Below are 144179 nucleotides of genomic sequence, written 5' to 3'. Positions count from 1 at the left end.
AACCTGATGGATTGAGTACAGGCAGGTCTAGTCCCCTCCTTCCAGGCTGAGCAAAGTGTCCCTGTGTAAGCCCAAGGTTCCAAATGGCCAGCTCATGCACTAAGGACAGGTCCCGGTCCCACAGCCTGGATACCTCCCAAACAGTTCAAGCTATTCAGTTGTCTCACTTATCCAGAGAGCCTGATCCAGCTGGGGGCTCCACAGCCTTTGGTTCAAAATTCATATGCTTCCATTCGTTTGGATATTTGTTCCTGTGCTTTAATGAAGGACAAGATTTGAGGGAAAGAAAGCTTAGGGGAGCAGGAGATCCCAGCTGGATCAAGAACAGAAAGGGAGAACAAAGAATAACAGACCATGATAAATGAAGATCACATGAGAACAGAATAGGCAGAGTGATGGAGAGGTCCCCTGAAATCCACAATGATACATCCTCTGTAGACTGCTAGCAATGGTCAAGAGAAAGCCTGATCTGACCTAGTCTGGTGATCAGATGGCCAAACACCCTAACAGTTGAGCTGGAATTCTCATAATAACTGATGGAAGTGGATGCAGAGATCCTCAGCCAGGCCCCAGGTGGAGGTCCAGGTGTCCAATAGCTGAGAAAGAGAAGGGACTGTAAGAGTGTAAATTGTTGAGCCCAAGATTGAATCTCTAATTCTTAATACTAATCAACTCCTGTTTATAATTTGAAATAAAGAAAATTAAGTTTAAAAAAATTAAGGTAGGTTCTATTCTTTTAAGAGGAGGATTTTAGCCAGGCAGAATCATGTGAAAGTTCAAAGAGAAAGGAGCTTCATAGAAGCAAAAGAGCCAGAGTTAGAAAAACATAGCTCCTGACACCTTGACTCCGGATCAATAAGAACTATGAGGAAATAAATATCTATTGTCCACTCTGTCTTCTTTTTCTATAGCCAACCTCTTAGCTTAAGATGATGGCTTATGCAAAGAAATTCAGCTTTGAAACAGACTATGGCAAATATAATTAGCATCAGGATCACGAGAGCAATGTGTTTACTAATTTCATAATCAGCTTGACAGGGTCAAAGAGTGAATGTGTTGAACACTTTCTGTTTGTCTTCTGAGTAATGTATACTGAGTAAAATAAAAGACAATCTGAAGGACAAAAAAAGTCATGAGCTACAGAGAAGATAAAGATAAAATGGCAAATATAATTCAAACTATAATTATATATTTGTAGCATTAAATGTGAAAAAAAATCAAACAACCCTGTAGCAAGTTTTCTTTTGAGGTGCCAGCTCAAAAATAATGGCACACAAACTTATTATTAGAAAAGTTAGGCCTTAGCTTAGGCTTGTCCCACTAGCTCTTATAACAGTGATTCACAAGAATGAAATTCAAAATCAAGAGCAGGTAAACAATGGAGAGTCTCAACTATGGGTAAATTAAAAAAAATCCTCTTCTAAATGACAAATAAAAGAAAAAAGAAAAACCAAAAAATATTTCAGGACATTTAATTGAAAATATAACATGTGAGTGAGAGCCAAGAAAATCTTTAATGAGAAATTTAAAGTTGTTAATGATACTTGTTAAGAGAAGATGTGTGTATGTAATTATAATCAAAGATCGAAAGGCTATCAACTTGAGGTTGGAGAACAGGGAGTGTTTCGAGGGATGATAGCTGAGAGGGCCAGTATAGAGGAAAGAGAGGGGAAAATGATGTCACTATTTCAATTATAAACACTAAACAATTAAAATCTGAAATCAATAATTCAACCTAACACGTTAAATTTTTAGAGAAAGAAAAAGTTAAACCTAAATCATGGAGATAGAAGGAATATCCAAAGATTATAGTAGAAAATAATGAAATAAGAATGGACAAACAAGTAAAATGAGCAAAAATAGAAGCTAATTGTTTCAAAAAGGTCCCCCCAAGAGGGAAAATTTTCATCCCGACTCACAAAGTAGAAAGGAGACAGTGTTTAGAAAGCAATCTCTCTGATCCTCCAGTGAGTTCAGTTACCAAATGACTCAGCAATTAACTCTGGAGTTTATCCAATGAAAGTTAAAACTTATTTCTACACAAAAATTGTTCTTGGATATTTACATCACTAATATTCATAATACCCAGAAATTGGCAACAACCTGTCTATCCTCAAGGGGTACATCCTCAAGTTTACATCCATGCTGTAGAATATTCTAAAACCACATGATAAACTGAAGTATTGATGTATACTACATGAATGGATCTTGAAAATTTTCCATGCTGACTACTATAATTTCATGCATGTAAAATTCCAGAGCAGGGTAAAGTATTCACAGAAAGTCAGTGAGTTCTTGCTATAGCTAGGGGTGAGAATTATAAGTAGGATGTAAGGGTAAGAGCTAAAGGATGCAATATTTCTTTCTGAGGTGATGGGTTGTTTCACAGTTGACTGACTGCTATGACGATTACACACATTTAGGTACTTACTAAAAACCAGCAAAATTATTTTAAAGAATGAATTCAGTAGTATGTTAACTGCATCTCAACAAAGCTGTTTTTAATACAAATGTAAGAAGTGCTTAGAGCTACCCATCACAAAGTAAAGACTATAGTGTTTCTATTTCATCCTGTGGCTTTACTTCAGAACCATTCTTTACCACCATGCTGGTAGAAAGCACTCTTTTTTGTCCTGAGAAGTGTGAGATTGGTAAAGAGTTCAATATTTATTCCATTATAGTAGGTAACAGTTGGCATCTTAGGACCCAGCCAAAAACACAAATATCAGTGAATGCACAGGAAGTCACTAGGCCCCTTTACCCTTCCTTAGATTCTATTAGGAAAATTAAGACAAAAACAAGAATGAAACAAAATGGATCATAGGTAGTGAATGTGTTAACAAGGTTACTTCCCATTGTTATGACTACTATGAAAGAAGGAAATAAGACACCATGATAGAGAGGCTAAGGAGGCAAAGATTTCTTTAAAGGGTGATTAGAAAAGAGCTATCCAAAAAGATGGGTTTTGAGATATTGGCCATATGAAGAACTTGGGAATGCCTGCCTTATAGTCAAGTGCAGCAGACTAAAGGAAAACATAGGTCCAGTTGTTCTGAGCCTGTTGTTCACTTTGTTTCTTCTGCCCACAATTTGCTACTTGGGTCACTGAGCTATTCAATTCCATTTTCATTTCAACTTGGGTTCCCATCAATATTTCCATCTCTTTACTGAATTCAGTTTCCATATCCTGAATCGTCTTCATCAAATCAGCTAGCCATACATTTGTTCATTCTTTTACATCACTCCAACATTTACTGCCATCCTCTTTATATTTAGTCATTCATGCCTTCTTTAATTTCTTGGATTCTTTGAGGAGCTGTAAGTTGAACTGCCCCTGGAAAACCTACTATGGAGACACATGGTGTATAAAATTACAATCTTAAAAGCTCTGTCACTTGCAAGATGTCATTCTGTGTGTGTGTGTGTATTCATGTGTTCTCATTTATATCTTGAGAAGATCCATAATTTGCTAAATTTCCTCATCTCACAGGTTAGATAACTAACAGTAACCCAGATCACCCAAGGAGTTAGCAGCAGTCTGTTTGTAAGAGCCAACTGCACTATTTCAGTTGCAAAGATGTTGATTTCTTGTATATCTGTTCAAATCAATACATATTTAAGGATTCAAATTCCCAGTGTCACTTTAATAATTACATATGCATCAAATTTCCCCTAGACTTCTAGTCAAATAAAAGTTTTTCTTCAGTTATTGAATTCTGTCAAACTAACTTGCTTTCACAGGTGCAACATTCCTCCTGTGTGGTGCAACTGTATGTTAACATGACAAGGAAATGCACTATGTGGCCACAGCAGTTCTCCTGTCTGGCTCAGACATGTCATAAACAGGTTCAAAAAGCTTCTAGCCAAGTTATCCATGCCAATAACTTCGGCTCACATCTCCCTCTCTTCCTACTTCCTTCCCTTTCTCCTCAATTCCATGCAATATAACTTGAAAAATGCATTCATTTCCAACGTTTCCTTCATGTTCAGCTGAAAAAAAGCCACCAGTAAGTAAGTCCTTTGTTCTAGTCGCTTTCTGTTGTAAGAAATGGTACGAGCAAGAGCAACTTGTCAGAGGGGTTTATTTGAGTTTACAGGTTACAGGCCATCACTGAAGGAAGTCAGGGCAGGAGCTTGAGGCAGGAAACTAGAGAAAGGAACTGAAACACAAATGTTGGGAGAACACTGCTCACTGGCCTGTTCCAGGTTCATGTTCAGTTAATTGTCTCATCCTACCCATGATTGGCTGCCCAGGTGTGGCACTGCCCCATGGCCTGGACCCTCCCACATCAATTAATAATTAAGAAAATGACACAAATACATGTCCACAGGCCGATCTGATGGAGGCAATCCTTCACATAACATTCTTCCTCTCAGGTGTGTCAAATTGCAATGAAAAGATGCAATTAGAGCCTCAAATCTTCACTTTCTCCTCTATGTTGTTTGCAAATGCAGATTTGCTATAGTAGCAATCCTTCAGAGCCTCACTTTCTACCCCACAAGTCACAAAGTTCAACCTTGTAAATACTACACTTATATGAAAATACCTTGGACATACTGTCTTTCTCTAAGATTATACTAAACTGGGGATAATGGAAGGCTTCTTGATTCCCCTAAAACATAATGATACGGTGTAGTTGGAGAGCTTCTCTTCTGGTTCCACCAAGCCCCTGTGGTCCCACAACCCACGTATAAAATAATCATACAGACACTTATATTATTTAAACTGCTTGGCCATTAGCTCAGGCCTACCATTGTCTAGCTCTTACTCTTATATTAGCCCATTTCTGTTAGTCTATACTTTGCAACATGGCTTGTGGCTTACTGGTGTCTTTACATGTTGCTTCTTGTGGCAGTGGCTAGTAGTGTCCCCTCCCAGCCTTCCTTTTCCCAGCCTTCTCCTCTTCCTTGTCCTGCCTACCCTATCCTTCCTGCCTGGCTACTAGCCAATCAGCACTTTATTTATACAGAGTGATATCCACAGCACTTCCCCTTTTCTTTTTTGTTAAAAAAGGAGGGTTAACTTTTACATAGTAAAATTACAGATAACAAAACAATTATCAAGCAAGAATTACAGTTACAATATTAAAGAAGATATCCTATCTATCTTATATTTGTGATCTAAGGTTTTATATCTAACTTATCTTGTATTATAACTGAGGAAATTACAACTATCTAGTCTTCAACCACATCAAAGACCTCAGAAGGATATAATATTATCTGAAAACCAGGAGAAGGATGCAAGTAACTTTCGGGAGTCTTGCAAGAGTAGACAGAGACAGCTGGCAGCCTGGACAGTCACCTAATGTTCCTTTGTAAAGTTGGGGCATTTGTCTTCAGCCCACAGGGCTAGAGTCTCTCGGTCACTTCTCTCAGTGTCCTGTAGAATGCCTGGCAGTTTCCTCTGCGAAGCAGGAACCTGAAGGACCATTTTGTCAAGCAAAGTTTAGTGGTTACCCTTTTATGGGTCCTGTACGTCCAGTCGATCAAGCAGTCCAAGCAAGAACAGTTTCTTGCCCAAATGGCTATATTTGCCAAGGAGAAGATAAACTCCATATGAAGTGTCTTTAATTCCCATCCTCCTCTCTGTAGTAAATTGGTGCTGCCAGGAGCAGACCTGTCTCAGTGTCCAGAAAGACTAAATTTTAAAAATATTTTAAATGCCATATTCTGTAGACATTTGAAGTGTTTGAAGATTACCTGTCTATCTGAAATATCTCTGTGTATACCTATAAGACTTAACTAACATGGCTATAAGTATGATTATCATAGATGACCAGTTATTAATCTATTTTTATTTATCCATTACAATTTTAAATGAGATGTACAAACATAATACCTTAAACAAGAGTAGAAATATACACACAGTATAACAAAATTAACTTTAAGCTTGTATCAATAGACTAAAATCTATATCAATGTAAAACATTTTAAATGAGTTGTTGCTCTTTAGAAGTAAGTTCATTAATCTACCCTTTCATCCTATCATATCTATATCATATCCCCTTTTTATCTTTAGAAAGAGATTGCATTTATAATCAACCTGTTTTAAATAAAATATTGGTTTTTCTCTGTCCCACACCAGAGGGCTCTTCTGATTTGGGACACAAGAATCTCTTAACCTTTTTTTTTTTTTTTTTTTTTTTTTTTTAACAATATGCCTGGGTTTAGAGAAGGAGTGAGCCAATTCCATCTCCAAAGCCAGGTTGATAATTTTGGGAAATTGGGTGTAGTTTTTTTTTACTACTTCCTGCTGGAGGGGGTCACTGTATCTTATGAGGACACAAAGAAAATTTTAGGATTATGGAGTAGTCCATGAGGGTGAACCTCTGAGCCAGTTGCCTTGAAAACATTCTGGATGTTGGATCATCTGGGCCATGGTGTCATTGGAGACCTTTCAGGTGGTCTTGGCTGATCAAACCTGATGTATCTTAATCTGGAACATATCCATAGCCTCTGGCTTTCTGTGGAAACAAAAGCAGAGACTCTTTTCCAAAGCAACATATCCTTATATTTAAATTTTGAAGTCAAGGTACCTTTAAAATTTACATATTTGTTTAACTCAACAGCTTTTATGATCAAATCTTTTTTTGCAGTTAAAAATCCCAAAGACAACACAAACCAGATTCTCTGTGTAATATGCATCTTTGTAAGATTGAAACACCTCTGTGGCTGCTGGCTCTGCCCACCTCAACTTTCCAACATGGCAGTGGTACAGTTTACCACCAGCTCTGGGTCTGGAGCCATGTGTACCATCAACTATCAGAAGCACTTCTATCAAAGCAGCGCATAGCCCAGAAACTTTTTTTTTTTTTTTAAACTAGCAAAGGCTAAATTCGCCATACAGCAGAGTAAAGTGCTGCTTGTAGATTCCTCATCCCCACCACACTGCAGGTCAGACACACATGCCAGGAACCCACCATAGTAGTTCAAACCGGCAGGCTGCTGCTAACTTGAGACAGACAATTAGGAAGCTATTTTTAGCTCCGTTTTAGAATCTTTTTTCTCAGGTTTTAGGTGGAAACTCTTGCAAACACATTGGGCACCATTTGTAGTTGGAGAGCTTCTCTCCTTGTTCCACCAAGCCCCTTCGGTCCTACAACCCACGTATAAAATAATCATACAGACACTTATATTATTTAAACTGCTTGGCCATTAGCTCAGGCCTACCATTGTCTAGCTCTTACTCTTATATTAGCCCATTTCTGTTAGTCTATACTTTGCAACATGGCTTGTGGCTTACTGGTGCCTTTACATGTTGCTTCTTGTGGCAGTGGCTGGTAGTGTCCCCTCCCAGCCTTCCTGTTCCCAGCCTTCTCCTCTTCCTTGTCCTGCCTACCCTATCCTTCCTGCCTGGCTACTAGCCAGTCAGCACTTTATTTATACAGAGTAATATCCACAGCAATACAGCTATTAAGTAAATGTAAGGTCATTTTAAATAAATTTTGTCTTTGTTATTCTATAATACTATTTACTTTCCCATGATATAAATTTAAAAGAAAAAAATATTTTATAAGGAGCTGCCTTTTAATACACATTCAGACAGGCTACCATCACCCTATAGAAAAACTATGTTACCAAGGGGAAATTTTGCTATACTGGTGACTACATTTTGCTCATAATTTTAAATGTTAGTGAACTCTCATTTTGATATAGGCTTTTATAGTATAGAATAGAGTATGGAAGGAAATTCTAAGTATAATGAATAGAAAGCAGGCAGAGAATATAAGTGGAATGCCACTTGCCAACAAGGGCATTATTTTCTCAAAAATGTACTGGATTTTCATATTTTTTGTTGTTGCTGTTCAAAATGTTTTACATGTGAAATTTTATTTTATATTCAGAATGTGAACTAAACTCAACTATAAAGCAAAAGAAAGAATCCCTTTACCAATAATATTTTCATTTTTATGGTGAAACACAGCTAAGAGTCATTCTCTGTCACACGTTTTATGAAGAAAAATAATGATTTTTCTTCCGATATTCAAGAGGGTCATAGAGATCACATGCTTAACATTTAGTTACTATAGATTTATGCCTGACCTAGGCTATTATAAATGTATGAACTGCTCCTAAGAAGCAATTTCTATTTGCAGTTAATCAAATGAGTTATTTCTTTAAGATAGTATCCTAGCAACTTCAAACAGAAGAAGTTCCTGCTGATATTAGAACGAGACTTGTTTATCATATTCCAAGATCCAACTTCTAAGTGTGCTTCAAAGTGTCACTTTATTCAAACAATGATCACATTTTTTTGTTATGAGGTTGTAGAATCATCATTCCACAGTTTCTAAGTTCAATTTTTTCACTGAAACAGCACAGGACTGAGACAACCTTTTAAATAAATCAGCTTCTTTGAGGATAATTTTAATAAAATGTTTTCTCTAACATCCAAATGGCTTGCCAATAACAAATATTTAGCTAGAGCTTTTCCATACTTATTGGGTTGACAATAGAAGAATTAGAACTTTTCTAACCAATCTTGAAGCACAAACTAGCCTATAGCCCAAATGCAATATATTCAGTGATAGGAAAGAGCAGTTTGAACCAATGCTGTTACCTCCAGTGCTACTGGAGTCCAGTTAACTCCAGATATATATCTTAGTGTCCATTAATTATTTTAGACAGTGTCCAAGACAAACTATGAGCTAGAGAGGAGGCCTTGATTCTACTACCTCTAATGAAGGAATGAAAGAGTCATATACATAGATAAGGGTAGACCAGAAGATAAAACAGGAAGCCCTGTAATCAAACACAAATTGGAGTTTTGAACTCTCAGGAAATTATTCAACACACAACATAAAATAAACAACTGAATGAGAATACTTTTAATACAGCATTAAGGAGACCCCATCAACAGATGTGCAAAGTAAACATCTCATTTTCTAATGTTTTGCAATTTGCAATAACACAGAATTTTTACTTCTGCAATAAATCTTATAGTTCATAATTAAAACCTTACAACCATGCATGCCTGGGATGTTTTTTAATGACTTATACCTGAAAATTTTCACTGTCAAAAATTGATAGAAAATTACTACCCTAAAGCTTTTTCTTAAAACAGGGTATCACTCAGAAGCTAAAGTTACCCTGAAAATTACCCAGTTGTTCTTGAATTCAGGATCCTCCTGCCTCACCCTCTCAAATGCAGGAATTACAAGTATGACCCACCATGCCCAGCTTTTTATGACTAGTGGATATAACTTGATGGTTTTCTGCCATATTCCTTATCACTTCACCTGAATTAGTCACTATTGAAAGAAACAGGTTGGGACGAGAACAACACTGAACCTCACAGATACTAGGAACAAGAAGGAACAAGCCGTGAGAGAAATCAATTCATTTTGAGAGGAAAAAAAGGAATCACCTACCTGTAACTACCAAAAGCAATGGCAGAAATAACATGTAACCCAAAAATCCAGTTCACAATAAGGACCGGTTATTTTGTTAAATTCCTTACACATATTTGCTCATAGAAGTTTCGCCCAGTAGTCTTGCAAGGTAACATTATTCCCAGTTTACACATGAATAAGATGAAGTTTATGTAGGCTATGCAACTTCTCCAGAGTTTTTCAAAAGCAACAGAGATTGAGGCCATGCCATGCCTTCAGCCTTACAAGTCTGTGGGCTTCTGACTGATGTGTCTTTCCTCAAACCACTTCCTTCAGCAATGGTGGTTCTAGAAGCCAGAAATTCTTGGAAGATTCTACTTTTACAAACAGAGGTAAAGTACTTTTGTAACATAATTTTAAAGTTTCTCTTTCTGCTGTCACACAATGCTTGTATAGATTTATGAGTTATAATATGCTTGGTCACATGTATACATAGGCTAACGATTTCATCACATTTTATTTTGCAGTTTCATCACTTAAAAACAGAAGCAAAACCTGAATGCTCATACTTCAATCATATATAAATTTCAGGATACATCAGGTGGGGTTAGCTTTCTCTGTCTCTAGTAGAACTCTACCAGCACAAACAGCCAAACCTTCAAGTAAGGTGGGTGCTGACTTTAGTTATTTGTATAGAGTTCAGAGTTATGCAGGAGTTATGCAGGCCAAGGCATCTTATTCTAACTTTGTTTCCTTGTATCTGTAGTTCCAGGCTATCTGACAGACTCTTCTGAGTCTACATACACATGAGAATCTGCACATATAAGGCACAGACTCACATAGACTCACATACATATACATAAATATATATTGTAGAAGCTTCCTAATATCTATCCATACACATATATAAAAAGAGTTAAAATGAAATTATCCCATAACAGTGTCACAATGACCATGCTAGATATCAGAAGATAACAAGTAAAAAGCTCCCTTCCAGGAATGCATTGCATCTTTTGGAACTGTTGTCCAGTGAGGTTGCAAAGATACCCAAATATTGCAGGATGGTATCAATGTTCCTAGTTACTCTTTAGAACTTATACATATGGCCCTATTGCTGAAGATACCACATAGATTAGTCATAGTGCATGCAGAAATCAAGGTGGTCCTAAGATGGAAAGTTCATTCCAACTACCTCATTTTGCTGAAAAGTGAATATATGTTACTAGAGGAGAAAGAAAACATTAATGATACATAGTTATAAACCGCATGAGCTATGATAATGATTGACTTTGCAAGACATGCCCATTGGTGATAGTGGCATAGACATCATAGGAGCAACCAACCACATTGTGATTGGACTTAATGCCTGCTCCACAATATGAAATCTGTATCATTACAAGACTGAAAACTATGGCTTAAAGGTCATGCTCCTATACATAACACCTCACTCATACTCCTGTAAGTAATTCCAATAAAACCCAATAGTTCACCACGTTGGACTTAAATGGTATCTGAACTTTGGTCTGTTGTGGGTTCCCAATCCAGAGTGAGTAGCTGTGTGCATTTCTCCTCAAGAAAGTTTTGTTACACAAGAATAGGGGGTGTAGATGCATGCCAATCTTGCATATGGAGTCATGGAACAACTTACAGAAGTTGAGTCTCACAATACAGCTTGTTTGAAGCAGTTTTTTTCTTCCATGCTGCATATTTCAGGCCAGCTGGTCCCTTGTGTTTCCAGGTAATTCTACTATCTCTGACACCCATCTCACTTTGAGAATTCTAAAATTATAGATATGGAGATCTGAGCTACCTCAAACTTTTTTCTATGTCGTTTCTGAGTACCGAACTCTTTTCCCATTGACCCATTACCCTGCTACTTCATCTATATTTCAGTTTATTATTTTATTATAAAATATAAATATGATGCAAATAACAAAACCCTAATACAAAAGATCTTAAGCTATTAGTTATCACATCTACCAAACTCATTGCATTTGTATGCCTTTGTTCCCTAGTTATCATAAATTTGTGGAACTTTAGTCCAACAGCAATAGTCATAATTAGTGTTCCCATCTCACACTTCACATCTTCTTTGTTTTCTTCATTAACATGTTGTCAATGATATTACACCCTTTCTTCTACCTCTATTAGCTAAAACATGTCAGAAATACATCCTTGTGAGCTATTTTTAATCTAGCTATCATAAAATGTTGTCTCTTTCCACCTCTCTCTCTCCTTCTCCCTCGCCGCCCCTTCCCCCCACACTCCTTTGAAAGGAAACCCAGCGTTCACTATGGACACTTTGACTTTCACAAGAGCCGTCTTCACTTTTGCTCAATACTCACCTGTGTTTTTTGTTTCATCCTCCTTATTATCTTGTTACTAAAGTGTGCTTCACCAAACATTTAATAAGACTTTATAGTATATGAAAGTATTTAGTTGTTGTAAGTAATAGAAAGTAGATTCAGTCTATGTTTTTTTGTTTTTTTGAACAGTTAGTTATTCCATGATGGAAAGGGCCAGCTCAAAAGAGAGGCCTAAAGATCACTGTCAGGCAAAGGCTGGTGTCACCTAGCAAGGATCTAACAAATGATTGAGTATAAGGTAAATTGATGCCCTAACATCCTTTCTCACTAAAATATTTGTAAAAGTACAAAGAAAATTGACACAGACAACAACCCACCCACTATAAAGTTAATGAAAAACTCACATTTTTTTTTATTAGATACTGAGCTATCTGGTGAAATTACACTTGGCTCTCTTGGTAGAGTCCCTCTGTAAAATATTAAATACTCATTAGACATTAAATTTCAGAGCTATCATTGACATAGACATAGAGAAGAGAAACACAGTGTGTTAATTAAACAAAGGTGATAATCACACTCATTTTTATTGCTTGTAAGAGAATCTAAAACTTAGAGTTTCACATGTCTCACCACACACATTGATGATAAAAGATTAAAAACTAAGAAAAAAGCCAAGAACTCTGAGGAAAGCCAAGTAAAAACCTGTCTATTATTATGAACTTGTTAAATCTAGTTAAGTAGTATGAGAAAACAATGTAAAGGCATATGAAATACTTTGAATGACCTCATTGTTCATAACATTTGAGAAAATTAGTGTAATACAATTTTAAACAGTCTCAGGCTTTCCAAATCTATCTTTGCTTAAATTAATTTTTCTATATAATATTAAAGAGGTTTTAAATAACAACATGGCAGGCTGAGACTGGGGGCTCAATTTTTTTCTTTTTTTTTAATTAAGAATTTTTCTATTCATTTTACATATCAACCACAGATTCCCCTGACCTCCCTCCTCCCACTCCCCATATCCCCCCCAACCCACGCCACCCCCCCCCCCCACCGCCACCCCCCACCCCCACCCTCACCCCCCTTTCCCACCTCCTCCAAGGCAAGGTCTCCCACAGAGAGTCAGCAGAGCCTGGTAAATTCAGTTGAGGCAGGTCCAAGCCCCTCCTCCCTGCACCAAGCCTGAGCAAAGTGCTCACCATAGGCACTAGGTTCCAAAAAAAGCCAACTCATGCACTAGGGACAGGCCTGGGGCCCCCCTAAACAGTTCAAGCTAAACAACTGCCTCACTTATCCAGAGGGCCTAGTCCGGTACCATGGGGGCTCCTCAGCTATTGTTTCACAGTTCATGTGTTTCCACTAGTTTAACTAGTTGTCTCTGTACTTTTTCCAGTCATGTTCTTGATATCCCTTACTCATAGAATCCCTCCTCTCTCTCATCAATTGGAGTCCTGGAGTCTGGGACCTGGCCGTGAATCTCTGTATCTGTTCCCGTCAGTCACTGGATGAGGGTTTGCTCAATCATACCACAAGGACACATGATCAACTATGCTCATAGCAGCATTATTTGTAATAGCTAGAACCTAGAAACAACCTAGATGCCCTTCAACTGAAGAGTGGATAAAGAAAATGTGGTACACATACACAATGGAGTACTACTCAGCAGAGAAAAACAATGACATCATGAGATTTTGAAGGAAATGGATGGATCTAGAAAATATCGTCCTGAGTGAGGCAACCCAAACCCAGAAGGACAAACATGGTGTGTACCTCTTTTTCTTTTTTAATTAATTTTTTTCATTTATTTTACATATCAACCATAGTTTCTCCTCCCTCCTTTCTTCATGTTCCCTCCCCCAACCTCCAGTCTACCCCTCCCCTCATAACCTCCTCCATTCAGAATGGGGCAGGTCACTTTGAGAGTAAACAAAACATGGCACATTAAGTTGAGGCAGGCCCAAGCTCCTCCCCCTATATCAAAGCTGGGTAAGGCATCCCAGCATGGGGAATGGGTTGCAAAAAACTAGCTCATGCACTAGGGACAGGTCTTGATCCTGTTGCTAGAGGCTCCACAAACAGATCAAGCTACACAACTGTCATTCACATGCAGAGGACCTAGGTTGACCCTGGGCAGAACTCCAAGAGTCCAGTTGAAGAGAGAGAGGAGGGATTATGCAAGCAAGGCGGGCAGGGGGTGGGGGTGGTCAAGATCAAGAAAGGGAACATACAGAGACAACTGACCTGAGCTAGTGGGAGCTCATGGACTACATTTTTTTTTATATATCATTGTTTTAGAACGATGGGTACAATTAAAGAATATTTGAGGCAATTTAAAATTTAAAACTAAATTTTTACAAAATACACCATAGAATGTGATTGGGGGGAAGAGACTCACACAGGGGTGTATGTTGTATGCTACATTTCTCTTTTGATTTCCCTGACAGTAGCATGTCACTTTAATAAGAATGGAGACATTTCTGATATAATTGGTGACATTTTCATGAAGCAAAATAGAGGAGTTAAGGATAAGGAAAGTGTAGTTATGGCACTGAATGTCTGAAAACACCATCGAGAAAGAGAGAATCTAGTAATGAAATTAGCTAAATTCAATGTATAATGAGACTTCAGAGAGCATGCTGGACAGGCTGCTGTCTCAATTTCATCTTCAAACTGGAAAACAGCAGTATTAACATGGTTATTAAGAGAAAAATAGCTTGCTTATAACTGCAAAACTCTCTAACAAACTGGTATTTTTAATATTAAAATAATCGCTTTGGCTGGAATCATATATTAATTGATCTCTAAAATTCTTTTATCTTTACTGCATCAATTTTTATAGAAATATCTAATGTCTTGAGATATTGTGTAATTGTGTTGCAATTACATGCACAATAAACCAAAACAGTAAAGATGTAGTCTAGACTTTTAACATTGTTGGATGTGAGAACAACATCAAATAGCAGGAAACAGTGAATTCAGCAGTTAGGACAGAAATCTTGGTGTAGACTGTGAATATATACACTTAACAGGATAATTGGTCTCTTAAAATTGCACAAAACTGATAAAGAAAATTAAGATAGTAACATTTAGCCTGGCCAACTATTACCTGCCTCTTGGATATAACAAAACCCATACAATACAGTGGTTAGTATTCCAAAGTCATGTGCCCTTCTTCCCTCCCATTGCTATCCCACAGGTATAGTTTAAGTCCTTAGATGCTTCAGACAACTTTGACTATTTATTCCCCAGGAAAATAATGCACTAAGAATAATCCAATCAAGATGATGATGATGATGATGATGATGATAATGACGACAAAAAGGAAGCAGAGGAGAAGGACTATGCAATGTAACAGTTGCTCAAGATGCCATTAAATTTTAGTGAGGTTTTTAGATCTTTTCAATGAATGTCATGTCTCTGATGGTGGAAAAAAATCATACACTAGGACTTGTGGGAAAGAAAACAGCTGCCCTGCTAAGCAGAAAGAGAGATGTTCTCTAAGAAAGGCAATAATGTGTCAGAAGTTCAACTAAAGAAGGAGGTATAATTTAAATTTTGTATACTAAATAATTTATAACCTACAAGCTATTCTTTTAATCAGAGATTAAAAGACAGTAAGATTTTAAGGCAGGATGAAAAATTTACTCTTTGAAGACATTTAGCCAATGAAGGGGAATAAAGACAAGTTGATGAATATCATTTAAGCCAGTCCCAGGAAAACAACAAGGTTGTTCTTCTCATCTCAAAGCTAACCTGACAGTTAACAAAGTTACATGGAATTTCTAGCCAGATCTTTTACAGGCTCATTTTAAAACACAAACAGCAAATTGTCATATTTATAGATAAAAAATAATTCAAAATGAAAGTAACAATATAAAAGAACAGAGTATGGATTTATTTACTCAGAAATATGTACATAGTGATAGCATTCATAAACTGTGAATCAGTAGATTTTATGAAGGAACAAGCAGATCATAAGAACTCATGGATAGGCCAGACACTGGTGGTGCATGCCTTTAATCCCAGCACTCAGGAAGCAGAGGCAGACAGATCTCTGTGAGTTCGAGACCAGCCTGGTCTACAGGTCTACAGAGCTAGTTCCAGGAAAGGCACAAAGCTACACAGAGAAACCTTGTCTCGAAAAACCAAAAAAAAAAAAGAATTCATGGATAAAAAGATTACAAATGTTATTACTGGGATATCATCACTGGAAGAACTTGAGGAAGGGCAAACAATGATCCCTGCTTCTCTGGCACTACATTCCCATAGTCCATCCTGTCTCTAATTGTCATAAGTCCTCACACCTTCATGAATTCACCCTAAATCAGATAGCTTAGATCCCAAACTAGAGCTTGTGAACTGTTTATTTTTGACCCTCCTGTCCAACTTGCCATCAAGAACACTGAAGTCAACCCGCACAACTCCCCAAGGACTATAGGTATTAACAACTTCAAGATACTGATAAAGGTCAGAAGTTCACTAAGAGAGTGTGACCTAGAAGCAACATACACTGTAGTAGGAAAATATAATAAGTTCTAATGTGCACCGGTTGGTCTTGCAGAGTAAAAGTGACTACAGTTCATACATCCTTCCTAGATGTGTAACGGCAGCAGTGTCTGCTAGTTTGCCCGGTATCACTAACTTTATATGCTAGATGTGAAGTTGTCCATTGTCAACATAACATTAATGAGACAGGACAGGGCTAAATTTGCCTATAAAGGAATTCAATAATACACCAATTAAGCAACAGAAGCTCACAAACAGAAGAGAACTTGTCATGAGAACAAGTAAAAATAATAGAAGCTGGGCGGTGGTGGTGCATGCCTTTAATCCTAGCACTGGGGGGGGGGGGCAGAGCCAGGAGGATCTCTGTGAGTTTGAGGCCAGCCTGGGCTACCAAGTGAGTTGCAGGAAAGGCGCAAAGCTGCATAGAGAAACCCTGTCTCAAAAAATAATAATAATAATAATAGAAGAAGCACTGAAAATGGGAGGTGCTGCCATTGGATACATATGTGCAAGACAACTCATCTATGGAAAATAGTTTAATGTTTTATAATTTCATTTTTTACCTCTGAAGAATATTGTGTTATATATACATATCGTATATTGATGGGTAGAGCTGAAAATAATTATTCTGAATGAGATAATCCAGACCCAGTAGAATAAATGCTGCATGTTCTCTCTCATATGTGGATGCTAGTTTTGAGCCATTAGATGTGTGGTTAAATTGGAACACTCATAGACATCAGAAAACCATTAAGGAGTTCTGGGCAGAGTGAATTTCAAGGGAAGCAATTAGAATTCAAGTGATCTGAAGTGCAAAAGGGACAATGGAACATGAAAGGCTAAATAGGTAATGTATTGAAGAGAAAAAAATAGAAGGAGTGTGAGAAAAGATAACCAATAGCAAAGACCTTCAAAAATGTCACATGTAAACCAAATACTGTAAAAGCTTCTTTTAAAAAATATATATGAAATTACTCTATAACAAAGGCACAATGCCTCTGCTCAATATCACAACCTGTCAAAATATGCAGTGCAAGGCCTGGGTTATCTCTTCGAGTTGTTAATAAGTGGAGTATAATAGATAATCAAAACACTACAAATCATAGTGATTGGTCTCGGTTACTCACCAGAACTTGAAGGTAGGACCCTATTGCTGAAGACACCACCTACTTAAGTCATAGGTGAAATTTCTATGGAGAAATCAAAATTGATCAAGCTTCATCCTTACTGGCTTGGATTCATAGTACTGAAAAGTTATATTCACACTAGTGAGACAAAATAATCCACAGTTGTGTAGTTAGAGTTTTTCTGCCTGGCCCAGTCAGGACAAATCTCTCTCACCCGCCAGGCCCATAGATGGTCAGAACCAACCAAGTAAACACACAGAAACTTACATTGTTTAGAAACTGTATGGCCGTGGCAGGCTTCTTGTTATCTACTTTTTCTATCTTAAATTAACCCATTTCTATTAATCTATACTTTGCCACATGGCTTGTGGCTTACCAGTGTCTTTACATGTTGCTTTTCATGGTGGCAGCTGGCGGTGTCTCTCCCCAGCCTTCTACTTCCCAGAATTCTCTTCTCTCTTGTCCCGCCTATACTCCCTGCCTGGCCACTGGCCAATCAGAACTTTATTTATACAGAGCGATATCCACAGAACTTCCCCTTTTCTTTTTTTTTTAAGGAAGGTTTTAACTTTTACATAGTACAATTACATATAACAAAACAATTATCAAGCAAGAATTACAGTTACAATATGAAAGAAGATATCCTATCTATCTTATATTTGTGAGTCTAAGGTTTTATATCTAACTTATCTTTTATCATAACTGAGGAAATTATAACTATCTAGTCTTCAACCACATCAAAGACCTCAGAAGGATATAATATTATCTGAGAACTGGGAGAAGGATGTAAGCATTTTTCAGGAGTCTTGAAAGAGTAGACAGAGACAGCTGGCAGCCTGGACAGTCACTTAATGTTCCTTTGTAAAGTTGGGGCATTTGTCTTCAGCCCACAGGGCTAGAGTCTCTCGGTCACTTCTCTTAGTGTCCTGTAGAATGTCTGTCAGTTTCCTCTGTGAAGCAGGAGCCTGAGGACCATTTTGTCAAGCAAAGTTCAGTGGTCACCTTTCTATGGATCCTGCATGTCCAGTTGATAGAGCAGTCCAGGCAAGAACAGTTTCTTGCCCAAATGGCTATTTTTGCCAAGGTGAAGATAAACTCCATATGAAGTGTCTTCAATGCCCATCCTCCTCTCTGAAGTAAATTGGTGCTGCCAGGAGCAGACATGTCTCACTGTCCAGAAAGTCTAAATTTTAAAAATATTTTAAATGCCATATTCTGTAGCTGGAGTTTTTCTCTCCAGGTCCTGCCAAGCCCCAGCAGACCCGTAGCCCATTTATAAAATAAACACCAATATTAAATTGCTTGGACATTAGCTCAGGCCTACCATCATCTAGCTCTTACACTTATACTCACCCCATTTCTGTTAATCTATATGTCGACACGTGTTCCATGGCTTTACCTGTTGCCTTTACTTGTTGTTCCCTGGAGAGCAGGCCAGCGTCTCTTCTCACAGCCTCTGTCCTCTGTTTGTCCCACCCAGCCTAGACTTCCTACCTGGCTATTGGCCAATCAGTGTTTTATTTATCAATCAATCATAGTAACATATATTCAGAACATACAGGACATCCCACAGCACACAACCTCACTTAGCTATGAACTTTGTGAGCTTCTAAATGAGTGGCTTAGCAAGAGATATGACAAGAAATTTATGGAAGTAACCAAGCATACTTTGATTGGATTTCAAATCCTCTTCCTAGTACACAACTCAGGCCTGATACCTTCAACTGGGCTAAAACTCCTGTCTGTATAGATAGTAGAATAAGGGAGAATATAATGATATTATTATGCTAAACAGACTTATTACTAAACTGCTCCCTAAATTCTTATCATTATATCTATTGATTAACACATCTCTCAACCCTTATCAGAGAAGCTTCCTTTTATAGTAGAAAACAGTTAATTCAGAGACCCACACTTGGTCAACATGTAGAAAACCAAAGATTATGAAAGGCTCAGCCCTACATGGAACATGTATATCACACTTCCTCACCCCAAAGCTAAGGGATCACGGGATAGGGAGAGCAGATAGACTATAAGGGCCAGAGGGAGTGGGTATCTATGGCCAAACAGCATCTGCTATAGTTGCTGGTCATGAATGGTGTTGCCATTGTATGTGTGAACTCACATGCTATGACTGCATTCATAAATCCTGTACAAAACCAAGACCTGGATAGGACAATAGACTCATCAAGCCCTGAATCTAGCTAAATTGTATAGGCAATTGATGACTCCTGAGGGGAGTAGAGTCAGATTGCTTCAGGCATATGGCTCCCAAGAGGCTACACATGCTCCAATGGGTGGCCCTACACCCGTGCATGTACAGGCAGCACTCAGTGAGTATAAACAACAAAAGGAACACATGATGTTAGGAGGGGAAAGTGTCGAGGGAAGAACTGAACAGATAGATTTAGTGAAAACATATTATAGGATTATATAAAATTCTCAATCAATACAATTTTAAGTTTAATGTTTTACATAACTATTGTGTTATTAAGTGACTAACAATATTTAATAGTGTTTGACAAGATCTGTTCTATTTCTAAAGTAAGTCTCCTTCCCTAAATTTGGCCTTGTTTTTCTATATCAGAACAAAATGACAGATCATGCATTAACTTTATCACATATTAGAGGTTGTTTGTGGAATAAAAAGAGCTGGTCTGGTTTGCTGAGCGTGATATCAAGATGAATAGAGATTTCTAATTCCTTCCCTTGCTCCATAGACCTTACATACTTTACTGTCAGGGGTTTCACAAATCATTCTCATTTGTTTTGCTGGCTTAAAGAAGATATTCTGATAAATGTGAAAATGTGAAGGGCATGCCCTAAAACATAAATCCAAGCATTATGCCGTATTTATTTCAATCGGTGGAAATTTCAGAATGAGAAAATGTAGTAGAAAAATATATTAAAGAAAAAAGAAGTTGCAAGGAAATTTCCATAGGTGAAGGGACATTTCCACTATGACACTGAAGGGCCATGAAGGGTGAAGATGAATCTAACCACTCTCTTCCAGCACGGTGAGAAATTTTAAAGTAACAATGGATTGAAAATTCTGAAGAAGACTGGAAGAAGGGAAAGGCAATATAGGTTATGCTCTAATTGATAAAAACAATTTAACAGAGTCTTACAATTAGGAGAAAATCATGGGTAACATAGTGGTAAAGCCTGCCTCCACCATGTCTCAATAGTCTTCAAAGCAGTGTGTGAAGAAGAGGAAATCCTCTGTAAAAGGAGGTCAGTGTGCTCCCTCAGTCAAAACTCTGAGCCGACATTAAAAGAAGAAAGTACTTTTATCATGGAAAAAGTAGAGGGGAAGAAAGTGGCTTATTTGTGCCTTAACATAGCACTCTTTGATTATTCAGCCAGGAATGTAGACACCAGGACCTCTGGCCTTGAGGTACCTGTTAGATCATTGTGGTACAAATCACAGAAGAAGTTTTGATTGATTACCAATCGATTTCCAAAGAAGAGAGAGAAATATAAAGGAGACTCAGACTCTACCCAGATCGTCAATGAACTCATTCTATTTCTATTAGGAGAAATAAAGGGTAGGTAGGAGGGTTGAAATACTCAGGAAAAAAATTTACCTTTGTAAAACCTTCAGCAAAGGTTTAACTAATGTGTAGTGTTAGCTATTGTATGTTTCTAGTTTTTTAGACAATTACTGGGTTTCAAGCCATATCATAATCTCTGAGACCTGAGCATTTGTCTATGGAAACAAATGATGCTAGTTCATTCAGACATGTATCTTTGCCCTTGAAAGAAGTAAAAATGGTTATAAATCCCACCAAGCCAATTTCATACCAACCACCTAACTCAGTGCCTGTATTTAGTTTCAGAAAGGAGTTCAGATAATTAGGATGAATTTACTGAGTTAATAAAATCCAGCTTCACAATACATGCCTCATTCTGTTCTAGGTCTTACTGTATTTGATTTTCTTTCAGAAAGAAACTAGAGAACCCTGGCATCTGTAAGCCAGTGCATCCCAACATAGGAAATATAAACAACCAATATGACATGATTTTTTTTAGTGGATTAAAAGGAAGGAACTGTGGACAAGATGATTTTTAGCAGGATCTGATCATGTAAGGCCTTGTATTGTAGAACTTAGCATTTTCTGAGTTGAAAGCAGTTTATGATGATTTAACTTAATTTTAAAAGACATGCTGTGGTGATATTGTGTTCCCCAAAATATTGTGTACCCTAATAAACTTATCTGGTGTCAGAGAACAGAACAGCCACTACATATAGAGGCCAGAAAATGGTGGCACACATGCCTTTAATCCTATCACTTGGAAGGCAGAGATCCATCCGGATCTCTGTGAGTTTAAAGCCACATTGGAAACAGCCAGGCATAGCAACTCATGCCTTTAATCACAGGAAGTAATGGCAGAAAGCAGAAAGGTATAAAAGGTGTGAGGACCAGGAACTAAAGCTGGTTAAGCTTTTAGGCTTTTGAGAAGCAGTTCAGCTGAGATCTATTTGGATAAGGACACAGAAGCATCCTGTCTGAGGAAACAGGATCACCTGAGGAACTGCAGAGGTGAGGTGGCTGTGACTTGCTCTGCTTCTCTGATCTTCCAGTGTTCACCCAATACCTGGCTCCAGGTTTGTTTTTATTAAGAACTTTTAAGATTCATGTTACAACATGCTGAACTTTTTTTGGTTTCAGCATGCTGAACTTTTTTTGGTTTCAGCAATAATGTGCAAAGATCTAAGAAATCCTCCTGCCTACAATGAGAAAAATAATGAACAAAAATGAAAATCTACAACTTTTCTTGGAATCAACAGGGAACAATACTGCTGTTCTGAATCTGAGGAAAAAGGTAAATTCTGAGCAACAATTAAGCAAGGCTTTCCCCTAGTAGAAGCCTCTGGAACCATAAACTAAAATGAAAAATGCCTTAAATGGGCTCATCTTCAGACTAAATAAACCTGAAAAGAGAATCAATTAACTTAAAGATATTGCCAACAGAAATTTCCCAAAGTGAAATGCAAATAATAAGAAGTAAGAAGAAGAAAAACTTCCACAACTTTGATATCATTTTAAAGGGTGTAACATGCTTACTTTTAGAAACTCACCTTACCTGACATGCAAGAAATATTGAGTATAAATAGATGAAGAATAATCAGGAAGCCATTTAGGAGACAGTTACAATGGAGCACAAGGCAATATGGTCATCCTCATCAGGATGGTAACAGGACTGGTAAGTACTGGCCTGGAGATGTTTTGAAGTTGTTATACCTTCCACGTAACTTCAGGAATAGTTTGATTCCATTTTATGAGGTTATGAGCTAAAATTCACATTCATTGTTGTGCTTTAAACTTCTAACAATATCAAAAATTCTTTGCAGTTATCAAAACTATACTGATATGCCAAGTCAAATTTGTCAATGATGTTGCATGTTGACTTTAACTACATTCATTTTAATGTTAAGTTTCATCCTGTCTTTGGCTACCATAGAAGATATTAGCATTTGAAACATTGTCTGTGTGTGTGTGTGTGTGTGTGTGTGTGTGTGTGTGTGTGTGTGTGTGTGTGTTATTTCTACATGCAAATAGTTACATTGATTTGGTACATTAGGGATTATACAACATTCATTAAGAAAAAAAGTTTCTGTAGTTAAACCATCAATGTGATAGTCTGATTATTTTGCATGCAGAAAAAACCAGTGAAAGAAGTTGCTTTCTGCAAATTCACTAAGATTAATAATGTTAAATATGCTAATCACATTAGATAATAGTTCTGTCATGTGCACTCTTTATAATGTAATAACACATATCATTGTCACATTAGAAGAACACAAAGCAATACTCAATCACCTATTATAATAACAACATTGCCTCTCCTTTCTATAACTTCTTGTTCATATCTCCTACATAGTTTTATGAGCATTAATTAGGGCTGGTGCTGCCTGTGTGGGCCTGGAAACTGTCACTGTCATCATTTTTGTATGAGGCTGGAGACTAAATCACTTTATATAGAAAAGAAAATCCATGCTGGTGTCAAATCTTATGGCAACCTCACTTCAGGCACTTGAAACCAACTTAAGAACACCGGCTCTGCTATCCTATATTCCACACTGCTCCCACACTTTTATATATATATATATATATATTGATATCCAGGGTTTTATATTCACACACTGCAAAAGTTTTAAAATTAAAGTGCACATATTTTGCATACCTCCATCTTAACATTTTCAAAACTTAGAAATGCAGCAGACTCTCTTCATTAGGATTGATTTGTAGAGTCAAGACCATTTTGAGAAGACAGTCAGACTTCCAGAATGTTGTTCCCAACCCTTAGGATTATATAGCACTTTAGTAATAGAGTCTGGAATCAAACATCCAATCTTCCCACTTCATGTGACTTGCTCTACTGAGCCATGCCGCATAGCACTAAAGAGAATTTGTGGAAAATTCGAATTCACTTTAGAAGGCCAGCTGTGCTGGGAGACAGCTTCTCTTTCCTCTACCACTGGGGATAAAAAGCAAAAAGAAAATTTAAATAGGTTCAGAAAAGTCATGTTATCCTCTAATCTCCACACTCAAAACAAAAACCAAGAAGTTTCTTTTAGGAAGCCTCTACTCTATTAGGTTACAACCTTCAAATGATGCTTAATTTTAGCTTTCCTTCCCTATTACCTTCCTCAGCCCCTCCTTGTTTGATCCAGTGCTCACCATCCATCCAGAATTATCTCTATTTGCTTTCCCTAGGGATAACTGTCCCTTCCCCCCAAGTCCCTTCCTCTATACTTAACCTCTGTGAGTCTATGGATTGTAGCTTGCTTATCTTTGACTTAATATATTCATATAAGCAAATATATATCATATTTGTCTTTCTGGGCTTGGGTAAACTCCCTCAGGATGTCTTTTTCTATTTCCATCACTTTACCTGTGAATTGAATGATTTCATTTTTGTTAATGGTTGGGTAATATACCATATTTTCCTTATCCATTCATCCGTTGACTGACATCTAGGTTGTTCCACTTTCTGGCTATGAATAGAGCAGCAATGACCATGGCTTCCTAAAAGATATACACTTATGAAGGTGATCTAAATGAAATTACCAAGTAACAGGGGAGACAGAGCCTTAACTGGACATCTCTCATCACCAAATGAAGCTTCAGTACCAGGAATGGATTACATCCAATCAAGTTGTTTGACAAAGGGGTCCCCTGGGACACAAAAAAAGGAAAGATGTAATGGCATTTGCTCTGCCCATGATCTTGGGCTATAAGGCCTGAAGAAGGCTGTGCTTCGGGCCCCTGCTCCCTGCTGCCTGCTTCCTGGTCTGATCAGACTGCCATGTGGATTCGCTTCAGGTCAGAACAAGACAACTTCAGCTGGTCACTCGGTTCTGTATTTGTGAGTGTATTTCCTCAATTTATATTTTAATAAATCTCTATTACTCATAAAAAAAGAAGTTTCTGTGCTGTTATCTGATCACACTAAAGAAGATCTCCATTTTCTCATAAGAGATTTATTTATCTTTCATTAAGCAAAAAAAAAAAAATCCTCTGATTTGTACTCTCATGTCTTTTCTTAATATTTTTAGTTTTTCCAAAGTTTCAGCATTTGATCTAAAATTATTTTGATTGTCATGAACATTAGATGATTATCCATCTCTACTGAGTACATTTCTGTTCTTGTAAAGGGGATTTATATATAAATAAATAAATACACTTGACCTCAGGAGTTTTTGTCATCTAGCCTAAACCCTCAAGAAGTTCTGAATAGGTAGAATGAAATAGCAGTGCAGCAGCAGAGGCACCTGAATTGTTTCCTAAGAGTACCTTCTCCACATGGAAAAGAGTTAAATGGACTAAGCCATTCAAGAATTAAAATCAGCAGAGCCTGGTTCAAGGGGATGTGAAGGAAATGCCAATCTATACAAGAAAATTAATACTATGTTACCAGAAACAATTATGAGCTATTCCATTGAATATAGGATGCTCTTTAAATTTTAATAATGTGTTTTAGCACATAACATTTATATAAAAATTTTCCTTTTTTATTTTATAATTAATTTAATTTTACATATCAGCCACAGATTCTCCTGTCCTCCCTCTTCCTACCCTCCCTGCCCTCCCCCCAAATCCATCCCTCATTCTCATCTCCTCCAAGGCAAGGACTCCCCTGGGGATTCAGTTCAGCCTGGTTGATTCAGTTGAGGCAGGTCCAGTCCCCTCCTCCCTTCACCTAGGCTGAGCAAAGTGTCCCAGCATAGGCCCTAGGTTCCAAAAAGCCAACTCATGCAATAAGGACAGGTCCCAGTCCTACTACCTGGGGGCCTCCCAAACAGTTCAAGCTAATCAACTGTCTCACTTATCCAGAGGGCCTGATCCAGTTGGGGGCTCCTCAGCTATTGGTCCATAGTTCATGTGTTTCCACTAGTTTGACTATTTGTTCCTGTGCTTTTTCTGATCACGGTCTCAATATCTCTAGTCAAAAATCATATGTTCATAGGTGTGTGGATTAATGTCATGGTCTTTAATTCGATTCCATTGGTCCACATGTTCGTTTTTATGCCAGTACCAAGCTGTTTTTTATTACTGTAGCTCTATAGTAGAGCTTGAATTCAGGGATCGTGACACCTCCAGAGGTTGTTTTATTGTACAGGATTCTTTTGGCTATCCTAGGTTTTTTGTTTTTCCATATGAAGTTGAGTATTATTCTTTCCAGGTCTGTGAAGAATTGTTGGTATTTTGATGGGGATTGCATTGAATCTGTAGATTTCTTTTGGTAAGATTGCCATTATTACTTTGTTAATCCTTCCTATCCATGAGCATGGGAGATCTTTCCATTTTCTGACATCTTCAATTTCTTTTCTCTGGGACTTGAAGTTCTTGTCATACAGGTCCTTCACTTGCTTAGTTACAGTTACTCCAAGGTATTTTATATCATTTGTAGCTATTGTAAAGGGTGATATTTCTCTGATTTCTTTCTCAGCCTGTTTATCAATTGTATATAGGAGGGCTACTGGTTTTTTTGAGTTAATATTGTATCCTGGTACATTGCTGAAGGTGTTTATAAGCTGTATGAGTTCCTTGTTCAAATTTTTGGGGACACTTGTGTATACTATCATGTCATCTGCAAATAGTGAAAACTTGACTTCTTCTTTTCCAATTTGTATCCCCTTGAGCTCCTTATGTTGTCTTATTGCTCTGGCTAGAACTTCAAGTACTATACTGAATAAGTATAGGGAGAGTAGAAAGCCTTGCCTTGTTCCTGATTTTAGTGGAATCACTTTGAGTTTCTCTCCATTTACTTTGATGTTGGCTGTTGGCTTGCTGTATATAGCCTTTATTATGTTTAGGTATGTTCCCTGTATTCCTGATCTCTCCAAGACCTTTATCATAAAGGGGTGTTGGAATTTGTCAAACACTTTTTCAGCATCTAGTGAGATGATCATGTGATTTTTTTCTTTCAGTTTGATTATATGGTGTATTACATTGACAGACTTTCATATGTTGAACCACCCTTGCCTACCTGGAATGAGGCCTACTTGATCATGGTAGATAATTGTTTTGATGTGTTCTTGGAGTCTGTTTGCCAGTATTTTATTGAGTATTTTTGCATCAATGTTCATGAGGGAGATTGGTTTGTAGTTCTCTTTCTTTGTTGCATCTTTGTTTGGCTTGGAAATCAGGGTAATTGTAGCCTCATAGAAGGAGTTTGGTATTCCTTCTGCTTCTATTGTGTGGAACAATTTAAAGAGTATCGGGTTTTTTTTTTTGTTTTTTTTTTTTTTGGTTGTGAGACTTTTAATGAGTGATTCTATTTCCTTAAAAGTTTTTGCACTATTTAAATAGTTTATCTGGTCTTGATTGAACTTAGGTATGTGGTACCTATCCAGAAAATTATCCATTTATTTCAGATTTTCCAGTTTTGTGGAGTAGAGGTTTTTGAAGTGTGACCTGATGATTCTTTGGATTTCCTCAGTGTTAGTTGTTATGTCTCCATTTTCATTTCTGATTTCCTAATTTGGATGTTCTCTCTCTGTGTTTTGGTTAGTTTGGATAAGGGCTTGTCTATCTTGTTGATTTTGTCAAAGAACCAACTCTTTATTTCATTGATTCTTTGTATTGTTCTCTTTGTTTCTATTTTATTGATTTCAGTTCTCAATTTGATTATTTCCTCACATCTATTCCTCCTGGGTCACTTTGCTTCTTCTTGTTCTAGAGCTTTCAGGTATGCTGTAAAGTCCCTAGTGTAAGATTTCGCCAATTTCTTTATGTGGGAATTTAGTGCTACGAATTTCCCTCTTAGCGCTGCTTTCCATAAGTTTGGGTATGTGGTGTATTCATTTTCATTGATCTCTAGGAAGTCTTTAATTTCTTTATTTCTTCCTTAACCCATTGGTGATTCAGTTGAGCATTATTCAGTTTCCATGAGATTGTAGGTTTTCTGTAGTTTTGGTTGTTGAAATCTAACTTTAAACCATGGTGGTCTGATAGAACACAGGAGGTTATTCCAATTGTTTCGTATCTCTTGAGATTTTCTTTGTGGCCAAGTATGTGGTCGATTTTAGAGAAGGTTCTATAGGGTGCTGAGAAGAAGGTATATTCTTTTTTTTGGGGATGGAATGTTCTGTAGATATTGATTAAGTCCATCTGAATCATAACGTCAGTTAAGTCCTTTATTTCTCTGTTAAGTTTCGATTTGGGAGATCTGTCCAGTGGTAAAACTGGGGTGTTGAAGTCTCCCACTATTAATGTGTGGGGTTTTATATGCAATTTAAGCTTTATTCTTTCACATATGTGGGTGCCCTTGTGTTTGGGGCATAAATGTTCAGAACTGAAACTGCATCTTGGTGGATCTTTCCTGTGATTAGTATGTAATGTCCTTCTTGATCTCTTTTGATTAATTTTAGTTTGAAGTCTATTTTGCTGGATATTAGGATGGCTACACCAGCTTACTTCTTAAGACCATTTGATTAGAAAGTCTTTTCCCAGTCTTTAATTCTTAGGTAATGTCTATCTTTGAAATTGAAGTGTGTTTCTTGTATGCAGCAGAAACATGGGTCCTGCTTTCATATCCATTCTGTTAGCCTGTGTCTTTTTATAGGTGAATTAAGTCCATTGATATTAAGGGATATTAATGACCAGTGATTGTTCATTCTTGTTATCTTTTGGTGGTAGTGTGTGTGTACTTCTCTTCTTTGGCGTTTACTGATGTGGTGTTATCTATTGCCTGTGTTTTTGTGGGTGTATCTGACTTCCTTAGGTTGGAATTTGCCTTCTCGTGCTTTCTTTAGGGCTGGGTTTTAAAAGTATTGTTTAAATCTTGTTTTCTCTTGTTCACTCTGTCTATGATGATTGTAAGTTTTGCTGAGTATATTAGTCTAGGCTGGTATCCATGGTCTCTTAGCTTCTGTATTACATCTGAACAGGTCCTTCTGTCTTTCAAAGTCTCCATTGAGAAATTGGGTGTTATTCTGATGGGTTTGCCTTCATAAGTCACTTGGCTTTTTTTCCTTTGCTGCTCTTAATATTCTTTCTTTATGCTGTATGTTTAGTTGTTTAATTATTATGTGTTGAAGGGACATTTGGGGGGGATCTAGTCTGTTTGGTGTTCTATAGGCTTCTTGTATATTCATAGGCATTTCCTTCTTTAAGTTGTGAAAGTTTTTTTTCTATGATCTTGCTGAATATATTTTCTGTGCCTTTTAGTTGGTATTCTTCTCCTTCCTCTATCCATATTATTCTTAAATTTGTTTTTTTTTCATGGTGTCCCAGATTTCTTGGATATTTTGTGTCCTGACTTTTTTGACATTGGTATTTTCTTTGACTGACGAATCCTTTTCCTCTATTATATCCTCTACACCAGAGATCATCTCTTCCGTCTCTTGTATTCTGTTGGTTATGCTTGCATCTGTGTTTCCTGTTCATTTACTCAGATTTTCTATTTCCAGCATTCCCTCTGTTTGTGTCTTCTTCATTGTTTCTATTTCCCTTTTCATATCTTGAACTATTTCCCTCACCTGGTTCATTGCTTTTTCATGGTTAAGGGATTTACTGTTTTCTTCTACTTTTTTATTTGTCTTTTCTTCTATTTCTTTATAGATTTCTTCCCATTTTTGTTTGACTTATTCTCATTTTCTTTATTGATTTCCTCCACTTTTTTGTTAATCTTTTCCTCAATTTCATTTTTCATTTTTTCTTGAAAGGCCTCTAGCATCTTCATGATGCTATTCTTAAGCTTGCTTTCTTCTGCTTCTTCCACCTTGTGATGTTCAGATCTTGCTGTTGGAGGAATGCTAGGTTCTAGTGATGCTGTATTGCTCTTCATGTTGTTGTATGTACTTCTGCCTTGATGTCTGCCCATCTCCTCATGGATTTGTTCTTGGTCTTATCATGGCTCTTGGTCCAGTCAGAGCTGACAGATTCTGCATTTCAGGAAGCCTCTCTTGGTCCAATGAGTGGTGGCAAATTCTACTTCTCAGTAAGCCACTCTTGGTCTCATCAGGGCTAGCAGATCCCCTGTCTCCTGAGTTTACTCTTGCACCAATGATGGCTCTTTGTGCAATGAGAGCTCTCTCTTTTTCTGGGCCAGATGGGAGCACTCTGGATTGGACGGGAGCTCTATGTGCCAAGTAGGAGCTCTCTGGGCTGGATGGGAGCTCTCTGGGCCTGATGGGAGCTGGGGGTTGGTTTCCAAGTCTCAAGAAGTGGCAGGTGTCTCAGGCGAAGGGGTGTGGGGGCAGGCTATGTGGATTGCAGGGTCCGCAGGGGGGTCTTGGAGAAGGGGAACCCAGTTGGCTGAGAACAGCTGGGGCCCAGGGATGGGACGTAGGGGTAGGCCTCCCTGGGTATGAATATTAATATTTTTAATAAAAGCTTCTTATTAGGAATAATAAATAATGTAGGTTATGTGTTTCTATATCATACTGTCATATGTACTAGTTTTTCAAAAATATGTAAGGCAAAAGAGAGAAACTTTTATTATTCTAAAGTAATTTGAAACATATAGACATATCTTTCACTAAACTTTTACGAACTATTGAGTAGCCCCTGAAAAGTTGTATAAGAAATAAAGGTCATCCATCTTCCAATATGAGTCGATCTTAATATAATCCTTATCATTGTATTTATGAGTATGCCCTTTTAGAAACAGATTAAATTGTTTACTGGAGGGTCATTGTTGGGTTGGCTACATTCATATTGCTGTAATCAAAAATAATTTTCCTTAATAGAAGAAGGATTTATTTAGGCTCCTGGCTTTAGAAATTCCAGCCCATAGTTGCTTGGCCCCAGGAGCATAGGCAGGCATTACAGCAATGAGACCACAGACAGAGCAGTTTCTTAATCTTGTTGATGGAAAGAGAGCACAGAAATGGTATAGAGGAAGAGATCACAATGTCAGAGACAACATGCTGTACTCTTGTTTCCTCCAACAAAGTCTCACCTTCTGTCATCTACTACCCCCCAATAATGTTGTCATTTTATAAATCTATCAAGGGATTACTCCATTCATTATGTCTGAGTCCTCACAGGCACCTCCTGAGGTATGTGTGCTTCATTCTTCTCCTAGGCATTTCTTAATCCAACCATGTTCACAAGCAAGATCAACCATCACATCGTCTATATCATTTAATATTCTGTGTCATGTTTGGACTTCAAATTTTTGAAAACAAACAAAAATATTGCAAAACATGATAGAAAAGATATGTAATGTGTTGGTTTGAAAATAATGGCCCCCAAAGGGTGTGGCACTATTAAGAAGTATGGCCTTGTTGGAACAGGTGTGGTCTTGCTGAACAGAGTATGTCACTCTGGAGGTGGGCTTTGAGGTCTCATATATTCTCAAGCCGTACCCAGGAAGACAGTCCACTTCCTGTTGCCTTCAAGTCCAAATGCAGCCAGCACCATGCCTACCTGCATACTGCCATGTCCTGCCATAATGGACTAAACCTCTGAATATGAAGCCACCCCAATTAAATGCTGCAGTGGTCATGGTGTCTCTTCATAGCAATAGAAACCCTAAGTAAGACATGTACCATTTTTTATAATGAATTTGTTTCATTACTTTCCAATTACATTATTGAAATGTTTTGAAAGTCACAAAAACTAAGATCTTAATGTATTTAAATGTTTATTGATTTTGTTCATATAAAAGGAGACTCTTACTTCACGTGAAAAATTAATATATTACACAATATCAATGTCTAGTTATCTACTTGGGCACAAATAAAAACAGAATTACAACTCATCAATAAACCTAAGAAGAGAGAGAGAAAACACTGTCAGAGTAGATGTCTCTGAAGCAGATACTGACTGTGGTTCATGTTTAAGACAGCAGCTCATGGCAGAGATATTTTACCATTAACTGAATTTTCAAAACATTTTGATTTCATTGGTAGAATAAGGAAATAAAGAACTCTATCAGAATTGACTCTGAAAGCATCCAAGGATACAGAGATTAATTGACACCTTTTGACCACATCTAAGGTTAAAAGTCTGTACTTTGGTTTTAGATGTACATAAGAAAACTTGGATTAGTAAAAAAGCAAGTCTAATTCAGAAAGGCGCACCCAGAACATACAGTGGACATGCAAAAACGGTGATGTGTAACTACCGCTACTGCCACGATATCCTCAGTTTGCTACAAAAAAGAAAGAAAGGAAGGAAGGAAGGAAGGAAGGAAGGAAGGAAGGAAGGAAGGAAGAAAGAAAGAAAGAAAGAAAGAAAGAAAGAAAGAAAGAAAGAAAGAAAAGAAAAGAAAATGCTAACCTTGAGGAAGATTTGGATGCTTTGAGCATCTAAATATTCTGTCACATTACTATTACTGCAGTACCAGGTGGTGAATCTACAAACTACACAACCAATATTAATAGAAACTAAAGATGTATTCTTAAATCCATACTTTATTTGTAAAGTCATTGTTTCAAAAGTCATGAATACTATTGCCGGGCAGTGGTGGCGCATGCCTTTAATCCCAGCACTTGGGAGGCAGAGCCAGGCAGATCTCTATGAGTTCGAAGCCAGCCTGGTCTACAAAGCGAGTTCCAGAAAAGGCACAAAGCTACACAGAGAAACCCTGTCTTGAAAAACAAAACAAAACAAAACAAAAAGTCATGAGTACTTTCTGGAAAACGTAAAGTACATTACAGAACAATGAAATAAATGCATTTAGATTCACATCTTAGGACATGATCAAATTATCTCTGTGATGGCATCAGCAGAATCAGGGTCAGGATCAAATGAATGAGGCCTACTCTCAGCATGGAGTTCAGCAGGAAACCTAAAATGGCAGTTGATAATAATAGCAATAAATAACATTTAAATCCAGTGTCTTCTAATAATCAAAATTATTGCAAAAATTCATGATGAACAATGAACAGAATTTAAAAGAAAGACAACTTAGTGTTTTTCTTAAGCCCTTTTAGCATCATTCAAAGAAAACAGTTGTTTCCAGGCCTCACCTGATTCTCTGTCTCCTTCTTGTGGACATAGAAAGCCTTGGTGGGTGAGTTAACAAGGGCTGGAAGAGGCCAGCAAAGTAACTGAGCAACAACGGGCTTTGAAGTTAGTCTTTATTGGAAAAAATTACAGTGCTTATTCTTATGTTGTAGGCAAAAATAACACATCTTCATGGCATGGTTCCTAGGGAATGTAAAAAAGAACAATTATAGATGTTGAAATTGTTCCATTTAGTATTAAAATGAAGTGCTATTTCAGTGAACATTTCTTATAGTAAAATTATATTTGTGAAGCAGGGCCCTCAAAACTGCCATTTAATTATACTGAAATCTAATCAGGTCACTTATTTAAGGAAAAAGACTATAGATTCCATTAAATATGAAGCCAAGAAACAATTGGATTTTGCAGTTTATTTATTCTCCTATCCGTGGAGATATTACCTAGAAATATTACTTCAATTAGAGTTCTTTGTATTAGCTTCCCCCATCCTTTCAGTGTTAAAATAATATTTTGATATCTGAATAACTTTAAGAATGCTTTTCTAAGGCTGGATAACTGGCATTTTTATGTGGTTTATTTTTCTTTCTTGGGTGAAAAATTTTGTTGGTGCCTTTGTGAGTAAAATACCAGTAAGCAGATAAGGTTAGCAGAAAGCTGCCATGTTCTACACATTTAAATTCTAGATACACATTAACTCAGGGAAGGGGCAGCAGGTATTCCAGTCTTCTCAAATTGCCTCTCTACCTCCAACCCCAAAATGGACCCTTCCAAATAACCTTAAGTAAGTAATATGTCTGGATTTAATAGGCAAGAGTTTCCTTTAAGGAAGCCAGTGAAGCCTCTTCTTAATTGTGATTTCTCCTCCTGGCACGATTAGATCATGTAGAAAGAAAATGCCAAGTCTTTAAAATAGTACCCTTCAAATCTTGTCCCATCAGTTCTGTGCAGCCTGATCGATATTTGATAGCATCAAAAATCTATTTCCTGTCTCCGACAAGAGAAGGAGGCCTTTAAGATTATCTGGACTGAATGGCAAAAGTAAACCATGCTATCTCAAATGGCCAACTATACTTTTTTTTTTTAACTGTCAATATATAATGGACCTATGGTCAAAGCCAGGAAGTTTTAATTAAATAAACCTTAAATTTTAATTATGATTGAAAGATAGTGAGAAAGTAAGCCATCATGTCATGTCAAAGTCACTGAAATGGTAAGATTGTTTTCTGCCAAATATTTCATTTGCATTAACTATTCACAGCCATAGCCTTTAAGATTTCTTTCATTTGAATGACCATTGATTGTGAAACAGAGAGTGCAGTGAGATTCCCAGAATGACAGTGGTGTAGGTGAAACATTGCCACACATACTTATTGAAAATAGAATTAGAATTTCTATGCCTTTTTAATCTCCTTTCCAGGAAAACAATAAAATATAAAATCTGTCATTTTCTTTTACTGAACTAGCAGGCACAAATACTGAAAAGACATGATAAATCAAGATTATTGCCTATTGGTACCCACATATAATTTTCATGGGATTTATTTTTCTGAAAATGAAAATTATGATAGGAAGTCTGAAAGGGAAATTGAGAAATGCAGGGGCCACGCCTGGCATTCACCTTTGTCTTGGGTAATACCTTAAGTCTTCAAACTTCGTTTAATAATTACACCAGCACTTCATGGGTATGACTGCTGTTGTCATCATCATTAAACTGCAGAAACTGAAAAGGGAAACACAACAGCCTTTGAGAGATCCAAACCCACAGTCTCCCTCCAGGGTCCAAGCAGAAGGAAACGCATTCTCAGCCTGCTCCTCAGGACTTATTTTATGCTGTCTCATCCATTCTTTGGTGAATGAATTGAAGTCAGATAATGATGGGCAAATGAAGATAGAAGACATGGGTTGTACTGATATAATTAGAGAAAAAAAAATAACAAGCTCCTTTTGTTCACTTCATGAGCTGATACATAGAATAGCATTCTTTCTGTTGTGTAAAAGTACTAGGGTTGAAATTTGCACTCTAAAACTACATAAAAATAATGGTAGCTTTCTTTATTGTCTTAGACTCCCCAAATTCTACTAAAAGTGAGGGAAAGCATGAACAAAAAGTAACTGCATGTTACCTTTTTAAAAAAAAACAATCTCGTTTTTGTAACTAGCCACTCTGTGAATGTGTTTCTGTGTTCTCCTCTCAGCTCATTTCCTCCTGAGTTGCTGATGCCACAGGTGTTTCTGTATTCCCAACCGTAAGGAACCAGAGGAGCAGCCCAAGGAGAAACACTGTCTTCCTGAGCTCTTCCCACAGGGGTGGCTCCCTCTTCAGTGTCTGGGATAACTGTTCTTGTCTTTGATGAATTATGGTGGTTCCTGAAGAGCTCGGCCAGCACAAATGATCCCACACTTATCTCAGCATCAACAGTACCTACTGAGACAGTTCCTACCATTACGGGTCTTTGACAGTTGGGTGGGCTAGTATTCTACAGAGATTATCCCCTCTGAAGGAATTTTTCCAGTTCTCACACTGAGCTCCCTTGTCTCCCACCATGAAACTCATGGTAGAGGTGGATAAGTTTGATGTACTCTGAGACTCACTGAGAAACTAAGATGCATTAGGCCATTCTCAACAATCCGAACACCTCAGTTGACTTATACTGTGTTGGATTTCTGTGAAGAGGCTTGTAAATTCTCTAGAAAGCAAAGAGAAATAAAGTCTCTATCCTACCCATTTGGTATTCAATTCCATAAAATCCTTACTACCCACATCCTCATATACAGAAGCAACAATCCAAAATATTACACATACATAAACACATATATATATGCACAGACACAAGCATACATACGTACTTATATATGCATATATTCAAACATGCACATTCTCACACACTCATACACTCACATACACACACTCTAACATACATACACACTCACAGACACACTTGCATCAGTACATATTTTCACATACTCACACACTCTTACACAAATACAAACATTTATTATCATGCTTATTCCATATCTCTATATTTCATACCCACTCAAGGGCATTCATATATAAACACATGCATATGGACTCACACTCATTTAGTCTGATGCACACATGCCACCAGCTGGTGACCACAGGTGCAAGCAACTGAGCTTATGAGCAATACATTGCACATTCAAACAACAATAGAACACTATCCTGAATCATCTGTGCAGACCATACGTATATCACAAGCGCCAGAGAAAGGAAGGGAGAAATTGGAAATAGGGAGCAGCAATATGAAGATGCAAGGGACCAGAAAATTCAAACACAGATAAGGGATATATGCATTCATGAGAAATGAGAAGTGGAAAGAAGCCTCCTTGAGATTCCAGAGGAAGTGGGCACTGATGACACTTGCTTTCCAGGTTCATAGTTCTAGAACTACAAAAAAAAATTGCTTTTACTTGCTACAACCTAGTCTGTATATCATTGATAAAGCAGACGCAGGAATGTGTCTCTCTTTCTCCCTTGGCAATTCACATGAGATAAATTAAGAATTTGCAGTGTTTTTTTTTAATTTATTATATTTGTGTTTTAATTTTACACATCAGCCATAGGTTCCCCTGTCCTCCTCCTCCCTACCTCACCCCCACCTTCCCCCCAAATCCTCCCCTCCATTCCCATCTCCTCCAGGGCCAAGACTCCCCTGGGGATTCATTTAAACCTGGTGGATTCAGTACAGGATTTGCAGTGTTTTTAACTGTAACATCCAACCCCAAAGACCATGTGTTGAAGGGAAATGGTGGGACCTTTGAGAAATGAGGCCTAGTGAATTGACTTTAGACAATATGTGAATATGTCTTTGGAAATGGTATTCAGACCTGGTCCTACCTCTCTCTCTCCTTGTTTCCCAGACTTCATGAGGTCCAAAGTTGGCCCCCCAAAAGACAATGTCACTGAATTACAATGTCCTAAATTACAGTCTGGACTCAAATCAAGCTGGATTCTGACTGGATAAACAAAAGCCTAAATTTAGCCTCCCTAGGAAATCTCATGAAAGAGGTTTCCATTTGTCAGGAGAAGCCTGTTTATTTTCCTTTATCCACACCTACCAGTTAACTAACTACCTCTGGCAATGGGCATCTAGTTCCTGATTAACCCAAATAGTCCACCCAGTTCAAACTTCCCGCACTAGCTCACCGGCTGCTCTGGCCTGTGCTCTACCCCCTTTAATTCCTAGATTGCTCTGTCTCACATATTCCCCTCCCACACTGCCACCCGTCCTTATAAACTGACAAGGCTTTTCCCAACACCACTGTTCTCTGCCCCTAAGAAGCAGCCTGGCAATTTGATCCCTAATAAAGCTTTCTTCCTACCCACAGAGTGGTTGAGTTCTGTTGCTGTAGCGTTCTTTCACTTACAGTAAACTTCCTGGGCCATGTGCTGCCTCCAGTGTATGTGAACTGCTTTCCCTAAAACACTAAAGTAGCCAACCATGGTCTGATACATCCACAGATGTGAGCCAAAATAAATATTTCCTCTTTTTAAGTTGACTATTTTTGGAATGTTTCTAGAGTAACTGAAAATTAATTATACTTTAGTTATCAAACCTGAAACAGGAAAAGCTTTACTCATGTAGACATGTTCTAGATACCTTGTATGTGTCTCAGTTAGGGTTTCTATTGTTGTGAAGAGCCATCATGACCATGACAGCTCTTAAAAAACATTTATTTGGAGTGGCCAGTGTACAGTTCAGATGTTCAGTCCATTGTCATCATGACAGGGAGCATGACAGCATTCAGCAGATGTGGTGCTGGCTACATCTTCATCTGAAGGCAACAGGAAGTGGACTATCTGTCACACAGAGTGAACCTGAAGCATAATAGACTCAAAGCCCATACCTGCAGAGACATACTTCCTCCAACAAGGCCACACCTACTCAAACAAAGCCATACCTTCTAATAATGTCATTCCCTATGAGCTTATGGGGGCCAAATACAAAATATCTCGGTCTACTCCCTGGCTCCCATAGGTTTGTAGCCCTATCATAATGCAAAATGCACTTAGTCCAACTTCAAAAGTCCCCATAGTCTATCACAGTTGCAACAACATTTAAAAGTTCAAAGTCTTCTGAGAGTAATGCAATCTCTTAACTGTAATCCCCAATAAAATCAAAATAAAAAACAGATCACATACTTCCAACATATAATGGCATATTACCGTTCCAAAATGTAGGGAAGGCAGCATAATGAGGAAATAATGGACCAAAGCAAGATCAAAAACCAGCTGGGCAAACTCTAAACTCTGCATCCATGTCTGATGTCCAAACACTCTTAAGATCTCCAGCTCCTTTCAGCTTTGTTGAGTGCAACACACTTCTTTCTCTTAGGCTGATTCCACTGCCTATGAGGAGGTTTTCTTAGCACGTATCCCACAGCTGTAACATCTCCAACATCTTGGGGTCTCTAAGCCAGTCCAGGCTTCAACTTCACAGCTTCATGCAATGGCCTCTCTAGGCCTTCATTCAGGGATAACCCTGACACATGCCTGGCCTCAGCACTGTCCTTAAGCAGGGAGGCAAATTCCATAACCCTTTTCTTCCATCCTTTACTCTAAAGCCAGAACCATGTGACCAAAGCTGCCAGGTTCTGCTGCTTACTGGGGCTGGATCATGGCCCCTTCACTCAATTACAACTTCACCAGCTTTCTGTCCTTCACTGCTTTAGGCTTGGCTGAAACTGGATCTATAGACCAGGCTGGCCTCAAACTCTGAGCTCTGCCAGCCTTTGCTTTCCCAGTGCTGGTATTAAAGGTGTGCATCCCCATAACTGGCTCTAAGATCTTCTTTTGTTCCTTTTCACAAGTTGGAAATTTAGCTGGGTAGGATCTTGCCCTGGGGTCACCACTTCCTTTATTCTGTTTCTTAATTTGTTTATTTCCTTGAACACAGGACTGAAAATTTTACATTTCGTAATTTGCCCTGCTCAGCTTGTTCCTTTTCATTATAAATTTTCATTAGAGTTCCCACTAATAACCACACAACAGAGTCTGTGCTAGGATGTTTTGATGTTTCTTCTGTCAACAGAACTAATCCAAAACTCTTCACTTTAGCCTCAGGCAGACTTTTCAGACTAGGGCAAAAAGCACCAACTTTCCTCACCCAAATATCACAAGAATGATCTCTCAGCAACATACTAAAATTCTTCTCCTCTGAAACCTCTTGAGTGAGTCCCCAACAGTATAAATAACTCTCAGCACCTCTGTCTTCCATGCTCCTGTTAGTATGGCCCATTCAGCAGCTCTTAAAGCAGTCAAGTGCTTTTCTAATCCACAGTCCCAAAATAGAGCTATATAATCTGAACAGTGTACCCCAAATCAGAAGCAAATAGGCAATGATAGAGCTGAGATTGATAACAAGGTTACCTTTTATTGCTGTTGTCTTTTATTTTTGAAATAATAGTATAATTACATAATTTCTCCCTCCTCTTTCTTCCCTCAAAATCCTCCCTTATAACCTTTGTTGCTATCTTTCAAATTCAAAGCCTATTTTTCATTACTATTGCATGTTTATACAATACATATACTTATATGTACATACATATTCAGGGCTGAAATTTTGATCTTGAATAACCAATTGGTATGCTTTTTCCTGGGGAAAACTATTTCTCCCACTCTCTCAGCATCCCATAGTTGCCTACAGCTCTTTCCATTGGGTTGAGGCCCCATGGGCTTTCCACCCTGTACTTTGAAATGTCTATTGTTTTTTCCCTGGTTCAGCTCATGTTTGGATATTCATGCCGGTGAAACTGTATCAATGTAGCTTCTGACATTACTAGGAGACAGGGTGTCATATCAGACTCCCTAATTGTCTGGATCTTAAAATCTTTCTGACCCCTCTTCTACAATGTTCCTTGAGCTTTAGATGAGGTAGTAGTTTTGTATTCATTGGGACTGGGCTTCACAATTCTGCATTTTGATTGGTTATGGTTTCCTGTAATGGTCCCAATGCATTGCAAAGAGAAGTTTCCTTGATGAGACATGAGCACTAAACTTAACTGTGGGTATAAAGACAAATATTTAGAGTGTACTTAGGTACTATTAGGGTTCAGTAAAGCAGTGGTTTTTGGTTATCCTCCAAGATCTATGACTTCATTAGGCATGGGTAGTAGGTTAGCTTTCCAGTAAACAGGAATGATTTCTGTCGTATTAAGTAGGTCTTAAGTCCACTCAGAGAGCTCTTGGTTACAGCCAAATGTGTCACTACTGCACTCTTAGGGTTAGGATGCCATGCTAGTTGTTGCTGAGGTTTATAGGTGTCATAACTGAGTAGGTCTATTGGTTGCTTCCTCCCTTTGAAAATTTGCTTGATGCCTTCTGGAATGAAATACAGTCTTCAAGGAGGAGGCATTCAGGTCAGTTCCAGCTCGGGAACATCTGAGTCTAGTATCTGAAGTGCATGGTGTCTTTAGCAATATGGAGTTACTTTCCACCCCTGGGGTCAACAAAGGGCAATAGAAACTGTCTTTATATTTTGGGGGTCTCTAGGATAGCCCTGATAAACAACTGAAAAAAGCACTTTTCACTTTTATGGTTTCTGCAGATTTGCATCTAAGAACTTCCAGTAAGAGTGACCATGCACTATTTGTCTTCCTAGGTCCAGGTTACATACCATCCATTATGATCTTTTCTAGTTCCACCCATTTCTCTGCAAAGTTCATGGTTTCATTTTTTCTTTAACATTCAAGAGTATCCCATTCTGTAAATAGTATTTACATAATCTATTCTTCAGGTGAAGTACATTTAGATTGTTTCTGTTTCCTAGCCATTATGAATAGATCAGCAGTGAACATGGCTAGGAAATATCTGTGGAGTCCTTTGGTAATATGTCAAGGAATGGTATTTGAAACCAAAGCTCTTAATACCTAAAAGGCATCACACTGTTTCTCACTTCAGTTTTTGACAAGAGAGTATTTAGATGAGTGTATGCATATCATTTTCTTATCTCGATGTTACTTTACCTGAATAACAATCTAAAAAAAAAAATCTTTTAATTTGTTTAAAAATCATCTAAAGATACACACTGAAAGTGTATAAGTAAAAGATTTGGAAAACATGAATATCTTTGCCACTTGGGATATTCATTGTTGATATTGGATGCACTCAGTTACAGCCTGAGCTTTGCAATCCTATTTAGGCCCCCAGGTCTGATAACTTTTCCCCTCTACTCTTTATTATTATTATTATTATTATTATTATTATTATTATTATTTGTGTTTTAATTTTACATATCAGCCATGGGTTCCCCTGTCCTCCCCCCTCCCACCCCCACCGCCACCTTCTCCCCAGCCCCTCCCCTCCATTCCCATCTCCTCCAGGACCAAGACTCCCCTGGGGATTCAATTCAACATGGTGGATTCAGTACAGGCAGGTCCAGTACCCTCCTTCCAGGCTGAGCCAAGTGTCCCTGTGTAAGATCAAGGTTCCAAACAGCCAGCTCATGCACTAAGGACAGGTCCAGGTCCCACTGCCTGGGTGCCTCCCAAACAGTTCAAGCTATTCAATTGTATCACTTATCCAGAGGGCCTGATCCAGCTGGGGGCTCCTCAGCTTTGGGTTCACAATTCATGTGCTTCCATTTGTTTGGCTGTTTGTCCCTGTGCTTTTCCAATCTTGGTCTCAACAATTCACACTCTTACAGTCCCTCCTCTTCCTTGACAATTGGACACCTGGAGCTCCACCTGGGGCCTGGCTGAGGATCTCTGAATCCACTTCCATCAGTTATTGGATGAGAGTTCCAGCTTGACTGTTAGGGTGTTTGGACATCTGATCACCAGACTAGGTCAGATCAGGCTTTCTCTCAACCACTGCCAGCAGTCTACAGAGGATGTATCATTGTGGATTTCTGGGGACCTCTTGAGCACTCTGCCTATTCCTGTTCTCATGTGGTCTTCATTTATCATGGTCTGTTATTCCTTGTTCTCCCTTTCTGTTCTTGATCCAGCTGGGATCTCCTGCTCCCCTAAGCTCTCTTTCCCTCCAACCTTGCTCTTCATTTCTCCCACATTTTTTTTAAAGATTTATTTATTTATTATGTACACAGTATTCTGCCTGCATGTGTCCCTGCAGGCCAGAAGAGGGCACCAGATCCCATTACAAGTGGTTGTGAGCCACCATGTGGTTGCTGGGAATTGAACTCAGGACCTCTGGAAGAGCGATCGGTGCTCTTAACCACTGAGCCATCTCTCCAGCCTCTCCCCTCTACTCTTGACCAGGTAATTCTTAAGTAAAGGCACCATAGGCTCGTCAGATTATCTCTGATTAACATTTTTTTTCTTCCTCCATAACACTCATGTATCATTTCTTAGGATGAATATCATTATCTAATAGATAATAAAAGGAGTTGTTCTATTGATTATTAATAATAATATAAATGCTTTAGTCATGTAGTCCTGGGTAAATGGCTTGCACTGTCTCTATACTCACTTATTTAGTGGGGTGAACATTTTTACCTCTGTGTTCCCCTGCAGACTCCTTACCCCATGTAAATGCAGAGCTATTTCTGCCTGGTGAGACAGGTATTTCTTTTCTCAGTAAACAAATACTTTCTGTGGAAAGTAAGGCCTCCCTCTCATCCAAATTGATTTTGCTCCTACAGCCAAAGGCTGAGTCACCTCTAATGAATAATCCAATTTATTATCACAGTAAACATGGGGATTCTCTAGATTCAAATTCTATAAAACATGAAAACACACTTTTTTACTTTGAGAAAAAAAATAAAATGCTTAGAAGGCAATTGAAATGAACTTTAACCTATGATCTTGCTGAAAGAGCTAAACTATTCATACTAGATTGGAAAATAATTTTGAGATCCTTGTTTGTAAATAACAGTGTTTCCATGGAATACCTCCTGTGATGTTTGTCACTTTTAACAGAGACTTATTTCATTGCTTCTTACTATGAGAAAATTATATTAAAGTGTTATGTTGAGAAAAAAATAAGCCCCATACAACTTCCAAACCATTACTCAGAAATCAAAATAGATTGGATCTGTGTCCTACTAACTTGCAAATTTTACCCTGCTTGATTTGTCTGGGTGGTTGGAAAGCCAATGGACGTTGCATAAACAGATGTAAAGATTGTCTTCACTCTGGACTTATAATTGGTTCATTAATAATAACTGAGTGCTAGCCTGCAGTTTTCCTGAGAACATACGATAAGGGTCATACAGAAAAGTTGGCATCTTCACAGCTCCATTATCAGCTCCAGAAAAATCTTCTCTGAATTGAAGCAGAAAAGCAATTTACCAGATCACCAGTTGAACCAGGATGTTCCAGCTCATCCAAAGTCTACTTACTATATTTTTGACTCTCTCCTCTGAGAGGCTTAGAAATCACTCACAGTCAGATACCTCATTATCCAAAGGTAGACCAACAGGCACAATGCAGGCAAGGTAGATGCTTGTACTGATTTTGCTCCAGCCTATCATGGTTGAGCTCTTCAACATCTGAGAGAGTAAAAGATAAGAGACAAGATATATAGACCAGAAACTTAGTTTATATTTGAAGGGAGATCATCTACCGGATGAAAAGTCCTCATTTCAGTCCCCACTCTCTCAAGCTCTCTTTTTCCCTAAGCATAAATAAATATCTTTCTCCTAAAATCTGTCATGCGCAGGTATCTATGGCATACACTCCTGAATATTGTTCTTTGTAATCATCTTTTCAGGATTTGATGAGTTTCTAATCATAACACATCTCTGCTACACAACATGCTTTATCCCAGTACAACCAAATATTAGAGGTTAAGTGCTGAAACAAAGGAGTAGAATTGAAATACTCGGTCTTTACTTGAAATGCTCTCTGAAGAAGTTGATCCATGGAAAGATATTCAAGTATGGAAATCAATCCAGCTGTCAGGAGAACCTCACCCTTGTCCTTTAGAAAAGGTTAATAAGAATTTATTATTAATGGGCCTGAACTTACGGTTTCAATGAAATGTGAGTAATAGTCGTGAGCCACGTACATCATCCGGGGAGGAAAGGAACAGCATGAGGCTATTTCTGGGGCAGAATGTGACTACTGTAGCATCATAAGGCAACACAGAAGTGGAGAGCAGTTTCTGTGCCAGATGCAAGATGTCAAGCCAGAGTTTCCCAGAGACTGCCTGGAAGCACGCAGCTTTTCCATTTTGTTAGTAAGCACTTACACACCTGGAGACAAAGCAACATTTAAGACCCTTTAAGATGTGGCTCTTTGATGTGCTGTGACCAGCTGCTGGGTCCCATTTTACAATCTGGTCTTATCCCCAATAACTCACTATGTTTTCCTGAATGCTCTTCATTAATATTAATAGGGATTTACAGAATAAAAGGAATCTGTTGGACTCTAACTTTTCTCTTCCTCATTCCTGTCCAAAGCATACACGTTTGAAGCCACCTCACCTTGTTCTCCTTCATAAGATTCCATACTATGTCAATTGTGTTACTGTTTTATCTGCCGTCTTAATCATCATCGTCTTTTGGGGAAAGCAATACATGGTGATTGGAAACAAAAGATTTGCTGATGAATATGAATTCTCTCTTCTTTCCTTCATGACTACAGCTTTGTGAAGTTATTCATCACCTTTGAAAGAGGGTCTGTGATACGGTGGACAGGAACAAATCCAGCAGTGAATGCTTACAAACTATTAAGTAGTCTGCTTGGAAAGGTAATATCCAGTAATATTAAGTCATACCCTCCCTGACTAGGTTTCCTCTTCTAAGTGAAAAGTCACCTTAGGACACAGCTTTTCTTAACTTAAAATTAAACATTTTTCTTAGGACTGCAAGTATGAGCAATTAATCTATTTTAATGCTATTACAAAACCCAGTGAAGGGTAACAGGACTGATGTGAAGAAACTCATTCTCAGAAGTATAAGTTTTTTCCATCTAAAAAACAGCAATGTCTGAAAATTAAATTTAAATGTTTTATCATATACTGAATTACAAGGTAACATTTTTTGGCCAGTTAATAACTCACAGTAGTGTAAATAAGTCTAATTCCTCATGCCTCTGTCAGGTGTGTGGTGTTTCTTTCTTTGAGACAAGGGACTCACAATGTACCCTCGGCTGTCCTGGAACTCACCATACAGACCAGGCTGGCCTTCACCATACAGACCAAGCTGGCCTTGACCTCACAGAGATCCTGCTACTTCTGCCTCCTGAGTGTTGGTTTTAAAGGGATGCATCGCCACACTTGGCTTAGTGGTATTTCTGAAATGTTTATGTCCCAGAACCCTAAAAGAATATAAATAATTTCCTATTATCTCCATGCAGAGGAACACATGACCATAAACAGCCTCCACAGGCCCTCTGATGCCCTGTTCAACACTATATTGCCTAAGGGAAGGAATCCTTTTTGGCCAACTCACCTTGACAAGTAAAGCAAATGTATTTTATGATGTTAACAGTATTTCTTGTGTGTGTGTATGGGGTGGGGGATTAGTAAATAGAGTGTTCACTAAACTCTCCAACCCTTCACAAATGTATCATTTTAGGGTAAGAACATTAACTAATGTCAAGTAATTTATTATGAACTATAGCCAGGCATTTCCCCATCTCAGAGTTTATTCATCCAAACTGAAATGTGTACACTTTGCCCAACACTTCCCCTTCCTACCCCTGTAGCCACCATCAATTTCTGCTTCTGTGATTCTGACATTTTAATTCCACATAGGAGATCTCACACTATCTCTCTGTGCCAGACTTGCTTAACTTATTATATCACCTTGGTTTATCCATATTGCCACAGATGGCAAATTTTTCTTGTTTTTAAAAGTTTAATAACACCAAATTTGTATATATTCATACTCATGTAAAATGTTGCCTGGTTATTTTAAGTGCTATGTATATATGTACATATATTGTACAAACATATGTTCATACACAATTCATCAGTTTCTACACTGATAGACTGTTATGTTGATTTGGTATCTTGGCTATTACAAAAAATGCTACAATGAAGACAGGGGATCAAAGGAATATTCAACATACTGATGTATATATCCCAAACTGGTATTGCTGGACCACATGATAATGCTTCTGTTGTATCACTTATTTGTCTTGTTTTTCTGACCTGGCACAGGCAGCTTAAGGAAGGAAGAGCTGTTTTTTTGTTTTTTCAGAGATTAAGGGCACAGTCCATCATGTCGGGGGAAATTGTAAATGGTGGGCATGTGAGACAGCTGGTCTCTTGTGTCTGTAGTCAAGAGGCTGAGGGAGCTGAATGCTGCTGACCAAGCTCCCTTTCTCCCTTTTATTAACTCTCGGACCAGAGTCCATGGACTGGTCTGCACACATTCAAGGTTGCTCTTCTTACCTCAGTTAAACATCTCTGTAAGCCTCCTCACAGATAAACCTGGAGGCTGTTGCTAAATCCAGTCCAGCTCACAATGAAGAGCAAATACGGCACTCACCAGCAGTGTACAAGACTTCATACCAAAAAGACAAAGTCTAAGTAAAAGAGTGAAATAGGACTGACTACGCACCCTTTTCAAGACTGTCAAAGCTTGTCTCTCATCAGGGTATGTTCTTGTTTCAGCCAAAAGTCCTCGTAGATACAGATCTGTACACTCTCTAAATCAACCCATTTTCAGTCCTGCCTTATCTTTCAAATTCTCCACCTGGGTAACATTATAGTTTTATACTCTTGTCTAAACTTTCCTTGACCTTTATAACTGAAACCTGGTCAGCCCTGAAAATGTATTTGCACTCTAGATTCAAACTGAAGACAATTTTTCTGTTCAGCCCTCCATGCTACAGCTCCTAAAAACATCTTCCTGCATGGTCTTCCTTGTTCTCATTTTATCTAATAATTGGCCTTTCACTTTTTAAAAAGCTCCAGCTCTCTTAAAAAGCATTGCAGCAGCTCCATGCTCACACACACACACACACACACACACACACACATGCTTCATGAACTAAGACTAGGTTTATTACATAAATATAGTAAACATGTAGCATCTGGAAAGGGTTAATACAACTTCCAAAGTCATCAGCATGGAGAAGGGGCATGATTCTGTCTGTCAATTCATTTTTAGGTGACAGCTTGTACCTTATCACACAAAAAAAGATTCTAGTTTCAAAAATGTTCCCTTTGCTTAAAATTTAATTAATTATGCATTGTCATTCTTTTATGTTGAACTCTGTCATTTAAATATACTGAAAGGTGTCTGGCTAACTGTCCCATGATGGCCTAGATCTGCTGTCTGAAATAGGCACTTCATGAACCAATCACTTCTAGACTTTCCAGGCCATCAATAGTCATTTTCTCATATAGAAAAGCAAACAAGCCTTACCAAAGCCTTTCATAAGTAAAGGTTGAAATTATTCTGAGCAGATGAGGTTCAGCTGGAACAAGACCAGCATAAACAGAGAATCCAGGAAAGGGGCTGTGAAAGATGGGATGGGAGGATATGCAATGACACCACCCTATTATTTACTAGAAATATTGTAATTATTGAAAATAAAGTATGTAATGGACATTAACATCCTGTTTTCCACACATGATGAATGACAAAGGAGAGTGAACATTTTGAATCTTCAAAGATGATTTCCTAAACATTATTTGATTGAAATTAACATGGACAAAAGAAAGAACCCAAAGCTAATGTAATTAAAGAGAAAAAATAGAACACTCAACCATCATTCTTTTCCTTCCATCTTTATTTTACTAATAATTTTCATGCATTCAAACCATCTATTAGTATTTTTACACACTTTAGATACTAGACAATCAAGGATGGCATCTACATTCTGTGTACCTGAAGTCAACTGAAGTCAACTTCATTCATTATGGTAATTGTCTTACAGACTTTACATATAACACAGGGAAGCTCAAAATTCACTAAGTGGAAAATAATATAACTATTCAATGAAAGTACAGCTTTAGGTACATCATTTATTCCAGGAGAGATTTGATCTCTAATTTTAAAGTTTTGAGTCAGTGACTTAAAAAGATCAACTTTAGCTAGGCAGTGGTGGTGCACGCCTTTAATCCCAGCACTCGGGAGGCAGAGCCAGGTAGATCTCCGTCAGTTCGAGGCCAGCCTGGTCTCCAAAGCAAGTTCTAGGAAAGGCGCAAAGCTACACAGAGAAACCGTGCCTAAAAAAAAAAAAAAAGAAAAAGAAAAAAAAAAGGATCAACTTTAGGTAGAATTTCTCTCTGTCACAAAAATTTGGAGCATGAGGTGCTTTTATGCCATGTCAACCTTGCTAAACTAAGTTAAATATTTCCTGTGAACTTTGGCCAAAGAGACTTACAGAAAATGTGAATGGTTCAAGAGAAGCGTAACCATTTCCTAACTTATGTTATTGTTTTTTGACCGGGTCATCTTGCTGGTAGAAGAAAGCATGTTTGTAGTTTTTAGCTTTCTCTTGATCCTACCTACCTTGTATCCATTATCCCTCTACTACCTAATGTGTGAATTTTAGGCATCATGTTTAGACAGGAAGAAAAAGAACTTACAAGAAATCATTCAACAAACTCTAACAGTTGGATAGGGTATGATCTCTGCGACCCATGGAGGGTACTGCTTACTGGCTTGCTCAACCTGCTTTCTTATGGAAACCAGGACCACCAGCCCAGGAATAGCACCACTTACAATGGACTGGGCCCTCCCCCATCAATCACTAATTAAGAAACTGGGCCCCCGGAACTCACATCTGAACCAGAGGTGAGTGCCTGGGTTATAGCCAGAGAGGCAAATGCCCCTGCGTCCCACCGCTGGACATAGGCCACTCCGGGAGGACCTGACCAACTTGACCCCAGTTTCCTGCCAATCTGCTGGCACTGTGGGAAGGCTCCCCTTTTCCAAGACAGCAGGCAGACACTACAGTCTCCACACCCTGCCCCCACACCCATCTGCTGGAGACCCCAGCCACTTCCTGAGAATCACAGACCAGCCCCAAGCTTCCGTCCTGCCCTGGAACTCCCATCTGGACCAGAGACCAGAGGAACTCCCATCTGGACAAGAGGAGCTCCGATCTGGACAAAATAAGGAGACCCCAGGGATTTCCCGAGACTCAGAGTCCAGCCCCCCAGCCCCTATCCAGCCAGCACTCTCATCTGGACCAGCGCTCCCATCTGGCACAGAGCTTCCATCTGAACCAGAGAGAGGCACCCTGAATCTGTCAACTCTTTCTGGACCAAGTACACTGATAAGACCAAGAGGGAACACAAGAGGAAATGGGCAGACATTAAGGCAGAAGTACATATAACAAAATAAAGAGCAATACAGCATCACCAGAACCTAGCCCTTCTCCAACAGCTAGACCTAAACATCACGGAATGGAAGAAGAAGAAGAAAACAACCGTATAAGTAACATCATGAAGAGGCTAGACCCTTATATAGAAGAAATAAAAAATACAGTAGAGGAACAGACAAACAAAAAATGGGAAGAAAGCTATAAAAAAAACTAGAGGAAAGGACAATTAAAGCAGAAGAAAACAATAAATCCTTGAATGAAAATCATGAAAAAGCAAGGGAGACAGTCCAAGACCTGAGAAGGGAAATAGAAAAAATGAAGAAGACACTAGCAGAAGGAATGTTGGAAATAGAAAATCTGAGTAAACAAACAAGAACTTCAAAGGCAAGTATAACCAACAGAATGCAAGAGATGGAAGACAGGATCTCCAGTGTCGAAGATACAGTAGAAGAAATAGATTCATCAGTCAAAGAAAACACTAAAACCAACAAAGTCAAGATCCAAAATGTCCAAGAAATTTGGGACATCATGAAAAGACCAAATCTACAAATAATAGGGATAGAGGAAGGAGAAGAATACCAACTCAAAGGCACAGAAAATATATTTAACAAGATCAGAGAAGAAAACTTTCCCAACTTAAAGAAGGAAATGGCTATGAAGATACAAGAAGCCTATAGAACACCAAACAGACTAGACACCCCCCCAAAAAAGTCCCCTTGCCACATAATAATTAAACAACTAAATGTACAGAATAAAATAAGAATATTAAGGTCAGCAAAGGAAAAACGCCAAGTGACTTTTAAAGGCAAACCCATCAGAATAAAACCCGATTTCTCAATGGAGACTTTGAAAGCCAGAAGGACCTGGACAGATATAATGCAGACACTAAGAGACCATGGATGCCAGCCTACACTAATATACCCAGCAAAACTTTCAATCATCATATATGGAGTGAACAAGACCTTCCAAGACAAAACCAGATTTAAACAATACTTATCCACAAACCCAGCCCTACAGAAAGCACTAGAAGGAAAATTCCAACCTATGGAAGATAGATACACCCATGAAAACACAGGCAATAGATAACACCACAACAGTAAACCTCAAAGAAGAGAAGTATACACACACTACCACCAAAAAATAAAGATAAAAACAGGAACGAACAATCACTAGGCATTAATATCCCTTAATATCAATGGACTTAATTCACCTATAAAAAGACACAGACTAACAGAATAGATACGAAAACAGGACCCATCTTTCTGCTGCATACAAGAAACACACCTCAAATTCAAAGACAGACACCTCCTATAGCCATCCTAATATCCAGCAAAATAGATTTCAAACTAAAATCAATCAAAACAGATGATGAAGGACATTACATACTCATCGCAGGAAAGATCCACCAAGATGAAGTCTCAATTCTGAACATTTATGCCCCAAACACAAGGACACCCACATATGTAAAAAAAAAAAAAAAAAAAAAACATTACTAAAGCTTAAATCGCATATAAAACCCCACACATTAATAGTAGGAGACTTCAACACCCCACTTTCACCTCTGGACAGATCAGCCAAATTGAAACTTAACAGAGACACAATGGACTTAACTGATGTTATGGCTCAAATGGACTTAATCGATATCTACAGAACATTCCACCCAAACAAAAAAGAATATACCTTCTTCTCAGCACCCCATGGAACCTTCTCTAAAATCAACCACATACTTGGCCACAAAGAAAATCTCAACAGATACAAAAAAATTGGAATAACCTCCTGTGTTCTATCAGACCACCATGGTTTAAAGTTAGATTTCAACAATAGAAAACCTACAATCTCATGAAAACTGAACAATGCTCAGCTGAATCACCAATGGGTTAAGGAAGAAATAAAGAAAGAAATTAAAGACTTCCTAGAGATCAATGAAAATGAATACACCACATACCCAAACTTATGGGGTACTATGAGAGCAGTGCTAAGAGGGAAATTCATAGCACTGAATGCCCACATAAAGAAGCTGGAGAAATCTCAAGCTAGTGACTTGACAGCACACCTGAAAGCCCTTGAACAGGAAGAAGCAAAGTCTCCCAGGAGGAACAGATGCCAGGAAATTATCAAATTGAGAGCTTAAATCAATAAAATAGAAATAAAGAGAACAATACAAAGGATTAATGAAACAAAGAGTTGGTTCTTTGAGAAGATCAACAAGATAGACAAGCCCTTATCCAAACCAAAAGCCAGAGAGAGAGCATCCAAATTAACAAAATCAGAAATGAAAAGGGGGACATAACAAAAGACAATGAGGAAATCCAGAGAATCATCAGGTCATACTTCAAAAACCTCTACTCCACAAAACTGGAAAATCTAAAAGAAATGGATAATTTTCTGGATAGGTACCACATACCTAAGTTAAATCAAGACCAGATAAACCATTTAAATAGTCCAATAACCCCTAAGGAAAGAGAATCAGTCATTAAAAATCTCCCAACCAAAAAAAGCCCTGGACCTGATGGTTTCTACCAGATCTTCAAAGAAGATTTAATACCAATACTCTTTAAATTGTTCCACATGATAGAAGCAGAAGGTATATTACCCAACTCCTTCTATGAGGCTACAATTCCCCTGATTCCTAAACCAAACAAAGATGCAACAAAGAAAGAGAACTACAGACCAATCTCCCTCATGAACATTGATGCAAAAATACTCAATAAAATTCTGGCAAACAGACTCCAAGAACACATCAAAACAATTATCCACTGTAGTGGATAGCCATCCCAGCATTGGCCTGGAAGTTCCAACCCCCACTGAGGCTTCGGTAATGGTCATGCCCACAAGGCAGGGCGGAGAAGGAAACGGAAGACAGAGGATCAAGAGGAAGCCGCGCACTTGGTTCCAGGACGCTGGACACTGGCTGCCGGACTGCACTATACCTTTGCCAGACCCTGCAACCTACCCCTTCATTGTAAGTTACCCCACAAAATAAACCTCCCTTTTAACTACGTGGAGTGGCCTAAATAGTTTCACCAATAATCCACCATGATCAAATAAGCTTCATCCCAGAGATGCAAGGGTGTTTCAACAAACTCAAAGAAAAAAACCACATGATCATCTCACTAGATGCAGAAAAGGCATTTGACAAAATCCAACACCCCTTCATGATAAAGGTCTTGGAGCGATCAGGAATACAGGGAACATACCTAAACATAATAAAGGCAATCTACAGCAAGCCAACAGCCAACATCAAATTAAATGGAGAGAAACTCAAAGCAATACCACTAAAATCAGGAACAAGGCAAGGCTGTCCCCTCTCCCCATTCTTATTCAATATAGTACTTGAAGTTCTAGCCAGAGCTATCAGACAATATAAAGAGATTAAGGGGATACAAATTGGAAAGGAAGAAGTCAAGCTCTCCCTATTTGCAGATGACATGTTAGTATACATGAGTGACCCCAAAAATTCAACCAAGGAACTGATACAGCTAATAAAAATCTTCAGCAACATTGCAGGATACAAGATCAACAAAAAAATCAGTAGCCCTCGAATATACAGTAGACAAACAGGCTGAGAAGGAAATCAGAGGTACATTACCCTTCACAATAGCCACAAATGAAATAAAATACCTTGGGGTTACTCTAACTAAGCATGTGAAGGACCTATATGGCAAGAACTTTAAGTCCTTGAAAAAAGAAATTGAAGAAGATGTCAGATAATGGAAAGATCTCCCATGCTCCTGGATAGGCAGGATTAACATAGTAAAAATGGCGATTTTACCAAAAGCCATCTACAGATTCAATGCAATTCCCATCAAATTACCAACACAAATCTTCAAAGATCTGGAAAGAATAATACTCAACTTCATATGGAAAAACAAAAAACCCAGGATAGCCAAAAGAATCCTCTACAATAAAACAACCTCTGGAGACGTCACAATTCCCGACCTCAAGCTCTACTATATAGCTACTGTAATAAAAACAGCTTGGTACTGGCATAAAAACCGACATGTGGACCAATGGAATCAAATTGAAGACCCTGACATTAACCTGCACACCTATGAACATATAATTTTTGACAAAGAAGCCAAAAATGTACAATGGAAAAAAGAAAGCATCTTCAACAAATGGTGCTGGCATAACTGGATGTCAATGTGTAGAAGGCTTCAAATAGATCCATATCTGTCACCATGCACAAAACTTAAGTCCAAGTGGATCAAAGACCTCAACATAAATCCAGTTACTCTGAACCTGATAGAAGAGAAAGTAGGAGGTACTCTTGAATGCATTGGCACCAGAGATCACTTTCTAAATATAACACCAGTAGCAGAGACACTGAGAGAAACAATCAACCAATGGGACCTGCTGAAACTGAGAAGCTTTTGTAGAGCAAAGGACATGGTCAACAAGACAAAGCGACAGCCTACAGAATGGGAAAAGGTCTTCACCAACCCCACATCTGACAGAGGGCTGATATCCAGAATATATAAAGAACTCAAGAAATTAGTCATCAAAATGCCCCACAGTCCAATTAAGAAATGGGCTTTAGAATTAAACAGAGAATTCTCCACAAAGGAAGTTCAAATGGCTGAAAGACATTTAAGGAATTGCTCAACATCCCTAATTGTCCAGGAAATGAAAATCAAAATGACTCTGAGATACCACCTTACACCTGTCAGAATGGCTAAGTTCAAAAGCACAGAAGACAGCTTATGCAGGAGAGGATGTGGAGCAAGGGGAACTCTCCTCCACAAGCTTGTACAGCCACTTTGGAAATCAATATGGTGCTTCCTTAGAAAATTGGGAATCCATCCCCCCAAGATGCAGCTGTAGCACTCTTGGGCATATACCCAAGGTATGCTCAATCATACCACAAGGTCATTTGCTCAGCTATGTTTGTATCAGCTTTGTTTGTAATAGCCAGAACCTGGAAACAACCTAGATGCCCTTCAACTGAAGAATGGATAAAGAAAATATGGTACATACACACAATGGAGTACTACTCAGCAGAGAAAAACAATGATATCATGATGTTTGCAGGCAAATGGATGGATCTAGAAAAAATCATCCTGAGTGAGGTAACCCAGACTCAGAAGGACAAACATGGTATGTACTCACTCATAGGAGGATACTAGATGTAAAACAAAGATGACTAGACTGCCACACAACTCCAGGGAGGCTACCTAGAAAATGGGACCCTAAGAAAGCCCCAAGGATCACCCAATGACAGAGAAATGGATGAGATCTACATGAACAACCTGGACAACAGTGGGAGTAATGAAGGGCAAGATTTGAGGGAAAGAAAGCTTAGGGGAGCAGGAGATCCCAGCTAGATCAAGAACAGAAAGGGAGAATGAGGAATAACAGACCATGATAAATGAAGACCACATGAGAACAGGAATAGGCAGAGTGCTGGAGATGTCCCCCAAAATCCACAATGATACATCCTCTGTAGATTGCTGGCAATGGTCAAGAGAAAGCCTGATCTGACCTAGTCTGGTGATCAGATGACTAAACACCCTAACTGTCGTGCTGGAACTCTTGTCCAATAACTGATGGAAAGTGGATGCAGAGATCCTCAGCCAGGCCCCAGGTGGAGCTCCAGGTATCCAACTGTCGAGAAAGAGGAGGGTCTGCAAGATCATGAATTGTTGAATCCAAGATTGCAAAAAGCACAGGGACAAATAGCCAAATGAATGGAAGCACATGAATTATGAACCAAAGGCTGTGGAGCCCCCAGCTGGATCAGGTCCTCTGGATAAGTGAGACAATTGAATACCTTGATCTGCTTGGGAGGCATCCAGGCTGTGGGACCAGGATCTGTCCTTAGTGCATGAGCTGGCTGTTTAAAACCTTGGGCTTACACAGGGACACTTTGCTCAGTCTGGAAGGAGGTGACAGGACCTGCCTGGATTGAATCCACCAGGTTTAAATGAATCCCCAGGGGTGCCTTGATCCTGGAGGAGATGGCAATGGAGGGGAGGGGCTGGAGTAAGGTGGGGGTGGGATCTGGAGGGGGGAGGACAGGGGAACCCATGGCTGATGTATAAAATTTAAAACACATAATAATAAATAAATAAATAAATAAATAAATACATACATACATACATACATACATACATACATACATAAATAAATAAATAAAAGAAAATGGCCTCTATAATATAATATAATACTAAATAATATAATACTAAATACAGGATATTACCTATATCCTGATCTTATGAAGTCAATTGAGGTTCCCTCCTCTCCAATGACTATAGTTTGTGTCAAGTTGACATAACACTGTACAGCATAAAACATTATTATGCATTATATAATACAGTTTAATACATTATACACACACACACACACACACACACACACACACACACACACACACGGCTTTGCTTCCCTAATTAAACTAAATTGTTAAATTGAAATCTCTGCTTTTTGTCACCTATGCATGTGTCAGTAAACATAGCAGTGTCTCTGTTCTCATAGTCCTTAGCTATGAGTCAGGTAAGAATGAAGGGGAATAATTTCTTTTTTTTTTTTCAGACCAAAACATCAAGACAACTGCTTTGTTGGTACTGAAGAAACATAATTGCTTTATTTCCTCCTTTAAATTGTATATAATACTCCTGTCTAAATGATGATGACCATTAAGCTCCTATTGGGTCCTTGTTTGACTTTTGATTTTAAACACTTTCTCAATTCAGGTTTTTTGGGGTTTTTTTTGTTTTTGTATATTTTAGCTCCATGGAGATTTCATTGATAGTTCATTCTTCTTTTAGATTATGAAGGGAACCTTGTTCAGATTACCCACACAGAAATATATATATATTGTGTGATGAAAAACTTTGTAAATATTTATTTTAGTTTAAGATTTATTATATAAATTATATCTATGAGGATCTCAATTTTAAAAAATGAAACAAATGATTCTATACCAGTAACTGTGGTAGCAAATACTTTTAAGCAGAATGTGCAAGAACCCAGATCAAAAAATAAAAAGCTCTAAGGTACAAGTTTACAGCACGTTTACTCAGTTTATATGATATGAAGAAAATAATTGAATCATTATTTTTCAGAATTTCTCATGAAGTATTAATTTTTTTTAGAAAATCAACACACAATTATTATAAAACTAATAAATTCAAATAATTTATGAAACTGTCTAAAAGGGGAAATGCCACTAACCAGTAATAATGCAAAACTTGGAATTTCACTTAGTGTGTGTATGTGTGTGTGTGTGTGTGTGTGTGTGTGTACAGAAATTTGTAGCTAGTTTAGGATCTCGATAGTGAAATGAAACAGTACCTACTACAGTACTCTTCCCATGGCTGTATAAAGAGTTACAATAAAGAGCTTTACTTGTCTTCACACCCTATATTCTCAAGTAAATTGAGCAAGTTAGATAAACTACTTCTCAGTTTTTTCATATGTAAAACTGACATTAAGATAGAACTTTTCTCATAGAATTAGTATTAGTCATTAAAGAAAGCACACACATTCAATAAATATTACTTATTTTGTATGTGATGGTTTAAGTGAAAAGGACCCCATAGACTCGTGTGCTTGAATACTTGGTCCCCAGTTGGTTGAACTATTTGGGAAGGATTAAGAGGTGTGGCCTTACTGGGGGAGGTGTATCACTAGAGTTTGGATTTGAGGCTTCATAAACCTACCCATTCCCAGTTATCTCTCTCTGCCTTGTGCTTATGAATCAAGATGTAAGCTCTTAGCTACTACTCCAAAAGCACATATGCCTGCTTGCTGCCATGTTCCTCCAGTGATGGTCATGGATTCTAATCCTCTGAAACTATAAACCCTTTCTTCTGTAAGTTGACTTGATCCTGGCACTGCATCACAGCATCACAAAATTAACTAGGACATAAGTAGGTACAGTTTATTGCACAATGCCTTGTTGTTATTTGTTTTGTAGCACAAATCATACAGAGTCTTATTAATAAAAACAAACCTAAGGCCACTTATTGGGGTGAATGCTGGAAAATCAGAGAAGCAGAACAAACCACAGCTACCTCACATCGCCAGTTCCTTGAGCTAATGCTGTTTCCTCAAACTGAATGCCTCTCAGCTGAACTGTGCTGCTCAAAAGCCTAAAAGCTTAACCAACCCTCCTAAACAATGAAAATTATCCCAGGCCCAAAACCCATTAAAAGACAAAAAACCCACCCGTCCCACACCACCTCTTTGGGAATGTGGGCATCATATTATTAAAATTGCTTCCTGCTGTGTATGGGTGAAGGTATCTATTCTGAAAAGAAAAATTTTGGGTTAATTGTCAAATTCTAGGAAAGGTAGCTATATCCTTTGTTATCCAGTCTGTGCATAATGCCAAAGTTCAGGGTTTATCTCAAGTCCTTGTTCAAGTAGTCTTTAAAACTGGATCATCTCAGCTAGCCCTCTTAAAATTGCTCTAAGCACTTTGTAGTCCAAAGCTGATCTGTAGATGATGTTTGTTAGCTTAGTGATATTATTATTGTCCACATTGAATTGTTGTTGTTGTGGGCCCCCATCTTTTTCTGTTCAGTTGATGTTAGGCCTGGCCGTGATTTCCTGCAGAAAACTGCTAAGAGACTCGAACACAAACACATGTATAGGCAGCTAATTGAAGCCTTTTTTCTAGACTTAGTTAGTACTCTATATGACCATTAATATCTTAACAAAGTTTAAAATGTGTGTGGGTGTATCTTGTAAATTTTGATATAAAATTCATACTTTAAGAAGAGTTTAAAGAATCAGAATAGAATCAAAGAATTGAGATTAGTAGTAATATAACATTCCCTTAATTAATTTGGTTTTTCTCCTGTCCCATGTCAGAAGACGGCTTTCTTTTGGCATGATACAGTTTGCATTTTCCTTTTAACAACATGCTTGAGTTTAAAGAAGGAGAGAGCCATTTGATTTTGAGGCAGTATCTCTCTACATAGCACTTACTATCTTGCAACTCACTATTTAGATCACAGAAATCCATCTGCCTCCTAAGTACTATGATTAAAGGCATACAACAATCACCAAGAGAGGCCTTCATAATGTTTTTTATAGAGGTCAAAATATATTCCCAAAAGATCTCTAAAAACAAAAGGAAAAGATAAAAGTAATTAATATTTGGAAGTAATTTTCAGTTTATTTCTTTCAGGGCTGTGTAGACTGCTAAGAAGTAAAAAGGATGAACAAATGAAGGCTGATGGTCAGGTTTATTATTTCCTTTAATGTCATGAAATTATTCTTTTTCTTCCCATATTGACAACTGAGTTATAAGTGCTCAGTAAATAAGTGAAATCAGTAGCAATGACTGGTCTTCCCATGTCAGCATCGGCACTTTTAAAGATCATTGTTTAAGGAGTAGAATTTCCACTAGTCCATTTAGTCTACAATGCTTAGATTCTGCATTCCCTGAGTCCTTCATGCTCAAAACACCTTTTTGTCATCCTAATTCCAAAATACATGCTTAGCAAAGTAAAATAGCATTTTTGTGACAGTTCCTTCTTTAGAAATCTTTAGATGTTCTTCAATTTAGTTTACATGGACCAATCAGAAAGCTAAAAGTAGATAAAGGGAAATTTTTCTTTATACTGTATCGAATTTTTTCTGGTTCATTTGTTGACCTGTCTACTTCTGAACAAACAATTATCCTTGGACTTTATCTTCTTGCTTCTTTACTAGTCTGTCTACTGTTTTGAAGTGTTTACTTTTCCTCCATTTTTATGGCTGTCTTTTCTTTGTACCAATAATCCATTTAGTTTATTTATTTTTATATCATAATTCATTTATCAGATACATGATGGAATTTTCAATTGTTGTATCATTTTATTTCTCTTGCTTTTCAGTACCACTTTGGTCCTCATTCTACTGTTATTACTTGGTTCTTATTTTTCAGTGTTTATACTTGTACCTTGGGAAATTTCATTTTGTTTTTAAAGTTTTCATATAATCTAGAATTGTTTTTCCCTTTTATGATGATGTCATTTTTTACAATTTAGGTGGTTTAAAACTGGCCAGGATCAGTGTTTAAATAAATGTAACTTTTCAGCTCTTCCCAAGAAGAGGTGGATTTCTTTTCCTATCACTTAACTTGGATCAAGCCTTCATATGATTTTAGCCATAGGAAAGTAGACATTTAAAGGACAGTTCTCAAGAAAACTTGGGCAGGTATGTCAAATGTAAATAAAATAATGAATCCTATAATGGCGTTATGGCATAGTTATGGCTTCTGCTCTGTTACAATCCAGTCAGTTCTGCTTTCACATAGACTTAGGAAATTCATTCTTAGGTAACTCTGGAAAGATCTTTCTACCTATGTCCTAATTGTGGATTTTTAAATAGTAAAGTAACCCAGTGTATCCTGCTCTTAGGAACCCAGCAATGACCATCTATGTCCTTTGTCACAAATCCATCCACAATGCCCTTTATCCATCAAGAATGATATGACCTTAGTATATGAGCTATCCATGTGCTATGCAGTATTCCAGAGATTCTGTTCTACTTTCAGTCTGAATGTCTGGAGTAGTTAAAAGGCAAAACAGTGATACCAGGGAATTGGCATGGAGAATGCCTGCCTGGTGTCATGCTACTATAGTTTGATTTCTTACCTGAATCAGAACTGAGGCCTGGTTCCAACTACAGTTTATTGTCCATATGGAACCCTATTAAGAACTATCCCCAGCCAACCAGGGAGCCAACTGTCATCTGAGCCACCACCACCACATAATCTAGATCTAAATCCAACCAAATGTTATGAAAAAGGCAAACTCAGAAGACCAGAAAACCCAGTATTTGTTTCTTTAAATGCATAGAAACAAACAGACCCATAACTGTCCATTAATCTCTGGCAAAGACATGCATATGCAAAAAATGTCCAATGAGGACAGAATTGTGTCTTCAGTATATGTAGCTGGCAAAATTATATATCCACATCAAAAAGGATAGTATTGGACCATTATCTTATATCATTGACAATATAAAATCAAAATAGATTAAAACTTAAATGTAGTACCAGAAACCACGAAGCACCTCAAGGAAAAGTCCATGACATTAGTTTGCCAAAAGACTTGAGATATAGAACCAAAAGCAAAGAAAGAAAATCTAAGCAAGTTAAACTGTATAAAACTAAGGAATTCTTCCACACAACAAAGGGACAGTCAACAAAGTGAAAATGCAATCAGTGGAATATGAGAACTATTTCACTAACATATCTGGTAAGGGATTAACATCAAACCATATAAAGAACTCATAGGAATATGAATATAGCAAAGAATAAATAACATTAAAATGGGCCAGGGATCTGAATGAATTACTTTAAAGAAGACATATAAAATGACAGACAGGCATATAAAAACGATATCAGGACAATAAAGTAAAAACACTTGTATTGCCAATCTGATGACCCGGGTTTGATACTCAGATCCCACCGTGGAAAAAGAGAACAAGTTCCCAAATATTGTTCTCTGACCTCCACATGCACTTCATGGAATACACATACTCACACTCATACAACACACACACACACACACACACACACACACACACACACACACACACACACAAACACACACAAACACAGACAGATAGACAGATAGAGAGACAGAGAGATAATATAAATAAAATAAACTTTAAGAAAATTCAATATCAAATCCCCAGGGGAATGCTTGCCCTTGAGGAGATGGGAATGGGGGTTGGATTGGGGGTAGGGTGGGGGGTGGGAGGAGGGAGGACAGGGGAATCAGTGGCTGATATGTAAAATTAAATTAAATTATAAAATTAAAAAATAATAATAATAAATAAAAAACTTAAATTAAAAAATTCAGTGTCATTGATAATCAATGTAAAGTAAATCGAAACTACAAAAACACCTACTTTCAATTCTGTTAAGATAAATATTATTCTAAAAAGTCTAGAAGGAGCAAATATTGTCAAGATGCAGAAAAGACAGAAACCTAAAACAATTGATAGGAATGACAGTTATGAGAGCTGTTATGAAAAACAGGGTGGCAGATTCTAAGAAATAAAAAAGGAAGTGTCACATGACCCAGCAAAGTTGCTTCTGGGTACCTATCTATAGAAAATGAAATCAAATGCTGAAAAGATGCTTTCACTTTCATGCTAATTGCATCTTTAGCATAATTGACAAGATAAATAACATGCATCTGTTGTTGAGTGAATGTGTGAAAAATGGGAGGAGGGTGAATACATGAACACACACATACACAGTGTGCATACATACACACACAGACAGGCAGACAGACAGACAGAGAGAATGTGTGAAAGAAACATCAAAGTGCCATTTTTTGTGAAGTTAATCCTCTTCAGAAGTGGTGATTAGCAAAACATTTCAGAGTTTTGTTAAAGCACATTTGCCGTGCAAATGCAGGTAATAGATTCTAGAGACTATATTATTTATTCCTCAACAAAATTTTCTTTCTATCCCCTTAGGATGTACTTTTTATAAGTAATGAAAGATATCTTGTACAGCCTTCCTTTAATTTTCAGCCACTTTCAATGCCAAGTTTATAACTTAGGTGAGAGACTGAGAAGTTTCCTTTCACTTCCGCCATTCCTGGTCACATTGTAATGTGTGTACATGGGATGAAACACAATGACACACATTTCTCTGTAAAAGCCCAGAGATGTAAAAGCTGAAAGTATCAAATATCCAATAATCTGAGATGGAAAGTGTATCCCTTCAATGGCATAGTCATCCTTCATTTAAAGACAATGTTCAACCTTGTTCATTGCTGCTATATTCATAATATCCAAGAGCTGAAAACAACCTATATCTCTGTCAATAGAATGGGTAAAGAAAATGTGGTACCTTTACACATGGATTATTACTCAGCTGTTAGGAAAAAAAAATGACATGCTGGCCAGTGCTGGCACAAACCATTAATTCTAGCATTTGGGAAGGCAGAGGCAAGTAGCTCTCTGCGAGTTTGAGGCCAGCCTGATCTTCAAAGCAAGTTCCAGGACAACTAAGACTGTTCCACAGAGGAAACCCTATCTTGAAACTTCATGAAATTTGCAGATAAATAGATGGAACTAGAAAAAAAAATCATCCTGAATGAGATAACTCAGACCCAGAAAGATAACTATGGTATTCATTTATATGTGGATATTATCCATTACATAAATGATAACCAACCCAGAGAAGTAGGGTATAGAGGAAGAGGCTGTGGGGAAATATGAATCTCTCAGGGAGGGAGAAATAAAATAGATTGTATCAATGGACTATGTCAGGGGGATGGAAGGATGAAGTGGAAAAGGAGAGGGGAGATAGGGTTGAGGGAGCAAGTGAAGGGAGAGACAGCTGGAATTGAGGGGCATTAGAGGGATGGTATAGAAACCTAGTGCAATGGAAACTTCCAAAAATATGTGAGGGTAGCCCTAGTGAGGTCTCCTAATAATGGGGAAGACAGAATCCTAACTGGTAATCTCTTGTCAAGCAAGGCTTCCAGTACTGGGACTTGGTTGCATTCAGTTGAGTTATTGACCAAAGTGGTCCCATGGAAATCTCCAAACAACCCAAGCCACTGACAAGACAATGGGTTACTCTCTAAAAACTAATTTTTGGGCCCCATTGCTGAGAACAACAATTACACAATTCATTGAATATAGAGAAGTTGAGCCTAGAACCTTAACTCCTACATTCTAGGGTCTTTGTTGTGGGAGGTACTCTGCGGGCTACCAAAGGAGAAACATAATCATCAACCCAGCAACAAAACCTTTGATCTATAACCCACTGCCTGCAACATGTGTTAGGGCAATGGTAGCACAGAACTTGTGGGAGTAGCCAATAAAAAAAAGGTTTGACTTAAGGCAAACTCCATGAGATGGAACCCATACCCAACACTACTTGGGTGACCAAGAACCAAAGACTAGGTAGCCCAGAGTTCTATGGCAAAACCAAACACAGCTGTTACAAAAAAAAAAAGTGTCATAGATCAGTGCCTTATTCAGTCATGATCAGAGAAGCTTCTTTCTTCAGGAGATGGGAACAGATGCAGAGACCCACAAACACATGTTACACCAAGACGTTACACCAAGAACATGTTCTTGAAACACTTAGCTCTAAATGGGATGTCTCTGTCAAATTCCTCCTTTTAGAGTGCAGGGATCCTAACAGGAGGCAGAAAGAGTATAAGAGCCAGAGGAACTAGAGGACCCCAGGGGAACAATGCCCTCTGAATCAACTAAGTAAGGTTCACATAAATTCACAGAGACTGAAGCAGCAAGCACAGGTCCTAAACAGGCCCGTATCAGGTCCTCTGTGTATATATTATAGCTTTCAGCTTAGTATTTTTATGTAATTCCTGAGTGTGAGAGTGAGTGAGTCTTTGATTCTTGTGCCTGCTCTTGGGGTTCTTTTCTTTGTTGGGTTGACTGACCCAGCCTTGACGTGATGGCTTTTTTAATGTTATGATATTATATAATATGTTATATTATATTAAAAAAAGAGGAAGTAGGTATGTGTATCCACTCGTGTTTTGAGTGAGAATGTTCCTTTCCACCTCCAGTTTTACTCTCTCTGCTTTCTGCTTCTGGAGAGAAATGTGATCTCTCAGCTCCTGCTCAACCCACCTGCTGCCATGCCTCCTTCATGGTTATGGATTCTCCCTTTGGAACCATAGCCAAAATGAAATCTTTCTGGTAATAAAAAAAGAAAAAGATTTTTACCATATACAGATTTTCAAAAAAGCTGTGATTCCTAGCATGGTGACTTAAAACACTTTAAACGAGCTGGCTGGCAGAAACTACTAAGTCCACCCAGGAGGTGGGCAGGCTGTTCTAGGAGACCAGTTCAAGGGATAGGGAATGCCTCAATCTGCCCTGGTCCTTTTCTCTGTTCTCTGTGCCAGAGCCCTGCATTAAGAAAACTCTTCACTTGGCGGTGGTGGCACAGGCCTTTAATCCCAGCACTCGGGAAGCAGAGCCAGGCAGATCTCTGTGAGTTTGAGGCCAGCCTGGGCTACCAAGTGAGCTCCAGGAAAGGCGCAAAGCTACACAGAGAAACCCTGTCTTGGAAAAAAAAAAAAAAGAAAAGAAAAGAAAAGAAAACTTCTCTCTGAGACCTCATGCTTTTTGCCCTCCTTTTTTCCACCTGGTTCAAAGGCCACCCGCTAGAGAAGAAGGCTCATGTTCTGAGTTCCTGTTTGCTTTCTGAAAGCGTAGCTTCTAGCTGCACTGACTTTAAGCTGGAGGGGTTTGGGGTTTGCAGCTAATTTTGTGATTAAAGATTTTACTACTGATCTTCTTCCTCCTATCTTATGTAGAATTTATTTAATCTGGACTTTTGATGTCAAACAGGTATGAACTAGGAGATTAAAAGGACAATGGAGGAATACTGCTGGGCATCCAAAAGTTAGAATCCCAAATTGCTATGAAACTTTGTAAACTATCATGAGAAATACTTTGCAATGGAACCATAAAGAGATATCAAAAGCACATTTTAAACATCTCCTTCAATTATTTTTTTAAACTATGACATTTTATAAAATTCTGCAATGAAGGAATAAATTGGAAAGGATTTACAGGGAAATGACAAAATAAGGACATGAAATAATATTTAAATTAGCGATGAAGTTTTTGTTTTAGGTCTGCCTAGTTGTGGCCTGAGTGGCAAACAAGAGTGTAACCCCTGACATTGTACAGACCTCCCACAGGAAAGATGGTAGGATCAAAGAGTGGTGTGTAAAAATGATGTGCTTATGTCCCAGTCCATGCGTTATATCTGAAATTAACATTGATTTTTACCATGGCAATAGAAATAATCCTGTATTTCCACTATAGTCATTAGAAAAATATGAAAGTTCCATGAATGAATTATATTTCATTTTCAATATACTACTTAACTGCAAATGTGGTTATAGGAAACAAAGTTTCCCACACTCAGGCTCCATAGCCTTCCAATCTCACAGTTTGGACATACTTTAGACATCACTTGGCAGATCATTACTTAGGACTTCTTCCTGTTTGGGTTTAGGAGTAGTGAATACAAAGCTTAATCTGAACCATACATTTCCATACTCAGAGTCTAAAATTCTTTTATTAATATTTAAATATTTTCATACAACATATTTTTGTCATATTCTTTCCCTTTTCCTAACTCCTCCAAGACCCTCCCCTATTCACTGAACTTCATGTTCTTTCTCAAAAAAATCAACAAAAACAAAAATTACCAAACCAGATCAAAGCAAAAATCACACACACACACACACACACACACACACACACACACAAAATGAAGTCTGTCTTATGTTAGCCAGCCACTCCTGGGCATGAAGTCTACCTGGAGTGCAGTTGATAAACCCAGTGTCACTCCATTGTAGAAAACCAATTTTCCCTTTTCCACCAAGTATCAAGTGGGGGTGGCATGCTTTTTGTCTTTGTCCCCTTCCTACTGTTGGGATTTTTGTCTAGTTTGAACTTTTGCCTGTCTTGTGCATGCTGTTATAATTATTGACGGTTCTTAGATGTATCAATCCTATTGTTTCTGAAAGACCCTTTCCTTAGAGTCATCTACCACTTGTGGCTGTTACAATTCTTCCACCTCCTTCCAACATGGACCTATGAGCACAGACAAGGTGGAGGTTGATAAACATACCCCCTTCAAGGTTAAGTGCTACCAAAGTCTCTCACTGTACATTTTTCAATTGTAGGTCTCTGTGCTAATTACTGTCTATTGCCTTCTACTGAAAGAAATTTCTCTGATAAAGGACTACACATACTCTGATCTAAGGGTATAGCAATATGTCATTAGGAATCATTTTATTACTGTGTTCATCCAGCAGAGTAATAGTAGGTTTTCCTATAGGGCCCATGACCCGTCTAGTCCCAGGTTCTTGGACACTTTACCTGTATCATGTATGGGTTCCATTTCATGTTGTGGGTCATAAACCTAATCAAAAGGAATTGGTTACTCCTGAGATACTTTTGTCACTATTACACTAGTATGTTTTGCAAGAAAGTCATGGCTGTATATACAGTTTGTAGTTGTGTGATACTGATGGCACAATCTACACCTTAAGAATAATGATATAAAGATTGAATTTCACTAGCTTTTATCACCTCAATGTCAAATGTAAAGAATGTTTCACTTGGGGATATTTAAAAATTACAATTCTTGTGTGTACCTAAGACATCTTACTCTGTAACATGGCAACTAAGAATCAAGATTTTGAAAGTTGTGCAAGCGATTTGTGAAGTTCCATTAAAAGAGAGTTGCTGTTCTACGTTAAAAATACCTGCATGTACATCCTACTGCTTCACCTGTGAACAAAACCTAGCAATGTTATGCCTTTTTCTTCAGGTTTTTCTTTAATATTGTGATATTTTGTATTATTCCAAGAAATACTACTTATGTTAACCAAAGCCAGTTTGTATTTCTGGCAGCCAATGAGCCTTGTTACGGTAGTGAAGATTGGACACAAATGTTAAGCTTCAGAAAGAAAGATATCTTATCAATAACACTTCCATTTTTCTAAACCAACTCTCTTTAACCCTTTCATGACTGTCATTAATGGATAAGCAGACTACTGCCTGTGCAGGGCCCTTACCGAAGAGGAAACAAGAACTATAAATCAATCTATACTCTTCTTGCCAAGCCATGTTCTCTGGCACAGAACTGATCTGGCTAGAGGAAAAGATGCTTTTTGTAAAATATTCATACAAAAGCACCATCTGCTTTGAAAGCCATAAACTCACGGAATAATCAGCCATGAGGGGTGCCTTTTCTAATCGACACAAAGAAGACATATGGGTAGTGGCCGACACTCTCCACTAGCTTTCCAAAATGATCATTTTTTTATCCTTCAAACTTCAAAATTCAGAACTCTTAGACCTAATATTCTTATTTTTTCAGTGTCCAAGATCTACCTCTGAATCACTTGTCTTTACGTGACTCTGAATAACTTTCATGTTGTTCACATATTTATTTCAAAAATGCCATTATGAAATATTTCTATATATGTTGCCAATGTCTACAAAGGATCTGGAATCACACAAGGATGGTAAATGTCTCTCCTGATCACAGTGCCAACAGCTATCAAATTAGAAAGCCGACAGATTAAGAATCATAGTATTTATTTTCAGACGAAGGTGGTTTGGGGATGCTGGGTGTCACATTTCTTTTAATATTAAGTAAGAAATTAGATGAAAAATGAGGTATTAATTTATTTGTCTAAATTTTAAATTTTTTATCTGAACTGATATTCTTAAAAGACTTATAGTAAAAATTCTACTTTCAAAAAGATTTGGCAAGCAAAAATATGAACCACAACATGAATTTCCAAAAGAGCTTGGGATTACTGGGTAGTTCCAGCATATTTACCAACTGGCAACTCTAAGCTTGAATAAAATTTCCTGCTGACATGTTTCTTCATTGCAAATTCTCAAGTATCCTCAAAATGAAAAGTGACAGATTCCCAGCCTTAATACCTACTGCCACCCAGCCAAGATATAACAGGACCAGCTAGAGGATCTGAGTCTAATGAGTATCAATGTCAGCTTGCATTAGATTTGTGCCATTGGTACCCAGGATTCTATGCATCATTTCTATGGTGTTATGTGTCACTTTTACATGGGGACAGTTTTTGTCTGTAGCATGGCAGGCCTAGTAAGGTAGTTTTCCTTTAGCTCAATTTACTTAATTTGAATTTCTTAGTACAAAATGTTAACAGATTATACTGGTTTTAAAAGATGATTGTAGATTACTAAACAATGTCCTCTACACAAAACCACCCAAAGGTGGCTGTTATTTGAGCACATCATCATGAAATGAAAAGTGCAATCTGTTCAGTTTAACTGCAAGTCTCCTACAGAGTTCCTAGCTATCTGAGAGGATAGGGACTTCAAAGATGGGGAGGTAGAGAGGTTGGTTTTTTTAAAAAAAAAATCATTGAATTCATGAGTCTAAATCTATCACTAGTCCTTCAGTTTTATGTAACCCCATGGAATCATTATTAAAATATTATGTTGAATCAGAAAAAAATTGATATTATTAATAAACTGGCCTTCAATAGACATTGTTAAAATTTCTACAATAGAGACATTGTCTCCACAGCTATCAGACACATGGCCCTGATTCAAATTCACAATTTTCGATGGAGTGTTTAAATACTGCAGTTCGATTCCTATCAGAGAAAAATTGTGGAAACTTTTAGATTTATGGTCAGTGAGAAAAAAATAGAAAGTATCTCACAGAATAAGTAATCCCTCTCTCACGTTCTAAAATTATCTGATTTTATACACATTAGATGGATTACCTGTTATAAAACTGGATGAATAGTAAATCTATAATGCTTATAGTTTCTTCTGGTTTCTTAAAACTAATAAAGTTTAATTGAAGAAGCTTAATTAATTGAACTATGTTAGTTTATACAGCTAATAAAAACCTTCACCAACATAGCAGGATACAAGATCAACTCAAAAAAATCAGTAGCCCTCCTATATACAATAGACAAACATGCTGAGAAGGAAATCAGAGATACATCACCCTTTACAATAGTCACAAATGATATAAAATACCTTGAGGTTACTCTAACTAAGCATTTGAAGGACCTATATGACCAGAACCTTAAGTCCCTGAAAAAAGAAAGTGAATATGTCAGAAAATGGAAAGACCTCCCATGCTCATGGATAGACAGGATTAACATAGTAAAAATGGTGATCTTTCCCAAAGAAATCTACAGATTCAACACAATCCTCATGAAATTACCAACACAATTCTTCACAGATCTGGAAAGAATAATACTCAACTTCATATGGAAAAACAAAAGACCAAGGATAGCCAAAAGAATCCTCTACAATAAAACAACCTCTGGAGCCATCACAATCCCCGACCTCAAGCTCTACTATAGAGCTACCATAATAAAAACATCTTGGGCCTGGCATAAAAACTGACATGTGGACCAATGGAATCAAATTGAAGACCCTGACATTAACCTGCACACCTATGAACATATAATTTTTGACAAAGAAGCCAAAAATGTACAATGGAAAAAAGAAAGCATCTTCAACAAATGGTGCTGGCATAACTGGATGTCAATGTGTAGAAGGCTTCAAATAGATCCATATCTGTCACCATGCACAAAACTTAAGTCCAAGTGGATCAAAGACCTCAACATAAATCCAGTTACTCTGAACCTGATAGAAGAGAAAGTAGGAAGTACTCTTGAACGCATTGGCACCGGAGATCACTTACTAAATATAACACCAGCAGCACAGACACTGAGAGAAACAATCAACCAATGGGACCTGCTGAAACTGAGAAGCTTTTGTAGAGTAAAGGACATGGTCAGCAAGACAAAGCGACAGCCTACAGAATGGGAAAAGGTCTTCACCAACCCCACATCTGACAGAGGGCTGATATCCAGAATATATAAAGAACTCAAGAAAGTATACAACAAAATGCCCCACAGTCCAATTAAGAAATGGGCTGTAGAACTAAACAGAGAATTCTCAACAGAAGAAGTTCAAATGGCTGAAAGACATTTAAGGAATTGCTCAACATCCCTAATTATCCAGGAAATGAAAATCAAAATGACTCTGAGATACCACCTTACACCTGTCAGAATGGTTAAGATCAAAAACACAGAAGACAGCTTATGCTGGAGAGGATGTGGAGCAAGGGGAACTCTCCTCCACTGCTGGTCGGAATATAAGCTTGTACAGCCACTTTGGAAATCAATATGGTGCTTCCTTAGAAAATTGGGAATCCATCTCCCCCAAAACCCAGCTGTAGCACTCTTGGGTATATACCCAAGGAATGCTCAATCATACCACAAGGACATTTGTTCAACTATGTTCATATCAGCATTGTTTGTAATAGCCAGAACCTGGAAACAACCTAGATGCCCTTAAACTGAAGAATGGATAAACAAAATATGGTACATATACACAATGGAGTACTACTCAGCAGAGAAAAACAATGACATCATGAGGTTTGCAGGCAAATGGATGGATCTAGAAAAAATCATCCTGAGTGAGGTAACCCAGACTCAGAAGGACAAACACGGTATGTACTCACTCATAGGAGGACACTAGATGTAAAACAAAGATGACTACACTGCTACACAACTCCAGGGAGGCTACCTAGAAAACGGGACCCTAGGAAAGGCACAGCGATCACCCAATGACAGAGAAATGGATGAGATCTACATGAACAACTTGGACGACAGGGGGAGTAATGAAGGGCAAGGTTTCAGGGAAAGAAAGCTTAAGGGAGCAGGAGATCCCAGCTGGATCAAGAACAGAAAGGGAGAACAAGGAATAACAGACCATGATAAATGAAGACTACATGAGTACAGGAATAGGCAGAGTGCTGGAGAGGTCCCCAGAAATCCACAATGATATATCCTCTGTAGATTGCTGGCAATGGTCAAGAAAAAGCCTGATCTGACCTAATCTGGTGATCAGATGGCCAAACACCCTAACAGTCGTGCTGGAACTCTCATCCAATAACTGATGGAGGTGGATGCAGAGATCCTCAGCCAGGCTCCAGGTGGAGCTCCAGGCGTCTAATTGTTGAGAAAGAGGAGGGACTGTAAGAGTGTGAATTGTTGAGACCAAGATTGGAAAAAGCACAGGGACAAATAGCCAAATGAATGGAAGCACATGAATTATGAACCAAAGGCTGTGGAGCCCCCAGCTGGAGCAGGCCCTCTGGGTAAGTGAGACAATTGAATAGCTTGAACTGCTTGGGAGGCATGCAGGCTGTGGGACCAGGACCTGCCCTTAGTGCATGAGCTAGCTGTTTGGAACCTTGGGCTTACACAGGGACACTTTGCTCAGCCTGGAAGGAGGGGACTGGACCTGCCTGTACTGAATCCACCAGGTTTAAATGAATCCCCAGGGGAATCTTGGCCCTGGAGGAGATGGGAATGGAGGGGAGGGGATGGGGGGAGGTGGGGGAGGGGACAGGTGGGGAGAGGACAGGGGAACCCATGGCTGATGTGTAAAATTAAAACACAAATATAATAATAATAATAATAATAATAATAAAGACTTTTACCATTTATATGAAACACATTTAAGAAATGTGGAGGAAAAGAGTTCAGCAGACATGGACTGTGAACCCCACACCTGAGTTTCTTAAGCCAGCACAACTGTAGTCTTCTTTAAGATCAGTGCATTGCTAAAGCCAGTTTCGTGATATCCTCTATCACAGGGAAAAGGGTCCTCCTGGAACTCATGTAGGAAAGATACAGTCCCAGCAAGGGAAGAAGATTTAAAGGTTAAAAAAACTTTAAAGACCAGTGATTATCAATTCCTGTTACTGTTTTTGTTTTGGTGGTGGTGGTAGTGTTTGTGTGTTTTTCTTCTTTGAGGTTTGTTGGAGTGAGGTTATCTATTGTCTGTGTTTTTGTGGGTGCAGCTAACTTCCTTGGGTTGGAGTTTTCCTTCTAGTGCTTTGTATAGGGCTGGATTTGTGGATAGGTTTCATTAAAACTGGATTTGTCATAGGATATCTTGTTTTCTCCATCTATGATGGTTGAAAGCGTTGATGGTTATAGTAGTCTGGGCTGGCATCTGTGGTCTTGGTGTCTGCAGTCCATCTCCATGGATTTTTTATCAAGATTACAACACTTGGCTTGAAATTCCCTCCTGTGGATCATGCCTCAAATCCAATATCCATGCAGCTAGATATCCCATAATAGTTATTCTGTTTCTGCACTGGTAGTCACAGGATGGCTGGCAGGTCAGTATTGTAGCATGCAAAGCCCAGGACTGGGTAAGACAATTGATAACACACACACACACACACACACACACACACACACACACACGCACACGCACACGCACACGCACACGCACACACAGGCACGCACGCACACACACACACACCTCGGCAGCCCATATAGCATTTTGTAACCCTATGATAGCTAGACAGCAGAAATGAAATGTCTTGGTTCTTTGGGGAGGGATTTCTCTAAGTCCTCTAGCCAAAATGTGCCTTTGCCCAGCAGTGTCAACATGTAGCTTTGATTTGAAGCAATGTAGTGGCCATGGCTTGGACTGTGTTATTTTGGAAACCTCTGATGCTTCCCTGACCACTAACTCCTAGGGAGGTATATTATGCCTTTTCTGTGGTTTTAATTTAATAATCTGTCGCGCCCGCCTCAACCAGCAAGAAAGACGCGACACCGGGATCCTTCTCATTACAGTTTATTCAGACCTTTGATTAGTTGCATTGTGTCTCTCTCCCCGGGGCAAGCCTCTCCCAGCACCTAAGTAGGGCTGGGCTGCCAACCCCAAGCAGCCACGTGGGCACTGTCCACAGGTTCACGCATATGCCAGCAACACACGAATCCAGCCATAGCCAAATAAGGAGCTGTTTACCATAAAGAGTGTTTGCCATCGGGAAGGCAGAGGGTAGAAGCCAGAGCCATCTTTAGGGTGTGGCTACACGCGGCTCTCTACAGTTTCCCCCTTTTTGTTTTACAAAGCAACAGGCAAGAGTAGAGGTCTGATCTCTGCTAAAATGGAACATGTACTAATGTTTGTCCAGGCGTCGTCCACCCAGAGAACACTAGACCCGTCTGATACCCTTTTCACAGAGGTGGGAGTTAGGGTACCAACCCACATGCAATCAGACTTGCTCTTCTTGAGGTCAGCATATCATAACCTCAAGTGCAGTGCGCAGGTCGCATCCTGTGCCTAAATATCTTTTAAAGTAGCCAACCAGGCTTGGGGAGACTGTCCTGCATCAATGGCCATAAAGGCTTGGACAATCATGGCTGCATGGCGACGCTGTGAGATCCTAATGCAACAAATGCACCACAAGCATACTAGGGAGGTGAGCACCAGTAAACCTACTAGGGCTCCTATTCCCGCCCACTCCTTCATGTGATCCATGGCTGTAGCAATCCAGGAAGACAATCCCTCCACCAGTCCGGTATCCACTCGAGTCGAATTCACCGTGACAATAGCCACTCTCAGCTGGTCCATCAGGTTATCGAACTCTCCAGTCCAATTGCCTAAAAGATAACTAGACAACTTTTTAGATAAATTTGCAGCATAACAATTGGAAGCATCCAAATTCAAAAAATTCAGAGTAAATAATGCAAGAGAGAGTCTGTCCTTAGGGGTACGGCCATAGCCTATTCCCCCTTTTTGTTTTTGAAGCAACTCCTTCAAGGAGCGATGAGCACGCTCCACAATGCCTTGACCTTGTGGATTATATGGTAGGCCATGTACAAGTTGCACATTCATCTGTTGACAGAAGGAAGTGAACTTCTGTCCGGTATATGCAGGACCATTGTCTGTCTTTAACTGTTGAGGCTTACCCCATGCTGCCCAAGCTTCTAAGCAATGAGCAATGACATGAGAGGCTTTTTCTCCTGCCATTGGGGTGGCATGAATGATTTCAGAACAGGTATCAACAGATACATGTACATATTTGACACGTCCAAATTCAGAGATGTGTGTAACATCCATTTGCCATATTTTTAGGGGGAGCAAACCACAAGGGTTAACTCCTAAGCTAGAAGGATGATGAAAAATGACACATTGGGAACAGTCTAGTACCACCTTTCGTGCATCCGCACGTGAGATAGAAAACTTTTGTTGTAATGTCCTTGCATTAACATGAAATTCTTTGTGGAAAGCATGTGCTCGTTGTATGGCAGAAGCCACAAACATCCATTCCTGTCTAGTACACTGATCCACTATATCATTGCCTTTAGCCAATGGACCTGGCAGACTAGTATGTGCACGGATGTGTTGCACAAAAAAGGGATTTTTACGTTGCCAGATCAGTTTCTGTAATTGGCCAAACAATGAGCTAACCAGGCTAGAAGATTTGATGGGACCTGCACATTCAAGGCTTTTTAAAGCATTAACAACATAACTAGAATCTGACACTAAATTAAAAGCAAATGGACAAGCCTTGAAAACTTCAAGAACTATTGAAAGCTCCACCTGTTGAGGTGCACCTGGCAAGAATTGATGCTTTACAGGTTCATTAGAATCCACCATATAAGCACCACAGCCTGTCTTAGACCCATCTGTAAATATAACACTTGCTCCTGGAATGGGCTTTGAAGCAGTTACTTTAGGGAAAACTACAGGATGTTCTTTAAAGAAAGTTAATAGTGGATGTTTAGGATAATGGCAATCTATGTGTCCTGGATAGGTACAATGCAGTATTGCCCAATCATCTATGGCAGCACATAATACCTTGACTTGAGTAGAATCATAAGGAACAACTAGCGTTTGTGGTGATGTCCCAAAATATTGTAAACATTGTTGAATACCCTGTTGCGCAAGTAATGCTACAGCAATAGGATAATACTCAATTGATTTTGCAGGTGAGATTTTAGTATAAATCCATAACAAGGGTCCTTTTTGCCATAAAATTCCCGTAGGTTGTAACTGGGTAGGCAGAATGCACAGGGTAATATCATCATTATTTTGTACTCTTTGAAGAAAAGCTCTTTGTAGTTTATCTTCTAAATTTGTTAAGGCTTGTCGGGCTGCATTGGTTAATTGCCTCGGTGAATCCAAGGCTGCATCTCCAATTAAAATATCATATAATGGTTTTAACTCATAATTTGCCATTCCTAAACTTCCTCTTATCTAATTTATATCTCCTAATAATTTTTGAAAATCATTCAATGTGCAAAGATGATCCTTCCTTAACTCCACCTTTTGTGGCATGATATGATGATTAGTTATTTTAGAGCCAAGATAATTGACAACTTTGCTCTGTTGCACCTTCTCAGGGGCAATACAGAGTCCCTTTTGCTTTAGCAGTTCTACAAGTGAGTTATATGCTTCTTGAAGAATGCTCTCTTCCTTAGCTGCTAACAATATATCATCCATATAATGGAGGCATTTTAAGCCTGGAAAATGTACTCTCAAAGGTTCTAAAGCAGTTGCTACAAATAATTGACACATTGTAGGACTGTTGGCCATGCCTTGTGGCAATACAACCCACTAATATCTTTTATCAGGTTCCTCATGATTAGTGGACGGTAAAGTGAAAGCGAATCTCTCACTGTCTTTGCTATTCAGTGGAATGGAAAAGAAGCAGTCTTTAATATCTACCATAATAATAGGCCAATTTTCAGGCAAGGCTGACAGCAATGGAAGACCACACTGTACAGGTCCCATAATTCTCATTTGTTCATTTATAGCTCTAAGATCATGTAACAATCTCCATTTTCCTGATTTCTTCTTGATGACAAATATGGGTGTATTCCAGGGAGAAAGAGAGGGTTTAATATGCCCTTTCTCTAATTGCTCTTTCACTAATTGATATGCAGCATGTAATTTCTCAGAGGAGAGTGGCCACTGAGGAACCCAAACTGGCTCCTCTGTTACCCAGGTTATGGGAATGCCCTCCTCAGCGGCCCCTAGGAAAAACCCAACCCTTGTTTGGGTTTCCTAGGTACTGTTTGTATTGGCTCCTTTTTGCCTTGTAAAAATTTTCCCAGGCCAAAATCAGGATGACACCCCATGTTTTTCATAATATTTTTAGATTCTTTGGAGTATTCATTACTTAACTGAAAGCCCATGGATTTCATAAGATCCCTCCCCCAGAGGGACACTGGAAGCTCAAGGACATAGGGTTGCATAACGCCAGAGTGACCTTCGGAATCTTGCCAATTTAACAAATTTGCACTAACATTTGGAACACTGGCATAACCCAGTCCCTGCAATGTTTGTGAGGAAGCCTGTATAGGCCAACTTCGAGGCCAATCTTTGCTAGCTATGATACTGCGATCTGCACCTGCAATCTGCTCCAGTATCCAAATCTAGGTCTCTTCCCAATTTCTCCCAGGAAGGCACTGTGAGGCTTCCAGAAATTGCAAACCAAGGAGCAATTACATCACACTGTTGCAAAAATCACTCTAAGGTGTTTCCTTTTATTTTCAATTTCTTAGAGAGAAGCAGCTCGTTAAGAGCCAAAAAAATTGGGTGCGAGGAGGAGGCGCCCATGTTAGTATACTTTTTTTTTCTTTTCTCAATTTGAGAAGTTTCTTGGAGGTTTCTCAGAGCCTCTGCAGAATTGCTCCAGCCCTCCGGTTTCCCTGTTTATTTTGTCTAATTACCGCTTTTATCACGGCTCTAGAATTACCCGCCTGCTTTTATCGCAGCTCTGCTATCCCGCTCTCCCTTCTACAGGTGAGCGTTACCCGCTTTTGTCGCGGATCCCCAGTTTTTTCTGAGGACTTACCGGTATACCGCCTGACTGTAAATGAGTTCTGAATCCGGAGAGAGCCGTGGTAATTATCCCCGTACGTTCGTTTCTCCGTTTTCCCCGTACAAGGCCACCACTTGTCGCGCCGGCCTCGACCAGCAAGGAAGACGCGACACCGGGATCCTTCTCATTACAGTTTATTCAGACCTTTGATTAGTTGCATTGTGTCTCTCTCCCCGGGGCAAGCCTTTCCCAGCACCTAAGTAGGGCTGGGCTGCCAACCCCAAGCAGCCACATGGGCACTGTCCACAGGTTCACGCATATGCCAGCAACACACGAATCCAGCCATAGCCAAATAAGGAGCTGTTTACCATAAAGAGTGTTTGCCATCGGGAAGGCAGAGGGTAGAAGCCAGAGCCATCTTTAGGGTGCGGCTACACGCAGCTCTCTACAATAATCCATGCCCTCTTGGAGTGATGGACCATTATAAAACTAGTTAGTAAGCTAATTTCAAGATACAACTTTAAAAATTAAATGGAATTACTTAGCATTGATTAAAAATGTAGCTCTCAATTTCTTGAAAGATTTTTTAAACCATCTTTTTAAGAACTAGATGAAACTAAGTTGTCACAGAATTATTTTTAAGGTAATATAATTTTAATATATGTAATTCCTTAGCATATAGTTTATAATCTGACAGGAAGAAATAACTATTGTCCTTAGCAGTTCTCAGTAGCTTACTCTCATAATTTCTAAATGTCCAAATACAATCTTTGCCCTCCTTATCTACATGTGCTAAATAATTGAAAGGGAAAACCTAGATATCTTCAACTCTCAAAACATTCCTAAGGCTTACATGAAACTAAACTATGGAACAAATGTTGGTGGATTCTAATACAAAGTGAAACTCAGCCATAATATTCTGACTTTGAACTAAACCCATGCTTCCTTCTGCCAGAGCCTCTGTCTGCTGTCCTCAGCACTCCATTATAGTCTGCATGCTACCCAGAACACTGCTTTCAAATGATAGCATGAACCCATAACCAAACAAAACTAGTATTCATAGGACTTTTACAATTTACAAAGTGTGTATTTTCTCATAATATCTTCTGACATAAATAATATAATTATGAATCCCATTTAATAAAACAGGAAAAGTGAAAAATAAGTAAAATATGCAAGTTTCCAAAAGTTATAGAGATGGTGAATAAGATTTAATTTAATATTTAAAAGTCAAACCTTTAACTTGTATTTAGAAATCCACACACCAAGAATTATTGGTAAAGTTTACATATTCTCATAACTCTTCTAGCATATCACCTTCTGTCCTGCATTTGTTCTTTGTCTAACCTTCTAAAAGATGTCAAACCAGCATCCACGGTATTATTTCCCCACTTTCTTGATGATTAATATGTCTTCAAATTTCTATTTCTTAGCTGTTCATCTTCCATGTTCTTTGTTTGCTAATATTTCTGATATACCCCAGTGGAAATATTCAACAGTACTGGCATCCTGTTAACAAAGCTCCTTTCCAACCAAATGCACTTACAGTGATCAGATTATCAGTGTTAACATTGGTCATGGGGGGGAAGTTGTAAAAGAAAGGGTCAATGACATGATCCCATGTTAACACAGCAATGATAAATATTTAATATATGGAAATAGCTAATAATGGGAACCAATACTGTTACAAGGAAGGGCATATTCATATGTAATGCATAACCATAATTAGGGTACATTTGCATATGTACCTTGGGGAACTTTTCTCAAGGAATTAAATTTGCATTCTGACCTAGAATATACAAGCAGAAAAATACAGAAAGGAGAAAATGAAGAGATCTTTTAAGATTCACTTATATCAGCATTTGGAAATGCTCTAGCAATCAGTTTTCCTTTGCATTAAGGGACTTGAAAGTCTTGCCAGGAAATGATGTTCTCATTCTTATCATTCTGTGAAGTAAGAAACTACCCTAGACTCAAAACTCAGAAGAAGGTACCTTGATGCTGCCATTTCAGAGATAAAATCTGACTTGGCTCAAATAAAGCTTCCAGCTTCTGAACATCTTCTACTTGCGACGTTATTTTTGGGCTAACAATCTGTTTCTGGGAACTGCCGACAAAATTATAAAGCAAGCCGCATAGGCGGTAAGGAAATGAAGGCATCCAAACACAATGGCTGAAGCACCACTCAGGAGTGCTGGCAAGATTCTCGATTTCAAGAATCATTATTGAAAATCAGGATTCAGGACCTAGATGGAAGGCCTCAATCTCAGCACTGGATTGACTTCTCCCAGGGTGTGAGGATTAGGACAGTGCAACAAAGTTAAGGATAATTCCATGGTGCACCAACAGAGAATATTTTAATGAAACCATGGGAAAATGGCTGAGGCAGTAAAAGGTTTGCCACACAACCATGGGGGCCTGAGTTTGATCCCTAGGACCGATGTTGAACAACATCAACCAACAACAACAAAACAGAGACAAGCGGTTCACACCTATAACGCCAGTTTATTGAAGAGATGGAGACAGGGGACCCCTGGAGTTCACTGTTCAGGAGTTCTGTCTGGATCTGTGAACTCCTGAATCGGAGAAAGACTATCGCAACAAATAAGATGGAGAGATGCATAATGTATACTTCTACCCTCCTCATGTACCTGCACCCATGTACATATAAACCTTCCTCCACATAAATACACATACATAAACATGCATACATATAAAACACACAGCGAGAGAGAAACAGAGAGAGAGAGAGAAGAGAAGAGAAGAGAAGAGAAGAGAAGAGAAGAGAAGAGAAGAGAAGAGATGAAGAGAAGAGAAGAGAAGAGAAGAGAAGAGAAGAGAAGAGAAGAGAAGAGAAGAGAAGAGAAGAGAAGAGAAGAGAAGAGATGAAGAGGAGAGGAGAGGAGAGGAGAGGAGAGGAGAGGAGAGGAGAGGAGAGGAGAGGAGAGGAGAGGAGAGGAGAAGAAAGAGATCTAAGAATTAGAAACAGATAAGCAAGCCACAGAACCAGAAACTAGAATAAGATATCTGTCTGCAAGGACAGGAAAGGGCAATAAGCAAAAAACTCAGAGAGCATGACCTCAGGTACTCATAATTGACCCAAACACAATTTTAAATAATTTTGAGCATTCTTTCACTGTCCTTCCACTGACCCACATTGTTTCAAAATGAGTGAAGCAGCAAGCAGCCTGTGGTGACAGAGGAGTCCATGGCTATGTCCTTCCACCAAATGGTCACCATAAGGATTGTGGGGATCATACAGGACAAACCACCCTCACTACCCAAAATACCTGTCACCGAGGAAGGCCCTGTCAAAGTTGTTGCTTATTGCACTCTTCCCTGCTGAAACCAATCCCTGGAAGCTACACTCCAGCTTTGAGAACTGCTTCTGGCAAGAGTGGTATCCAAGGTAGCTACTGGAGGAAGAGCTGCTGCAAGCTTGGTACTGAGAACACTGCAAGAACCCTTGTCACCAGGCACTGCTCAAAGAAGTGGGCAGTTTCTACTCCGGACACTTCTAGCTCACTTTGCTTTTCCTTGTGTTACCTTTAGAGAAAGGAGAGTTTTTCCATATCCAAGAAGAGGCTGAACATTACTGTTACCACTTTGTTTTTTAAAACACAGCAAGAATAAGTGCTTGTATCAAAGACAGTACCAAATAGCCCAGTACAAAGGAAGAGAAAGTACCTAACCTAATAGCCCAGTACAAAGGAAGAGAAAGAAAGAATGATGTATGCATGACCATGTGTGAGCAGCAAGGGCGGAATGAGCAAGCTTTCACATATTTTTTTGGTTGTTTGTTAAACACTTCTCCTTCTCTAAGCTGCAAGATTGTGGCTGGTTGTATCTAACTCTGGACAGCACAACACGAAATCTGAACCTTTTATAAAAGTAGCTGATCCTGTGGCATTGTTATTACTGCTGTTCCCAAAGGTCAATTATTAAGGATAAAGGGATGGATCAGAAGTAGAATAGGAGTCTTTTTTTACATCCCCTGGATTAGTTCTAGAAATTATTACCCTTTTTCTTTATTCAGATGTTTATAAGTTTTTGCTTCCTGGTTTCTGCCAGCCTTGATCTTCTTGATGTACCTTAAATAGACTGCCTAAAACTTTTATGTCTGTACTCTTGTTTTTCAAAGCCTGAAGTCATTCCCAAAAGAGTAAGGGAATCTGAAGCTAGCACTGAAATCAGTCATAAATGCCCAATTGTGTGTATGTATGTATGTATGTATGCTTGTTTGTTTGTTTGTTTTGTGGTGCTAAAAATGGAGGCCAGGGAGTCACACATGCTATGTGGGAACTTGCCCTCTGAATAGCTACATCAGGCCAGTAACAAACATTTTATAAAGCAAGAAGTATGAATAAACAGCTTCCTTAAAAATGTATTTTACGTGTAAGATTGAGAGTCAGGATTTACTCCACATGAAAGCTATTAGCATAATGCTAAGAAATTATTTTAATATGATTTTCAAATGTGAAAATCAGTGACACTTCTTTGAAGAAAACATTATGGAGAGACTTTTAAAGTAAGATGAGGGCTATTTGATTAAAACATATTCTTCCTCAGCTCAGCACGGTGACTGCTTCAAGTCAGAGTCATATGGTATTCTGGATACATCCCTGGATTTTCTTTTGAAAGAAAGTTATTCCTCCCCTCATTCCTCCCCATAGGAGTTAATAAAACTTTAGAAAAAGGCAATCGAGATCAGCCTCTCCTTGCATGGGCAGGGAAATCATGCATTCCTTGACATTTCTTAGTGATCACTGATTAGAGGTTTCATGCATAAACCCTGCTATAGATCACTCTGGGTAGTCATTCTACTATGCTAATGCACTCAATAAAAATGAGACTGTCTATGCACCGTTGTTGTATTTAAAAGCCCCCTTTCATATCTTGAGATATTTGAGATAAAAATATATGAAGTGAGATGTGGTGTGTGCTCTCAATGCAACAGTTAGTTATACATGAATTATAAAGTAGCTACAATAGACCCAAACAGTAATGTTATACATAAGATAACTAACATAGTCAATCACATGATGCATATTTAAGTTGCTAAATGGACAGCAAAGAACATCAAACATATATTTACAATGCAAAATTACTGATTTTTTAAACTTGTGCATTATTCAAATTTAAGGCTATGAATATGCAGCATTGTATAATAAAAACATATTTATTTTAACATATATAAATGTAAATTGTAGTATCATGGAACAAGTTAAATAACTATGAAAAGTATAATTTTAATTAAAATATTACATCATTTCCCCCCTCACTTCCCTCCAACCCATGTTCTCTGATCCTGTTTCATTACTCTTTTATCTTTAAAATATAATTTGTAATATATACTATGAATTAAGACATAACTACAACCTGATGAGTACACTTAGTGCTACTTGCATATATATATATATATTTAAAGCTGACCACTGGTATTGGGTTACCAATTAGGGGACTTCTTTGTAATTCTCCCTCTCAGGTGTTGATTGCTTGTGACTCTTCATTTATAGATAAGGCCCCATGAAATCTTCCTTCTCCATGTTGGCAAGTTTTATTGAGTTATTCAAGTATTATCAAGACAGCCACATTGTTGAAATTTTATGAGTGTAGCTTCTATGCTCTATCTAGAAGATACAGTCTTGCAGCAGACTTCTTAGTCATCTGGCTCCCTCTTCTGTAATGTCCCTGAGCCTTGTGTGTAGGGGTGTATTGTAAATTTGTCAGCTTAAACTGAGCACCCCAATGTCAGTTTAGTTCTTTGTATTTTGACCAGTTATGGCTTTCTATAATGGCCTTCATATGCTACAAAAAGACACTTCTTTGATGAAGAGTGAGAGCTACATTTAATCTGTGGGTATGAAGATTAATATTTAGAGTGCAATTAAGAATTAGTCTAGGTTAGTAAACTAGCAGTACTAAATTCTCCTCTAAGAATCATGACCATACTAGCCACAAATTGTTGGCTACAATTCCAATACCAGCCATGATTTCTCTCCTGTTGAGTGAACCTTAGATACAATTAGCCAGCTGTTGGTTGTCACCAAGACATGAGTGTCACTACTGAACCCTTAGAGGTATCGTGCCACACTGGTCATTATTGTGGTTCATAGTTGGCAGAGTTGGGTAGGGCTATTGATTCCTTTGCTCCCTTACAAGATGACTTATTACCATCTGCTACTATGAAAGCTGGTCCTCAGGGAGGAGGCTTTCAGGTTAGATCCAGCTCAAATCTCCTGAGTTCTATATCTGAAGTTCAAGATGGCTTCACAAATAAGAAATACCTATGGTGGGATAGCTTACACAGCCTTGATGCAGGGAGAGGGTCTTGGACCTGCCTCTACTGAATGTACCAGGCTCTGCTGACTCACCATGGGAGACCATACCTTGTTGGAGGAGGAAATGGGGGATGGGTTGGGGGTTTAAGACAGGAATGGTAGGAGGAGGGAAGAGAGGGGGATCTGTAGTTGGTATGTAAAATGAAATTAAAATTCCTTAATTTAAAAAAAAGAAATTGAGCTTCCGTTCAACTCCTGGGAGGCAACCTAGGTCAGATATATTGCTTTGGGAATCTCAGAGACCCTCCTGAACAACTCAAAAAAGGGTTTCTCATATATGTTACTTGGGTTTTGTTATATTGTCTATGGTCCTTGGCGAAAATGTTATCACTCCAAATAACATAACTTCATTTAATATATATACATATGTATACTATACTTACATATATATATTTATATCATTATATAACTTTAGGTAAAACATAGTTAACATGATTTCTCAACAGAATAAAGGCATTTACAGCAAGCCCACAGCTAATAGACAACATCAACCTAAACAGAAAGAAACTCAAAGCATTTTTACTAATAGCAGGAATAAGACAATGTCGTCCACTCTCTCCACACGTATCCAATATAGTATTTAAAGTCTCACCTAGAACACAAGACAAATTGAAGGATATCAAGGGGATACAAATAGGAGAGGAAGAAGTCAAAGTATTTTTATTTGCAGTGATATGATGTTAGATATAAAAGACCCTAAAGACTCCACCAGGAAATTTCTACAGCTGATAAGCACTTTCAGCAAAGTAGCACAACAAAAGAATTAACATTCAAAAATCAGTAACCTTCCTGTATACAAGTGATAAGCATACCAAGAAAGAGATCAGGGTAGCAACACCTTTCACAATAGCCTCAAATAATATTTTGGGGTAACTCTAATCAAGTAAGTGAAAGACTTGTATATTAAAAACTCTAAGACACTGAAGGAGATGCCAGAAAATGGAAAAATCTCCCATGTTCACAGAGCAGTAGTAATCAGATAAATATTATGAAAATGATCAGCCTACTAAAATGGAATCTACATTTAATGCCACCACTCATGACCTTTTCAAGCACCCTTAGTTTTATTTAACCCCCCTTCCTCCTTCTGCCTCTGTCTTTTCCTTCCTCCTCCCTCCCTAATTAAATCCCCACCCACACTGCTGCAATTTACTCATTTATGTCTCCTTATTTATTATCCACCTGTATAGAGCTTTCCCTGATTTTACGCTCCTGCTGTGAAGGGAGCTCCAGGGACTCTTCAGATGCCACCCACACTGGAGTGAGCCTCTGGGCAATGCAGCTGTTCTTGAGCTGTTCTTGCTCCTTACCTATGCCCAATCAATAACCCCAGTAAAATTACCAGATCACAAGGCTAAACCTGGGTGAGCAGAATAATTTCTTAGCTCTTTCCTCTGTACCACATCTGGGGTAAATTGACATTTGTTCAGATCTTCCCAAGGAAAAGTCATGCAGCAGCCTGCAGTTCCATGTTCCTTCACAGTGTGATAACAGAACTGTGTTTTTGTGTTTTGCCCATGTCCAGACCTTCCTAGTTGTTGAAATAAGGCCTCCAAACAAAGTTAACCCACACCCTGGTATTGAGAATCATATAGGTGTCTTGAATAGCTGTCGTAATCAGGTCAACAAACGTCAGAGATCATCTTAACCTCACCACCATTGATTCTTCCAAACTCTGCCCTTGAACAAAGTGTCATTTCTGCACCCTTACTTCAATTTGTCCATTAATGTCAAGCCTATCTAATGTCTTCAAACTGGGCATCCTCTTTAGCCTCAGTATTGGAAGTGAACCTACCACTTTTGTTTTCCAACAAAATTGTCAAACTAGAACGAGGATCAAAACTCAGTTGATCTGAATAAGATCAGTACTTGTCATTAGGATACTCCAGACTCTCTCCCTCACTTCTGATATGTCACCAAAAGATAAAGCCCCCCAATAACCCTCGCACACATCGAAAACCTCAAGAAGAACATAAGTGTGCTGTTCTTTCTGAGAAATCTCAGGGATTGTAGTAGCTGTCAGTTGGAAAACGTCTATATGCTGAGTGGAATAGACTAAAATCTGTAGACCTCAGTGATGCATTCGATTCTCTCTTACATGTGCAATAGAGTTGGAAATGAATTTATTTCAAACAAGGGCAATGTTGATATGATAATTTCCCCACAGGAAGGAATACTCAAGAAAAGAACGTGTGTTCTAAACTATAAAAGATGTTTTCTGTAATTAGGTAATACCCTTCTTCAGAATCTCTAAATGTTTCTCGTGGTAGTGGAAAGAGACTAGAACTTCTAGAAAAGAGGCCAGTGTTAGGAAAGAGAGAAGGGAGAAAGGTCCCATTTGACCTCAGAGAAGAGGGTGGAGAGGTTTCAGGACTAGTGGGTAGAAAAGGAAGATCAACAGCAAAAAGTCACTAACAGGGGGAAGGATGGGTCTGGTTTTTCCTGATTCCTGAAAAGGGGAGAATTTTTTACAAGAGAAATGAAACTCTGAACAGTTCACCTGCTATAAAGAGCTCATCAAGGGGGAAAGCTTGCCTGAACAAAAATCAGAGGACTGGTCCACATCTAACGTGGGAGCAGCATCCTGTTGAGAATTAAAGAGGAACGGCTGTCCTTTACTAAACATGTGTTGTGGGCCAGGCACAGAACTGAACACCTTAAATACACTAACTCACTTAATCCTCTTCACACTAGAGGAGGAACCAAAGCCAAAGAAAAATATGCAAATGAATGTGTGGTCCAAGACAGAAAACCTTTCCCAGCTCTCCACAGATTATGACTGATGTGGTAGCAATCACTGTTGAACTCTGTGAGCCTGGAAAGTGTGTGATGACTGATTGACTCCAAGCCACACAATTTGTGTTCCAAATACATCACAATCAACAAGACACACTCAGAGACCTGAATTTGTCCTATGGCCTGGCAAAAGTCAAATGTGAGAAATAGGAGGATTTTGAAAACGACTTTCATTGATGTTGATACCCTAACTGTTTCAGCTTGTGTTCAAGAAAATAAAATCTATCTAACCAAAATGACTTACATTTGCATGTATGAATATACATATCCATAGTTATATGTATACATATAAAAATGTAAAGGTAGAATCACATCTTCAAAAGGCTGTCTATTGATCTTTCTGTTGGAGTTTAATTAGGAAAGTAAATTTAATGAAAGTAGCAATATTAAAAATGAAAGGGGATATAAAATATAAAGACAAGAAAAGCAAAACAAAGAAATATATGTATCACTATTTCTTAGTGATTTTTGAGTTTCCCTTGAAACTCAAATACACAAAAACACATGAGGAAAATATTTTAAACACCAAGTTTCTTAGTAAGAAAAAAAGAAAAGTCTACCCACATCATAAAAGGTGCCTGTTCTCTTTATTTCCAATTTATGAAAAAATTTCTCTGCTCTCTCAGCAATGTTCTTTGCCCCTTTTAAATGTCTGAACTACATTCTGAAGCTGTTTTGATTGTTTTCAAAGACTTGTTGTGGTATAATATTGGAGGATGGGTTCCTATGTGCATACACAGACACACACACACACACACACACACACACACACACACACGAGTGCGTTCATGTGTGTTTTTAACAGTAAAAATAAGAAACTACTATTCCATTTGGGTTAGGACGGAGATGAAATGAGGAATGGCCGCCACCAAGCAGAAAATGCGCTCACTTTATGTGTGCCAGTTAATTACGACACTTCAGAGGCGCTTTCGAAAGGATAAGGCAAGCTGCATAAATTTAGCTGTAATCCAGGCAGGCAAAACTAATTTGCAGGGGATGGCCTTATCTAGCTGCTGCAGCTTTCTCAGAAAATTAACCTTGGATATTTGGGCCCAATTCAGAAAGTGTTTGATTTTTTTTCCCTTTCCCTGCTCAGCATAAGAGAATTTTTGAATTCAATACAATACCTGACTTTTAAGAGGCACGGTGAATGCTGTAGGCAGTTCAGAGTTATTACTGACAAGCAAAAATCTATTTTATATATACATATAGATGATTGTCCTTCATGCCCATTATCCGGCCTTCTTACATGTGCATCAGAGGATTTATCAGTGTAGGTATAGAGGCTTCTTGGATTAAGAGAAGGATGCAACTCATTTTTAATGTACTTAGAAAAATTCATCAAAGTTCATTGCAGAGTAAGTCATGCGTACTGACTTGTTCATTCCAGTGGAAATGAAGAAATCCCCCATAAAAATAGAAGTGTAATGAAGTGTTCTTGCTAAGTCTTCCCTGTCATTGTAATTATTACTGATTCAGATCCTTGATGGACTACTATTAATTAAACATACACAGCACAATTAAAAGTTTACCTTATTTTTATCATGTAGCTACTTGCTCCATCAACATTTATTGAAATCTGGGTGTTTTTCGTATGTTGTCTGATTTAATCTTCATACTAGCTCTCTTTGTATTTGAATAGTTTTCCCTGGATAGGAGACAAGATTTCATATGTCATAGTTTCTCATACTTCTTAAGATTTCTGTGCACTGTGACAGGACATAGGCATGGACATAGTTCTGCTGAATGAATTATAAGACTTCAAGTTTCTTTACTAAACTGTTTTTAATTTTCTTTTACTGATGTGTTTAAAATACTAAAATAATGTGTCCATTTTCTTAAACTTATACTACAAGATGAATAAGCATTGAGAAAAATCCACAATAACAAGCCCCAAATGACCACTGATATTAGTGGGGCTGAGATTCAAAAGAAAGACTTCCATAATATCCCATCTCCACTATAATTACCATTTCACTCATTTCAAATCATAGGAGTTACTTATTTTAAAGTGCCATGAACTCCATTGGCAATAATTGTTCTTTGGGATGTCGCAATTAGGCAGGAAGGGATATATTTATAATAATAAAAGAGGCGTTTTAAAATAGAGATTGCATACAAAATCATGAAATGTGAAGCAATGGCTCCCATTTGGTTCTAAATTTTCTTCTAGCTTGCTCAATAGCCAGTGCTAAATGTTATGAGTATTTATAGTTACACCCTAGGGTGGAAAGGGGGCAAGTTACTTATCATAAAGAGTCATGCATAATACATAATGACTTAAACTATATTTTTATGAGAACCGAACAGTTTAAGAAACTCCATCAAACTGAAATAAGAAATAACTCATCAAACAAAACCTCACACATAGCCCCCTCAGTGAATATTTAAAAGACAAAAGCACACAAACTCTCAAACCATTGTGTTGTTATCCATATGCTAACATGAAATATATTTTCATGAATAATATGAGGAAATAACACAGAGACTAAATTTAAAGGTCACTGTCTTAGTTAGGGTTTCTGTTGCTGTGAAAAGACACCATGATGATGGCAACTTTCATAAAGGAAACATTTAATTGGGATGGCTCACTTACAGTTTCAGAGATTTAGTTCATTATCATCATAGGAGGGAGCATGGTGGTGTGGCAGATGTGATGCTGGAGTAGTAGCTGAGAGTCCTACATCTTGCAGGCAACAGGAAGTCAACTGAGACACTGGGTGATATCCTCAGCATAGGAAACCTCAAGCCCACCCCCACAGTGACATACCCACTCCAACAAGCCACGCCTCCTAATAGTGCTACTCTCTATGAGATTATGGAGCCAATTACATACAAACTACCACCATCAGCAGGGGCAAAGGTATCACTGAAGATGCTAGAGCATTAAATATTGTTGATCTGTAGACTGAATTTACAAGCTAAATGGATTAACTTGTAATCCAAGCACTTGGGAGGCTGAATCCAAGTTCAAAGCCACTTGAGGCTACATACTGAGTTCCAGGGCAGCCTATCATGCATAGCAATACCCTGTCTCAGAAGGAAGAAAAAGAAGGGAGGGGAAAAATATAAGGGAGCAAAGAGAGGAGGAAAGAGAAGGAATGAGGAAAGAGATGAATAACTTGATGATTAAAGTGTTTGCCTTGCAATCATGAGAACTTGAGTTTCATACACAAGAATGCACTTTTTAAAAAATGTTAGCAGTGCTGACTCACACTTGTAATTCCAGCACTAAGGACATAGACACAGACCGATTTTGGAGACTCAATGACCCACCAGCCTATCCTGTTCAACAGTAGGCTCGGGTAGAAGAATACTTGGGAATAACAGCAGCAGTCATTCTCTGGCCACTGCACACCCACATAATCATTTTACATATGCCTGCACACATAAACATTCTCACAAATATCTAACATTTATATATTATACATTATACATATATATGTATACATTTATACATATATACATTAGATATACACAGAGAGGGAAGGGGTAAGGGAGAGGGAGAAAGAAAGAATAAATATTCTTACATATTTATAAATCATTTTGTGCTTGACAAGCTATAGAAAGTTTAGTGAGGTTATAATAAGATCAAATTCATGATACACAACATAGATTCTTTAATCAATCCTGCCTTGCATCAATCACCCACAGTATTGTAGGTCCTTTGAGTTCAGGGATTCTATATAATTATTTTAATTTCCCTGGTGTCTAATGCAATGTCTATGACATAAAATACAAACAATAAATTCTGGACAGATGAATTATAATTAGATAAAGTATGAATGCTGCATGGACAGATGAGTAAGTTTACATACTGATGAAAACAGTTAAATAATTTACTTTATAAAAAGAGTTCATATCATCTCAGTGCTACCAGAAACACTGGGAATTACTGGCTGGTGACTAGGATAGAAGATAAAGCCATGCCCGTTAGCTATCTTATGCCCCCTTTATCCAAAATTCTGGCCTGAACACACTTCTCATTTAACTCTAAAAACTAGCCAATGAAGATATTTTTCAAGAAAGCATTAAGAAACAGTTTAATGAATGTACATAATTTTCAAGGACCCTTCTAGTCTATAAAAGAAGGTAGATGCATACTTTCTAGTTGTTTGGTCTTTCTTTTTAAAATGAACTAATTATATGTATTGACATATAACTCTTCCATAGATTATCATGGATTTGAGAGAATTTGCTAATCAAATATATTTCTTAACACAAACCACCCTGTTTATCCATTGTCTATTCTGGGCTGGTTTTCTTGCATGGTATGAGGGCATAAAAATTCTGCTATCATAGAATGAAGGCTATTCACTGTTTTTCTGGCTTATTGAAGACTGTTATGAATTCTCAAGATAAGCATTCACAGATTATAATAACCAGGTTTAGAAACCATGATTTAAACTCGAGTACTTCCTGTGATATTATCTTTTCCTCAATTTCTAGAGACAAAGTTACAATTCACTGTTGGTTGTGAGCATCAGGGATAAACAATCCATGTTATGTAAGGGGTGGAGAGATTTCCCAGTGGTTAATAGTACATACTGCTCTTACAAAGGACCCAAATCCATTGCTCAGCACCCAAGTTGGTGGCTGGCAACAGCCTGTAACTATAGCTCCCTTTTCTGGGGAAATCTAATGCCCTCTTCCAACCTCTGTGGTCATCTACACTCATGTACACATGGTTTACACACATACATAACACATATGCTTTCAAGAATCATTTTTAAGCATACTAATAGAAGAAATAATGTATCTTTTTTCAAGTTGGGAGTGAGACCCATTAATACAGACTTTAATGCATGCATTATTAAGAAGGAGAGATGCATGTTAAAAAAAAACTTAGCCCTTATCACTATGCCTTCTATTGAGAAAAATGTATGAATTTATTTCTTTTAGAACTTCAAATATTGCCAAGGAACACCCTTGAAATGTATCTGCTCATCTAGAGCACTGAGTAGTCATCTCCAAAGTCAGTACACACACATCTCAAAGTATGTCCAGGATGATTAACTGTAGAGTAGGACAAACCCATAATTATTGGTTGGTCTCAGTAGCTTTAACTGTTAACTTGACAGCCCAAAGTTACCTGAGAAAAGAGTCTCTTTATTGCACTTTTCACAGTAATAAAAATATATGTTCATGCAAAACTGTCTTTTCAACATAAACTACCAGAGAAATAGAAAATGAAATAAAAAATGACTATACCAGGTATGAAGGTAGCATGTCTATAATCAGAGTGCTCAGGGGACTGAGGAGAAAGGATTGAGGCTTCTTTGGGTTGAAAAATGAGACCTTGTCTTTAATAAAGAACAGCAACAAAAAAGAAAATAAATAAACTATTTAGTATCTAGCCTTATGTTTTTATAAGCAGACTATATTATGATTTATTAAGTAAAATTCAAATCTGACTTTTCTTGGGTAGAGGCTGGGATCTACGCCATTATGAGGGTGTTACTGCACAGAACATTGCAATGAGTCTCTATTATCCGGCCATGTGCATCTTCCATTCCAAAGGATTCTATGTCTACTGTTATCTACAGATCTTCAGAAGACAAGAAACTGGAATCAGGCCCACCGGGACATAAAATAACTCTGATTACATCCAGAGTGTCCCATAGGAACATCTTTTAACTTGGGGTTTATGTCCATTACCAACCTTTTTTTTAAACTTGAGCTGAGACTGTGACCTAATTTATAGAGCACTCATTTTACCACATTCTAGATTTAGATGTTCAACATTCCCAGAGTGTGAAAAGGTACTAAGTTGTAAATAAATAATAAGGAAATGTAACAATGACAAATAAATGTGTGGACAAAGAGATACAGAAATATCAACTACCAGTTTGGCTGGATGACTAAGAAAAGCTTAAGGTCCACTGTGTTTAAACTAGAGAGCTCAAGTGGGCAGAAATGAGTGATGACTGGTTTTAGTTATGAATGGTTACATTTTCTTTTTCTTAGACAGATATCTTCTACCTTCTAATCCATGTCTATTTCATAGTTCTGATCCAATATTTTAAGTTTGAGTGTGTTTTGTTGAGTCTTGCTGTTTTACTCATGGTGACTGATTCCACCATCTATTAACTTAAGGACCTTACAATGTGTCCTACCTCTGAAATCTAGCTTCCTGTATTATCCACACTCCCCTATTGCTATTCCAATTTTGACTTTGGCTTATATTAAGCTCTCAGTTATCTAATTAGAAAATTTTTGAGTATTTTACTTTTAAGTTTCAAAGTTTTATTTTAATGTCTCCAGGAATTTAATCACTGTTGAAATTTCTATAAAGAAAATGGAATAATTGGAAAGATTCTTCTGTTCCTAGCAATTTCGAAAAGCAAAGTTGAGCAATGTATTCAGTTATTTTTGTTTTATTACTTCTATAAAAATTGTAATGATGTGAATTCCCTTTACTACACTTTGAAGGTGACACCATGTATCTTTACAGACAGAAGAGTTAGTCTGCAGCTACTGAACCACATAGGCTGTGACTAGATAGTAAGAATTCCTTATGTTGATTTGATATGAAGTATGTAGAACTTTGGCATTAGAAGTTATAAGGGGCCGGGCGGTGGTTGCACTCGCCTTTAATCCCAGCACTCGGGAGGCAGAGCCAGGTGGATCTCTATGAGTTCGAGGCCAGCCTGGTCTCCAAAGCGAGTTCCAGGAAAAGGCGCAAAGCTACACAGAGAAACCCTGTCTCAAAAAAACAAAAAAACAAAAAAAAGAAAAAAAAAAAAAAAAAGAAAGAAAGAAGTTATAAGGGATGGAGTCATCACAGCAGAAATTCCTGAATCACGCTTGAGATTAGCCATGGTCTTGTCCTTTCCCTTGTGTTTCCACTAACAGGCTGTACTTGGCATAATCAGTCTGTGCTTTAAGAAGAAGGTCCAAACACATTAGAAAAGATCCTAAGGTTAACTAATAGCTATTAACAAGTTCTATACATTATTTTAAAGTGCTAATTTTCAACTCATTGTCTTCACAAAATAGCTTTTAAACTCTCCCTCATCTGACAAAGACTTTTGCACAGACTGCTGTCCTTGCATTTAGCCAAGCTGTTACTTTAGTAAAAGTTTTACTACCAGATATCAAAACACCATGTGGTTACTTTTAATTTAGCCCAAGGTAAAATTCTATAGTGTAAAGTCAGTGATCCATTATGCAATTCCAAACTCCTTAATTAATTTATGTATATAATTTAATTATATTTAATATAGTAGACACATTCAAGATGCAATAGACTTACAAATAAAAATCTAGGGCAGGATTCCAAAAATACCTAAGGTGATTTTTTTTTCTGAACACAATAAGTAAAGGTTTTAAAAATTAATTTTGTTTTATTATTTTGAAGTATGTAACATTGAATGAACAAAATTAGTCAACCATTTGTTTGTGAAATACAGAAATGAAGCCTCATCAATTTTTCCCATCCCTGTGACTCTAGATTTTATTTCAATCACCTAACAACTATACTGGACTAAACATTTTGGTATCAACTTCAAAGCACACAAGTGTATACTTACTTTTCTCAATAACAAACTCAGTTTATCACCTTATTGTTTTTTGTCTTTTCATGGGGTTTGAGGTCAGAAATCATTAAATGATTCCTCCTAAATAATTCCTCATTGGAATAGTCCATAGAAAAGTTTCAAATATCCAAGATAGAGATCCAGGTGAGAAATGGGAAGATTAGAGGAAAGAGTGACTTCTTCCAACCATGCAAATGTGTTCCACAATTATCTATCTACAAAGTAATCCCCCAAAGAAAAACAGAGAACACTATTCCTTGAAAGGTAACTTCCGGTTCAGGGAAGAACATACTTAGAATTTTTATGGTGAATACTTAAAGCTGTAGATTTCTTATTGTCCTATAACTATTTTCACAATATAATTCTGTCAGTCAAGACTTTTGAACATTTTATGTCTTCAGTTTCTTTCTTCAATGTCATAAAGTTTTCACTGTAAAATCATTTAATTTCATTGGTTGAGTTTATTTCTATATTTTGAAGTTCTTATGAATGGAATTTTTCCTCTTTTCTCTTTCATTATTGATAAATACAAAAACTACTGATTTCTGTATGCTGGTTTTATATCCAACAGAATCAAGTTGTCTACAAATAAAGATAATTTCACTTCTTTTTTCCCACTTTGAGATCTTTACAGCTTCCTTTTGCTTTATTGCTCTAACTAAGACTTCAAGTGGTACATTGATAAGAGTGAACACACCCTCAGTTTCTCCCCATGGATCCCAATGTTGGCTATGGGTGTGTTGTGGGGGGGAGGGGGGGTAATATATACATGTGTATATGTATATGTCATATATCAATGAAAACAAAACTTTTCAATATGGCATATATATGTATTCATTTATATATATACATATATATGTTTGTGTGTGTGTATATTACTTTTTAATATAGGCCAAGGTAATACTTGTCTCTAATATTTTTGGCTGTGTGACAACAATATAGCATTTATAATATTAAGGAATGCAAATAGTTTTAAAAGTAAGATATGACTTATAAACATGAATAAAAAGAGTTCAGAGTTTAGAGTATATTGAACCTGGAATCACATCCTCTCTCCATCACTTACCTATCTAAATTTCAATTTCCACACTAGAAAATATTGGTCATTTATTTATTCATTCATTCAACAAATAGCTACCCAGATATTGCTTAGGGAAAGTGCTATGCAAAGCTACAGAGATTCAATATGTGTAAAACATCTGTCCCTTGCCATCCTGGGGCCTATTTTGTAGCTGGGGAAATAAATATTAGTCAGCTAATTATACAGATACAAGTTTAATTACCATGCTGGTGACTCTGAAAGAAAAACACTAACAGGGAATCATGACCCCTCTGATCTAGACTCCTGAGGAAGTGGAAGCAGAAATAAGCCTGAAAGTGTGGTTAAGTCCACCCATCTGGGATTAGAAGTGTGTAGGGGGGAATGTAAGGTACTGCTGATCACCCAGGAGGAGAAGAATCTCTGCTCTGAAGAACTGGAAGAGGCCGCAGAGGTCAGTGAGAGAGTAAGGGATGGGGATGAAGCTCATGCAATAGGCAGGGCCATAGCAGGTCCAGGGAGCACATTAGTTTCTAAGTGAGAGGCATCAGGTGGTGACTAAAGTCATCTTTTGTGAAGATCGCCTGGGAATATGAGAGATGATGACAAGAAAGAGAGAAGACAGGTGAGCACTCAGGAAAGTCTAATAGCAGTGACATTAGAGGAGTAGCGATAGAAATTTGGAGAAACTAGACATTTGAGAAGCTTTTAGAAACAGCAAGTGGTAGGAGATTGTATGGTGCATGATGAAAGAGAGGTAGAATATGTGGGTTCTTAACATCCTGCATTTAGGGTTCCTTTAAGATATCTGAACAGAGCCAGGCATAGCAGTTCACACCTTTAATCCCAGAACTCAGGAGGCAGAGGCAGGCAGATCTCTGTGAGTTCAAGGCCAGCCTGATTTATGTGAGTTGTAGAACAGCCAGATTTATACAGAGAGACCCTATTTTAAAAAAAATCCAAAAAGAGATATCCATTAAGTGGTTAGAATATGGATACATTATTTGATACACACAGCAAGTGATAATTATCATAGTGGTCCTATAACATTATGATGGAGCTGAAAATTCCTTATTTTATGTTAAAAGCCTCTGTAATGCTGAGCTACAACTTATGGCAAGTATGATATGATGCTTACATGAATGAGCTTATTCCATGGCCAATAGTATCAAAGTAAAATATAATTGTGTGTCAGAATACAATACTTGGGACTAGAAAAATCCATCACTGATTCAGAGCACTGTGGCCCTGTTCAGTTTGCAGCACCCATCTGGTACGTCACAATCATGGGTAACCCCAGTTCCATGGAACCAATACCCTCTTCCGACCTTGCAGGTATAGGTACACATGTGGGACTCATATATAAGTGCAGATAAACTACTCACATACATAAAACAAGTAGATCTAAAATAATTTAGAAAACATACTTTATGATAATAGTGACTATTACATTTTATTGTTAGTTATTTTACATCCTAACTGTGGTTTCCCCTCACTCTTCTACCAGTCCCTTCCCCCACCTCCCGTCTGGCCCCTCACACACTCTTCCAATTCTGTTCAGAAAAGAGCAGGCCTCCTTACAAATATTGATAAAACATGGCGTATCAAGTTGCAGTAAAACTTAGCACTTTGCCTTGTGTTAAGGCTGGGCAAGGCAACCCAGTATGAGGAATAGGGTTCCTAAAAACCACTAAAAGAGTCAGAGAAAGCCGCTACACTCACTGTTAGGGGTCCCACCAGAAGACCAAGCTACACAGCTGTAACATATGTGCAGAGAGTCTTTGGTTGGTGGGTGGGTCTCTGTGATCCCCTACGAGCCCAAGTTAGTTGATTAAGTGAGTTTCCTTGTAGTGTCATTGACCCCTCTCATTCCTAAAATCCTTCCTCCCTCTCTTCAGCAGGATTCCCCGAGCTCGTCCTAATGCCTGGCTGAGGGTCTACATCTGTTTCCATCAGTTGCTGGATGAAGCCTATCTGATGACAATTGTGCTAGGCTCCAATTTATGAGTGTAGCAGAATACTGTTAGGCATCATCACACTGACATTTTTTTCCTCCAGTCATGTTTAGTTCTATCCTAGATGATTGTTACTTTTTAAATTAATTTTATTCCTTGACAGGTTGATACCTGTATATAGTAAACTTTAGTGTTTCCACTGACCATTATCTTTTCTCGTCTCCCTCCCTTCTTCCACTAAAACTATTCTTTTTCTCAACAACTCCCTTAAATGCTTTATTGTATTGCATGTCTCTCTCTCTCTCTGAGTGTTTGTGTGTGTGTGTGTGTGTGTGTGTGTGTGTGTATGTGTGAGTGTATGTGAGAATATATGTATATATGAGTGTTGCACTGAGTTTAATAACAGTTGATTGCATGAGCTTGGGTAGCAAGTTTTTAAGCAGCATATGTGTTTTATCAGTAATTCATTATTCAATATACATCATTATTCGATACATATCCTCATCATCTGACTTTTCCATTCTTTCCACCATCAGCTTTTCTATGATGGCCCCAGAACCTTGACAGGGGAAACATAGATGGCTTATATTGAGCGATGAGTACCACCATCTCTTATTCTTTGTCCTTCAACTTCATTAACTACTGCCCACTGAAATAAAAAAGTTTATCTGAAAAAGATTAATCTATGGATATAAACATGAGTATTTAGAAGGCAATTTGATCACATAGTGTGGTATTTTTAATGAAATGGGCCCCCATAATCTCATAGGGAATGGCACTATTAGAATCTGTGGCTTTGTTAGAGTATTGTATGGGCTCGTTAGAGGAAGTGTGTCATTCTGGGGGCAGGCTTTGAGGTTTCTCGTGCCCAGGATACTTCCGAGTGTCTCAGTCAACTTCCTGTTGTCTGAAAAATGTAGGACGCTCAGCTACTCTTCCAGCACCATGTCTGCCTGCATGCTGTTATGCTACGACAATGGACTGAACCTCTGAAACAATAAGCTGCCACCTTAATTAAATGTTTTCCTTATAAGAGTTGCCATGGTAATGGTGTCTCTTCACACAAATAGAAACCCTAACTAAGATATATGATAATGGGTTTTACGATAGGATTAATGAAATCTCCAACCACAGGTTCTTGACTAGGTTTACAGTATGAGGTATGAGTTCCTTCTTGTGGAGTGGGCCTTGAATCCAATGAGAAAGTGACTGGAGACCTTCAAAACATTCATGCTACTATTGTACAAATAGGCACATCTTGCCAGGCTGTCCATTTTGTACCTCACAGAGTTCACAGTTTTCTAAAGCTGATGATGACTTTTCTCCCCCAGCAGCTTACATAGGGCTGGAGGAGAAAAGTTACTATGAAAAGTATCAATAGAAAAATTACTATGAAAAGCTTCCAGCAAGGAGGAAGCTTCCAACTTGGCTTCATGTCCAATGTGTATGGTGTTTTCAGCAATGGTGTGTTACAATTGCTTTTGGGTGGACACAAAGAGCAATGACAATAGCTTGTATCACTTTGAAGGCTCTTTGGCCTCCCTGACCAGCACCTCCTTGGAAGTTTCCCTCATCTGGAACTGATATTTTTGTTTAATTCACTGTGGCTTCTTGGAGGAATGTTATCACACTCTTCATGACCAATAGAATTGCATCTGGTAAAAAATACAGATATACTTTAGTTATATTTTAATATTTTTATATAAAATAAAATGGCTCTAAACAGTTATTTTATACATCCTCAACATTAGCTACTCCTCCCAACACCTCTCCCCTGACCTACCCTCCCAAGCTGCTCCCCACTTGCATACACCTCTCCAGCCCTACTATTTTCCTCTGTACTTCCATGTTCCCTGGATTCAACTGCCCTCCATCCTTTAAGGCATTTAACTTGTTTCCCTTTTCCCATTAATACTTTCTTTCTGTAAAACTGGCCTATGCATGAAGTCAAAGTAAAATACACGACTCTAAGAATTCATAGGGAGTATCCATGTGTGAGAGAATATGTGGCTTGTATCTTTATTGGCCTCACTAAGTATATTTTCTAGTTCTTTCCATTTTCTTGTAATTACATGTTTCATTTTTCTGTAGAGCTGAATAAAAGTCTGTATGTATACATATATATGTGTGTGTGTGTGTGTGTGTGTGTGTATCACATATTCCTTATATCACATATTCCCTACCTATTCATCAGTGGATAAACATGTAAGCTAGTTCTGTATCCTAGCTATGTGAATAGCAAAGTCCTGAAAAACAAATGGCTAAGAAACCTCTAGTAAAGGCTTTAATGTGCTTAGATATGACAGAAATGCAAATTAAAACTACATTGGTATTTCATCATGCTAACATCAAGAAATCTTCATATGTAGATAGAAAAAAACCTAAGACATCTAAAACAATCCTGAATAATAATGAATTGATAGAAGTATGACTGTTGTTGATCTCAAATTGTACTACAAAGCTATAGTAATTTTTAAAAAATCATGGTATAAGCATAAAAACAGACACATTGATCAATGGAATAAAATTGAAGACCCAAATGTAAGTTCACATACCATTGAACACTTGGAGATATACATATGCCAAAATATACATACACACATGGGGAAAAAAGACTTTGTCTTCAACAAATAATAAATAAATAAATAAATAAATAAATAAATAAATAAATAAATAAATAAATAAATAGTGCTGGTTAAATTGAATGGCTGTGAGTAGATAAATCCATACTTACCAAGTTGGGGATTTAGCTCAGTGGTAGAGTGCGTGCCTAGCAAGCACAAGGCCATGGGTTCGGTCGGTCCTCAGTTCTGGGGAAAAAAAAAAAAAAGACTAAGTAATGCCTTGACGAATGGTGGTGGCACACCCTTTAATCCCAGCACTCGGGAGGCAGACGCAGGCAGATCTCTGTAAGTTCAAGGCCAGCCTGGTCTACAAAATGAGTTCTAGGAAAGGCGCAAAGCTACACAGAGAAACCCTGTCTCAAAAAAACAAAACAAATCCGTACTTATCATTCTATGCAAAGTTCAATTCTAAATGGGTCAAGAACCAAAAAGCTAGATACATTGAATCTGATAGAAGAAAAAGTGATAGTCTTGAACACATAGACACAGGAAAAGACTTTCTGAACAGAACACCACTACCATGGGCACTAAGAAGAATTAATAAATGGGACCTCGTTAATCTGAAAAGTTTCTCTATGGCAAAGGAAATCATCATTCAGACAAAGCAGCAGCCTACAGAATAGGAAAATCTCTTTGCCAACTACACATTTAATAGAAAAAAAAAACATGGCCATCAAGAAAATAAATAACAACATATAAATAGGGTGCAGATCTAAGCAAATTTCTCAAAAGAGGAATTGCAAAAGGCTGAGAAGTGCTTAAAGAAATGTTTAATATCCTAGTCATTGGGGAAATGAAAATCAAATCTATTTTGATATTCCATCTTACAGCAGTCAGAATGGCTAAGATCAAGAGCACAAATGACAGCTCTTGCAGGCAAGGTTGTGGAGTAAGGAGAACATTCATCCATTGCTGGTTTGTATGGTGGCTGTTCCTCAGGAATGTAGAAATAGGCTTACCTCTAGATCTACTCCACTCTGTAGTATAGACCCAAATGACACTTCATCCTTTTATAGAGACACTTGCTCAGCCATGTTTATTTCTGTTCTATTCACGATAGCCAGAGATTGCAAACAACCTAGATGTCCATCATTGGATGAATGGATAAGGAAAATGTAGTACATTTCCACAGTGGAATATTATTCAGCTATTAAAAAGAATGAAATTTGAAGGTGAATTAATGGATCTAGAAAAAATCATCCTAGGTGAGATAACCCCTACCCCAAAAGATAAATATGGTATGCATTTACTTATATGTGGATATTAACCATGAAGTCTTCAGAAAGCAATTATAGTCCACATAACCACCAAGGTTAGTTATAAAGTGAGGGACTAGAGGAAGGGAAGGCTCTACCTAGGAAGGCAAAGAGAATAGTTTTAGATGGATAGGGAAGACAGTGTGGGATGTGAATGGGAGGACAAAACAGGGATAAGGAAGTAAGTGGGGGTAAGGGTGGGAACAATAGGAGGGGTAGCTAGACCTAAGGGCCATTTGCAGAGTCATAGTGGAAGCCTAATACAGTAGAAGCCTCAAAAGTGCACACATATATGAAAGAATAGAATCATCAAATAACATATTCTAGACATATTCTGCTACCAAATGAAATCTCCAGTACCAGGAATAGGTTACATCTAACAGAATTCTTGGCCAAAGTCACCCAATTCAAGCCCAAACAACCTAGGCTATTACCAAGGCTATTGGTTGCTCTCCACAAACTGATGGTAAGGCCCTAGTGCTAAAGACAATACCTACATAACTAATTGAACATGCAGACACAGAGCTGGTACTTATTTAGAGCCTTCATCCCTACTGACTAGTAGTTACGGTACTGGGAAGTACTCTGCATGCTACCAAAGGAGAAAGGTGAACACTGTTGTGAAATATTAGCTTAAGATGTGTCACCTTTGTATATGCTGTGGAATACTAGTTTAATGATACAAAGATGTGTTGCATTGTTTGATGCATTTGTTTAACTCTGTGAAGCTGTGTTACTTTGCCAACCTAAAACACCTGATTGGTATAATAAAGAGCCTAATGCCAATAGCTAGGCAGGAAAGGGATCTTCAGGGATACCAACCGGAGACACTAAATAGAAGGAGAGAAAAAGAAAAAAAGAGGAGCAAGAAAAGGAGGAGAAGAAGACACCAGGGGCCAGCCACCCAGCCATACTACCAGCCACAGAGTAAGGAGGAAAGAAAGGAATATAGAATAGAGAAAGGTAAAAGCCCAAATGCAAAAGGTAGATGGGATAATTTAAGTTAAGAAAAGCTAGCTAGAAATAAGCTAAGGCCAGGCATTCATAAGTAAGAATAAGTCTCCATATATTTATTTGGGAGCTGGGTGGCAGGCCCTCAAAGAGCAAAAATTTAAAAAACAAAAACAAACAAACAAGAAACTACAGAACACCAACCCAGCTATAAAACTTTTAAATCTATAAAGATGAGCTGCTTGCAAGATACATTGATGTAATAGTAGCACAAAAGGTTTGGGAGAAACCAACCTCTATCTAATTGGATCTAAGGCCCACTCCATGAGATGGAACCCCTCCTTGACAGTGGTAGGGTAACCAAGAACCTGAGACTAGACAGGCCAGGGATCTAGGAAAACAAGATATTACTGTTCTGCTAAAGGAACACAGCTATAAAATGACCTCTAGTAACATTCTGCTGTACTCATAGGTCAACTCTATTATCAGAAAAGCTCCCTTGTGCAGTATTTCTCATGCAGTATTGGAACAAATATGAAAACTCTCAACATAACAATGTACAGAGAGGGATAGACCACAGAGCACTCAATCCTACATGGGATATCTCCTTCAATTCCCTCCCCTCGAGGCTCAGGGAACCCTGCAGAAGAGAATGTGGAAGGAACACAAGAGCCAGACAAAATTAAAGATTTCAAGGAAACAAGGCCTTCTAGACACAACAGGGCTGCAAAACCTATGACCTAATGGAGATTGTGGCAGCATACACAGGACTTGCACAGGTCTGGGCCTGATGGGGTCCCAATGCCAAGAAGGAGAAGTGAACACAACGATCCTCTGTCCCTAACCCAGAAGCTATCTCTGATAACTGCTCGCAAATTAGTTTTCTCCAATGGAATCTTACTAGATACACAAACCACACTTAAGGGAAGACCTCATGCCCAGCAGTAGATGAGAAACACAAACCAAACCAAATGGCATTTTCAGAGGGTTTTGGTTCATAATACTTCATCTGGGCATTTTTCCCCTTACAGGTCTTTCGCTTAAACATCATGGTTTCCATTTTTGTATTTTTATGGAATTTTTGTGTGAACAAATGTGTGTGTCTCTGCATCTATATGTGTTTCTTGTGCTTTTTCTTTGGCTCTTTTTTTTCTTTTGTTTTATTTTTCCCATTATGATTTGTTTGTTTATTTTTATTGTATTTTATTTCTTACTGTGTTTCTAAGATGCCTATTTGTTTTCTAATGATAGAGAGCAGGAGAGAGTGTGGCTGTCAGTGGGAGAGTAGGGGCTGGGAGGAGTGGGGGAGGAGAAACAGTGATCAGAATATACTGTATGAAAAAAATCTATTTTCAGTTAAAAAGAAGAGGAAAAGAAAAAAAGAAAAGTTGACAAATATGTTGAGAAAAGAAAACACTTATTCACTGTTTCTGAGAGTATAAACATTTTTACCACTATGAAAATCAGTCTGAATGTTCCTCAAAAATCTAAAAAGAGAATTACCATATGACCCGAAAGATTTTGTGTGTGTGTGTGTGTGTGTGTGTGTGTGTGTGTGTGTATCCTCCTGCAGAGACATGTGCACATCCATGTACTATATGTTTTAATCACACTTTTATAGTCTATCACTATGCTTATATATAAAAATCTTCTGTAAGTAATATACTATGATAGATTGGCAGCATCCTCACATACCTATGCTCATTGAATCTCTTGATACCATGCACTATGGTTTGATTTAATATTATACAGTATTGTTCATCAGACTCAGAAGCAAGACAGACCAGCAGACACATAGATTAAAGAAACAACCCATTAGGCTGCTTGGTATATGTTGTGTAAAATATGCACCTATGCAATAAGCTGTGCTATCTAAGTTTGTGTAAATACAATCTACGATGTCAGCACAAAGAAGAATTGTTTAATGATGCATTCTCAGGATATAGTCTTAGCAGTCCATAACTGTAATAATTTCCAAGAAACAATCAAAGCCACAGAATTAATGTAGCCAAAATTAATGCCTACTATATCTGTTAGAAAAATCCAATATAAAGCATACATAATGGTTCTGGAATCTAAGCAAGGAATTAGCCTAGACTCCTCTTCTACTTGGGAAACATACTCCGTGAGAACACGTGGTCCTGGCTCCTATTTCTCAGGCTCTCAATATCTGCTAATGAGCATAAGTAATTTTTTAATTCCTTCCAGGTCTTTCCAACTGGCCTGTATCCTACATTTTACTGAAATGCAAAAAGGTATACATTAGAGTCCTTCCCACAATCTTGCAGGACAGAAGTTGCAAATAAGCCCAAGTTATATGCATGGAAAGCATCAGTTGGAAAAGTCTACATTAAATTCAATGTTCCAATTCCAAATTACTCAGAAAAACCTCATATTACACTAAGTGACTGAAGATTTCAGTCTGTGTGCTCCTTTGTTGACTCTTGTTTCATCTCAAATGGTATGTTTGGATTTGTTACATTGTAGTTATATTTATAGTTTGCAGCAACCCTTTTAAAAATAACTACAATGACTTTACCAGGATTCAGGGTTCAAAATTGTTTCCAAAAACAAAAAAGGAAGAATTTACAGACATTCTGAGAAATAAACCAACCATAAAAATAAAACATATTTAACATATTTGTCCTTACCCAAACTCTACATGGGACAAATCAGTATCTCTCTCCATATGAGACAAATCAGTATCTCTCTCTCTCTCTCATTAATCTCCTAAAATCAAATAGATAAGTATATATAATCCATGTCCAGAATGTGTTGTATATGTCTAAACTATATAAATTTCAATCTAAAAAGAATATCAGAAGCACAAATCTTGTCAGTCAGCCAGCAACTGTTTATACACTGTTCTAAGCTCAAATATTTAGGGATTCTGGGTGATTATAACCCTAGTTTGGCTCATTTCAGTAAAATGGTTTGCTTCTGCTCATAAGATTCAAATAGACAATTTTTAAAGCATGGAAATCTAAAACTGGAGTTATTTTTTCTGAGATAACAGATAATTAAATGGTAAACAGATAATAGTCCTCTTAGGAACCTTAAAGGCAATTTCACTTCTATTTTATGGTATTGTGTTAACATATGTATATTAAATCATAAATATATATGTTTAGACATGCACATATATTTGTCTTCTGTTATTGATTTAATTTGCTTAATATGAGTATCTCCAATTGCATCTATTTTCCTAAAAACAATAAAAACTTCCAACTTTTCTCTTCAGTGCTTTAAATTTTTTATTTTATTTGTCTTTTACCTTCAGGTTAGGTTTATTCCAAGGTGTGTTTTGAGGCAATTGTGAAAGAGATTCTTCTGATTTCCTTTTCACTGTATTTATCAATCCTAATAGTTTTCTGGGTCTGTCTGTGAGTGCTTTAAGTTATATGTGCAAATCTAAAGATCCAATGCTAGGGTCCACATTGATAACATGTGATATTTGTCTATCTGGGTCTGGATTACCTCAATTCATGCAATGTTTCCCCACCCATCCTCTTACCAGCAAACTTCATTTTCCTTTACACCTGAATAAAATCCCATTGTACATGTACAGCACATTTTCACTATCCATTGATCAGGGACCAACCTCTAGGTTGTTTCTATGCTGTAGTTATTTTGAATAGAAAGACAGTGAACATGGCTACGCATGAGTTTCGTTGGCAGGATATAGAGTTTTTTGTATAAATGCTAAGGAGTGGTATTGTGGTGATATTGTGTTCCCCAATATATTGTGTACCCTAATAAACTTATCTGGGGTCAGAGAACAGAATAGCCACTAGATATACATAGAGGCCAAAAAATGGTGGCATACAAGCCTTTAATCCTATCACTTGGGAAGCAGAGATTGTTGTGTATCTTTGTAAGTTCAAGGTCACACTAGGAACAGAGCCAGGTGTGGTGGCACAACCTTTAAACTAAGCACTTGAGATCTCATGTCTTTCCTTGGGAAAGACACACTCCTTTAACCCAGATGGCAGGATAGAGATGGTAGAAAGGTATATAAGACATGAAGACCAAAAACTAGAGGCTTTTAAGCTTTTAGGCATTTAGCAGCAGTCTGCTGAGATCCATGCGGATGAGGACCCAGAGGAGAGGAAACAGGATCGGCTGAAACATTGGCAAGGTGAGGTTGGAGGTGGTTTGTTCTGTTTCTCTGATCATTCAGCGTTCATCCCACTACCTTGCTCTAGGTTTGTTTTTTATTAATAAAATCTTTTAAGATTCTTCTACAGTAGTATAGATAGGTCATATGTTAGATCTATTTCTAGTGTTCTGAGGAAGCACCATACTGATTTCTATAATGATGAAACCGGTTTGTACTCCTCACAAAGTGAATAAATGTCCTCTCTTCCACACAAAATTACCTATATTTGTTGCCTCTCTTTTTTTTTTCTTCATCCTAACCATTTGAACTAGGCTAAGATGAAATCTCCAAGTAGTTTTAACATACATTTCCCTGCAGTCTAAGGATGGTGAATACTTTAAAAAATATTTCTTAGCCATTTATATTTCCTCTTCTGAGAACATTCTGTTCAGTTCTGGAGCCTGCTTTTTAATTAAGTTGTTTTCTTAGAGTTCAGCGTTCTGTTGTTGTTTTTTAATTCTTTGTATATTCTAGACACTCATCCTCTATCAGGTACATAGCTAGCAAGATTTTTTTTTCCATTCTGTCAGCTGCTGTAATGAAGAAACTTTTTAGTTTTATGAGGTCCCATTGATTTCTTGATATTGTTTTTTATTCATTTGCACATAATAAATGTATAAACGGACTTTAATCACTTCTTTCTATCTACTTGTTTGAGGTTTAGCTCATTTGCGTTTTCTCAAGGCCTAAGGTTCTCACGTATCCCTTAAATTTTGTGTGCTGTGCTTCCTTTTTTCTTCAGTTCCAGGAATTTTCATTTCTTTCAGTCTTGATTTTTTTCAATGGCTTGCTGATCATTTAATGGTGCTTTATTTACCCTCCATGTTTTTGTGTATGTCTTCTAGAATCTTTCCCTGTTGTTAGTTCCTTATTTTATTCTACTGTGATCAGACATAAGAAATTATATTAAAATAAGTCTCTGTCCTTGAAATAACTGGCTTCTCTCCTAGTATATGGACTAATTTACAGAGAGTACAATGGGCTTTAGAGCAAAATGTGTTTTCAGCAGTGTTTGGACAGGATGTGCTACAGATGTCTATTAGGTCCACTTTACCTGTGGTGGTATTTCACTCAGATACTTATTTTTCACTTGCTAATTTTTTGTTGTCTATTGGTTGGTGTAGGGTATTGAAGTTCCTCATTATCATTACATTGGAGCTAATCTATGTCTTTACACCCAGTAGTGGGTTTGTCTGTTTGTTTTTTTGTTTTGCAAGACAGGGTTTCTCTGTATAGTTTTTGCACCTGTCCTGGATCTAGCTCTGTAGACCAGGCTGGCCTTCAACTCACAGAGATCCACCTGACTCTGCCTCCCAAGTGGGATTAAAGATGTGTGGTGCCGCAGCCGCAGCCGCCGCCACCACCACCACGAGCACCAGCATCCCGGCCCAATAGTGTTTTACAATGAAAGTATCTGTTTAAAGTTGTAATATCCTCCTTATGGTTTGTTCCCTTAATCAGTCTGAAATAATTTTCCTTGTACTTGCTGATTAACCTTGGTTTAAAATACATTTTTGATGATATTAGAGAAATGATATCTGCTTCGTTTCTAGTTTTGTTACATGCTATAATTGTAGTCATTTTGATGGTGCTGTATATGTATGTCTTGGTCTCAACAAAACATGGGTCCTGTTTTTTATCGAAACTGCTACTCTATGTGTTTTCATTGGTGAATTGAGACCGTTAATACTTAAAGCTGTTTTTAGATAGTGTATTCCTGCCATCTATGTTGGCTTTATAGTGTTTGGTGTTTTCCTATTCCTCTTTTGTTCAATGACGGTTTTAATATAGCAATTTGATATCAGAATGATCTCAATTCCTTAATTTATCTCAATCTATGTTCTAAAACAGTTCTTTCTGAAGCCCCTCCTTCAAATACTTGACCTGGTAGCAATCCTTGAAAAAAAGAAAAGAAAAGGAAATGAGTTTGGAGGAGGTCAATTCATGCTGTTACTTCTGGCTTTCTCTAATCTACTTGTCTCTAGGGAAAATAACATAATCTGTATTAATGAAAGGTGTTTCTTTTAGACTAGCATTATAGCACTTTTTACTTGCTTAACAAATACACTCCCCCAAAACTAATACAGTTGCTAATTCTTTTCAAAAGAACCTATCAACATTTGCTCATCAGATCCCTTTTTGGATAATCCTTTAACAAGCTTCCTCTGTGTTCTGGGAAGATAGAATTATTGTCCATTTTGTGTGTGCTTTGATACCCTGGGCTAGCTCCCTGTTATCCTTCCATCCATAATACCTTAGTTTCCATCTCTGCCCACTGATTTATGTATATATAGTTTTGTGTGTCCATATGTATATATGTATGTTTAGGTGGTACATATGTGTATTAAGGTGTGAATGGCAGTATGTGTTCATATGTGGAGGCCAGAGCTTGATGTCAAGTGTCTTTCTCCATGGCTTTCCATTTTAAGACAATGCCTTTCATTGAGTATGTCACTCACTAATTAGCTCACTGGTTGGCTAAGACAGCTGGCCAGTGAGGTCCTGGGATTTGCCTCTCTCCACCCCTCTCCTAGCAAGGGGATTGAAAACATATACTGCCATGACTAACTTTTATGTGGGGTCTGGGGACAAAAAATAAGGTCCTTATAGTTGCATGGCAAGCCCTTTATAAACTGAGCCCATCTCTTAAGCCCCTCTATCTTATTTCTTGCACTGTTATAAGCTTTTGGGGAGGGGAATCATATCTCTTTGATTTTATAAATCTTTTAGAATGATTCATAGCAGAAATTTTAAATTTTGTAAATTTATGAAATGCATGGTCATTACTCCCATGGAAAATGCCCCCATGGAGGACAGAGGAGCTCAGGAATGTATGAGGAATAGGCATGATCCCATGAATGGTGATCCAAGTAGAAGCTTTCCAAGGCACTATGAGGTCAAGAGAACATTACTTTATCATGCCTGTACAACAGAAGCAAATGGAGCTTCAATTTTTTACCACATATAAAAAGGAGAAAGCCAATGTAGGAGCTTCAGCTCACAATAAGATTCCCCAAATTAAAAATACTACTTGGAAAATGTAGAGATTTAAAATACATATACATGCTCAACTTTGATGTATATAGTCCATCTGGTATACAGCCTTCCTGCAGAATGACTGAAGCACCATTATCCTCCCCACCAGCTTCCTGCTGACTCTCACCAACCTTCTGCATAACAAAAGAGTAGCAGATTTCATCTATAATTGCCTTCCAAAGGTAAATTTTCTATGGTAGCAAAGGAACAACTTTCCTATTCTTTTAATCAAAGCATAATAATCAACCCTCCCATCCATCCATATCATTTGACATTTTAAATTCAATGCTTGTGTGTGAAACCTTATAATATGTTTATATTATTTTGATAAAGTACATGTATTATTGTAACAATTATTTATGACAAGAGTAAAGCTTAATATTTAAAGCCTATGGCTATATAAAATTCAATTTTGAAATTATTACTATTATCATTAGAGAGGTATGTTAGTGTGATCAATAAAACTTTGTCAAGCATAAAATGTATTGGGATAAAATTCTCTGCTGAATGTGGAATACAAGTTCAAGAAGGAAAAAGAAATGTAAGATTTCCTCAATTGAAGATTCCTTTTTCCAAACTACCTGGCTTATATCATGTCAAAAAAACTAACCAACGCACACGTAAGAAATGGCTACAGTCTCAAAACTAAGAACAACTTGCTTGAGACCCCAGATGGCCATTTTATCTCTAAAGTAAGCAAATAAATGGGAGAAAGCAGCTATTGTCAGTGGGCACATATACAAGCCAACTCTCCTTCCATTGCTTGCATCAACACTTGCCTCGTTTCCCTGCCTCTTCCATCAGTTCCACAAGGACATACTTGGCTATAGCAAAGCATTTTATCTTATTGCAAAAATCTAAGTGCATGGACCATAAATTACTCCTGAGAAATGGCTTGTGGTTTTCACTATGTCACCACCCTAGTCTAAGTCACACATTAGCAAGAGGAGGTAGCAGAAAATGAAAGTTTCCAAGGGAGTGGAAGCCAGGTCATTCAACATGAAGGAGAAGCCCAGTGGAATAAGACTAGTTTAGGACTATAAAGGCTTTGGTCAGTGAAGATAGTGTCAAACCACTTCATAAAGTAAACAGTCCTACAGACCAGGCTACAGCCAGAGTCACTGAGTGGCTCACAGTGACTGAAAGATGAGAGAGTCATCTATGTAGACAGATACAGTGAAAAGCTCATGAGCCCTTACAAAGCCTTTACAAAAAGGAAAGGTTTTTTGGTTCTCAGTGATGGAAATCAACATGAGAGACAGAGGACAAGATAACATAATCCTGAAGGCAGTGTCTGCACCTTATTCAGTGTGGATATGGGTCTCTGTGACTGACCATACCCACTTCTTTTATTTCAAGAGCTTTGAACACAAGCCCTCTTTAGGATGTTTCATTTACTCTATTCTATGGTAACACCCTTTTCCTAGAGTCAAAATGACAGAGAGCTAAGAAAGTATTCATTTAATTGAAGTTTAAATATACACAAGTGAGGGGGAAAATGGCTTAAAATGCTAAAGATTTTCATGTTGATTTTTTACATTAATCAAATTCTGAGGATAATTACTTCATCTTCCAGTTCATTTACCTGTATAGATCAGGCTGCCTCTTCCAGGGTGAGGGGAGGGAACAATAGATAGTGATATTTTCAGAGCTGTTTTCAGACCACAGGATATAACATTACATTTTGCCAAAGGCAGGGGTAATGGGAAGTAAGTTCTGAATGTTTACTATCACCAAAATACTCAGATACAATGCTTTTCTCTCTTTCTAATACACAAGTATGCACATCAGCACGTTTTCCAAGATGTAAATTCACTTAAAATGATTGATTAGCTATTTCTACACAGACAATAGCCAAGAAAGTAAGCTTTCACAATTTATTGCTGACCCAAGAACTTCCCTTGGATACATCTTTTTCCATACCTGAGAACTGTGTGCTGTGACTTGGAGAAACGAGCATCCCTTGGAATCAGATGACCTCAATTCCAACCCAGCTCTCCCATTTATTATTTGTGTGCCCTTAGCACCTCTTATATTTTCTTGTAAGATGAAGACAATACCTATCTCAAGCAGCTGTTAAATAAGAACATAAGTAAAGTTAGAATCAATGCTAATTTTCTGCCTTTTCTTTTGACACCTGAAAAGTATTATCCCAATATAAAGTGCTTGGCTTTCAACTGGTCTCCATTTGAGAGCAAAAGAAAATGAAATGGAATGAACATATAAAAAAATCATGACATTTTTGGTAAGTTCAGCAAAAACATCAACATTAGTAAAAGCAAAAACTGCAAATTACATGAAACTAGGTTAATTGTTCAGGAGCATATTTTGGTTACAAAGAGCAGTTGGAAACTTAAACCATTTTCATTCATGAATACTAAACCAAATACATCTCATTTAGACTAAATTGATCTCCCAACATAAGCAAGGGAGGCAAATAGAATATTAATTTTCTAAGTGAAAGGAGTACAAAGAGGATGATTTGGGTTTAAGGAATTATTTTTATTTTTGTGAGGACTATGCAAGGCCCAGTGGGAAAGATTTACATAATAGTAAAAATGATAGAGGTGGGTCACAGTGGTCATGGTAGACAGCTAAGAATTACTGATGCTTGTGTTCTAGGTAGGACTAGCTAAGCATTTAATGTATTACCATCTTGGATGGGAAGGTTTTACCTATATTAGCTATTTTATTATCTTAACCGTTAGAGAGTGTAGCTGCTGTTGTTGTTACTGTAATAAAGAAAAGGGTGAGGCACTGAAAGTTCCCTCAGCAGATACAGAGTGGAATTAGGAAGCCTGAGTGCTTCCATGTTTGCTCACTAGTCTGCAGTTGCCAAGTTGTAAGACTAAAGTAGATTGGGAATAAAAAGTGCCCTGCCCAGATTGGTGTTCCATCTGAGTCACTTCTCCCACCAATCATCTTTGAGTTGCTATGTGCATAGATCTTCTACTCAAGAATAGATGAACTATTAGCAATTAATGACTGCTGCAGTAAGGAGAGTCACTTTCTTTTAGGGGGCATCCACTGGTGGGTTGCTAATGCTCCAGATGTGACACAAGCCCAAGAACATATCAGCTTCATTAATTGGACTCAGTGTGTTTAAAAATAAGACAAATTCTGGGTGGTGGTGGTGCATGCCTTTAATCCTAGCATTTGGGAGGCAGAGGCAGGTGAATCTCTGTGAGTTTGATCTACAGAGGAGTTCCAGGAGGGCCAAGGCTTCACAGAGAACCCTGTCTCAAAGAAAAAAAAAAGACAAGCATTAAGTTGGGAGGGAGATATACTGGGAGAAACCCAGAGGGATTTAGAGAGAGGGAATGGGATGGTAGATATGATCAGTATATATTATATACATGTATAAATTTTTCAGAAAATAATGTAAGGTTAGTTCAACATACAAAAGTCTGTCAATGTAGTACACCATATAAACAAACTGAAAGAAAAACACACATGATCATTTCATTAGATGCTGAAAAGGCTTTTGACAAAATCTAACACCCCTTCATGACAAAGGTCTTGGAGAGATCGAGAATACAGGGAACATACCTAAACATAATAAAGGCAATTTATAGCAAGCCAACAGCCAACATCAAAGTAAATGGAGAGAAACTCAAAGCAATTTCTCTAAAATCAGGAACAAGACAAGGCTGTCCACACTCCCCATATTTATTTAGTATAATACTTGAAGTTATAGCTAGAGCAATAAGACAACAAAAGGAGATCAAGGAAATACAAATTAGAAAGGAAGAAGTCAAACTTTCACTATTTGCAGATGATATGATAGTATACATAAGTGACATAAGTATATACTTTATACATAAATTCAACCAAGGAACTCCTACAGCTGATAAACACCTTCAGTAAGGTGTCAGGATCCAAGATTAACTCAATAAAATCAGTAGTCCTCCTAAATATAAATGACAAATGGGCTTAGAAAGAAATTAGATATACATCACCCTTTACAATAGCCACAAATGATATAAAATACCTTGGGGTAACTCTAACTAAGCAGGTGAAGGACCTGTATGACAAGAACTTTAAGTCTCTGAAGAAAATAAAAGTATCAGAGGGTGAAGAATTATTTGAGAAAATGTGTGTATACATATAAAAATATGTATGTAACAACAATTAATGAAAAGGGGGGCATGAATTTGAAAGAGAGCAAGTGGGGGTGTGTGAGAGGGTATGAAGTGAAAAAAAGGGAGAAGTTATATGACTGCATTATAATCTAGACAACAAAATAGTAATAATAAAGAAGAGCTGAGGAAAACTTGAGGAGCAAGCTAGAAGCTGGTGTTCCTCCATGGCACCAGCATCGATTCCTGCCTTCAGGTTCCTGCCCAGTTTTAGTTCCTGTCCTGACTTCCTTCGATGATGAACAGTCATCTGGAAGTGTAAATATAGAATGAATCCTTTTCTCCCTGCCACCCCTTTAAAGTAAGCAACAAAAAAGAAAACATTTTCCTTAAAAAATATTTCATTAGCACAAGTTCAATTGTGTTTTTAGCAGTAGGATTTGAAACATTTATTAGCATCATTGGCTTTGTTTATAGTGCAAAGAAGATGCCAGTGAAATACCAATTTCATTGAGAAATTCTTAAATTTTATACCCATTTTTACTTCATTGTGAAGTATAGAGTCTTTAGCATATTATAGAGTACTTGCTATAATAATTGATTCACATTTGCCAAGATGAGATATGATAATGAATTTTTCCATACTCAAGATAAGAAAAGGTAGAGACATCATAAATAATACCCTAGTTTTACTATTATTGTTGTTGTCATTATTATTTTTCTATTTCTGATTTTATAACACTATAATTTTCTTACGACTTATATTCTGTCCAAGAGCAAAACAATCATCTCTAATCTATGCCTATGATCTCAGCTTGATCACCAGATATTCAATGTCACTCGGAAAATTCAGCTTTTGTGACTGTCAAAAGCACATCCAGGCCTGGGGAAATAGCTGCTACATATAGTTAAGGATCTGAGTTTGGATTCCCAAAAGTCACATTTTTAAAACGCCATGTAACATGTGCTATAACCCCAGAGCTGGGGTTGAGACAATTGGCTCTAGCCATAAACTTCTGATGCCAAAGATCTCTCATATGTAAAATGATTTATTAACTGCTTATAGCCTACTTATAGACTGGGGTTCAACTGTTTTGAAATAATCACTTCTGTTTCCTGATGCTTGGTTTACTCTTGATACTGCTATTTAAGGACCATATTTATGGTGGTTTCACTGAGAATGGCCCTCATAGGTTCACATATTTGAATGTTTGATAGGTAGTTTGTGGTACCTGTTCGGAGGGTGGTCTTTGAAGTTTCAAACTCCCACACCAGGCCTAGTTTCTCTCTCTCAGCACCATTCCTGCCTGCCTGCTGCCATTCTCCCTGACATGATGGTCATGGATTCACCCTCTGAAACTGTAACCTAGCCTGCAATTCAATGTTTTCTTTAATAAATAGCCTTAGTCATGGTGCCTCTTCATAGCAATGTCAAATTAACTAAGACAGTATTTGTTCCATGCATTGGTGACTTTCCTGCACTATTTTTCCTAAGGAATTTCCCATTAGCAGAAGAATCTATCCAAGTCACCTTTGGTACTGTGCCACAGACAAGAAGTTTGTAATGTTGTTTTCTTTGTAAAAAGAATATTGTTTGGGTCAGTTTCCACAATTATTGCAATGGAAATCACTTGGGTTGTAGAGTGTGTTATGGAGTATAGAGTGTGTTGTATGACAGGGCAATTTTATTAAAATAATGATAGTCTAAGATTTCAACAAATTAAGTGATATAGTCAGGTAGTAATGAAAGAATGCTTATTAACGAATAATAATGATTTTAACTCTTTTATATATGGCATATAACACAAGTACATCATACATATTAATACCACAGAAAACTAATTCATATGTATATAGATATACGCATATATATCAATGTCATATCAACATAATGGTATTTTACAAATTACTCTAGGTAAGAATAAACAAAATTAGTTTTCTGTGGTATTAAAAATTATATTTCTAAAATCAATGGATTTTTATTAGTAAAGTATATAATATGTATGATGTACTTGTGTATAATTATATACATTTTTTTCTTGAGTGTCAGTCATTGAGTGATTATGGCCACATAAAAACTGACATTTACAGTTTTTCACTTTTTATCACCTGAATGTTAGATCTTGATCTCTGTAGCATGTTCATTTTAATGAAAAAGGAAGATAATATAATGAAATATGGGAACTTACTATTTGCCTTAGAAACTATAAATATTAATCTAAGAATACCAAGTTGGGCTCCAGGTGAAGACTTCTCTAATAATGAAAAGGGTATGGTACTATGAGAAAGTTACAAGGAGGGCAGTCACAGATCAATGATAGGCAGTTCCGGGCATTCTGGAGTCTTCTGGGGTCACTTTCTGCTTTCTTATTCCCAAGCCTGTTTCATCATCTCACCATCCCTCTTGGCTGGCCCTCCTTGTTCCTGCTTCATGGGGTCACCCCACCACTGCCGTCATTGTTTGTTCTTCTGCACAGAACCCAATCCCACTGGGGCGAGAGGCATAGTTCACTTAAGATAGGTTAAGAGATTAATCAGCATTAAGCATAAGATTAAGCAGCATTAAGATAAGAGAATATCGGTTGACTAACACCATGCCATCCTTCTGCTCTCCCATCATGTGACAAACACTCAAAACTGTTTAATGACACATTGAAGTTTGAATCTGGCACAGACCTAAAATAAGAACTGTTTGTGATGTTTGAACAAGATCAAATAGTGTTTAACACACTAAATATGTTTATTTTGTTGTTTTTTATTATTTTATTATTATTTTCACTACTATATAATTATTTTATTAAATACAAGTTTGTTTCTTGAAACAGAGATTATTTTGCTTTGGAGTTTTCTTTGTATTTTCCTAGCTCGAAGTGAACAGTCTTCATGCTCCCCCACCTGTGAAGGAGTGTGTCATAGTGAGAGACCCACCAATGGTGTAACAAACTGGCAGTTTCCCAGCTGCTGGGATACAGTTTTGTCTTGTTTTGCAATATGTGTGAGTGTATGTGTATGTAATGGTATGTTGTGTGCTCATGTATTAGATGCCCTTGTCAACACAGAATATGTGGAGGATAGAGATTGATGTTTGAATGTCTTCCTCAATTGCTTCTTTGTCTCATTTCTTCCACTTTACTCTTTTAAGAAACAACTCTCAATGAACCTGGTGATTGCCAGTTCAATTAGACTAAGAGGCCAGTAACCCCCCAGGATCTGCCACTAGGTACTTCTGCTGCTGTTTTCTCTGTGAGTGCCAGGGATCCAAACTCAAGATTTCATGATTGTACAGGAAGCACTTTACCCGTTGAGCTGTCTTCCCAGCATAGTTTTGACAGTCACATGGGTTAAATTCTCAAATTTGTAGTAAATATGTAGTGGTCAAGTTCAGATTTCAAGTATAGATTAGAAAGACTATTTTGTCCTTAGGTAAAATACAGGTTCTAAGAAAAGCGCCATAAGGGTAGTTTGTATACCCAGTGAAACTTTGTTGGGAAAAACTAAATTTTCCTATGCAAGCTGTTTTCAATTGGAGACAGCTTCTGGGTTAGGGATGAACGCTTATGTCTACTTCCTCTCTCAGTACTGGACCCCATCTGTGAGTTCATATGTGCATCAGTTCTGTTGTGTCTGGAAGACTTTGTTTCCTTGGTGTCTTCTATTCCCCCTGACTCTTACAACCTTTCTCCTTCGTCTTCAGCAGAGTTATTCTAAACATGAGGGACGTATTAGACAGACACTTCCCAGACAAGACGAATATTCCAAGGTTTCCTATACTCTGCACACTGTCATGTCGTGGATAGCCAGCATAAAATGAACTCAATGAATTCATTGATATTTTTAGAGATTTTTTTTTGTCTCATAATGCTTTGTCTGGGATGTTTCTTTTAATCTTACGGTTCTTATGATTATGTATTATGGTTTCTGGTTTTGTGTTTTTATCAGATATCTGTGTACGCTATTGTGTGTGTCTCTGCATCTATGTGTTCTTGTGTTTCCTCTTTGGCTCTTTTTTTTTTTTATTTGTTTCATCCTATTCCAGTTTGTTTTTATTGTATCTTACTTTATTATTTTTCTTAGATGACTCTTTTCTAATGAGAGAGAAATCGAGAAAGGGTACAGAGGGGATGTAGGGAAGGTCTGGGAGGAACTTGGGGAGGGGAAATCAGAATCAGAATATAGTCTATAAAAAATTCAATTAAAAAATAGAAAAGAAAAAGTGAGAGTACCATATCATAAATTCTGAAATGGAAATGACGGTGGTGGTGGTGGTAGGATGATTTTGATTATGATGACAGAATATTATTCATGTAGAGTTGATACTACTCCAAACTCAGCTCACAGGGTAAGTACTACTTTCTAAGGTGTTCCTAGCTATCAGATATATCCTCTTCTAGGTCACTAAGAATGTAAAGGCACTTTCAATTCATGATGGCACGGCCTTCTCTCTAAGACACACCTCATTTTTCCAGAAATGTGACAAAGATGTATTTTAGAAGGGGTAAAAATAAAGTTTAACACAAATCTCCCTATAATCCTCATCTTTTCATTATTCTCCCTCCAGTGTGTCTTAAATTATTTCATATCCCATATTAAGTGTCAGGTTGGTGACTTCTTTGCAGCAAGCTTTCTTTAGTAACTTAAGGAAGAAAGAATCTCCTTCACTTTGTGCTAGGCCAGCAGTCCTTGATCACATCTCTGTCATTCACAGAGAATCTCCATTGTCTATGGTATAGATGTACAACTCCCCAGACTAGCAAAGTTCCAGTTTTCCAAAGTCCTGCTAACTGCACAGTCTTCTTGCTGTATTACTCACCTTCTAGATTTAGAATCAAACCTTATAACAGAGTAACAGAAACAAATACAGGAAAACAAGTGACAGTCCTGGAAATAAAGGACATAGGAAAGCATTACTTGACACCAAGCCTGATGACCTGAGTTCCATTCCAAAACCCAAATGGTAAAAGTTATACACCATGGCATGTACCCAACACACACACACAAACACACACACACACACACACACAAATAATTGAAAATTAAGAAAATGTTACTTTTTGAACTTTTTTTAAGATTTATTTATTTATTATGTATACCAAAGAGGGCCCCAGATCTCATTACAGGTGGTTGTGAGCCACCATGTGGTTGCTGGGAATTGAACTCAGGATCTCTGGAAGAGCAGTCAGTGCTTTTAACCCTTTAGCCATCTCTCAAGCCCTTAAGAAAATGTTATATCAAGTAAATAAATCAAGCAGCAGATACAGGCTTCCCACTTGTCAAATCTCTACATGTGTCCCTGCTGGTGATGGTATGGAGCTCCTGGTTGAAGAAAGATCTGGTCCTGGGATTTTCAATACCTAGGTAGCCTCCAACCAATAACTATGCTAAAAGTCCTGGATATATGGTATCTGGTTGACTAGTAAATACAACAGCCAGCTTAACTCTTAACACTTCTGCAACAAGTGAACAATTCCCAAGACCGGATCTGTTGCCCATAAGACACATGCTGGGCTACGAGTGGCTTCTTAAGCAACTGTGTATGTTTTGTTGTCCTCCCTGGTCTCTTGTTTGCTTTAATCTTCATTTGTAGGAGAAAACAAACACTTTTTATGCTGTTAGCATATGTCTCTGTTGCTGATTGGGCATCAGAGACATATCCAAAGTGACATAATGACATAATCAGGCATTGTCCTTTCATGATAACACAGGATATGCATATTTCTTTGTCTTCAGCATCTCAAATGTTGTGACAGTTCACCAAGCAGAGTGCACTTGTTATTAGAATCGTATGTTTTAGGTAGAATGTGGTGCTTTTTTTTTTAATTTCTTTCTTTATTATTATGTGTTTTAATTTTACACATCAGCCATGGGTTCCCCTGTCCTCCCCCCTCCCACACCCACCCCCCTTTGCCCCAGCCACTCCCCTCCATTCCCATGTCATCCAGGATCAAGGCACACCTGGGGATTCATTTAAACCTGGTGGATTCAGTACAGGCAGGCCCTGTCACCTCTTTCTGGACTGAGCAAAGTGTCCCTGTGTAAGCTCAAGGTTTCAAACAGCCAGCTCATGCACTAAGGACAGATCCTGGTCCCACAGACTGAGTGCCTCACAAACAGATCAAGCTATTCAGTTGTCTCACTTATCCAGAGGGCCTGATCCAGCTGGCGGCTCCACAGCCTTTGGTTCATAATTCATGTGCTTCCATTCATTTGGCTATTTGTCCCTGTGCTTTTTGCAATCTTGGATTCAACAATTCACGCTCTTGCAGACCCTCCTCTTTCTCGACAGTTGGACACCTGGAGCTCCACCTGGGGCCTGACTGAGGATCTCTGCATCCACTTCCATAGTTATTGGATGAGAGTTCCAAGACGACTGTTAGGGTGTTTAGTCATCTGATCACCAGACTAGGTCAGATCAGGCTTTCTCTTGACCATTGCCAGCAATCTACAGAGGATATATCATTGTGGATTTCTGGGGACCTCTCGAGCACTCTGCCTATTCCTGTTCTCATGTGGTCTTCATTTATCATGGTCTGTTATTCCTCATTCTCCCTTTCTGTTCTTGATCCAGCTGGGATCTCCTGCTCCCCTAAGCTTTCTTTCCCTCCAATCTTGCCCTTCATTACTCCCACTGTCGTCCAGGTTGTTCATGTAGATCTCATCCATTTCTCTGTCATTGAGTGAACTCAAGAAATTAGACATCAAAATGCCCAACAGTCCAATTCAGAAATGGGCTATAGAACTAAACAGAGAATTCTCCACGGAGGAAATTCAAATGGCTGAAAGACATTTAAGGAATTGCTCAACATCCCTAATTTTCTGGGAAATGCAAATCAAAACGACTCTGAGATACCTCCTTACACCTGTCAGAATGGCTAAGATCAAAAGCACAGAAGACAGCTTATGCTGGAGAGGATCTGGAGCAAAGGGAACTCTCCTCCACTGCTGGTGGGAATGCAAGCTTGTACAGCCACTTTGGAAATCAATATGGTGCTTCCTTAGAAAATTGGGAATCCATCTCCCCCAAGACCCAGCTATAGCACTCTTGGGCATATACCCAAGGAATGCTCAATCATACCACAAGGGCATTTGCTCAGCTATGTTTGTATCAGCTTTGTTTGTAATAGCCAGAACCTGGAAACAACCTAGATGCCCTTCAACTGAAGAATGGATAAAGAAAATATGGTACATATACACAATGGAGTACTACTCAGCAGAGAAAAACAATGACATCAGGAGGTTTGCAGGTAAATGGATTGATCTAGAAAAAATCATCCTGAGTGAGGTAACCCAGACTCAGAAGGACAAACACGGTATGTACACACTCATAGGAGGATACTAGACGTAAAACAAAGATGACTAGACTGCTACATAACTCCAAGGAGGCTACCTAGAAAACGGGACCCTAGGAAAGCCCCAAGGAATGTGGTGCTTTTTAATGGATCTTTCCTAAGGAAAAGAAGTAACCATGATCCTTTGGAACCACAAAAAGATCAATTCCAGTACCTACCGATAGACTTCAATAACGTGGTAATCAGAGACTACGGCTCCAGAGGAAGGAGGAATAATAGATGATGTTTCTAAATCCTTCAGTTCAGTTCTCACATCAAGAAAAATAATCACTGGCAAGTTCCTGTGCTGTTCTATGTTTTAGCACTGTTAAAACCTATTATTTCTTTCATTCCCTAGATGAGGCAGGAAGTATTCTCTTATTTTCTGGCAACATAGACAATTCTGCTGACTTTTTTCAAATTGTAGGGGAAAACACTATATTTTGTTTTAAATGTGGAATAAATTATGAATCACAGAAGATAAAAAGTATTTCAATTCTTTAAAGTTCTACTCTGCTGATAGAAAAAAACAACAAAAAAAACAAATAAACAAGCAAACAAAAATCAACAACAGTGGAAGCCTGTTTTAGAGTGCTATTACTGTACGTGGTCCTGAGGGAGCTCGGGTACAGGGTGAGGGGGCTCATTTCTACAAGAATCAACGTGGTAGGGTGGGCAGGAAATCCCACGAGTTCCCTAGATTTCTTTCTCACCCCTGTGGCCTTGGAACCTAGCTACACGTGTGTTTCACAACAGAAAAAGGAGAAAGCTTGAGAGTAGAAAGGGTTCTGAGAAAACAGAAATAATAGAGATGTCATTGCTTTCCGAGGATGATGCATTGAGGCCATTATGCATCTGATGCTCTTGGCTTGTGACAGAGTGTTGCCGATTACTACACTCTCCTGAGGAAAGGTAACAGAGTAACATCTCCTTCGCATGCCTTTACAGTCAGCCTGCTCCACATGTCTTCTCAGACATGTAGAATGTCAGAGACACCCTAACAAGAGGTCTGTAACCTCACTTCACCCCCACAAAATGGCTGTACTATTGTGAAGTAGTTAGCCACTTCTAATCAATAAAAAGCAATATAGCAATCTAATAACTGCCATTGGTTAATTGTTAAAGAAATGATATAAAACCTAGGTACTGTAATTGAGATATTGTCTCAGGTCTCTATTGTGTACTTCTACTCTTTTAGCCTTAGAAGACTCCATTTTAAGTGTTGGTAAGGTGTTTCAGTAGGTAAAGGCACAAGCTGGGCAAGCCTAGCACCCGAGATCCACCAGAATTCTCCAGTTCTTTCCAGACTCATACTCACTTTCCTTCCCACTGGCTTCTGTGTCCTTTTTGCGCCCATCAGGGCCAATTTGTGCTACCTAAATATTCCTGGAAGTGTGGCCTTCAAGTAGATCACAGTCACTTTTCAAGGACTATGCTCTTTGAGGACTTTTCCTCTATCCACAGCTGAAATTGTCAATAGCTACTAGGCTTCTGGAGGAACCTCGTGCCCCTTACCTAACACTTTCAATGTAGCTCATAAATATGTATGTTATCAGAGTATAAAATGTAAAAGCAATTACTGCCCTCCCCAGTGATTAGAGATAAGGAGATTAAGTATGCTAACACTTTACTGTTCTTGAATTAATATTTACTTGTCTTATTATAAAAATATTGTAGGTTTACTATATATGTTTTTAAAGAAAAGAGAATAAAATATAATCTACTTGTAACACTCCTATTCAGAAATGGTTTTTAATATTTTCTTTAATGATGTACCTACAATATGTAAATATTCACATTTCAGGAGTACACACCTGTGTGTTTGTGTGTGTGTGTGTGTGTGTGTGTGTGTGTGTGTGTCTGCATGGAAGCTAGTAAACAACCTCAGGTCTCATCCTCAAGAATGCTATTTTCTAGAGACAAGGGATCAGTTAGACCTGACTGGCTAGCCAGCAATCCTCAGGGATCCTCCAGCATCTGTCTCTTTAGCACACATCACCACACCTTTGTATGTATTATAGAGATTAAACTGAGGTCCTCATACTTGCAAGGCAAGGATTTGATAGACTGAGCTCTCTCCCTACCCCTTACAATTCACCTAGCACTTACAATTTATGTTTTAAAAATGTAGTAAAATAAAATAAATTCTCTGTATTTCCTTTAACACTTCATATTGTGGAGTTTGTTAAACTGAACATTACGTCAGTGTAACAAATCAAAGATCTTCAATATATCTGTATCAAATATTTCTCTGTAGAGCAGACAAAAAACAACCCTAAAAAATGTAGAGCACACATTAGGACATTAGAGATGGACTCATGGTCCTGTAGTCCTATGTCATCCTATATTGTCATAGTGTGGAAAGGACAATCATTGAAGCATTTTATAGCTCTTCCTTTGTAAAGAAACACTTCAGTATCAGAATCCAATACAATGCCTTCCTTCCTACCCTCTTAGCAATCACCAGGAGTATGTAAACCACCACCAAATACCTTGGCCTGTAGGGCTATGGTAGATACCTGTCCTTAGACTGACCTTCATTAAGACTACCTTTCTTTACTACATCACCCCAACAAAATGTCTTCTGCAGTGCAGCCTTAAAAAGATTAAATAAAAGACCAGAAATCCAGTCATTTGAAGATAAAACATTTCAGTTGTGGACACCTTTACATTTCATACATTTTCTAGTAAAAAAAAAAAAAAAAGTCTTTACTAGAAAAGTAATATACAAATGAAGTTGATTATCTTTATTTATTTCTAAGGGATGCAGGCTTCTTGCTGGTATTTAGAACACATTCCATGTTCTCTATGGCCCGAGTGCAGTAGCAGCCAAGGCAATCAGCACAGCTTCTCTTCCCAGAAAGGACTGAGGCTTTTGCATGTGAATGAGACACAGTATGAAACATCAATATCGCACATTTTACCCACACACACACCTGTTATTACGCTTCTACACCGTTATTTCATCATTAGCAGCCATCATGTGTGCTCTGTCTGCCATCTCACACCCGAGCTTCTCTTTTGTTAAATCTGTACTGGGAACATTCAGAAAGCAGCATGCTGGGATTTCACATCTGAACTGGAGGCCAGTCCCTTGCCCAGTCATTCAAGGATTTTTGTGACCTTGAATAAGTGATTGAGTATCTCCAGGCCTCTCCTTGCTTAAGGATGGAATGACATCAAACCTTTGGGGGAGTTTTTGGTTCTGCTGAAATAGTGATTATTTGAAGATTTGCTCACTAAAACACAAATGCAGTCACAGCCTCCTTGCTCAGTAAATCAGAAGAAGGACCCAAACCCTCACAGAGTCCTTTTGAACACCAAAAATGTAATATCAGTGAATGTTTATCTTTAGTTTCAAAAAAAAAAACCATTTGCTTATTTCAAAGCTGTAACTATTTCTAAATCAACAGGTGAAGAGCCCTGTCTCACTATTCAGAATGTATTCAACAGCAGACGGAAAAACAGCTTGGCATCTGGCTTCAGCCTGCTACAGGCTTGCCAGAAGCCCAACCAGGCTGCATTGCTTGCCTCTTCTGTTATCTTAGGAATGGCTCATTTCGGGGCTCCAGCAATGCTTGAAATTGACTGTCTGGTGTCACAGAATGCCTGACTCCAACCAGGGGGCAAATGTCACACCATGCCAGAACACATGGCTTGGTTTCAAAATAACAAGCAAAATCCATTTCTTAGCAAAAGCGCACCGCACTGGTCTAATGGTAATGCCATCTGAATTAGTCCATATTAATTTTAAAAGTTTACTTCATTGGTTGCTAACCAGGCATTACAAATATGGAAATTACAAAATTATGCTCCCTTCTTATACCTTTTTGGTTTCCACCATCTATCAAAAATTTGAATGAAAATAGCAAAAACCTCAATGTAGTCTGCCGTTTCTTTAGCTTGTGTTAGGTCAAGTTTTGTAGAAACAGATCTTATGATGGCATTCTCTGGCAAGTGATATCCTGAGAGGCTAAAAACCAAACAAAACAAAGAAGGAAGCAGGCTATAGATGGGAAGGGAGCTGAACAAAGATAAGGTTCCAAAGTCTAAGTCTAGGCTGGTCACACAGGAGGCGGGCTGCATGTACATAGGTGATGCCAGCCTGAGGAAAAAAAGATTAAGACACCACACATCCACGGCAGGCAGAGATCAGTTATAGGCACTCCCAGACATCCCTGGTCTAGCTGACTCTGTTTACAAGCCAGCCTGTCTCCAGACATGCACAATCCTTAGCTCTCAGCACTTAGCTTCCACAGATATTGGAACTTGCAGCACCAACCTAGTAAAAGGTGTTTGGCTGGGGCACCAAAGGTTGTACCCACTTCACAGGCTGCTTAAATCTACCCGTTATCTGCTGGAATCATCATTACCCTGTCATTGCCATCATCTCTGTTTCATGTAAGGATCTCATATACAAGGATGGCACCTCTAAAGTAGGCCAGCTTATTTCATACTCATAAAAATAGCAACAAACTAAGAATTTGGAAAAGATGCGATTGACTGGCAACCCCCTATATTGCAGCTATCTGACCATGGCCTGTGGAGAATTTAGAAGCAAAGTGTCTGCCAAGGCTGTTTTGCTTTGAGATCAGTTTATAGCCGCTGCCATTAACAAAGGGTTATTTTTTGTAAAAGACAAATTAGAAAGCAACTTGTCCTTCAAGACTCATAACCTGTGATGACAAAATAGTGATTTATCTTGCCAGTTACAATTCAGTAAAATTCCTGTTTGCTTCAAGGAGCCAGCTCAAAACTGCAATCCCAAATGCAAATACAGTATGTTACATAGAATTTCACTGAAATCTTTTTTTTTTTTTTTTTTTGGCTTTTACTGCCTAATTAATGTGTTGTTGGTCTTGCTGCTCTAGTTTTATCTTAAAAGATATTTAGAGGAGAGAAAAACAATATTCAAGCAGACCTAAAATACTGAGACAAGTGAACCAACTTGCAATCTTGACCCATGCCTGGCCATTAGACTGTAGATCAGCAGTTCTCAACCTGTGGGTCATGGCCCCATTGGGCAAACCTCTATCTCCAGCAATGTTTACATTACGATTCATAACAGTAGCCAAATTATAGTATGAAGTAACAACAAACATAATTTTATGGTTGGGGGGTCACCACAACATGAGGAACTGTGTTAAAAGGGTTGCATCACAAGGAAGGTTCTGAACCATTGCTGTAGATGAAGAGGCATGGAAGGTCTGAGGGAAGCGAGATCAAGGGTAGCCACTTGACTTAAATCTTAATCTGCTGATAGCAGAAAAGCTGCCTTGAGGCCTCCCCCTTCTGAAATGCGTGGAAAACATAGACTTCTTCACCACAGACAGTAAAGCGTGAGTTTCAACATCCTTCTTCTGCTTTCATCCTGACTGAAACCTAGGAAGACCTTGGGATGTTCTCACGTTGTCATCTAGTTCCATTAATTTGTCAAAAGCAATTTATCTCAGATCCCTTGGCTTAAAGAAAATCCCCAAATTATGAGGCTGCCTTTTTTACACTTTACCAAAACCATATATTTCTGTTCAAGTAGTAAAGGTGGGAGCTGTTTAAGTAGTAAAGAAGTGCACTCATCTTTGGAAACCAGGAAGAAAAAGCAGGACCTACATGTGATGGTATTGTGTTCCCCAAAATATTGTGTACCCTAATAAATTTATCTGGGGTCAAAGAACAGAACAGCCACTAGATACAGAGGCTAGAAAATGGTGGCACTCACACCTTTAATCCTAGCATTCCAAAGGCAGAAATCCCTCTGGATCTGTGTGAGTTCAAGGCCACATTGGAAACAGCCAAGCATGATGACACTTGCCTTTAATCCCAAGAAGTGAGCCTTTAATCCCAGGGAGTGATGGCAGAAAGCAGAAAGATATACAAGGCTTGAAGACCAGAAACTAGAAGCTTTTGGCTGTTTAAGCTTGTAAGCTTTAGCAGCAATTTAGCTGAGATCCATTCTGGATGAGGACACAGAAGCTATCAGTCTGAGGACACAGGATCAGCTGAGGAACTGGTAAGGTGAGGTAACTGTGGCTTGTTCTGCTTCTCTGATCTTCCAGCACTCACCCCAATAACTGGCCTCAGGTTTGATTTTATTAATAAGAACTTTTAAGATTCATGCAACACCTGCACTCATCCATTCTTTACTCCTACGACTAAAATCTCTATTTTGAAATGCTTATTGTGCATACATACGCTCACCATCCCAGAATGAAGCAGCAGTGTGCGTGGTCTGGCAATGTGCAGCCTCTATGTGCCTTTTGATTCTCTGGTCCAGCTTTCCCCACACATTTAAATGACTACCAGACAATGGGCTCCTAAGCACTTGTCCATGGATGTGAGACCGTCTGTTACTTGTGTCTGCACCACCTGAATCTGCATATGCCATTTAAAATTAAAAGGCCACAGCATTTTAGCTCCAATCGCAAGGCTTCCAATAAAAGTATCATTTGTCTCTGCATAAAAATCATTTGGAGGTGGTTTTTCTTTTTGCCTAGGTTCTTATTTACTGTAAATTTCTAGTAGTAAGCACCACAGATGTTCAATCTGTTTGAAAACTATCCAGCATTGACTGATTTGCAAATGGACACTAAATAAATAGCCCTTGATGATGTGTGATGATTTGGGAAAGATTTTCATTAGAGGTATTTGATGGGGATAAAATCTTTATGAAAACACTTCGGAGCCAGGTTGATTTTGCCAGAGTCCTGATTGAACCTCTTCAACAGCTTCTAGATATGGAAATCCCTCCTATTTATTCCAACTCTCTAAATTACAGGACGTCTCTGAAAGCTGAATTCACTAATAGGGTCAGAAAATGTGTTTTAAAGTCTGAGAGGAGCTCAGAATGAGTCCACCAGAGAAACAGAAACACCAATTTTGTTCAAAGGAGATAACCCGCCATGGCACACTACTCAGTTTGTGCGCTAAATCATGTTGGTCTTTTTTAACTAAACATATTCATTTACAATCCAACAAATTATATTTGCATTACTTTCAAACAAGAAAATGCATGCCATGGCTTTGAACAATAAAATACGTTTAAGCAATTGTCGTTGGTAATACCTGTTCTTGTAATTGTCAGGTAATAACAATACCTGCTCTTATTAAAATTAAACAAAAAGAAAAGAACTACATAGCCTCTGTCCTTTATCACCGCATATCACAGTAGGCTGCAGTTGCTTTTTTCTTTCTTCCTTTCTCTCTTTCTTCTTACTTTTTTCTCTCTCTTTTCTTTCTTTCTTTTTTTATGGCCTGTCTCTATCCCCTAAGGAAAACAGATTTTATTTGGAGATTTTGGTGATAGATGAGATAACATGATTTTATAAAATGAAAGAATCTCTACTTCTTTAGAATCTGTGTTGTCCTTCCCAAAGAGAATCCTCATGGTTTCCTCTTCCCTCTCTTTCTTTCTCAGTATTCATAGGACCATGATGACAGTGTGTCCACATCCTTTTGGGGTAGTGGTGAGAATTCTGATATTTACATTAAAGTCAGACATGGGCAGGGGTCGAGGAGGGGAGAAAAGGGAAATCGGGTTTCTTGTTTGTTGCTGTTGCTGTTTTCTTACAACTGAGCTTTGGAAATCACATGGTTGTGATTTTTTTCTTTCTGAGCCTAAGTGCTGGCTCTCCATAGCATGGTGTTAACTGTGTGTCAGCCCTCCAACACTGTCTATGTACTTCCCATAAGAGGTAGAGCTTTCTGGCATCTGCTCATATTGCAAAGTGGTTAACTAAGAAGCATAATAGTAAATTTAAAAAAAAAAGAAAGAAAGAAAGAAAGAAAGAAAGAAAGAGAGAGAGAGAGAGAGAGAGAGAAAGAAAGAAAGAAAGAAAGAAAGAAAGAAAGAAAGAAAGAAAGAAAGAAAGAAAGAAAGAAAGAAAGAAAGAACACCTTCTCTACTCTGCTAAGGAGATTTTTGGGAGAACAGTGTTTCACTATGTAGCTCTGGCTGGCCTGGAGCTCACTGTGTAAACCACACTAGCCTGAAACTCAGACCCACCTGTTCCTGCCTCCCAAGTGCCAAGGTTAAAGGTGAACACCACCAACAGTAGGAGAAAAATAAATAGACAACAACAATAAAAATCTATGGAGCACTTCACAGACTTGCTTGTTAATTTGTGGGTGGCCATGATGGCTTTCTGTGCCAGCCCAACTTTTAGTGCATTTGCTACTAAAGCAAGAACATAAGGAGATGTTTCTAGCCGATGCACTAAAATAATCCTTACTTAAGGGACAACACGTGATGCCACCCAGCATGGACTCATTGTGCAATAGTCATATACTTTCCATGAACATATTCAAAGTTCCTTCTTCTATTTTTAAAAATACACTATACAAAGTTATAATCTAAAAATCATACTACTGTCCAATAACAGCACACCAGAATTTATTCCTTCCATCAGTGAAAATTTAATTACTGTTTATCAACCTTCTCCTTCTGTCTCTTGCCCAGTGTCTGGCAACCACCATTCTACTTGCAACTTCTGTGATGTCAGCGTTTTTAGATTTCACAAGGGTAAGATTATCTCATGGGTGTTCTTTTGTGTCTGTTTTATTTTCTTAACATGATGACCTCCAGTTTCATCTGTTGTCATGGGTAATACAACTCCTTTGTTTAAGTCTTACACATTTTTCTATTCACTCCTCAATGAATAGACATGAAAGCTGTTTCTGCTTCTAGGCTGCTGTTTTGTGGGCTGCAATGAACTTGGAGTGCAGGTGGTTCTATAGTACTAATCTCATGTCCTTTGTATCTACAGGCATTCATAGGATTACTGGATTGCAGGAGCACTATTTTAGTTTTTGAGGGTCTTCCATCCTGTGGTGGTTTGAACATAATTGGCCCCCATCATCTTATAAAGAGTGGCACTATTAGGAGGTGTGTCTTTGTTGGAGTGGGTATGGTCTTGTTGGAGGAAGTGAGTCACTGTGGGAGTGGGATTTCAGGTTTCCTAGGCTCAGGACATTGCCTAATGTCTCATTCAACTTCCTGTTGCCTGCAAGATGTAGGGCTCTCAGCTACTCCTCCAGCACCATGTCTGCCTGCATGAGGCCATGCTTGCCACCATAGTGATAATGACTGAACCTCTAAACTGTAAGCAAGCCACCTCAATTAAATGTTTTCTTTGTAAGAGTTGCAGTGGTCATGGTGTCTCTTTGCAGGAATAGAAACCCTAACTACGACACATCCTGTTTTCCATGTGACTGTACTAATAAGAGTCCCACCAACAGTGCCAGTGCTGGCATTTTAACATGATGTAAAAATTGTAAAAACCTAGGCACTTCTTTATGGTCATATCTTAATTTATATTAAAACATATATAAATATGTTTTAGTGATCAGAGCTTTATCTACAATAGTAGTTTGTGCTCACTCATTGAAACACACACACACACACACACACACACACACACACACACAAAAAAAAAAAAAAAAAAAAAACAAAAAAACAAAAAAAAAACAAAAAACAAAAACAAAAACCCAATAACAAAAAACCCAGCCTTTTCTGCACTTTCTGGTCACTCAGGCCCTGAGGCAAGACTCATGACACATTCACAACTCAGCCCAAGTCAAATTCCAGGACAAGCCTAGGGTTAGCAGTGTAACTCATATCATTTGCTGCTGAAATGGCTCTGGGTAGTTCACACTCTGTCTCCACGTAAAAAACCTTGGGCAAAAGTCAACTCGCTTCCTCTCCCCAAGGATTCAGAACTCCTGGCATCATAACACAAGTGGAGCCCAGGGGACAAACAGCCCAGGGATTTTCTAGGACACGTAAGACATGGGTCTTGTGCCTCTGAGGACTACATCATGTGCCATCCAACAACCCTCAAGCCCACATTAACCCTTGACAAATTGTACTACCAAATGAGAAGAGCTTAGAAAAAAATCAAATGTTTGAGGTCACTGGTATGTCACTGTTGTGGATACAAGGAACATCTCAATGCATGTCATTTTTAAGCTAACAGGGTTACAGAAATACCATAAAGAGGGTTGTGGAAACAAGATTGATTATTCACTGTAAGTTCTTTGCTGAGGAATTAAAATGGTTAGAGGCTCTATGACCTAGAGATCATTATCTATACTGTAACTGCAGAGCTATATAGAGGGAGAGAGTTGCATACTGTTTTTCAATGCCAGGAGCTAGTGTCAAAACAATAAGCTAACTTACTAATTAACTTGAGACAGAGTTCAAGACCTGGGTAAATTATTTTACCTGATTCTCATGGCATTTCTACAAGGGAAAAAAGATATGATTGGCCATATAGTGAAAATATTGAGATCGTGTCCCCTTTCCCAGTGATAGGCAATGTGAATTATATAAGTTTATGAGGCATTCTGCAAGTCTCTTTAGCTTAGCTTCATCCATCCACTTGAAACTTATGAACCCATCACCTTCTTTCTTAACCGCATTAATTATTGTAAGAAAGTCAAGAGACACTAGATGAGAAGCTTTAAACAAAAAAATAAAGTCATAGATACAGTTGTGTATTATGTGCAAGATAAGAGACTTTTCCCTTCCTTAGTCACTGCCCAACTTGAAGAGGAAAGCACTTTAAATGTGAGTGGCTTTTATATGGCTACCTTCCTGTCAGCGCAAGGCCTAACATAGCAACCAAAACAGAGAACACCAAAGCTAGTTAACACTTCTATGATGTGTGTAAAGGCTTTCAGAAAGCCAAGAATATACTGTGAAAATTGCAGGTGGTAAAATTACCAATTTTATCTGAGCTGATTTTAATAAGTTTCTTTTAAGATGGCGCTTTCCTACACCCCACAGCCATTTAAAAGGTGTTTTCATAAACACTTCTCTTCTATGACTGCCAATCATTTTTATCATCTCCCCATGTCCCACAGAAGTTATCAACATCCATTTGCTGTATCTTAAAAGTGGTACTAATTGCCGTTCTGTTTTATCCATTTCATGCGTTTCACCAGAGATTCTGTAGAGTGTTTCTTCGTGGCATGGAGATTTGTAGGCTGGGCTTTTCTTTTTGCTCCTACATTTTGGGTCACATCAGGGCTACTTCTGTGAAATTCAATTAGAACCTTATAATAGTTCTCTACAAATTTGATTACTTCAAAAACAAACTGTAGGATCTTGAAAGGAGCCTACAACTGCTGGCGAGAGTTTATTAACACTTTGTCTTAAGCAGATCAATCAAACCTACTTCAATTGGTGAGTATCTCAGCTCGCAATGTTGAACACATATTTGTCTCAGCCTCAAAAAATGTTTAAAAGGAACACCTCAGTTCATCACAGCCATGACATGATTTAGAAAATTTCCCCCATTTACTTGGAAAACAAAAGTCACTTTTCATTCAGCATAATAGTTATCTAGCAACCATAAAAGAATTAGCTTTAAAATTGGATTATTTTGGAATAAGGAGCCTTGGGAGAAAGAGAATTCTGTAATTTTAACAAGATTTAAACCTCATTTGCTACACTCTTTAGCAAACACCAAAAGGGAAGCCAATTCAGCAAATCAGAGCAATTCTGAGCATATGAAAAAGCAAAGAAACACACAAATAAAGCAAAATGATCAAAATTGAGGAATATCAGCATCTAAAATGTGTCTCTGAGATCAACAACCTTCTGTTTACTTCATGTGTGTGTAGAATTATGATAAATAAACACTAAATGAAAGACAATTCTTTATTTTAAGAAATGACTATAGCTTCAAAGCTACAGGTTTAAATTAAGAAATAGTAATAACAGCAAGTAAAAGCAAGGTCAACAGACACGTAGACAGACACATACATACAAACACAGACATGCATAGAGACACATATATAGACATGCATACACACTCACAGACACACACATGCAGATGCACACATGCAGACACACACAAAGGGACAAACACAAATATACATAAACACAGACAAATACAGACACAGATACCCACACAGAGAGACATACACACAGAGAGACACACAGAGAGAAAAGCTGTGCTCTGCTCTACTCTGCTCATCTAGATGGATAGCATTTTATTTCCTCCAAATCTTAATGGTTAAATATTTATTAAATCACTGAAATATTCAAACATAGGTACTATGGAGTAAAACATTAAGATTGAATGACAGCATCCTCAGGACAGGTAATACAACATATATGGACTAGAAATGAAGTTAGTGAGGAAATATGACATCAAGAAGTGGTTGGTACTAAATACTGGGACCCTTAGATAGTATGAAGAAAGATGAGGACTAGAGGAGCAGCAAGATAATATGAAATGATTATGTTTACAAAGTTAAATGCATCTCTTTGAAGATGTACATAAAGTTGACTATTCAATTGTTGCTATTTATAGTGATGCCTTTTGTAGGGTATTGCATATTTTCTTCTTAATTGCAAAGTAATTTCGAAGCAGAAACAGCAGGTCTATGGGCTCTAACTTTTTTTTAGCACCAATTCACTGCCCTTAGCATGTTTGTTTGATAGACTAGTGGGCTTACTAATATGGCAAAATAACTTTGTTAGTATTTACACAGCAATAAAATCCCTAACTATCATGTCAATTTCCACTTACTGTGTATATATGGCCTTGGTGTCAAAAGTATCACTTTTCCTAGCACCAGAGTATTATTTCTGTCTGCCTCAGAGAAGGAATAAATGACTGCAAAATTAATTTCCCTCTTATATTTTCTTGTAACAAATATTTACGTGATGTTTAATGGTTTACAAAGTGCTGTTCTTGTACACTATCCTTCTTAATCTTGTTTAATCCCAGGATGTTTCATCAAGCTTCTGTTAATTTTTCTTGTACCTTCTTTATTTGTCTCTCTACCACTTTAACCTTCAAGTAGCAAGCCATATGCTGTAGGAAAAACAACCTCTCAAAGGCCTACAAGCACTGAATTACAACAAACACTGTATCTCCTGTTAATTTATGAGTGGTTAAGCTAAATTTACCTTTCAGACCCTGGGGTCCAGTCTTAGAAAGTGAAAGTCAGTGAGAATTATCACCACTAAAAGGATATAATAGAACTAACGGGAAAAAAATCAGCCGGAAATGTTTCTTTTTACTGGTTTTCATTCAAAATTGGCCCCTTGCAAAAGTAATTGCCCTAAAAGAAATTTGAAGCTAAGGTCACACTTAGAACTGTGCACCCACCATAACCTATGTTCAAACATTGCAATTTGAGTTGGCCATTCATGAAATTGTTAATAGGCCATTAAATCCTGCATTTGTCCTTTCATCCTTCCTTACAAATTATGGTGACCTTAAAATAGAGTTGCCTTGGCACTTGGGGCCCCATATTTCAATAACTCATGATCAGCTCCCTGAGATCAATGATCTCACCACAGTAATAATTATTCACCCTGACTCTGTTCCTTCAGGGTTGACCTGATCAACCAAACTGAGGTTCTACTATGTAATAGTGTAGTTATGCATGCATAGGGACCTTTTAATGACATCTGATGACTTTGATGCAATGAAGTGTTATAGAGTGCTTTTTGTTTGGGTTTGGTTTGGTGGGTTTTGTTGTTTTCTTTGTTTGTTTTGTTTTTACAGATTTTTCAAACATACAAATCAGATCATATAAAAAAGAATTAGAAATCATGCCTTCAAGATTCATTCACTTAACTGGCTCCTCATAAGACTCCTCATAAGTACAGTCCTTACTATATGCCAACAGTCTGCTCAAACATGGGCAGTGGATCTTGTCAGAGTTTGAGTGTTCTGTCAGTACCTCTGAGCTGATAATTCACTGGGGCCCCTTTCTTATGGACTCTGATCAGTTTTTGACCCCAAACCATTAGACGATGCCAGTGACATTCAAGATACATCTTCCCTCCTCATGCAAACTACTCCAGAAGCAACCTCAAACCCAGAAGTACATATCCTGGGTGACTCTTAACCTTGAAATAGTGACTATCAAGAAAAACCACCACATATTCATACTGAAAATATATATACACACAAATAAATATATAGTTACATATAATATCAATATGTAGTACATAGCAACAGATAAACATTCCGGTAAGTGAAGAGGAAGCACAAAAAAGGAAAAATGATTCTGACTGAGGCATTGAAGGAGGAAGAAGGAACTTCCAATTTTATAATTTTTCCACTGGGGCTAAGGAAGAACTAGGAATCTAGGCATTGAAATGAGAGCATGCATGGCATACTAAGGGAGCAAACGCAACTAAAGTCAGAAAGGGAGTGGGATCTAATGGAGCTGAGGTGAATGAAAGAATGTGAGGCTTTGCAACCTCAGCTGTAAACTCATGAAGACTTCTTGAGTCTACAATCCAATGTAAGAACATACAGATTCAAAATTAACAAGTACTGAAAACCTGTATGAAAGCAAGAAGACCATGTCAACCTGATAACCACAGAACTGAAAATGAATTTACTCATGTAGTTTGAAGAAGGGTTAGTGGCCCTGTGGACTCATATTCTTAATGATTTCAAAGAATTTTCTTGCAATCACCTAAAGCTAAGAATAGTGGAAGTCAAGGAAGCAGAATAGTCAAAACAAAAAAAAAATCTTAGAATGAAAAAACTCACACAAGTGAGAGGCAGGGGGTCTAGTTATGTCTCTCTTGCCCATGTGATACAGGAATGGAGTCAGAAGGAATCAAAAGTTAATAGCAGCATCTTAGGACTCCGAGAAATGAGGCAGAATGCACACTCTCGGTGAGAGGGTGGGAGGCATGCCATCTTAAAGGCAGGGCCACTGTTGGAGTAAACCAACATTTTGTCAACAGTGTTACCTTGAAGTTTTTCTCCCCTGACAAACGATCATAGTTCACATGTCTAGATGAAATAAATACCATACACACCACTTGCTGTAATGACACATAAGGATGCACCACTCTTGCAAACAATCATGAAGTTATTCATCTGTGGTCCCAAGCAAAATTAGTCAGCAGCACTCCAGTCTCTTGGACAAGATTCTTTGCAAAGTCATCCCTCGTCTTACTCAGCCACTTACTTTCCTTTCTTCACTCAAGAGTCTCTTCCTGCAACACTTTTCTCTCAGTATCTGTGTTGCTGTATTCTAACTTTCTTCCTACTTCAATGACCTCTCCTCTCAAATTTCTCTGTGAATACTCAACTGTTGATGTGCTTGACCCCAATTCTCAGTCTTTTCTCTGTATTTACTTAATTGTGCTTTTTCCTCTTCAGTTTTCCTCAAATGTGTCCCTGGGACAGTAGGAGATACCATCTGAAGGCATAAAAAATGAAAATTATTAAACCTTATCCTAACCCACATTAATTAAATATATGGAAATTAGTACTCAGAAATCTGTCTCGGCAAACCAGCTCTCAGCATGATTCTGGTGCATACAGACACTTGAGGACCACAGCTATGGATTGTCTCATTTGGGCACACACAAAAAATTCATTGTATGAGTCCAGCTCTTAAATCCCTCATCTGATACCCATCTTAGATTCCAGATGGTATATCCAGTCATTACATTGATCTTCCTACTTAGTTGATTGCCAGATCATACTTAAAACTATCTACATGGAACCCTCAATGATCCCTTCCTCTCACACTGTCATGCCATCATCATACCATCATTTTACCAATGGTTCTAATTTAAAACCTAGAATTTGTATATGACTGCTCCATTTAAACTCCTTCCCTTACCAAATGTATCAGCAAATTCTGCCAGTTCTACCCAAATAATGTGTTCAGATCTAATTATTCACATCTCTTCATCTCCACTACCGTTGCCTTAATCTAAAATTCTATCCAATGAGAAAGGACCAGCACAATCAGAAAAATAGATTAAGAAACAGATTTTTGAGGAAAGAACCAGAGAAAACATATAATCACAAAATCAATGAGGAAGATTTTAGGTACGAAGCAATAACCAATATAAATCTCCAAGGAAGTCAGGAAAGGAAAGGCTGTGGTGAGGGCAAGATTTAAAGATATAATTGAACACACACAGAGGAAGGAGAGGAGAAGCTGACAGCCTTGATTTCAGAAAGTTAGCAATAAGAACTGGGCTAAGATCAAATAAATGATGGAGGATGTGAAGAGGAGGCAAAGGCTCGAATAGTTAACCCAAATAAAGATGAATGGAAAATAATGTAAATCAGACATAAGGAACTTTGCAGGGAATTTACATTCTGGAGTATAATCACTTCTGCCCAGAAATGGGACCATTTTCTTTATAATACCTTTCCAAATGGTCAATATGTCAATAAAGACAAAAATCACAGAAATTCCTTTATTATTTCCATTTTGTTTAAACAGCTAAGGAAACTGAAGAATGTGGACTTGTTAATACAGTTTATCACAGAAAATTACTTAACAAAAAAATATAGCCCCCACGCTACTAATTAAGTGGTGCTTTTCTCACTTCATTGATAGCTATTTATGTTGTTCTTTAAAAAGACACCTACTCAAAACAAAAAAGAAAAAGACACCCACTGTAGAATCAAAACATTTCAGAAAAAAATTCCTAGCTAAGTTAAAACTGATTTGGGAAAATGACCCTCATCAAAAATAATGAACTTCAGCACTAAATCATTACATGAGAACAGACTAAATCAATTATAGATTTCACATATATGATTATGTGCAAAGATAATACCTTAATATGAAATGTGTGTGTGTGTGTGTATGTGTGTGTGTGTGTGTGTGTGTGTGTGTGTGTGTGTGTATTAGTAGGTTCCTGGACTGTTACATTTGATTGTGATATAAGCTGACTGAATGTACAGCTAAATCCACATCACAGTGCACAAAAAGAACCATAGGAGTTCGGTCACAGTTGAAGGTCAACCATCTTTCCTCTAAGGTGACAAAGGCAACTGCTCTTGTTCTTCAAGTTACACATATTTTTCTATATTTCAATTCAGTACGTTGGTTATTATTTAGTTAGTTTTAAGTAACTGAAACTGATCTGGTGGTAGGTATCCATCTACTGAGCTGGTGCTTTTTTTTTTTTTTTTTTTTTTTTTTTTTTGAGACAGAGTTTCCTCTGTGTAGCTTTGAGCCTTTCCTGGAACTTGCTTTGGAAACAAGGCTGGCCTCAAACTCACAGAAATCTGCCTGCTTCTGCCTCCCAAGTGCTGGGATTAAAGGCATGTGCCACCACTGCCCAGCTGAGCTGGTGCTTTTACCAAAGCAATCTGCTAGAGGCTACAAGCTGTGGGAAACCTTCACAGCTGGAGAATGAGGAACCAAAGAATACTCCATGTCATTGCAGAAATCAGAGAAATCTAAGAACAGATATTGAAGGTGAAGGAGGTGTTTTCACAATAAAGGGTGGGGGACTCTCACCACTGCTTCGTGTATCCTGAATTCCTTGAGTAAATGCTCCTAAAAGTGTAGTCTGTGTACAGGGCCAGTCAAGAGCTATTCACGTTTCAAGATGAAATATATGAATTGTGTCTTTAGAAACTTCTGTATCAGTTTGATGGAGTAATTATAGTTCTGTTGAACTGAGTCATAAACAGTGAGGAATTATGTAGTAGGAATCTTAAAAGTCCTTATTATTAAAATCAAACCCGAGGCCAGTTATTGGGGTGATTGCTGGATGATCAGAGAGGCAGAACAAGCCACAGTTTTCTCACCTCACCAGTTCCTCAGCTGGTCTTGTTTCCTCAGACTGCAAGCTTCTGAATCCTCATCCCAATGGCTCTCAGCTGAACTGTGCTCGAAAGCCTGAATGCTTAACCAGCCGATTGCTTTACTCACTACATGCTTTTTTCTCCCCTAATTCCTGGTCCTCACGCCTTATATACTTTTCTCTTTCTGCCCCCACTCCTTGGGATTAAAGGTTGGGTTTCTGGGATTAAAGGCGTGGGTCACTTTAGCTGTTTCTAAAGTGGCCTTGAACTCAGAGATCCACCTAGTGCTGGGATTAAAGGTGTGTACCACCACCACCCAACTTCTGTTATGGCTTACTCTTCCCATTTTCTAGCCACCATTTTTGGCTTTGTTCTAGTGGCTGTCTGTTCTCTGACCCCAGATATGTTTATTTCGGGGAACACACAATATTTCAGGGAACACAATACCCACCACAGAATTATATTTTGAATTAATTTTTCTATTTTATTATGCTAATAATTCATCTTATTTCATTTGTAAAGTAGCAATCTATAATGGATCGGAAACTAAGGAAGTAAAGCTGAGTTTAAAATGGATGTCTGTACAAAAATATCTTCATGATGCAGACAGTAGCTTCATTTATGACCTCTAAGATTTGGAATAACCAAAATGTCTTTAAGCAGATGAACAGATGAGTAAAAATGTGCCAAGAACGGGATGCTAATCAATGGGAAAGAGAGATGAGCTAACAATCCTTGAAAAGATACACAGGAAATTTCAGTGGAAATTACTGAGAAAAATGAGTCAAGAAGCAAAGAAACCAACAAGTTCTGTGTCAGTCTAATAATACAGCGTTCATAATAATAGGAGCTACACAATGGGGAAAGATCAGAGATTGCCAGGCTCTAACGGGGAGAGAGGGACAAAAGGTGATACTCGGGAAGCTGTTAGAGAAGTGAAACTATACTGTATGGAACTATATTGGTGGGTATATGTCAGCATACATTTGACACACAGAATATGCACTGCCAGGAGTGGCCATGAAGATGGGGCCATGGACTTTGGGTTCAAATGATATGTCAGTGATGTTTTTTCAGCTGTGAGATGGTGGTGGTTAAAGTTGTGCATATGTGGAGACAGGCTGTAGGAGGACTAGCCTTACCTCCCACTCAACTTTGCTGGGATCCTAAAAGATTTTTTCAATTGATCCATTTCAGAAGTTGGTTTGAGGGATACTGGTCCAGTATTAATGCCACTTACTCCAGATTCTATCAGATCCCCAACTATATGAAGTATAATGGAAGTATAATGGAATCCTCTTATGAAAGTCAAGGCACATGAGGGTCAAACTGATTACTAACACATACAGCAAAATTTCTTGAAAGTTTAGTGACAACATTGAATATTTTAGAAATACACCAGGTAAAATATAAAATCTTTCATAATTCAAGCCTCAGAGATGGCAATAATCATTAATATAATGAATGTCACACGACCCTTTTGTCCTTTTGGATGACACCATGCTTACTTATTCCTTTTCCTTTTAATTTTGCGTGTGCATTTCTCTTGAAAACACAGAAAATAAAATGACTTTGAGAAGGTAAAGTTTATTACCTACTATGCTTCTCACCATGTTCAAAGTCTCATATGGCTTATTCTTTCCTGTCCAATCCCTCTTTCTGAAGCAGAAACTGTAGCCTTACCATTGTATACATGAAAATATTAAGACACAGAAATATAATTTGATCACATCGTTCTTAAGTGGCTGAGCTCAGAAATAAAATGCCTGGTTCCTCTTCATTCCGTTTAAGGACTACTTTACACTCCATTTTTAAAATGTTGACAGCTTCCATTTTAATACATATATTTGGATCACCTTAATTCTTTATCAGTAGAAATAATGAAGGGACACAGATGGGTCTGGGGAATATTATCTTCCAGTGAATAAGCAAGCACAGAAAGACCAGTGCCACGTGTCCTCACTCATGTTTAGAAGTTAGAAATTCAAAGAAGAACGACAGAATAGTGTTCACCAGAGGCAGGAAAGGAGGAGTTATGGAGAGCTGGTAAGGCTATAAAATTAGAGTCGAATGGGAAAACTAAGTTCTAATGTTCTATGCTACAGAAGAGGGTAACTGTAGCTAAGAATACAGCATATTCTTCTAAAAAGGGAAGAGGATTTTTAATGTTATCACTACAAAAATGATGTTTGGGAAGACAAATAGACTCCTTTCTCTGACTGATTTTTATCTATTATATTCATGTTGCAAATATTGCACTTAGTCCCAAAAATATCAGTGATAACTTCTGTTATTTGGCATTTTTAATTCTTCCAAATCTAGTAAGTAGCATTTTATTTACTTATATTGGTATTCTTCACAATTAAATTTTCAACTCTGGAAAGGTATATAAAAGAATTAAATATGTTACATTGTAACAGAAATTAAAATTTTTTTCTCTAGATAGTATCGACTGACACCTGGATTGGCTGTGTATTGAGCCATTATTTACTTATCTTTTGTGAACAACATGTATTATCACTTAAAATTTCTTGGCAGATCTCTGTGAGTTCAAGCCCAGCCTGGTCTACAGAGTGAGATCCAGGAAAGGCGTAAAGCTAAACAGAGAAACCCTGTCTCGAAAAAAAAAAAAAATGTTTTTGAACTTGATGATCAAAAACATACCACCATCAGTATTACTGTTACAGAAATCTTAATGCTGCATTATTAAGATGTAATTTTCCTGAGGATGTGCAGGGCATCGGGAACCAAGTGAATTCTTTCTGTCTTCTCTTTTTGCAGGCTTGAGAAGACCCTGGCTCTCCCCCTAACCCATGGGGTCTGACCAGACCTGAGGAGCTTCTGGAAAGCACTAACTTAACTGTCACCAAGATTGCTACAGTCAACCACTGTCAGTCACCCAGCAGGGGATACAAGTCTCTGGCTGGTTCACTTCTTGAAGGGGCGCACTGGAAAGGGGGAAAAGGCATACAAGACTGCTTCTTAACTCTCCTCCACTCTGAACCTCCCAAATATTTCAATTGCATGGCATTTCTCCACCTGCGAGGCTGTCTGCCCTTTAAATGGCATCTTGGCATTTGAGGTCCTCTAGCTATACTCTTTCTCTTCTTCCTTGGGCTGACAATTTTCCTGGAATTCCTCGAACAACCTTCACGTTCGCGAAGTGTAAGGTCCACTGGCGATGCCGAATGAAATGGGAGCTAGACGTGCTCAGCACTGTGCAGAGATTTGGCTCAGGCTGTAAAACCTGGGCAGCTGCAGCACAGCGGAGGCTGTGGCCATTTCCCTTCTATTTTACGATCATCCGCGGTTTCCTTGCTTTATGCTTTCATCACATCCTGGCCTAGCAGTCTGGAGCAGCAGGCTGGAGAGATAAGGCCATCCAGTAATAAATAAACTAGAAGGTTAAAACCACAAGAAAGGGGATGTGGGAAATTGTGATGACAGGGCCATATGTTTAGCCTCGGATATGTGCTCGAAGAATAGTTGGGAGCCCTTTTCCATCTTTTGAGAGGACTTCACATTTACACTACACTTATCTGAACATTCATAAATGCATATGCTTCACAGCCAGGGCAAGAGACAGCTTGACAGTGCTCATTTCTTATAGCATGTTCTAGAAGGTAAAGTGCAAATGATAGGCTCAGTACAAGTGGCCCACACTCAAAATACCCACAGAGGTCTGGGTTGCACAGAGGAAATAAATTATAAAAATATCCATTTACTATTGATTAGCCACAGTAGGATTATCCTCTGCATTTACCTTAGGTACACACACACACACACACACACACACACAAATTGCAAGTGTGTGATATCAAGAAATGTGAGTAAATTAAAATATTATTAATTTTTTAATTAAATAATGTAATCAGTTGACAAATATGGAATGAGGAATGGTTCTTGTTAGTATTCATTATGTTATCTCTGACACATACAGGATTCTACTGCAAATTTGAAAGAAAGGGGGTGGAGAATTAGCTGCCTTGAGACCCTGACTATCAATATGGATCTGAATTCCATTATTAAGGAACTATATTACAGTAACTGTTTCAGGATTGAAAGAATAATTAAATAAATGTTAAACCCCTTCCCTATGCACAAGAATACATTTTAAACAAATTTAGCAATATTTAGGATGTTGTGGGACACTCTTTTCCATGTAGATTTTCTGGCCATCTCAATACACAGCTTTGTATGATCAAAAGAAACAAATCTAGGCTGGACAAAAAGCTACAAATGAAAGGACTGGCTGGGGAAGTGGAAGATGAATTTACCAAAGCACGAAGGCTCCCTCTTGTGATGTGAAGCAGCCTCCAGGAGAGAGCAGGGGCTGATGCCAGCCTTCCAGGGCGAGTAGGCACTGCTCCTCACTGGAGCTGAGTGTTTTGTTTGAACTGATGTGGATTCCCTGCCACATGTGTGAGTAGCTGTGGAGCTCTTATAGTCTACATAAAAATCATTTAAAATAGCTAGAAGCATGCTGTACAAATCAAAATAAGTTCAAGATAAATTAAAGATTTAAAAGCAGTGAGTGACATGGGATTTTTTTGATAGGTAAATTTATGGTCTTTTACTGAGAAAAGACTTCCTAAATAAGATGTAAAGGTCGTGAGCCATAAAAGAAGCTGCTAGGAATTAAACTTCCAAAATAAAATTCACACACTTTACTTAAACTAAATTCCTTAAAGTAAAATAAAGGAAAACTCCACCACACACACACACACACACACACACACACACACACACACACACACACACAGCCTGATGTAATAATGGAAAATACCTTTGATCCTAGAACTCCAGGTCGGGGGCGAGAGAACCAGAAGTTCCAGGTTCAAGACTTTCTCAGGCTGCAAGAAACTCAATTTCAAAACGAAATCACATGTGCATTCAGTATTTAATGCATTTACCAAAGTTTCACATCTCAAAATGTTTAATAAAGAGACAAGTGGAACAGTGATTGACTACAGTTCCAGCAATTGGGAGGCCAAAGCAAAGAGATGTCAAGCTGGAGGATAGCCTGTAATGTGCAGTGATACACTGTTAAGGAAGGAAAAAAGAAAGGAATGAAAGAAGGGAGAGAGGTAGGAAAAGAAGAAACAGTCAACCATCTCTTTGTAACTAACAAACACAGAGACATCAAACTGGTTATAATAAACTTGATTATAATAAAGAGTAGTCAGTATTAAAAGAAAGCAGCCAGCCAGAGACAAAACTCAGGCTGCTTCACTACTAACCTCCCAAATGAGTGAAAATTCCCACTTTCCTGACTCTTACTATGTATGAATCTGGAAATAGAACTTAATCTACCTTTTGCAACACACTCGTGTTGTCTTAATAATGATAAGGTTTGGGAGATGGTTCAGTAGTCAAGTGATTACCAAGCAAGAATGAAGACCTGACTTCAATCACCCAGAACCCATTTTTTCTAAAAGGCAGGCACGGTGACACTAGCTAGTAACACCAATACCATTGAGACAGAGGCAGAGGATCCATCAAGCTTGCAGCTAGTCAGCCTTGTCTAAAGAGTGAATCCAAGACAAATAAAAGACATTGTTTCAGACAAACAAGGTGGATGGCTCCTGAGGGTGAACACAAGGTTGACTTCAGACCACTGCATGCACACATGTATATATGTGTGTAAATGCACACAAATACACGTGCAAGAGATTCTATCATTCTAAGACCGTATGATATTCCTTTATTTAAAAGAGCATATCAACATGACCTGTGAATCAAATGTGCCATTGATCTCAACTATCACAATAAAATGATTGTGATACCCTTCCCCTGAGCTATTAAAATGTGCAAGATGCTGTATTAAATATCTAACACACATTATCTCCTTCAACTTCTTAATTTACAATCTACATTTTATTTATGAGGAGAACAGGGAAGTGACTTACCCATGAGGTATCATGACATCCATTCACATTTAAAAACAAAGCACCTTTCATCACTAATTTAAATCACTTTGTGTAGAAAGCCTGATTAGCCTCCTGATAGTGGATTAGAGCTAAACATCATTACCATAATGTCCAATATAGTATAATGTGCTATTGGCTATGCTACAATATATTTCTGTCCCTCCTTTAAAACGTTTCATGGGCCAGGCAGAGGTGGCACAAGCCTTTAATCCCAGCACTCGGGAGGCAGAGCCAGGTGGATCTCTGAGTTCAAGGCCAGCCTGATCTACAGAGTGAGATCCAGGAAAGGCGCAAAACTACGTAGAAACCCTGTCTCAAAAAAAAAAAAAAAAAAAAAGTTTCATGGACTGATAACCAGCCTATTCAGTATTCAGTCCATGTAGAAGTGCCCATCACCCCAGACACAGCAGAAAACACCAGAACCTATCAGACAACCTAGGCAAGACTGGGAGTAATGCTAAGAAATCACAGTATGAGATGCATTCAGTTACATTCCAGCACTGGTTAAAATAAATTAACAAATCAGTCTTTGGCAGTCTGACTTTATTCAGCTTTTCTGTAAATCTCTGTTTCATTCATGGATTGTTTTTGTTATATTCCTTTTTCATGTTTCCTTTCTAAATTATTTTACTTATATTTCTCTATTTAATTTTGAAAGTTGTATACTCACATTTCCCCTTGTCATACTACAAGCTCCATATACTTCACACTCCAGTACTTCTCAGAATGAATTGCTGGTGCTAGAAAGGATGGGCAGTGAAGAAAAGCAAGAATGGGAGCTGACTTAGTTATGTTTCTATTGTTGTAATAAAACACCATGACTAAGGCAACTTATTTTAAAAGATATTTAATTGGCTTGTGGTTTCAGAGGGTGAAAAAGTCCAGGATGTCTGTTCAAAGAAACAACTGGGAACTTACATCTTGATCCACAACCATAAAGCAGAATGAGAGCAATAAGAATTCCCATTGCACACAAATGCTTCCAAACACACAAACACATACATGCACACACAGACACAGACACACACACACACACCCCACTATGAATAGTTGATAGATGTAGATAGGTAGAAGATAGATAGATAGATAGATAGATAGATAGATAGATAGATAGATAGATAGGTGGATGGATGGATGGATGGATGGATGGATGGATGTAGATAGATAGGTAGATAGATATAGGTAGATAGATGACAGACAGACAGATAGGTAAAAGCAAAATAAAGAAGCTGTTGGCTGTGCCCCTTCTTGTCACATGTCAGAAGCTAAGCAGTGGCTGGTCTAGATGGCACTGGGCGGAGAAAGAATGTCTGCCTAGGGAGAGCATTTTGTTATTTGTTTGGATAAGTTTGTTGTGTACCTATGTTGTTGGCAAGCCCTCTGAACCTATGAAATAGCTCAGCTTTTCTTATCACAAGGATACTTGAGTTTCCAGCCGGTCAAGTACAAACACTTCAAAGGAATGTGCTCCCCCAGTAAGGTGAGTAGCTCATATCCTGCAGAGTAAAGCTGGAGCAGGCTTGTTTACATCACAGTTTGTACAATGAAGAG

Source organism: Onychomys torridus, chromosome 3 (assembly GCF_903995425.1).
Source record: "Onychomys torridus chromosome 3, mOncTor1.1, whole genome shotgun sequence".
Taxonomy (NCBI): domain Eukaryota; kingdom Metazoa; phylum Chordata; class Mammalia; order Rodentia; family Cricetidae; genus Onychomys; species Onychomys torridus.
The sequence above is the reverse complement of the archived record's forward strand: the minus strand, read 5'-3'. Positions refer to the sequence as shown.